The sequence below is a fragment of the Perna viridis genome, chromosome 11 (assembly GCF_037379345.1).
Source record: "Perna viridis isolate PV_CMFRI_1.1 ecotype Kerala chromosome 11, ASM3737934v1, whole genome shotgun sequence".
Classification (NCBI taxonomy): domain Eukaryota; kingdom Metazoa; phylum Mollusca; class Bivalvia; order Mytilida; family Mytilidae; genus Perna; species Perna viridis.
The window spans coordinates 3,204,275-3,348,453 of NC_142455.1; the positions used below are offsets into that span (position 1 = coordinate 3,204,275).

Here is a 144,179-nt window from a genome sequence, read left to right on the forward strand (position 1 = left end):
TGTCACTAGTCACAATCAGGAGTAATTCTGTCGCTAGTCACAGGAGTGATCCTATCGCTAGTCACAATCAGAAGTGATCCTGTTATTCTAGTCACAATCAAGAGTGATACTGTCACTAGTCACCATCATGAGTGATCCTGTCATTCTAGTCAAGTCGCGGTCAGGAGTGATCATGTCGTTCTAGTCAAAGTCAGGAGTGATACTGTAATTTTAGTGCCAATGGGGAGTGATCCTGTCACTAGTCACAATCAGGAGTGAACCTGTCATTTTAGTAACAGTTCCTGAGTGTTCCTGTCATTCTAGCGGAAAGTCGGGGGTGGTTATGTCGTTCTTGTCACAGTCAGGAGTGATACCGTCATTCTAGTCACAGTCAGAAGTGTCATGTTGTTTAAGTAACTGTTAGAAGTGATACTGTCGTTCTTGTCACAGGATTGTTCCTGCCGCACTAGTCACATTTAGAAGTGATGTTGTTCTAGTTACTGTCAGGAGTGATCTTGTTCTAGTCACAGTCAGGAGTGTTCCCGTCCTTCTAGTCACCTTAAGGAGTGATTCTGTCATTCTAGTCACGGTCATGAGTGATCTCGTCATTCTTGTCACAGTCAGGAGTGATCTCGTCATTCTAGTCACAGACAGGAGTGATCCTGTCATTCTAGTTACAATCAGCTGTGATTAGTTTTTGAATTATACTAGTGATCAAATGAGTCATTCAATTTGTCTCTGAAATACATATACGCATATAAAAGCTTTTGACAAAATATCAAGTGATTGTAACAAAAAGCTGCAGAAACAAAGTGCTACGAAAAAGGTTTTACGCACTGACAGTTTATTATATAGATGGAAGTAACTTACGGAAAGCTCCCTGTGTAAAAATTGATAATTCACACTAAAATGAATTCAGTAATTTAACTCTGGGACTTTCTCCCGCCAATGCCTTACTATTAAGACGAATATCAATCCGCCCTTGACAAAATTTATGTTGAAAATAACAACGAATGATTGAGGAAGTCTTTAAACTAATTAGGATAATCAATTGGTTATCCTGAATAACAAAAGACATGATTACTAGTGCGAAGAACGCATCAAGATTTAACAAGTAGCACTCTTGGTTATATTTTGGTTAATCACTATTTTCAATTCAATATCCTATTAATATCTCCTCCATGTGTCGATTATAATGTTATGACGTCATTATCGTCTACAGACACTTGGTTCCCTGACTTATTGCCGAATCCAATTTTGTTAATTTTGTGCAACTAAACAATAATAGCCTGACACAGCTCCCTCCCTTTCTGATATTTCTGGGACCTGTAAAAATATGTTGTCATGAAATGAAGTTTTCTAGAGGTTCTTTGAAATACATGCTGAATATACGTAAATTTAGATTTTATATCACCATAAAAGACAAAGATAATTCAATTTCTATGATTTTTGTGCGTCAGTAACCTATTACGTCATAATCCAAATTCATACCTGTATCGAATGCTGTATCTATATTTGACTCTAGATTAGATTTTTGTTGCCGTATGAAGCTATGTCTCGCGGAACACTTTATTGAAAAATACATCTACACGACTTTTGTTTCTTCATGGGAACTAAAATACATTTGCACCACTTTTTATTAAAAGTTACCAATGTACAGTGATCGCGTTGCCGTATTTTTTGGGGTACAACTAATCGTTGTATAATTTTGAAAGTATTTTTGAACAATTTATCTTATGAAGTAAAATGCGTAGCACTTTAAAGTCTGGCTTTTCTCATATGCAATGTAATATGATTTCACATCACAAACATACTACACTTTACGAAAATAAAACGAGTTTTTTTTGTTGTTTTGTTTTTTTTTTTTTGTTAAGAGTGGACACTGAAAACAGTCGGAAAATCTGAACAACTACGTCGTAAGTGAGAATCTTACGAGTAAGGTAAATACTCATAAATATTGATAAAACAAGAACCTTATTACTTAATTGGCTCAGTACAACAGGTATGATCATGTTTACCATGGTGTAGTAGAACAAGTATGATCATACTTACCATGGTGTACTAGAACGGGTATGATAAAGTTAATTATAGCATTGTAGAACGGCATGTTTATGTTTACCATGGAGTTGTTGAATTTACCATGATGTAAAAAGAAACGGTATGATGAAGTAAACCATAGTATTGTAGAAAGGCAGAATCAAGTTTACGATGGAGTTGTTGAATAGGCTTGGTCAAGTATAACATTCGAGTTGTTGAATGGGCATGATCAAGTTTACCACTGAGTTGTTGAATGGGCATGATCAAGTTTACCACGGAGTTGTTGAATGGGCATGATCAAGTTTACCACTGAGTTGTTGAACGTGTAAGAAATTATATTTTTTTTTCAGTTGTCAGCATTGTGTATGTGGGTCGTCTTTGTTCCGTGTTGTCAAGTTTTAGTAATGTGTTTTGCTCGGTTGTCTCCGATTGTCCTTCTGATTAATGCTTCTGTAATTCTTTGCCGATGTTCTGACGGGTCTGAATTGTCGTAATGCTTTGAAGCTTCGATATTTTTTTGTATATATTCGACATAAGTATAGCAAAAATATTTGTCTAGCTCTTATCATGAAACTGTTTTTTTAAGTCCATGGACTGGGAGGGTCTATTTGTGCACCTCCATCTCATCAAATTTATGGTGATTTTTAGATTTCTTTATACATCCAATTACCGAATCAATTTGTCGCCAAAATAATATCGGATTCTTTTTCAGTATAAGCCTATATTTGTACCCCACTGGGTCAAAACCCAAGATTTGTGTGACTCAATTGTTCGAGCGCCTAAGTTTGATATGAGTTTTCCAATGTCGGTATGCTGTGCATGAGCAGTTTTTAGGGGAGGGGTAATATTTTTAACAATTTTGTTTTCGAATATTCTATTATATATCGAATGATACCAAATTTGAGACGTTTTAATTGCGCAATAACTTGGAAATGCGACTTTTTGCGGAAAAATCTAAAATCCCTTTTCTTGCATTTTGGATTTCATTACCTACTTCGCTGTGAATACCAAAAATTAGAGTCAAATCCCTCGCTACATGCTTTATTTTTACCGGCACAGGAATGATCTCTGTCCCTTTCAGTCACTGTCTCGGGTCTTCTCACATCAGTATTTTTACTGTTCTTGTACGAAGTGGAAAGTTTACATAAATTTCGCCGATAGCAACGTAACTGATGTTTCATGCATCGTGTAAGGGACGGATTCTTTGCTTATGAAAATGTTTAGAATTAAATCCATTTTTGTAAGTTGTGTATTTTATCAATTGAAAATGTTTGTAATTAACAACTATCTTATTTTCGATTAGTTTATAACAGTGGCAACTTATAAGAATAGATTTATTTTATTTACTTAGTGGGCATATCCTTATTATGAATTACAATATTTATTTTATAAATTTTAAATGAATTTTTTCTATGGGGTTGTTAGAATCTTTGAATAGTATATTAATGCCCCAAACATCACTACAATAAAGAAGAATAGGTGAAACTAGAATATCATATAATTTTTCTAGGAGTCTACAAATGTTGATCATGCCATCTGTTTTTTTTTTTGTTCAAGTAGGCTTTTCTCGCCTTATCTATAAGAGCATTTATACTTGTGACTACTAGACCCATCTCTTGGTGATTTAGATGCTGCACTAAACCATCACAGTGAGGGTTAACAAAATATAGAATATCAGAAAAAAACGTCTTTGTTAGATAGAGCGACATTTTTCTACGACTCCGAAAAAGTTAACAATAGATCAACCCACATATATACAACGGAAAATAAAAAAAAAGGGGAACGTGTTAAATTTGAGATAAAAATAACATTTTTAGAATTCACGAAACTAAACCCATAAAAGAGCATTATCATTACCTACTGTTACTATTTACTGTTTCCTAAGATTGACAAACCTGTACATTACATTTGTTTTCAAACTGCCATTTATTAACAAAGGTATTGATTTACTAAATTTGACAAAATTATATCTTCTTCCTATAAGACACCTACTAGAATGTTTTAATTACACTTCTGTCACTACTAATATGACATACAAACTGACTATCATCCTGATGTTCTGCCTGTTCAAGATTTCGATATGAACCAGGTGTCTATATTATTATAAGACCTAAACATCGTTGAAGACCGAGAATTATCAAATTCTTGAAAATGGATGGTATCATACATTTGTTGCCAGAGCGTCTGGAGCTTACTTAATTAATGGTGTGTTACACTTGTTAAAGACCTCTTGTTGTTCTCTTTAAATATTTACTATATTGTATTCGTGTATTTGTTACGTGTCACGTGTCACCATATCAGTTCATTTTTGTTTCTATATGACCAATCAAGCAGACCCAGCTACGTATTAGTATTAAGTCAGATCTTTATTATAAAAGCAACAACCAGTGTTTAGGGACATATCATTCTGAGTCCGAGCCATGATTACAAATTTTAAGGTTTGAAAAAAAAAACTGATCATTCAAGGTGTGTATCGGCTGGGAATCGAACCCACAATTTTCCACACACATCGCGCGACCCTGAGACCATCGAGGCGGTTATAATGTTTGATACTTTAGTATGATTGTTACGTTCAGTCACTATTAATACACGTACTGTGAAAGTACTATTGTTAGTGGGGTACCAATTTTCGTGGTTTTCGTGGGTAGACAAAACTACCAAATTTCGTTCCAAGGAGATTTCCATTGACGTGTATACTGAAAACCTCAAAACCACGAATTCAAGAATCCGATACACGAACTTGTGTTTCTTCCCTAATCTACAAAAATTAGTATACACAATTTGAGGTACTTTCTCGGTATTCTATAATACTTTTAAAATTTGTTTCATTTATTTAAAATTTTCTGTGTCCATATATTCCCGAGAATATTCTCAGTGAAATGAGAGTCCAGGTCTGGTCTAATTTTATTGATTCTCTCCAAACCTATAAAAATGTACGAAGTACGTTGTAGCAAAACATATCGTAGGTACAAATGAGAAACTTCCGCCCTCGTCAATGAACGAAATAATACCAAGACACATGTTTCAATATATAGACCTTTTTCATATTCCCGACTTCGACTGTTTTTCTGAGGAAAGGGAAGTAACCTTCCAACCCGACAGACTGATTTACTGTCTGATTGTAGCAATGAAGAGCAATAGACTTCAAATTGAAATATTTGACTTATTGTAGCTGCGGTAAGTACTTGGTTACTTTTGAATAATTAATTTCAAACCATTTAGCTACTTACCAAAGTGTAAATAGTTTAAGTTTCAAAGAAAAATGTTTACTGTTCTTCCTTTCCCCAATGAGACCGCCAACCAGGTTGTCGGGTGTTGGTGGGTAACGTTCCTTTGAAACGTGATCCAGGGCACAGGACAGAAATGGAAAACAGACAAATACAACAAAGAGCATAAAGTAACCAAAATAATACATACGGAGTAACAAAGGTAAATGGATCAGGTGCACCAGTACGGTAAGCGTCCTCTGCTTTTATATAGAAACACCCACCGGGTTGCTCATAAAAAGACAAGTCCGGGGTAGACGAAAGAGGAAAGGATATTTTTGGACTGCTTATATAGAGAAAAAGTGTGGAAATATTTTCCCGCCATTTTTTTATTGTTTTTTTTCAATTAAATTTGACCGATCAATATCTTAAAAAAGGCAAACTTTACAAACACTTTGATGGTTGTTTCTGGGGGTTATGAGGTATAAATACTTGGATAATGCCATAAAATCCCCGCAATGTATACAACTAATTATTTAGTGAAGATATTGACATTGTTATACAGTAACATACCGATCTCTGTATAAATCGCCGTTTCTATAATTTTAGAGCTACTCGTTCGTTGAAAGAAAATATACGTTCAGTTAAATGCCTTTGGTGACCCTGCTTTTTTCGCCAAAGGTGCATTATTTTTTCTGAATTGTAAATAAACGTAGTTGGTAAAATAAGCGAGCGAAGCTTGCTCCTAAATGTGTAAAAAAAAATTCATACTGACCACTTGAGAAACTTTTGTCACAGCAAACCGCTTCATATCTACCTATTTAAGCTTTGAAATATACTCATAACACCTGCTAAACAAAACATTTCAAAGACCCTCACGATATCTGGCCAGAACTCCTCGGACATCATAGAAGAAAAATTACTTCAGGTTGTGCTAAACCAAGGCATTCTTCGCCGAACCCAGAACCGTTTTACCGATAAAATTACCACAAATATTTGTTTTTAGCCTGATATTTTTTTCCGGATTAATCCTTTTTTAAATTTTGCACAAATGGTAAATGACACGAAATCCATTTTAAAAGGAAACCTGCTTAATGCTTCGCTCGTATTAAAGACAAACGCCTTTTCGTATTAGATTTGATTATACAAGTGTTGTTTAGTATGAGTTTGGATTATACATGTGTTGTTTACTATAAGTTTGGATTGTACAGGTGTTGTTTACTATAAGTTTGGATTATACAGGTCTTGTTTACCAATAGTTTAGATAATAGAGGTGTTGTCTACTAAGATTTTTTATTATACAGATGTTGTTTATTATGAGTGGATTGTACAGGTGTTGTTTACTATAAGTTTGGATTATACAGGTGATGTTTACTATACGTTTGGATTAAACAGGTGTAGGTGTTGTTTACTAATAGTTTATATAATAAATGTGTAGTTTACTAAGATGTTAGAGTATACAGGTGTTGTTTACTAATTGTTTAGATAATAGAGGTATAGTTTACTAAGAGTTTGGATTATACAGATGTTGTTTACTATGAGTTTGGATTGTTCAGGTGTTGTTTACCAATAGTTTAGATAATAGAGGTGTTGTTCACTATATGTAGACTGTTTGACGATGAACAGCAGACCCTCAAGATTCGTGTTTATGGTCAAATTTGTCCTTTTTTGTGAACGACTAATTGGCATCGAACATCCATAGATGAATAAAATAAATTTAGCTTACAAATTTCATTGAACTTTAGAGAGAAACTACATGAATTAGCACAGAAAATAATGGTAAAAAAACGAGTACCATTTCATTATAGAAAATGATTTCATTACAGGATTAAATGCCTCAATAATCCCAAATAAATACATACCGATCGATGTCAGTAGTGATCCTAATTATTAACCTCCCTTTAAATGCCGTTAGCCATGGCAATGTCTACACAAACTACATAAATACATGTATTGATGGCAGCCAAACCAGTAAGGTAAGTCATTTACGGATCGGAGGAAAATAAATGATTGCAGACTGACACATATGCTAATTCATGTAATTTCAAAATCAATTTTACCATCAAAATTTTATTTACTTCTTTAAAGAAAGGTAATGTACCAATACTGTTTTAACCATCACAAAACAACTCATTAAAAACGGTGAGAATGTGAGGTTTTGTTTTTGGTGGAAAATGGAAGCCTGAATCCATATCCGTGGCAAAGATACGGGAATTGTATCAAGCATATGTCGTAATAAATAAAGAATATTTTTTTTATTAAATTATTAATGACTATTCCATTCAGAAAAATAACACCATATGAAGATCATTTAGTGAAGAATTGTGCCCTTTTTTCAAAGTGTATGTAGTATTCAATTTTAATGAGTACTTTAACCTCGCTGTATTTTTCGTGACTGTCCCAAGTCAGAAGTTTCTTGCCTCTGCATGTCTTGTTTTGTTTTCAACTTTAGTTCATTTTATGTTACTCGAGTATATAGAGGCAACTATTCTTGTACCTGTGTGCAATGGTGTTTTGAGGCCAGCTACAGTCTGCCTCGTGGTGTGAGGGTTTCATCGTCGTTAATTAAAGACCAATGTTCAACATACCTATTTCATTATATTTATGAAGATAAGTCCAAAAAAGTAAACAAAAAATATGGTTCTGGTCATAGCGGAGTCGTTGACACGAGCACATTATAAATACGAAATAGAACATATGGGCCAGACAGAAGTTTTTCCCATATATCTCCAGAACAAGCACCTTTAACTTGTTCCGGGGCTGCCCCTCTGAATCCGCGCCTGTATTCATGTGCCTTGTGCAAAGCGTACGGTTGCTTCCGCGCAAGAGTAGACGACTTTCACTTGCACTTGCGTTCTGGAAAAGTTTTTCTATTATATCGAGGTAAACTGGGGTCAACAGGCGTTACGGCATCGGGTGACATTGAAACAGAGGTTAAAGAAACAGAAACTTTATTCGATTACTACAAAGATTTTTTTATATGAGACGTACACTGTATATTGTAGAAGCATTTCAGATATATTATATTCGGAGACATATCTCCGCATTACTATTACTGGTCTTGCAGCCCCTGTCATAGTAATGTATAAAAGCGTAAACCAGTTTCCACCAGATTCGACGTAAATGGCGAATGGTATTTATGATAACGTACATTCGTTCAGACACCAAATTCTGTCAATTAAATTTCTACCTGTTTGACCTACATATTGAACAAAGAAACCTGTCTAAACTGAATCCTGAAAATCCGAAAACCTGTCTATAACAAACAATTTAAAAAGTCTGCTTATATCAATTTTAATGTATTTTTTAACTATGATAAACAAAACAGTTCGCTACGGTGTATCCATCTGCGCCATGAAAACTGATTTGCTCAACGTGTCATAGTTTTCCTTTCCTCATTCGTCTACCCCGATTATGACTTTTTATGAGCAACTCGGCGTGTGTTTCTAGAAAAGCAGAGGACGCTTACCCTACCGGTGCACCTGGTCCATGCTCCCAGTTTTTAATGGAGTCCGAGTTGCTCATTTGCTTTTGTTACTTTGTATGTATGATTTTAGTTACTTTGTGTTCTTTGTTGTTTATGTCCGTTGTCCATGTCTGTTTTTTTCCTGGATTACATTCTTTTTAATTCCGCTAGAACGTTAGTTTCCTTGATTACTCTTTTTAAACTTAACCAGTATTAAATGCAGAAAGGGATGTCGGTTTCAGTGTACATGTATTTACTTTATTGTTTTCAGGAAAATACAAATTCTGCTAGTTGGCAAGTCTTATTCTGGAAAGACCGCCATTATACAACGTTATTTGGTAAATATTTTACCCTGAAAAGAAGTCAAATATAATACACTGAAAATGACCTGTTTTGTGAATGCACGCAGTAGCAAATTGAGAAATACCTGAAAAGGGAGAGGCTCCATTTTTTCTAGTTTAAACATATATACAAATGTATAACCTCTCAGAATGTGACTACTCAATTCGCTACACCGCTCCTCGGATCAAATTGATGCAGAGAAGTTTAAGTAAGTATAGAAGGGTCCGAACAATTCCCAACGATGTTAGAACATCGAGCTCGTACCGCTGTGACATCTATGGCAACACCCCCTGCACGAAGTCCAGCGCCCTAGACCACTCAGCCAGCTAGGACTTTGTGCAGGCGGTACGGGTAGCCATAGATGTCGCAGTTCGAGTCCCGCGGAGGGAACGACGAAATATTTTCTTCACAGATTTGACAGTTCTAACATCGTTGGGAATTTTTCAGACCCTTCTATATATATAATCAATCAAACTTTTCGATCATTTTTTCCACTTTTGGTACGTATGAAGAAACTTTCCCGAGGAGCTGCGATGATCACATGTATATATTTTGCGTTTCCCGCCCTAATCATCTTTGGGCAAACAAAATCTTGATCATGAATTTATCAAGAAAATTAATGAATAAAACATGATTAGTATGTATGGCATTGTATGTGGTGAAAAATAATAGAAATTCTAAATTTTTTTCGACACATTCTTCGCAAAAATACCGTATTCTGGCACAATGCTTCAAATGAAAAGAATAATATGAACTGATCAGTAGACTACTTCTAACTGCAATTTATGTCTAGAATCTTCAAGTAAACTAATTGAATTTTGTTCAAGAGTTTATCGAACATGCACTGCTCCTTCTTATTTTTGTAGAAAGATGAATTCTTAGAAGAATACAACTCGACTTCAGAAGTAAGTAAAACATCCAGGCACTGTTCATAGGAAGCGATACCGATGCGCGCGTACCTGACCATATCTGGGGATTTTTTAGCCTGAAATCTTCATTTTCCACAATTCTACTCCCAGAAATGTTGTTGCCTCGCTGGGCCTCTATATACGACAACTTACCTGTCATCCTTAAGCTTGATCCGCCCCGATATCTGCAATGACAAATGTGAAGGTCGGTACATTTTGAACCACAAAACGAAAAAGAAAAAAAAGTTACGATACGAAATGAAACGGAAACAAACGAGCAAACAAATATGATTTACATTTCATTTTTTTATTGTCGTTTCGTTAGTTACAATTACGCTGAATGTTAGACCATTTCGTGTTAACTGCAGGGTAGTCGATGAGCATGCGTGACATATACTTCCGCAAGGTTGATGTTGGGTAGAACTAAGAAATTTTCCTCGTAGATGTATATAATATGATGCAGGTGTAACCAAAAGAAGACGAAGTTGAATATATTGCATTTTGTAAGAATAATCATGTCTTTTACAGTTTAACATTGACTAGGATTTATTATTCTTCATCGCTTTATAAAACTTAAAGATCTGAGCATTTTGTTTTCGGACTGGGGGTTTTTGGCGTCCTTGACTACCCTATCGGGTCTCGCACGGACGGATTTTGCCTTCCTATAGCAGGGACTTTATATAGTCCCTGGTTAAAGATACGAAACTAGTAAGATCCTTACTCTGCACTGCTGGTTGTCGACTGAGATTTTACTACACGATATTATCTATTTAGGTTACCAGTATATCTTTCCTCGTGCAGGTTAACTTCCTGTCAGACTGAAATCTGGCTCTCAGTGTTTCTGAGGTCAAGGGTTAAATTTGTACAGAACTTTATCCTCGATTAAAAGAAGAGACACTATATATATATATTCAAATCTCTTGTCTTTTATCATGTTCATCGGCAGATAACAGGAAAGAGTGTACAGTTGTATAATACTATTTCTAAAACTTTGTTTTTCAGCCTGTGTTTCAGCTAAAGAAAACTGATGGAGGAGCTATCTCTGTGCTGGTAAAGCTCTGTAAACCATTTCTTCCACGATAATATCTAGCCAAGATAAGATACGAGTATAAAATTTCAAAAATGGTTACAGTTGACATTGCATAAATGCCACATTTCATTTATTCTTGAATACGTAGAAAAAAAGATAAACAGAAGGTAAAATATTAAAAAAAAAAACTGAAACAAAACACGACAAGGAAAAAAATCTGGACATTTGTTAATTTCATAACAAATAAAAAAGCACACAATTTGCTGTGCTAGTTTAGTTTAGCCTATGTTATATAGTGACAGTTGATGATGCTCGATGTCCGTGTGTCAATTAAATGCGTCTTATACTGATTATTCTTTTTATTTCTTGCTGTTGAAATTAACTATTTTGTTGGTTTCAGTGACTTGCACAAGTCATGCATGCATCAATTCCTACTGAGTTAGATCTAATTGTTACAGCGAGTACAAAAGTAAACTTCAAGGAATATAGTTGGTCTTCGTTTATTCGACCATTACCTGTTGAAATAACAGGACAAATGACCGGGAGCTTAAAATATCGTTGACAATTCTCCATGCAGTTAACTAACCAAGACATTTCACCAAAGTTCGAAAAAAGAAGACCAACTCTATCCTCTGGTGTTGGCTATTTTATTTGCTGTAAATTAAATATTTGAATAGTGGGACGTTAAAGGAATGGGGAATGATCGGTCCATGACACGCAGCGTCATCACTAGAAAACAGGTCATCTTAATAGTGTACGACACAAATGACCAGGCAAGTACTCCTTAATAATACGTCAGTATTTATTCAAATGATTACGTTTAGTGATTGATCACTTGATTACATTGTGATTGACTCGGTAACACTTTAGTAATTGATTACGTGATTACAATTCTGTAATTTATCATGTGTCTACACATTAGTAATTGTTCATTTACAGTGATTGGGATAACAATTTTGATGGGCCATTCTTCGTGATTTTCATGATTTGATTCTTTATCAGGTGAAAGCAAAAACAAAACTGTGCATTAAAGAATACCACGTGATCGTGTTTTAGCCAATAATAATAGCTAACTCTTCTATTGTATGAAATAAATAGCATTTATGTAAGTTTTCTGGTAATATAGAGTTTGGAAACCTATAGTTATTAATTACGTTTATAAGATATACTTATTCACAATCATCTGTGATGTCCGTGGGTGGTTCGTTTCCCGGTCGAGCCATATCAAATATTGTAATATTAACAGTCACCGCTTCTCTGTCTGTCTGTCTAGATTGAAGTCGGAATGTTGTGTGGTGAATGACACACTTTCTGTGGGCTGTTGCTCCTGTGAGACACCAAAATTAAAATCCGACTCAGTGTGGTGACTAGTCAAATGAAGAGTATGTTCGATTGCACAAACGTTTTCCTCCTGAAATATATGATATATCTATGATGTAAAACTACAATCAATCTCTGAGATGAATTTAGAAAAAATCTACAGAGAAGAATATGGTATGATCTACCTTACGATACCTTGAATTTTGCGTCATTCTTACAGAGACGTGTACTCAAATATGATTTGCTTTCATATGTATGTAGGAATCTACCGAAGATCTAGGGTACATGCTTCAAGACGTGGATTGCAAACGAGATGACAACTCAATCATTGGTTTAGTTGGAAACAAAATTGACTTACAAAGAATGACAAACAGAAAAGAGACAGAGGTACACATACGGGGTACACATGCTTTGTAACATATGATTATCATATCAATCGAGCGATGTTTGATAATCATATGTTTCAGTTTACGTACATGCATGGTTTTTGCATAATTAGCATTATGATAATTTCGACTTTTTCACATACACATGGTTACCATACATGTATCCGAGTTTCTAAGCCAAAACTAACACATGAGAATCATGTTATGATTATCGTGTTTAAATTATCATTTATCATGTATGATCATACGAATCTAGCACTAAATGATTATAACATGTGGCACATTTGGCTGAGGTAGGTGTATTATTACTTACTTTTGTTGTTGTGCAGTCATGTATGACCGAGCTAAGGGAGCAAACATTTCAGTTTTGTGTGAGGTTCGGATTAACTTTGAAATAAAACGACAGTGACGGTGATGTACGATTAAAAAACCCAGGATGGACAATTGGGTAATTGGCAGGATGCAGGCTAGAGTAAATAATGAGTTCAGAAACTATATTGAAAAAAAAACATTAACAAAATTTTATCCTAATCCTCTCCCAGAAATCAAATGGTTGCTTTAAAAATTGCACTCAACCGTTCGGTCTGGTAATAGGGTATGCAAGTCTCGTCATGTGACTCCGCGGTTTAATCAGAGTGTGTCCTCGTCTACCATTCAAGTGCAAGGAGATTCGTCATTAACATATCACAAAATATCTTTCTGTGTAAAAATACTGATAAAAAATGACAAATATCTAGTTATACAGGATAAAAATGTTAAGAAAGGTATAAGAATAGAAGATTTTGCATTGTGATGCAGCGCTTTGATTTTCCGGAAGAGTAATCAAGGGAACCAAGGTTATAGCAGTAATCAAAAGAACGTAATCCAGGGACAAAGACCTGACATGGAAAACAGACATACACAACAAAGAACACAAAGCAACCAAAATCATACATACAAAGTAACAAAAGTAAACGAGCAACTCGGACTCCACTAAAAACAGGGAGCATGGACCAGTTGCACCGGTAGGGTAAGCATCCTCTGCTTTTCTAGAAACACCCGCCGAGTTGTTCATAAAAAAGTCAAGTCCGGGGTAGACAAACGAGGAACGGAAAATTATGACCCGTTGAATAAATCAGTTTTCATGGTGCTGATGGATACACCATAACGATCCACGAGTTCATGATGACGACCATAAAACTTCTGTAGTGATGACTTCAATCTTCTAGCAACATAACCTTGTTCCAGAAGCCTATTTGTTAGAGTTCTAGCTTGATACAAAAAGTCTACGTAGTTTCGGCAAGCTCTGGCATAACGTATGAGTTGTGATATGAACACTCCATACGCAGGAGCCGAAGGGATGTTGCCACAGATGAAAGGAAAGTTGACAATTCTGAATGAAAAGTCATCACGTTTGTCGTAAAGTTTGGTCAATAGTTTTCCTTTACCATCGATTTCTAAGTGTAGGTCAAGATATGAGGCTGACTTCACAGTGTCTGTAGTATCCTTTATCTCAAGTTCTTTTGGGTAGATGCGATGTATCAAATCCCCGAAATTAGGATTGTTTAAAGATAATACGTCATCTATATAGCGGAAACTGAGATTGAAGGATCTAGCCAAACGATATTCTTTCTTTCTGATCAGATCAGCTATAAAGTCAGCCTCATAAGAGTGAAGAAATGGGTCAGCAAGTAAAGGAGCACAATTTGTTCCCATTGGAATGCCGACCGTTTATTAACATCTTCCTCTGTATATTTGGAAGATGATTTGGAATTATTTCTTAAAAAGTATGAGGAATCTCTACCAAGAACTATATATTTGTATCTAGGTGTACCATCTTTTTTTGGAAAAAAAACAACGATGTGTACTGTTTTTAAGTTCGGATTTTAACTGAGTATGGGGAATAGGAATATGCAGTGTTGAAAAATCATAGGTTTTAATGCTATTATATTCAGATAATAGTCTTGAACTGATTGTCTCCAAAAGATCTTTCGAATTTTTCAGGATCCACATTGAATTAATACCACTACGGGAGTAACAAGTGTTGTGGTAGGACTGCAGACCCTCTTTGAAAGTTGTGAGTATAGAAGTTAAAAGTTTTGAAAGAGGTTTGGTGGTACATTTTGCAGATCCAGCTATGAAACGTTGTTTGTATGGATTCTTGTGAAGTTTAGGAATCCAGTACATAGGCGGTAAATCACAATCATCGTCCTTGGTAGAGAGACCAAAAGAGGATAGCACAGATTTATGGTTTTCCACAATCTCTTTTTTGGGGAGAGTGGTAGCAGTATAGGTCTTATCACTGCTATTATTTTCTACGTCTACCTCTGATAATAGACATTCGATATAAAACGTTTTGCAGACAAAAACAATGTTGTTTTGGGCTTTGTCTGCTTGTACATATTTGTCATGTATAGTAGACAATGTTTTTGCTACATCGGGGTCTTTGAAAACTGATGTAGCCTTGGCACTCATTGATCTACTTAAAACTTTCATTCGTTTCAAAATAAAAGACCTCACGACCTTTAACCACTCTGACAAAGAATCAATGTCTTCTTGTTCTCGTTTTATCCATTTTCTTGTATAGTCCTCGATGGCATCCATACAAACTTTAAGTTATAATTCCAATTTATGGAGCATATTTGAATGGAGAGGTTTTGCAAGAACAGTCAGGTGGTTTAGCCTTGAAGTCCTCAATATCGAGGTTCTGCAATAGCCTTTAAAAACTGAAAATTTTGGATGCAATGGGTGAAGTATAGGAATATGAAATCATTGGTATGGATTTGTCTTTGAAATATGGGGGAATTTTGTTGGTAACGTTTTTGTGATGGAGGATGTTAGCTAGATTAATTGCATCTATACCTTTGTTGACAAACGGTAGTGGAAGAAATGATCGTTTTTCTTTATCTTCACTTTTCACACAAACTGGTTTAAAGAGTCTGTGGAAACCAATATCCAAAATGATGGCAACAAGTCTGTATAATGATAAGGTGGGGTCAGAAACAGGAGTGTCAAGACTTGTTTTATAAAGGCTGTGTAGTAGAGTGAGAGGTATAGAATAAAGTTTGGTTCTAATCTGATGAAGTCCAAGAGGTTTTTGTATGAAAGGAAGGAGACCATCTATGGAGACATCATGTAACTTAGGTGACGCTTGGTGGCGATGGCCATGACTCCTTTCCCGTCTTGGATTTTTGTCAAATTAATTCATCACATTTATGCTATTGTTATATTGGCTTAAAAGGTTTCCTATACTTTTGATGTTGTCATTGCATCCGTAAGATATTGCAGTACTTAGTCTGCGTATCCACTACTTCTCTCTTTCCCCACGATAATTTTTACTTAGAACGGGAGTGTTTGTAGGATGGTAATTTTTTTCTAAAATACGAACTTTCATTGAGAGGATTGAATGATCTTGTTGATTAAAGTGTTGATAAACTGTCGGGAATTTGGTGGTGTTAATTCCCGCACGATGACCGCACATTCTTTTATTTAATAAAGTAAACAATAAATGCAGATCGGTCTTCGGATTTCAATACGTTCTATATCGAAAATACCGGAAGGGAAACTGAAACTAAAACGAGACCTACAAACTCTATGAGACTGTCTACTTGTAAAAAAACATCGCAAATTTCTTGTCGTAGTACAAATGTACTATTATAAAGGACAAAACTTATTTCACGATGGCAGATTCAGAGGTGACTGAAGGGACATTCGCCTCTCCCTGTAAAATTTGTAAAAATATATATTTTTGCATGGAATCTTGGCTGTACACACCTTTTACCCTTATGTCCTGATATTAGAAAAAAATATTATTTTGTACTTGAAATCGGGAATTGCCTTAAAATGAACTGAAAGTAAGTTTTAGCCACGCTCCGCTTAGGAAATGATTAATTTCCATCCTCCAAATCTGAAAGCTCTTGTTTTTGAAAACAATAAGTGTGTAAGTCTCCGTCGCCATATTTGTACTGATTGGAGACCAATGCAGCTTGCCAAGGACTAGTATCAAGCTTAATAAGGTTAACTAGGCCATTCAGCACAATACCAAACCGAAGATAGTATAATTCAAACTACATTAGTATATATACCCAGAGATAAATATATTGCTATATTTCCAAGCTTTGATGTCTCTATCGCACTCTCTTAATAACTATCTACAACATAATTATTTTGGGATTTATTATGATTAGTGCTCATGTCTTTTGAAAATTTTCACATCCTGTGTAAACTGGAACAGCGAGCATCTCCCGCAAATAGGGTATATTCGTTCCTTCAAATGATGATGACTGGGGGCTTTTACGATCTTGACTATCCTCACGGATCTCACACAACCACCCCTTACGGGAATTCTGTTATTAAATGTCTGTTAGTAGTTGGAGGTAGCGGAACCAGTCTTTGGATACCTGATCGAAGAACTCGGTCAGATTATGTCCTATTACCGATTGTGCTGCTGTGTTGAAGCTCTTGCCTACTTCTAGACCCTATGTGAATCAGAGAGCGTTTCCCCACTCTTAATTATTTGGGAGAACATCAATGTGTAGAGTGCTATCTCAAAGCTTTACACGTGTGAAGCCAATATGATGTGTCATTTGTCATTTATGTTTTCTGTATTATATCGGATATGAAATATGCAAATCAGAAAATGTGTTTAATAATATAAGATGAGGAATCTTACGCTACCGATGCAACTTTGAATGGATTCGCATTGGCATTTTTATTTTTAGTTATCTGAGCATTTTTCTTTTGTTCATGGCTGCTTTATCATTTCGGTCTCGGTTCACTTGCTTTGATTTTGTCGCTTAAGATTCTGGATTCAACTGTTATCAAACATAATTGGCGAAAACGAAAAAAAAAGACAATAAATTCTCTAACCTGTTTTCCTTTTTCCATTACAGGACTTTGCAAAAAAGAATGACATCCTTTATTACGAGGTCAGTGCTAAAAGCGGGGAAAATGTGAACAAAATGTTCAACGAAGTCATCGAGAAATCTTTGTGTTCATTGAAGGAGAAGGATAAAAAAAAGGACATGGTGACGACCCAAAGTGGGTGTAACTGCAGCATTTCATAAGTGACAAACAAACAAGTAAAGACATGGGACTTTTATATATAGAACGACAGGTCACATTTGCTATCGGAACTATTCAGACGTTCTCGTTTTAGTGTACTAGGTCTCAGTATCGTATTAATTTTCCCATAGACTTCTATAGTGAAGTGCATATTTTTAGGAATTTTTAAAAAATATGTAAATTGATTCAATAAAACTTTCACTTATGTAGCATTTCTAAAGACATGTGAAAAAATAATTTCCCGCAAAGAAAATAGGGTGAGTCCACGAAGATCGGACAGAAAAGTAGTCTCGAACTATAAATAGCTATTTTCCCTACTTTCACTTTCGTTTTGCACTCACCAAACCAACCTTTTCAGTGGAACATTTTTATGATATCATGTTAGATTTTCTTTTAAAAAAGTTCTTCATCTTACAGTGTGATGTTTGCTCTATTTTATAAGTCATTGTTCATATCTTTTGACAAAATATTAGTTTGTAGAGAGGCAAAAAGAAAATGCACTATATTTTTTATAGCATCCATGTTTTGACATACACCTGCTCAGGGATATGCAATACGATACTGGTACCTATTACTAATAAACATTTCAATATAATCATAAAAGTTGTTGTTTTTCTGCTAGAGTATTCATTTTCATACTAAAATTCAGAATATCATTGCCCTGCTATAAACATGAGTTTTCTATTAAAATTTTTATATAGGTACCCTATTCCAGGCATGAGACTAATATCTCAATGTTAGCCAGAAAATATTACTTTTGATAAAAAGCTGCTACATTAGTCAAACTAAGCAAATTTGTGGTTTATTCTGACATGGTAGATACATGGGCTGTACTATGAGTTCCAAATCATTATTTAATCCCCCCTTGTGAGTTCCATATATGGAAATATTAATATCCAAACCTCCTTTTTTGTCTTTTACTCAAGGGAGCCTCTTGTTTAAAGTAAAGTATAATGACTGGTACAACCAACTGTTTTAAACTATAGATATGGTCATTTCAATTATAATAAATCCAAAAAAAATTATACCAATATCATAGTTTTAAAAAAATATAGCTTTTCATATGCAGAAAATACAGGTTTTAAGCCATTTTGGTACCCCAGGCAGATACAAATGGACCTCAATATGACAGGAAAAGGACTTTTTCTTTAAAACAGATAGCTATGATGCAAGAAAAATAGTTTATTGGTATAAATATTATAATAAAAACTGTCTGCTTTAGATACTTTTTGAAAAAAATCAGTTTTTATATGAAAAAACACCTCTATTTTTCTTGCCGCATTAGAATCTGTCCATTTGAACCACTAAAAAAAGTCCACTAAAAAAATTGGCTGTTGACTTTTGTGATATTTCTGTGTTTAAATCAACCACACAGTTATATGGCAACTCATTTGAGCTATTTATTTGAAAGAAAAACAAAAAATAAAAAAAATATTTATTTTTTCATATATAAGAGGCAATGTATGGAAAATGACTATTTTCAAGTCCTAACCACATACTTTAAATGTGTTGTAACTTGAAAACTATCCTTTATGCAGGAGTATTACTTGCTTTAGGTTACATGAATATAGATATGCTCATCATAAACAGTCAAGATAATAATTTTATTGAACTGATATTATACAAATTCATGAAAACAAAATGCATTTCCAAATTTGGTAAAGATTAACCATAAATGCAAAAAAACAGAGCTACCATAAAAAATCAGGTTCAAAAGTTGGCTAATTCATCTTAAAAGTGTTACCTGCATTGGGGTACTACTTTTTCAGCTGGTAAAGACCACTTGCTGAATATCCAACTTTACTTGAAAAACTGGCTTACTATTACTAATAAACATTTCAATATAATCATAAAAGTTGTTGTTTTTCTGCTAGAGTATTCATTTTCATACTAAAATTCAGAATATCATTGCCCTGCTATAAACATGAGTTTTCTATTAAAATTTTTATATAGGTACCCTATTCCAGGCATGAGACTAATATCTCAATGTTAGCCAGAAAATATTACTTTTGATAAAAAGCTGCTACATTAGTCAAACTAAGCAAATTTGTGGTTTATTCTGACATGGTAGATACATGGGCTGTACTATGAGTTCCAAATCATTATTTAATCCCCCCTTGTGAGTTCCATATATGGAAATATTAATATCCAAACCTCCTTTTTTGTCTTTAACTCAAGGGAGCCTCTTGTTTAAAGTAAAGTATAATGACCGGTACAACCAACTGTTTTAAACTATAGATATGGTCATTTCAATTATAATAAATCCAAAAAAAATTATACCAATATCATAGTTTTAAAAAAATATAGCTTTTCATATGCAGAAAATACAGGTTTTAAGCCATTTTGGTACCCCAGGCAGATACAAATGGACCTCAATATGACAGGAAAAGGACTTTTTCTTTAAAACAGATAGCTATGATGCAAGAAAAATAGTTTATTGGTATAAATATTATAATAAAAACTGTCTGCTTTAGATACTTTTTGAAAAAAATCAGTTTTTATATGAAAAAACACCTCTATTTTTCTTGCCGCATTAGAATCTGTCCATTTGAACCACTAAAAAAAGTCCACTAAAAAAATTGGCTGTTGACTTTTGTGATATTTCTGTGTTTAAATCAACCACACAGTTATATGGCAACTCATTTGAGCTATTTATTTGAAAGAAAAACAAAAAATAAAAAAAATATTTATTTTTTCATATATAAGAGGCAATGTATGGAAAATGACTATTTTCAAGTCCTAACCACATACTTTAAATGTGTTGTAACTTGAAAACTATCCTTTATGCAGGAATATTACTTGCTTTAGGTTACATGAATATAGATATGCTCATCATAAACAGTCAAGATAATAATTTTATTGAACTGATATTATACAAATTCATGAAAACAAAATGCATTTCCAAATTTGGTAAAGATTAACCATAAATGCAAAAAAACAGAGCTACCATAAAAAATCAGGTTCAAAAGTTGGCTAATTCATCTTAAAAGTGTTACCTGCATTGGGGTACTACTTTTTCAGCTGGTAAAGACCACTTGCTGAATATCCAACTTTACTTGAAAAACTGGCTTACTATTACTAATAAACATTTCAATATAATCATAAAAGTTGTTGTTTTTCTGCTAGAGTATTCATTTTCATACTGAAAATTCAGAATATCATTGCCCTGCTATAAACATGAGTTTTTTATTAAAATTTTTATATAGGTACCCTATTCCAGGCATGAGACTAATATCTCAATGTTAGCCAGAAAATATTACTTTTGATAAAAAGCTGCTACATTAGTCAAACTAAGCAAATTTGTGGTTTATTCTGACATGGTAGATACATGAGCTGTACTTTGAGTTCCAAATCATTATTTAATCCCCCCTTGTGAGTTCCATATATGGAAATATTAATATCCAAACCTCCTTTTTTTGTCTTTAACTCAAGGGAGCCTCTTGTTTAAAGTAAAGTATAATGACCGGTACAACCAACTGTTTTAAACTATAGATATGGTCATTTCAATTATAATAAATCCAAAAAAAATTATACCAATATCATAGTTTTAAAAAAATATAGCTTTTCATATGCAGAAAATACAGGTTTTAAGCCATTTTGGTACCCCAGGCAGATACAAATGGACCTCAATATGACAGGAAAAGGACTTTTTCTTTAAAACAGATAGCTATGATGCAAGAAAAATAGTTTATTGGTATAAATATTATAATAAAAACTGTCTGCTTTAGATACTTTTTGAAAAAAATCAGTTTTTATATGAAAAAACACCTCTATTTTTCTTGCCGCATTAGAATCTGTCCATTTGAACCACTAAAAAAAGTCCACTAAAAAAATTGGCTGTTGACTTTTGTGATATTTCTGTGTTTAAATCAACCACACAGTTATATGGCAACTCATTTGAGCTATTTATTTGAAAGAAAAACAAAAAATAAAAAAAATATTTATTTTTTCATATATAAGAGGCAATGTATGGAAAATGACTATTTTCAAGTCCTAACCACATACTTTAAATGTGTTGTAACTTGAAAACTATCCTTTATGCAGGAGTATTACTTGCTTTAGGTTACATGAATATAGATATGCTCATCATAAACAGTCAAGATAATAATTTTATTGAACTGATATTATACAAATTCATGAAAACAAAATGCATTTCCAAATTTGGTAAAGATTAACCATAAATGCAAAAAAAACAGAGCTACCATAAAAAATCAGGTTCAAAAGTTGGCTAATTCATCTTAAAAGTGTTACCTGCATTGGGGTACTACTTTTTCAGCTGGTAAAGACCACTTGCTGAATATCCAACTTTACTTGAAAAACTGGCTTACTATTACTAATAAACATTTCAATATAATCATAAAAGTTGTTGTTTTTCTGCTAGAGTATTCATTTTCATACTAAAATTCAGAATATCATTGCCCTGCTATAAACATGAGTTTTCTATTAAAATTTTTATATAGGTACCCTATTCCAGGCATGAGACTAATATCTCAATGTTAGCCAGAAAATATTACTTTTGATAAAAAGCTGCTACATTAGTCAAACTAAGCAAATTTGTGGTTTATTCTGACATGGTAGATACATGAGCTGTACTATGAGTTCCAAATCATTATTTAATCCCCCCTTGTGAGTTCCATATATGGAAATATTAATATCCAAACCTCCTTTTTTTGTCTTTAACTCAAGGGAGCCTCTTGTTTAAAGTAAAGTATAATGACCGGTACAACCAACTGTTTATAACTATAGATATGGTCATTTCAATTATAATAAATCCAAAAAAAAATTATACCAATATCATAGTTTTAAAAAAATATAGCTTTTCATATGCAGAAAATACAGGTTTTAAGCCATTTTGGTACCCCAGGCAGATACAAATGGACCTCAATATGACAGGAAAAGGACTTTTTCTTTAAAACAGATAGCTATGATGCAAGAAAAATAGTTTATTGGTATAAATATTATAATAAAAACTGTCTGATTTAGATACTTTTTGAAAAAAATCAGTTTTTATATTTTTTGCACTATATTTTTTATAGCATCCATGTTTTGACGTACACCTGCTCAGGGATATGCAATACGATACTGGTACCACTAGGCATCACAAATAATGGTCAATAGTTCACTAGACTATGTATAACATTTACTATGATTCAAAATGGTACTAGTTATGTGATGTAGTACGAGACATTCTTTAAAATTATACATTTGTCGTTTACGGAATCCGGTTAAGATGCATGTGTATTTTTTTTTACTAGAAATTAAAATACTTCGAATTTTAAAAACAGCATTCGGTATAACATGTTCAGGATCATCAGAAATTTTCAACTTAAGCCCAATTATAGTCTTTGTTCAGAAACTACTTCTCAGTCTAAAAATCAGACAAAAATTGTATAAGGTGTAGCAAAAAAACACAGAGATTATATTGCTTTATCCAAATATTTTTACCTCATAACCCAAGATAGGACCATCAAAATGTTGTAATTTAAAGTAAATATTGATAAATCAAATTTAGTTAAAATGCACAATTCATGGAAAATGGCGGGAAAATTTTCGGTCGTTTTTACGTATATGGGATACATTAGAAGCAAAGGAGACCAAATCGAGAAAAAATATACCCTTTTTGGTTGTGTATTACTGGTACCATTGGCTACCACTTTTCCTTGGACATTTATTTCACTTTTTTGAAACATCGAAAGAACACTGAATAATTAACCGTCAAATTTAAATGAATACAAACAACGTTTTCCTAAAGTGGGCATAGGTATCCGCAGGTGGATCCAAGCAGAAGGTATGAACAGTGTTGATGCCCCTCACACTTTCATGAAAAATTCATTAAAATTACATACTCTTAATGTTAAAACAATGAAAGATACTCAAAAGGCAGGCAGTATATATTTCTGTAAAAAGTAAATCAAATTTATTTTAACAATGTATTATGAACACAAATGATTTTTGTATTCATTTTATTTATAAATTTGGTTTTTTTTTCAATTCCATTTACATAATAGTTTATATTTATTTGATATTAACTTATTAAAACGATATTCCAATTAAATCTTGTACAAAATTACAAATACATATTAAAGCTTCGAATATAATTTATAGACAGATTTACTGAGTTATAGCGATCAATAATTCAAAAGTCAAGGGAAAAAGACCTAAAAAAGGGGTATGAAGAAAGAGACACCTACCGTATCAAAGGAACCCCCCCTCCACACACACACACGCGCACGGACCAGAAGAAAATGACTCTGTTCAAAATCCATGAGTATAGAAATACCAGATTACATTTATACAACAACTAATGAGATGGATAATTCTGGAAATGTGTCATTGGCATCCATGTACTTTTATATAGTATCATTGCGTAAGGTTTTCCATATTGGCTCCGTTATTGGTCTGAGGTTAGCCATATTGGACTGAGGCGTAGCCAAAGGCTAATATTTCTAGCTGAGGATCAATAACAATATATATTTAAAGCACCAATAACATCGCCATAATCAGTAAATATATAATTACATACTAGGATTAATATCTTGATCTACACTTAAAAAAGATCGATGGTAAAGGAAAATTATTGACTAAACTATACGACAAAAGCGATGACTTTTCATTCCGTATTGTCAACTTTACTTTCATTTGTGGCAACATCACTTCAGCACCTGGGTAGGGAGTTTTCATATCACAACTCATACACTATGCCAGAGCTTGCCGTGACTACGCAGACATTTTGTACCGTGTTAGACTTCTAACTTCTGAAACAAGAAGATTACGTTGATACAACATTGAAGTCATCACTTCAGAAGTTTTATGGTCGTCATCATGAACTCGTTGATCGTTACGGTGTATCAATCGGCACCATGATAATCGATCTGTTCAACGTGTCATAGTTTTCCTTTTATTTTTCGTCTACACTGGACTTGGTTTTTTATGAGCAGCTCGATGGGTCTCTAAAGAAAAGCAGAGGACGCTTACCCTACCGGTGCACATGGTCCACGCTCCCAGTTTTGAATTGAGTCCGAGTTGCTCATTTGCTTTCGTTGCTTTGTACGTATCATTTTGGTTACTTAATATTTTATGTTCTTTGTTGTTTGTATGTGTTTTTCATGTCTGGTCTTTGTCCCTTGATTACATTCGTTTGATTTCCGCTAGAGTCTTGGTTCCTTTGATTTCTCCTTGACAACAGAACTTAGGATATTGACAACAGACAACGCTTTCATACAATGAATAATGTTAACAATTGCAATATCGGGCTTTTTTCTGACCTTATAGCCAATGTAGCTGTCCGGATTTAAACGGTGTTCCATTGCTTGGCCTGTCAAGTGTATGCAGTGGTGGATCAAGGATTCATGTAACAGGAGAACGTAAATAGAAAGCCGAGCGAAGAAAGAAAACAGACGTTGGGGAAGAATTTGCAAACAGATTTTAGGCACACAAAAACCATTATGGGGTGCGGGCTTAGTATGAAAAACTTATATTTACCTGGAGTGTGATTAGCGACGTAACAATCGACTGCACTAGCTGCTTAGTAACGCCATCTATTGGCCCCTTTCAACTGCAGCAGCAACAGCAGACATGGGCGGAAAATTGGATGAAGTCAGCTGTTTTGCTTGTATTAACAGGGAGGAGAAAAATTCAGGCAATGCCGAGAATGGAAATGGTACACTAAGTGCAAATCGTACATGAGACGAAATAATTGAACAACTTATAATTGACGGAATTATAAAAGTAAAGAACACAACAGAAGCCAAAGCAGGCGTTGTGTTTGACGTTGTTGAACCGAACAACGAAGAAGTCTCAGCAAGACCCCGATGACTACCGGCAATGAAAAGAAAAATAAATTCCATCCCGCAGGTTGGTGTCTTAGAGGCTGGTAGAAACCACACACAGTCTTAAGTATCTAAAATAACGGATATGCAGTTTTTCTCAAATTATGGAACAAATTTTCCTTTAGATGTGTTTTTTCGCGAATAGATTGCGATGTTTGACTATAATTTTTTTTTTTTTCATTTCAATATGTAACTTAATCAAAGTAAAAGACAAAGAAATGTAACTTTCCATTCCAATCGTTTACACCAACGCTGAAAGGATGATGATGGCAGACATCAAACGGGATGAATCACTGGCAACGAGAGGTGAGTTTTAACTTAATCTAGTCTTATTTGAATTTTGTGTTGTTTTCTTTTGTTTGTTTGTTTTTATTTTTTGGTTTAAAAAAAATAATATTGATATAAATGATCCTGGCAGTTAAAACTCATTGAACAATAGTTTCTATCATGGAATGTCCACTATACTCATGTGTTTTCTTTCCCACTAATTTCAAGGAAAACACGGATGCAAATACGAAGCTAGGAGACAAGCAGTTCTCCAACGACGAGAAGAAAAACCTCATTCTGAAAACTGAAGCAGACTTTTTGTGTTAAGCAGATAGAAATTTAGAACCAGCAGATGGGTGAACAAAGTGAAAATATCAGAATAAAGATTGCACATTTTTACTCTCATAAACTTTATACATTATTTTAAGGAGGTAGGCCCAAGGCAAGGGACACAGCTCTTACAAATCATTGGAACGTTTGTATTTAGCATTTTACATCAACCCCATGTAAGCATCAAAGTAACATGGACCTATTTCATTCCGTTTCAAATAAAAGTTTTATAGGCGTTTGAAAAATTGTTTATGATACAAACATATCACTGATTTCAAGAGTTATGTCCCTTACCCTAGGTCTACCTCTTTAAATAAAGAAGCATAGTAAATTTGTTGTATCTAATTCTTAGTTCGAATCCCAAAAGACAAAAACACTTCAAGGCGATTTTGATTTTAATTAAGAAACATTTTGTGAGTGATACTTTGTCACCAAGGTTACGAAATAACGGAATACACTGTAATTAAGTTTCATACAAGTACACACAAGTTGAGGTGCCACTTCGGGGTATTGTGTATACTTTCGTATACATATCGTAGTGTGCTTCATAGAAAAGTTTAACGGTTGCATAATAAACTCCACCATCACACTGAAGGAGTTCAGATGAAAAAAAAAAACAAAACAAAGAATACAAGTAACAAAATTCAACCAAAAGAATACACACAGAAACTAAGGGAATAAGTGAGTAACATTGATCTCACCTAGAACGGGTAGTAAAAACCTGATGAGCCGCGGAGGGATAACGCCCTCAGATTTATAGGAAGACACGACGAGTTAATCATATGGCATAAAATCTGGGTTAAACAAAATGAGGGTACCTTTGTGAACAAGTCTGTTTTTAATTGTGGTGTATAGAGTTTTCTGTGACTATAACACCGACTTTGTAGATATGGTTCAGCAGTTCACACAAAAGTTACCTTTACATATACTACATTTATCATTGCTGTACTGCAATCGTCACACTGCGTCCTGTTTGATCGGTTACTGTGTCCTGGTTGATCGGTCTCTGTGTCCTGGTTGATCGGTGTAGACAATCGTCACACTGCGTCCTGATTAATCGGCATGTAGACGATTGTCACACTGCGTCCTGGTTGATCGTTGAAGAGTGTTGTCACACTGCGTCCTGATTGATCGGTATATAGACGGTCGTCACACCGCAACATGGTTGATCGGTATATACGATCGTCAAACTGTGTGTCTCAGGGTATAATATTACAACTCCTATCTGCAAGAATGCTCTTCACTTTTCACCGGCGGACTTCAACAATAGCTCAGTTGGTAACGTACAAGAACAAAAACGCCACAATTTTGGTTGATTAGAGACATCAATGAAAATCACTGGAACGGACTCCTCATATGCCAGTAAACACACCACTCCTTTACGAAAATTAATTTTAGATTCGATATTGGGAAGCAAAGTCTGTTCTATCTTAATTCTCTTCAAGAGTATGTATAGTACACTGAGGGTATTCAATCAATTCATGCTGCCCGTTTCTAAATATAACTTTAGAAATTTGAGTCGTGCTATATGTATATTGTTCTTCGTCTCAGGCTGTCTCGTGGTGTTTAAGGCTTTTTTTGTCGACAGGTTTCCCTCCCTTCTCTTGTTATTCGGTATTAAAATATATTAAAAAAATGAATAGAGCACAATCAACAATATAAAAACTATTCAAAAGCATACAAAACAGTGGTGTACTCAGAGTTTTAGGTAAAAGCAGGGGGGGACAAAAAGCAATTTCTTGACAGGATCACACGTGAGGATAACAAAGTGATCCGAATTTGCTAAGGGGGGTTGCCCCAGTTTTTCAACAATTTTTAAAAATTTCAATTTTCTAGAGAGCGGGCCACTCTGGATCCGCCACTGCAAAACTTAAATCTAATAAAAACTGTTCCAGTCACTGCATGTAGGTCTAACAATACTCCATCAATCGGAACTAGTCGGCCATTTCCACTACACTAAACTTTTGTGTAACCAAAAAGACTGAAAAGTTCCGATTGAACACTTCATTTTACTTTCTGGAGTACAAGTGGAGATTCGATATACCAGTTAGAACCACAGTATGAAGAAACAAACTTTAATTTATGGATGGACTATATTTGACGGTATATGCTTTCATGGGCTGATCTAACTGCATAAGCACACACACTTCACTGGTATTTAAATCGAGTGATAATTTATAGATTGTATTTTAGTATATTGAGACTAGAACGCTGGAAATTGTAATTTAATTGTGATTCGAACATTTGCATAGTTCATAATTACCAAGTTAGTTTACTTTGCATAGTTCATAATTCCCGAGTTAGTTTACTTTGCGGGTAATATTTTTTTTTATAGATTTTGCATGTTACATGTACACACATTGCATGTTATTGAACATCCCAGGTTACTAATCAATTACGTTTGAGAGTTTATTAACTTTGCTCGAATTTATTTGCATTTCATTGTATTGTAAATATAGTACCATAATATGCATTTTCAGAATAAAATCATATATCCTACGACTGCTCAATTTTTAGCCATTGCTATGTTTATACTTTGCTGAACCCAAAAACATTTTTGCTGATATGATCCGAAAAAAAAGAATATCGTTTAGCTAGATCCTTTAATCTCAGTTTCCGCTATACAAATGACGTATTATCTTAATGCAATCCTAATTTCGGGGATTTGATACATCGCATCTAGCCCAAATAACTTGAGATAAAGGATACTACAGACACTGTGAGGTCAGCCTCATATCTTGACCTACATTTAGAAATCGATGGTAAAAGAAAACTATTGACCAAACTTTACGACAAACGTGATGACTTTTCATTCAGAATTGTCAACTTTCCTTTCATCTGTAGCAACATCCCTGCGTATGGAGTGTTCATATCACAACTCATACGTTATACCTGCGCTTGCCGAAATTAGGCAGATTTTTTTTTTATCGCGGTAGACTATAACAAATAGGCTTCTGGGACAGGATTATGTTGCTACTAGATTGAAGTCATCACTACAGAAGTTTTATGGTCGTCATCATGAACTCGTGGATCGCTACGGTGTATCCATCTGCGCCATGAAAACTTATTTGTTCAACGTGTCATAATTTTTCTGTCCTCTTTCGTCTACCCCGGACATGGCTTTTTATGAACAACTCGGCGGGTGTTTCTAGAAAAGCAGAGGACGCTTACCCTACCGGTGCACCTGGTCCATGCTTCCAGTCCGAGTTGCTCATTTGCTTTTGTTACTTTGTATGTATGGTTTTAGTTACTTTTTGTTCTAATTTGTGTCTGTTTTCCATGTCTGGCCTTTGTCTCAGGATTACATTCTTTTGATTACCGCTATAACCTTGGTTCTCTTGGTTATTTTTTTTTACCCCGCCGAAAAATCGCTTAAATTGACATATTTTCCAATGTCGAAACTTCTAGAGTATTAATGCTTCAATGAAAAAATGGCTTATTTTGGTGTTTTCTGTTCAGTATTCACATTTTATACTTCTGGGGTACTTTTGATGAATTTTGGCGATTTTCGTAGTCAGAATTGTCAAAAAATGCGGAAAATGGGATTTTCATTTTTTTTTGTCAAAAGGCACATAAATTCGACTCTACAAGTTATTGCTCAGCTAAAACGTATCAAATTTAGTATCGTTCGATAGATAATGTATTTTTCTATATAAATTAACCACGAAAAAGTAATTTTCAAGAAAGGATTTTCAAAAAATGTTAAAAATATTAAAACTGGTCTCAGTACCAATCAGAATTCTAATTCACATACTGACATTGTAGAGCTCATATTTTAGGTATTCATAATTAAGATAATGATGTTCCTAACATATCTGATCAATTTTAAACATTTTTCTTTTTGGGTGACATTGCTATAAGATTGGAAAAATGGAAATTTTCAGAATTTTAGAATTTTCTATAATATCACCCGGCATTGTTTCTTTTCAGAATACGGTAGTTTAGACAAGCTTTTGTGTCATATGGTTCATTAGTATAATGTCTTAGATTCAAAATGAGCCCTAGTAATAAATATTTGAACTTTTCCAAGTCAAGTTAGGTAGAAAATTGTCATCCCTACCAATGATAAATAATGCCTCATCATGAACTAAAATGTTAATTTTTGGCATATAAACGATATTCAATAGACATGTTGGGTACTATTGTTTTAATTATCGATGTAATCAACATATTTTCTCATTTTAGGCGTGTATTTTGTCAGTTTTAATGTGACAATAATGAGTTTTACATGAAAAAGGAAATTTTCGGAATTTCATATTTTCTTAAATTTCACCTATAATTGCCAATTTCTTTCATATACCGTACTTCAAACAAACTTTTGTATATTCATATAGAATTATATAGTGTCATAGCTTTCTAAGGAGCCCAATTAAAAATATTTGAACTTTTCCAAGTCTAAATAGATGAATAATTGCCACCCCTACCCATAAGAAAAAATGCCTCAATATAAACTAAAATGTTAATGTTTGGCATATTAGAGGTGTACAATAGACATGTTGTGTTCTAGTATTTTAATTTTTGATGTATTCAACATACCTGCTCATTTCAGTTTCATTATGACAATAATGAGTTTTTCATAAAATTGGAAATCTTCGGATTTTCATATTTTCTTCCATTTCAACGGTAATTGGCATTTTTTTCAACTACCCTACTTCAAACAAGCTTTTGCATATTTAAAGACATCTATGTAGCATCTTATTTTTCTAATGAGCCAAGGCATCGCAAACTTTAACGTATTCCAAGTCATTTGAGCGAAATAATGTTACCCCATACCCACTAAAATTTCCGAGAAAAACCCAGAACTCGTATGTGGTAGATTAGCATTTTTTAAATGGTGTTGGATACATGTATGCCAAACATTCATCGCTTCTTTGAAACCTTATATATATAAAAATGATGATAGCAAACAAAATCAAATCATGTAAAAACTGTGATATTTTAATAAAAAACTATACAATTTACGTGCTATAATGCGTGATAATCTATTTATTCTCAAATTCCCCTTTTTTGTAATATTTTGTCGTCTTTGGGACAATAAAAACATAATTTAGCTTGACAACGTGATTGATACAAGATCTCTATAATAAATGCCAGACAGACTTTGCTTACAGTTCGTATCATTTTCTTTTACATTGGGGCAGATTTTAGTGGGTACCATTCTTTCGCCTAAATGGCCTAGAATACGTTTAATTGTGCATTGGTTTGCTCATTAGAAAGTTAAGATAATACACAAATGTGTTTGAATATATAAAACCTTGTTTGAAGTAGGGTACTTGAAAAACATTGCCCATTACAGGCGAAATGAAAAAAAAATATTAAAATCCGAAAATTCCCAATTTTATTAAAAACTCATTATTGTCAGCTTAATTGAAATAATAGTACACAACATGTCATTTTACATCAATTACGTGCTAAAAAGTAACATTTCGGTTCATATTTAGGTATTTTTTCATGGATGGGGGTGGCCGTTTTTCACCTAAATGGACTTTGAAGAAATCAAATATTTATTATTTGGGCTCATTACAAAGCTAAGACACTATACAATTGTATTTGAATATACAAAGCTTATTTGAAGTACGGTATTTGAAAAAAAAAATGCCAATTATAGGTGAAAAGGAAGGAAATATGAAATTCTGAAAATTCCCCTTTTGGTGAAAAAACTCATTACTGTCACAATGAAACTGAAATGTGAAGATATATTGGATTTATCGATAACTAAAACAATAGTACCCAACATATATCTTGTTTATATATCAATTATTAACATCTGAGTTCATGTTGATGTATTTTTTTCATGGGTATGGTTGGCAATTTTTCACCTAACTTGACTTACAAAAGTTCAAATATTTATTACTTGGGGTCATTATGAAGCTTAGGCACCATATTAATGTACCGTATCACACATAAGCTTAATTGATCCACGGTATCCTGAAAAAAGGTGATATAGAGGAAATTCTGAAATTCTGAAAATTCCGCTTTTTAAATATTACACCAAAAACAAAATCTAAGCGCCTTAATTGATCAGATATATTGGGAACATCATTATCTTAATTACGAATACCTAAAATATGAGTTTTACGGTGTCAGTATGCTGTGAATGGGAATTCTGTTTGATACTGAGACCAGTTTTCTAGGGGTAGGGGTAATATTTTTTTCATTTTTTTTAATTCCTTTCTTGAAAATAACTTTTTCGTGGTTAATTTATATAGAAGAATAATTTATCTATCGAATGATCTAAATTTGAGACTTTTCAATTGAGCAATAACTTGTAGAGTTGAATTTATGTGACTTTTGACCGCATAATCGAAAATTCCATTTTTTGCATTTTTGATACATTCTGACTACGAAAATCTCCAAAATTCATCAAAAGAACCCCAGAAGTATAAGTTGTGATAATTCTAAACAGAAAATACCAAATAAGCTACTTTTTTTTACCGGAGCATGAATACTCTAGGGGTTTTGACATTGAGAAATATGTCAATTAAAGCGATTTTTCGGCGGGGTAGGGGTACATTTTTTTCATTTTACCGCAAAACTCTAAGTGTTACTGCAACTTTCCTGGTACCATTGTACAGCTTAGACACTGGGCTACTCATTCTGTAGAAAGAAGAAGTTTGTAGAATCCAAACACTTTAAAAATTGAATTTTGCCTCAACGAGGTATAAAAAGTAGCCAAAAATACAAAAATGCTTCAGTTACTTTCTGTCAACAAAAAGATTCGTAAATGGGAGGTATACAGATACCTGAAAATCATATTTTGGTTGATGAGTGGGGATGCACGGGGGTTTTCTCAACCCACGTACTATAACTCTTTCTGATTTAAATTTGCTGTTCTAAATTTTGCAAATCCCCAAATCGTCACTTCCCGAGTTAATATATTTATTTTATATTTGACACCAGACTGTGCCTAGGGTAATAGGAAAAAACAAATATAATATTTTTATTGTGATGAAAGTAAAAATATTCTTTAAATTTTGAAGAAAAAAAAATGGGAACATTAATTTCTGTAGGAAAATTTGATTTCCAATCGGAATACCGACTTTAATTTCCAATTTGAAATCCAGTTTTCCCATTTGAGAACAAGTGCTCCGATTGGAAAAATTTCTTAGTTCCCATTTGAAAAAAAAAAATTCTTTTACATTTGTAAGATCAGAACTTTGATTGTTTTTTAAAATTTGAAAAATAGCAAAGAAAATGAGTAAATCGGCGCATTGTTAAATACCCAATATCATTTTTAATAAGAAGTAATAAATATATCTTAGAAAAAAAACAAAGTCTATCTAAAATATATGTAGTGTTAAATAGTGGTTACAAGCTTCCACCACCGAAGCGTGGACCAAAGCCACCTTCAGCACGGCTCATTGACAAACGCATCAAAAGGTGTTAATAATGAACTTGTATTCGCTGCTCCTGTTCCTGTATTATTAAGTCTGTTTAATAATAACCCATTGTTTATGTTTTTGTTATTTTTTAGCTTTATTTAGACAGATCATTTTAAGTACCATATATATATATATATATATATATATATATATATATAGTTATTTCTATAATATTTATGGTAATTTCTGTTTCAAAATACAAATAAACAATATTATAATATTGGCCTAACTTTAACGAATCGATCAACATCCACGCTTTTATTAATAAAACAAAATATAAACTTGGAACGAATCGACCACATTATCTGGTACGAGTATGTTGGTACGAATTGGAGTTGAATCGAATCATCCAGATACCTTTCTTCAGTTTATAACGAGAAAATCCGAGGAGTTCCGATGGCTTCCAACAAAGAATGTAACACGAACAACTTAGTCTTAGTAACTTACTTAGGAAATTAATTAGAAAGATCCTTGAGTAAACGTTTCTATCCAAATTTTTTGGTAAGAGCCACTATCAGTCTGCGACTAAGTTAGCATTGAAGTACCTATTACCGTGGTAATTTTTTCCAGCAAACACTATACTTCACCTGTTCAAGTCATGATCCCATGGGCGTGATCGTGGTCGAAACCGAAAGTAGATTTTTGTTTATCAGGTTTGATTTGAAGTGAGGTTAGAGTAAAAACCAATTTTTATAGTGTTTCTCAGTAGTGATATAAAGGCGATTGTTTAGAGTCCTCAATCCATGGTGGCACTATATATATATACATATATATATATATATATATATATATATATATATATATATATATATATATATATATATATATATATATATATATATATATATATACAATATAGGTACACTGTCGAAAATTATTGAAGATATGTGATGAGGCGACGGACGGGTAGGAAATGTGAGGCTCTGCTGAGCTATTTCCCCCGTTCCAAGCTGAATACACATATCTTCAATAATTTTTGACAATGTACTTATATTGTTTTTATCGTGTTATATTAATAGTTTTGTGCATGTGTACATTTTTAAAATAAAATTTTTTAAATGCATATCCCCTGAGGAACCCCTATCGTTAAACCGGAAGAAAAAAATTAATATGCATGGCATATGACTCAGTAAACATTGAAATTTAATCCACACCATATTATCCATCAAAGCTGTTTGAAGAAATTAAGCAATGTATCAAAATTTATTTAATTCCAAGAGACAAATAAGTAAAATGAACAATAAATACAAATATTTTAAATGTTGTAAAGTCGATTTTAAGAACATTAAGGTTTTGAATTTTGCAAGGAAGGTGGAAGCTGTTTCTGTTTGGTCTGTTGTCTGTTGGGGTTTAACGTCCGAGCAGCAATATTTCAGCTATATTCAGACAATGAACATGAAATGGATGATAAAATGAACATGAAATAAAAAAAAAAAGGATGGGTCACAAGGATAATAGGGTCGACAAATTTTGATTGCCACTGGAAAAAGGGGGGATGGGTAAGGTCGGGCAATTTAGCCTCCTGTGGCGGAGCGCAAAGGTTCCTACTCCTATCGAATACCACAGCAGGGTTCTTTTATGTGCGAGGAAAGTGGCATCTTTCCCAACACGGTGCACCACTATGGTTTGCGGTCAGGTTTTCCGTATTATAGCCTGACAACCCCAGCATGTAACACGCCAGGGGTACCCCATTCCACCACCTGGGGCACACATCCCAGTTGATCTGTGGGCAGAGCGCCTAGCCCCTGGCTAGGTTTCTGAGCACTATTTAGTCGCCTTTTACGACAAGCTTAGCGCTGCTGCAGGCCTATTCTTTTAACACCCGAACCTGCACGGGGCGTTTCTGTTTGGTATATGGCAGTAGATTTCAGGGGTGAAATTTGTGCACTAGTTTTTTGGGATTTGAAATATTTGTTTGAGATTTTTGAAGAAGAGGAGGCAGTTGTATGGGCAGATCTATAATGTAGTATTCCTTGGATTCATTATCTTGAGGTTTAGGCAGTAATAAATCCAAGAGCATAACAGTTTCCTGGTCATTTGTCTCTTCAAGAGTTTTATCATATTGTAATGCTTCAATTTTTTCAAGTGGGGACCAGTTTATGTTAAATTGTGATGGACACTCTGGCTCCGAGTCCGACATGACTGGAATGACAGGGGAAGTCATCTGCAAACTGATAATGAATCAAATCTGAACTAGATTTGGGATTTGCCATATATATGACGGTTAAAAAAATACAAACGAAATCATTATTTGGTGTACGTGAAGTCTTTTATTTCATTCAGCTAAAAAAAGTGAAAACGAAACAAAACAGCGAAAAAAAGATTAACCGGATACGCAATCACAATTTGTTTATATCGTATCTATGGTGGCGGCCATGATTAATTTATGCATTCCAGAAAAATGTAGTTCCGCCAATCATGTGAGTGGGAGGAGCCAGAAAGTCAATAACCTGCTAATGTACAGATATACACATGTAGCAAAAAATAACCGTATACCTTTATTCGTTTAAGAAATAACCTCATTGCAGGATAAATAGCTACATGTACCTACAGGTCTCTTGTCCCACTGTTAGCTCTAACTATATTTTTTGCATTTTTGAAATGTTAGATTGCAAATTCAAAAAGAAAAAAAAAGATTAAGAGCTACATTTTCGCAGCTAGTCCCACTGAGGAAAGCGAGGATTCCTCTGACCCTGCAACCCTTCTCTTTTTTTCTTTGAATATAGGATTATAACCCAGATAGAAAACAGATGTTGGGCCAACGTTGGCATTATGTTGGCATCGTCATTGGGCCGACAATGGCAAATGATGTTGGCCCAAAGACATTTTGCTCATTGGGCCAATGTTATCCCCCATGGTTGGCAAGACATTTGCCCAACAGCTATCAACCAGCATGTACGACACATTGCCAACAACTGCCCAACATCGTTGTCCCATATTCCATTAAATTGCCAATGTACTACCAACATTTTTTTAGAGGGAAAAGTGATTACTGAAGTGTCCTTTTTAATTTTTGTTTTTTGTTTTGGTTGGAAACAAAACAATTTGCCCGGTAATGTTTTTTTTATCATGTATAGCAAACATTTGATAAGAATAAACACCAAATGTGACATAACCTAGAAGATATTTCAATAAATGCAAAGTCCATAACTTAAAACAAGGACAAAAACTCAGTCGAAATTTATATCTTGTTAAATGCATATGATTGAAGGCAGCCACTCAACAGATTTGAATTTGGTTAAAAAATATAATGATTATTGATTCATTTTTTGTCATATTTTTTTGCAATAGGAATGAGTAAAAAATTAAAAGGTGCTATAAATGAAAAATATATATAATTTTAAAAAACAGGTTCTTCATAAATGTACATGTACAATGTATCATGTAAACAATAGAATAATGTACAATTTTATTCGTCCAAATTCCTAGAATTCACAATATTAGATTTGTAAATTTAATCAATGTCTGTTTTTGCTGTGTTCCCCTCACTTTCTGTTTTTTTTTCTTCTCAACACTTTTTTTTTGCCCACTTTCGAGCAGCTGCATATGAAAACCAGTTCTTGACAATCTTATCAGTGTCAGTAACTGTCAATCTGTTCTTCTTACAGCTTCTATAATGTAGAACATTGTCTGTTTCACTATCAAAAGCAGATGTTCACGCTTGTTTTTTAATATTTGCCACACGGTTCTAGGTTTTATTTTTTTGTGTTAAGTAATCACATTTTTATCTAAACTTACACACACAAACACTTTAAATTAAAGGCTTAACTGGTCTCTTGTTTAGATTTCTGTTGATGATTAATACAGTAACTTTTTCCAGTATTTATAGGAGAAATGTTCGACGCGTATTAGTGCCGTATAATAATTATATGAAAAGACTGATGTTTGTAACAAGCGCCAAGATTTCAACTTTTCTAAGTCAGTCACTCATCTCGTTAGCAGGCACCAAGATTGTGACCTTTCTAAGTCCGTCACTCATCTCGTTAACAAGCACCAAGATTTTGACCTTTCATAGTCAGTCACTCATCTCGTTAACAAGCACCAAAATTTCGACCTTTCAAAGCTGTCACCCATCCTGTTAACAAGCACCAAGATTTGACAATTTAATTTGGTCACTCATCTTGTTGACAAGCACCAATATTTCGAAGTTTCAAATCCGATGCAAATACAATGTCCATAATGTGGAATCATGAAGTAAATAAACCATGCAGAACATAATAAAATCAACACTTAGTTCATTGAAATTATAAGACAGAATGTGAAAATGGTAAAGTGCTTCATTTTTGGTAGGTCTGTGTATAGACTATGTCATGGGGTAAAAGTCGTCTAGTTTGATGGGTCACCCCTCGAATCTTAGAAGGAAGTTCAAAAAACATTATTTGCGAAAATCTAGCTAACTAAATAGTAAACTTGATTTATAGTGAAAGTAAATGTGAAGAACGATTTATAGTTAAAGTAAATGTGAAGAACTAACCTTTCAGTTGCTAGTAAGCTAGTTGAATATTGAATACGATACAAAGTACAACCTTATCGTTTGATTCTGTTGTGATGAAATGCGCACGGATTCTAAACAGCGTGGTGAATGGAAATTTGATATATCCCAAACTCCTCTATCAATCAGAACATCTGGTATTAATCACTTTGTTTAATTTGTGTGTTTTATCTATATACATGTTATCAAGAGTAAGACTTAAATGATATGTGAGGATAACATTATCAAGTATGCAAAAGTGATCAATGCATGATTCACTTAATAATATCTGATTAAGTGTAGTTTTCTGCTGAATTTCAAATGTTCATATCATTAAAAAAACACACAAACACAAATTGGGCCAAGTCAGTTTGAAGTGGTAATTACACACGTTTTACTATTACTCTTTGAAATCAGAATCCGTTAAAAAATGATGTCAAGATTTATGTAGCTATTTTCAAATAGAACATTGTCATGATGTGCTCTGCCCGACATCATAGTAACCATTGACATTGGCCCACCATCGGACCAACATAGACAATTTAACTTATTGGGCAGGTGTCGATGGGCCAACACAAGGTGAATTGTCACTTACCAATGATGAGGTGAATGATAACCGACCCATGACAAGGTGAATGATCACTGACCAATGAAAATGTGAATAATCAATGACCTTTGACAAGATAAATGATCACTGAGTCTTGACACAGTGATATATCACTGACAAATGAAGAGGTGAATGATCACTGAACAAAGATGGACATGATTAATGATCATCGACAAATGACAAGGTGAATGATGCTGACTAATGATAAGTTGAATGATCACTGACCAACGATGAGGTGAATGACCACTGACCAAAACAAGGTGAATGATTATGGACAAGTGATGAGGTGAATGATAATTGGCCACTGAAGAAAACATACAGTACTTTTGTATTTTTTCCATGGTAGGTGATCATTCACCTTGTGACTGGTGACGATGTTCTATGACAATGTGAATGATCACTGACCAGTGATAAAATGAATGATATGGTAAATGATCATTCACTTCCTCATTAGTCAGTGATCATTCTCCTCATCATCAGTCAGTGATCATTCATCTCCTCATCAGTCAGTGATCACTTACCTCCTCATTTGTCAGTGATCATTTATCTCCTCATTGGTCAGTGACCATTCACCTCCTCATTGGTCACTGATCTTTTACCTTCTCATTGGTCAATGACCATTTACCTTCCAATTGGTCAGTGATCATTCACCTCCTCATTGGTTAGTGACCTTTGAGTTCCTCATTGGTCAGTGATCATTTACCTCCTCATTGGTCAGTGATCATTCACCTTGTCTTAGAACAAGTATTGCTGACCAGTGACAAGGTGAATGATCACTTACTAATTATTAAACGAATGATCACTGATTAATAATTAGGTGAATGATTCACCTTGTCATTGGTCAGTGATCATTCACCTTGTCATAGGACAAGATTACTGACCAGTGACAAAATGAATGACCACTAACCATATAAAAATTCCAGAAGTTCTGTATTATTTCTTACACATTAGATAGGATACATGAGCAAAACAGTACTTCATTCAATTAAAACACCAAAGATAAACAATAAATTTTAAACAGACTGAGTTGAAATTGCCTGATTATTTATTTTATTATATACTTTAAACTTTGTTTCAGGATTTTATGCCGGCAATAATGGTGTTTGCATTGTCTGGATATAGAACAGTGCATTAAAGTCAACTTTAACCTTGCCAATGATCACTTATAATATGTTCAAAATTTAAAGCAAAGACACAGTCATAAGGATGTCGCTGTCAGAAGAAGAGGCAGATTTTCTCAAACTGGTCATTTTGGAGATAAAAGTAGCACCGCAAGCTGTCAGACATTTGTTTAATCAGAGATTTCCTCCTCCAAGTCTAGCATCTATCCTTCAGACTAATTTGGTTAACCTAAATCAACTCAAAAGTTCAAGGAGACTCAACGCAGCCCAATGGGATTTACTGTTTCCTCCATCAGGTAGAAATTCAAAAGTAGATTTGAGTAGCAGTTTTTCTTTAAATCAGCCAGATGACGATTCATGCATATCAAAAACCCACAGAATTCAGTATTATTTCTTTATCAGATACAGTTACTGAACAAGTAACCAGTTTAAATTTTTCATTTGGTTGTTGCACTTTTAATATAAATTTATATAGATTGTACATGAAATTGGTATCTTGTAAGAGTTATCTTTCTTGAATTGGATTTGATTGAGTTGATTTTAGTGGTTGATCATTTTCTAAAAACTGTAGATCTGCAGAAATGATTATCGTTATGTGAAAGTATAGGTACAATTAAAAAACATCTTTTGTTTGATGGGTTTTCTACACCATGAATCACTTTACCATTGGCAGCGACTGAATTTTATGTGGACTGTTATTTAAGTTTAAGGTAAACTAATGAATGACATTTTTGTCTTGTATTTGTCACTTTCATTGTCATCATTTAATGTCCGTTAGTTGTTTCTTAGGGGATCCTGCACAAACTCATTGTTTAAAATTTTATATAATAAAAAAACATGGCTACTGTTACTTTAAATAGAACATACATGTAGGGGTAAAAAATACATTTTTTATTCAAATACATGTAACTGAAAAAAAGTTGAATTTAGCAAAATTTAACTCAGATAATATTGTTAACCACCAGAAGACAGATGTATGCCAAAACATTCAAGATGATCCGTTGCCTGATGTAGGAGTTATGACCCTTGAAACAGAATTTTTTTGTTGTTTTTCATGTGAACAACTTTGAAAATCTTCTCCTCTAAAACCATTCAGCAAAATTTAATGCAAGTTGACATAATGTTCCTTAGGGTATCCTGCACAAACTGATTACAGCATTCATCAATATATGCTTTTTTTGTCAATTTTTGGTTCAACATGGAAACAAATCATGATACATTTACTTACTTATAATTAGTTAACAAGGCATGGTTTGCTAGGGAAGCGATTCAGGCTCTTTGAGGGCCTTTTATTTATAAGTATTTTTACACTAAAAGATATTTTGCTTTTAGTATTGAAACTAAATGCTATGTTAAAGACAATTCCCAAGTCATTTGAATGGCAGATGAGGATCTATTATCATGGAATCACAGAGTCACATGACAAAACTTACATACTCTCTTCCATAGCACTAAAATATTTTGTGTTTGACTTGTTGTCATGACAACATAAAGATATTTTAAGATAGCTAAAATTTTAAAAATCATAGGAAGTACCCCTGTTGCAAGGATTTATAATGGCTTCCACCATAAAAAATTAGATAAAGTCTGAAAAAAACGAAAATGATAATATCCTCCCCTTTTATTGCACATGTGTTTTCATCTGCCAATCTGTTGATTTGTGTACATATTATCTAAGCACATTGCTGGCTGTTAATGTATGATGGCAAATATGGTGAGATGTCATATTGGATATACCTTGGCAGTTTCATAAAAAATGTCAAACTGAGATTTTCCTCAAAACCTTCCTAACTCAAACTTCAACCACTCAGATCATGCAAATTGAAGATTTCAGAAAAACTCAAGGATTTTAGGAAAATCTCAGTTTGAGAATTCTTTATATATGAAACTGGCCCTGATCCCCTGAAAATAAAACCTGCTACATGATATGGATCTTCAGAGTTGGTCACTAGACTCCCCACATTTCTCCACAGTGACAACATTAACTTCATTAAACGTGTTACATGATATGGATCTTCAGAGTTGGTCACTAGACTCCCCACATTTCTCCACAGTGACAACATTAACTTCATTAAACGTGTTACATGATATGGATCTTCAGAGTTGGTCACTAGACTCCCCACATTTCTCCACAGTGACAACATTAACTTCATTAAACGTGTTACATGATATGGATCTTCAGAGTTGGTCACTAGACTCCCCACATTTCTCCACAGTGACAACATTAACTTCATTAAACGTGTTACATGATATGGATCTTCAGAGTTGGTCACTAGACTCCCCACATTTCTCCACAGTGACAACATTAACTTCATTTGATTGTTTTTATGTTTACTGAGATGCAGATTCTTAAATTTTATAACTTTGTAGTGATTTTGTTCCCTTTAAATGTTAAAATAGTCCATTTTGATAAAACGAAAATAACATTGTCAGATTAATTGGTAATTGACATGTATGGATATGATTTAAGAAGTTTTGCCAGCTAGGACTTAATTAAAACAAAGATCTGTTCTTGTGCTTAAGAGATTAAAATTGAGTTATTTTACAGGGAATGCTTCATGTTCTTCGACATATGATGTAACACTGCTGATTTGCTTGCTACGGAATATTGTACAGCCTGGATCAAGATCTCCATGCGTACTAAAACCGCCAACAGGGTTTGACCAGCTACCACCAAATACTGATTTATCTGAAGGAGCTGACCTTGCAAGAATCAAACACTACAGAAACTATTTAGCTCACCATAAAGAGGGCAAGATAGCTAGATCTGATTTCAACTTGGCATGGACAGATTTATCTGGGGTAATGTTTATTAAGTAGCACTCCAGATAAGAATCATGCAAAATATGATTCGAAAGCCTACACATTTTTATTTTTGATATTTTCATACCTGCCAACTTTTGAAAAAAGATCTCACTAAAGAGTGGGAGCACGGACTGTGTGCATCAATAAGGTAAGCATCCTCAGCTTAGAAATAACCGCCGAGTTGCTCATGAAAAGTTTGCCAGTCCTTATTTTTTGGTGGATTCCTCCAAACCTAATTAAAATTCTGAAGTTTTAATTATAGCAAAAGAATAAGAAAACTTTTATTAGTCCCTTACCGGCAGTAGCTGAAGGGGATTTTAGTTTTGCAATCCGTCTGGTGGTCATTCTGTTTGTCTGTCAGTCTGGAAAAAAATTGGAAGTTTTCCTAAGTTTTTTTTTTTTGCTCACCTGGCTGTAGGCCATGTGAGCTATTGCCATCACTTGTCGTCTTCATCCTCGTTAACAATTTCTTCGAACATCTTCTCTGAAACTAGTGAATTGATTTGGATGAAACTTAATATGATTGTTCCTTAGAGTATCCTGCAAAAAATGACTATTTGGATTTTTTTATCTGTTAAAAAATGTGGCTGCTGTTACTAAAAATAGAATATAGGGGTCAGACAGCAGTTTTGTGCATATATCTCCAAAACTGTTAGGTTTAACAAAATTTTGAGTATAGTAAAAATGTTTACCATGATGAGATCGATCTGTGATGTAATTTTGGTGAAGATCCATTGACCCATGTTGGAGTTATTGCCCTTTTTGGAAGTTCTTTTGCAGTTTTTGATGATATTACTTTCAAAAATCTTTTCCTTAGAACCTGCTAAACATAATTTAATGAAAGTTGGTATTACTATTTCTCAGTGTATCCAACACAAAGTTTGGATTTTTGATTGACAAAAAGACATGGCTGATGTCACTAAAAATAGAACAAAAGGGTCGAAGTATAGTTTTTTGCAAATAATTCAAAAGCAGTGGAATTTATCAAAATTCTGATGGAGAGTAATATTGTTCACCATCAGAAGACAAACCTTTGCCAAGATTTTCAAAATGATTTGTTGCCTGTTGTAGGATTTATGACCCCTGAAACCGATTTTTAATCGTTTTAATGTGCACGACTCTCTGAAACAAGTTTTAACTAAAATTAATAAAAGATGGATACTTTTTTAGGTTTTTGTCCACAAACTGATCATATATAATTTTTCATCAGTCAAAAAAAACATGGACGTTGTTACTAAAAATAGTACAGAGGGGTCAGAATGCTTTCCTTGCTATTAATATATAATGACAATGAAAGCTACCCATAAAATAAAATTTGGAGTTGACAGGCAGTATTGAAATTATTTTTTAAGCCGCCATTGTAAAAATGCCTGTCATTTTACAACCATTTTCACCAGTTGCTCAGATTCCATCTTCAGGAAACTAGGTGTTTTAAGTTGAATGGTGATGGTGAAAGATTGTTCTTGGTGACCCACTTCCCACTAATCTTTAAACTTGCTTTGATTTCAATGATAATTGGTTTATATAGTAAATATGGTCTCCTGATAAGAATGGTAATGGTGAAAATTGTTGATGGCCATGGTTTAACTTCATTTTATGTTCTTCTTCGGCAAATCTATACTGGGCTAATGCCTGGTGGAGTATTTTTTTCCAGAGATTCTAAAAACACTTTCAAGGCATTTCCAACATTTTATAGTGCCTTAGGTACTCTTTTACAGATTCATCAATATATGCTCTTTTTCAGCAATTGTTTTGTCAAACATGGTAATAAAGCATGATACCTTTACTTACTTAGGTCTCACTAACCACTTCTAAGGTTTCCATTACTTAACATGTTAAACAAATTATTTTCAATGTTTCACTGTGAATTCCCTGGACAAATGACATCTTATAGTTACAAACCATTGAGAAGCTTGGAAAATAGGGCTTTCAAAATCATTATGCCACTGGTACGATGATTGTAGAAATTCTTCACAAAATTTACTTGAATAAATAAAACTGAAAATCCACATTTTTATATTTTCTGCTAATTGACAGCATGGAGGCAAATTACTCACACATGTAAACAATATTCATGCACTTTTGTAGTAAATTACAAATATGGTTTTAAAGTACACATTCTCAGTTTTATTTTGACCACTTTTGATCAGAATACACACAAATAATGCACTTCCAATGCATAGATATGGAACGCCTAAACTGTCTGATGAGATACACATTTGTTTACGTGTTGTCAACTTTATATTACTTGCTGTGGTTTTATAATTACATGTGGTCATTTTGTATTTACGTTATATAGGAACATCTTTACATTATGTTGTTTTGTCTTTATGTTCTGCCATTTCGTCTTACATTCGGTCATTTCGTCTTTACGTTCTGAAATTGTAAGAATTATGGGTAGTTTTTTTTATCCAAAAATATGGAGCACAAGCTATGAACAACAAAATATTTTGTCAGGAGTTGTAATGGTACAGACGGCTATTTTTGATGAAATATCAAAGAGTTCGATAAATGCACTCTATATTTTCTACATAAAAATGTCTCAGGAAATTAACTATTTTAATACAATTCGGCTAGATTTTCAAATTTTGTGTTATTTACCTCAACAATGTTAGTGCAACACATGCATTAACAACATTGAAACTTTGTTTTTCATGAAAGGCACATATTCAGTTAGTAAATTATGCAATTTTCAAATTTATTTGAAATACTAAGTTTTTGGGGCTGATTTTTATATTTTCTGAACATACTCCTTTCTTTTTAATCTATTAAGCCATGTTGGAGTTATTGCCCTTTTCCAACATTTTTTTTTCTATTTTTTATGTTATTTCTTTCAAAAATCTTCTCCTCTGACACTGCATGACCGATTGGAACCAAACTTGGTGTGAATGTTCCTTGGGGTATCCTGCATAGATTTGAAGTGGGGTTTTTTGATCTGTCGAAAAACATGGCCACTGTTACTTAAAATAGAACATATGGATCAGACAGTGGTTTTTCGCATAGATTTCCAAAACCATTAGGTTTAGCCAAATTTTTTCAATAGCTGAAATGATCCTTATTTTTAGGACTACAAAAGTCTTCAGGCATAAAATTGGTCAGACGCTTTCTTATAAGAGTTATTGCCCTTGACAGGAAAATGAAAGGTTTTTTTTTACAGTTTTGAAAACTATGATAGATTTAGACTTTCATTTACTGAAATGATCCTTATGATAAGTCCTATCACAGTTTTCTTGAGTCAAGATTGTTGGACAGCTTCTTATTTAACTTATTGCCCTTGAAAGGCAAAATTCAACCAGGTGAGCGATTCAGGCTCCTGGGAGCCTCTTGTTCTAAATACTTGCAGGTATTGAGCTGATTTTTGGTAAATAAGTCTACCTTGATGAGTTTCAGATCAAGCTTACATTTTCTTTTGCTTTGCTGATTTTTTCCGAAGTTACCAACTTACATTTTTTTGCGCTATGCTAAAATATCAATTTTACACACCTTTTTCTAAAGACTTGAGATATTGAGTTGTTTTTTGACAGATCAATCAACCATTATTTGAAACCTAATCTGTCCAATTGTTTGTGCATAAAACTTTGCAAATCTGCATCTGTTAAATTGTTTCAACATCTTTCTTGTCACTGTCCATATCCCTTCTTCTGTTCAAAATCAAGGTCATTTCTTCAGTTTGTCATTTATACTTGATGATCCAAGGTAGTATTTGTGTCAGTGATGTAAACAGCTGGCAGGGGACTATGTATTGTTTTGCAATACTCTCAGCATGCTTGTTGTTTCTCTCTTTTATCAACATTTTTTTTTTTTGAACTTTTAAATTGTCAATTTATGTATTGACATACAAAACCCGTTGTTTTTCCCAAAACATTTTTTTTTCACAAGACCACAGACTAGAAAGATGTTAAGTAAAAAATTTGCTGTTACAAAATTTAGTTATCCAAAATATGAACTAATTATTTTTTTTTTACAAAAAAATTGTTTTTACATACAAATCTTCCACATGAGACATTGTCAGTGGGAAGAATCTCCTACATTTGTCAGTATCAGTGGGAAGAATCTCCTACATGTGTCAGTGTCAGTGGGAAGAATCTCCTACATGTGTAAGTGTCAGTTGGAAGAATCTCCCACATGAGACAGTGTCAGTTGGAAGAACCTCCTATATGTGTCAGTGTCAGTGGGAAGAATCTCCTACATGTGTCAGTGTCAGTTGGAAGAATCTCCCACATGAGACAGTGTCAGTGGGAAGAATCTCTTACATGTGTCAGTGTCAGTGGGAAGAATCTCCTGAATGTGTCAGTGTCAGTTGGAAGAATCTCCAACATGAGACAGTGTCAGTGGGAAGAACCTCCTATATGTGTCAGTGTCAGTGGGAAGAATCTCCTACATGTGTCAGTGTCAGTTGGAAGAATCTCCTACATGTGTCAGTGTCAGTGGGAAGAATCTCCTATATGAATTGTTCCAAAGGTTTACAAGAATAAAAAAAACCTCCAGTGCTACATTATAACAGAACTTTGATTTCTTAAATTACGGACATTGGACTTTGCAAATTTTGTAAAATGTACTGTAAGTGTTCTTTTAAATGCTTGCAGATTTTAAGCTGATTTTTCGTATGTAATTCAAGTTTGTGTTTCATTCTACTCTGCTGAGAATTTACTGAAATAGTAGGTCTTGTTTGTCACAAAAATAACACTTTTTTTCACTTTTTTCTCTATACCCTGGTACTTTGAGATATTGAACTGATTTTGGGTATGTGAGTCTACAATATACCATGATCAGTTGAGAATTTCTATGAATTAAGGCGTTTTGAACTTTCTTTTTTTCAAATACTTTTTATTTGAGAGTCCAATGTGTGGATGCATGAGGTACGTTAGTGCACTCACGAAGATTCTTTAATTAGTAATGGCCAATATGTCATTATATTGGCCTTGTTGTGTGATGTGATAAAACAAGCAAATAGTACTTTTTGTGCCTTCAAAATTATGTAAGAACCACACAAACCAGAACTAATCAGAAATGATATTACATCAAGGACTAATCACAAATGATGTTACATCAAGGAAATGTTACATTTTCTTCTCCATTCTATTACAGGCAATATCAAGACTAGGTGCTGGTAACTACAACCAAGAATGTTCTGATTTGAGAGTAGCCTCCCTTGATGGGTCAGACAAAGAAGTTTATAGGGAAGTCCTTAAAACACAGTCAGAACTTGAAAGTCTTCGAAAGGAAGTAAGAGGTATAAAGGAAGATAACAGTAGAAGTGCTTCTTTATGTCCCCTTTTTAGTTCACCATGAATTAGTTTATACCATCATTTTGCATCTGTTGTCCATTTGTCTGTTGTATGTTGTCCTTAAACTTTTCACATTTTTCTCAACTTAATGAAAATTCCTTGACCAATTAAAACCAAACTTGGCAGGGCATCTTCAAATAATACGTTTTAGTTCCATTTCATCAAATGGTATGGATGCCAGAGGCTATCTTAGCCTATAATTTTTAATGATCACCTCCTCGGAAACCAAATGTGTCATTTCTTTCATAATGTGTTGACCTCATTGCTCTCTAGCTATAAATGATCTAATTTTGTGGAAGACAAATAGTTGGCACAGAGTCGTAATAATTTGTCTGAGTGGGGTAACGTGTACCTGAGGTCTGTTGCATGTGCGAGGTAGCACAATAAAACTCCGGCTCAGCGCCTCAAACTAGTGCAAGGCAGTATCTGTTGGGTTGGTCAATCATTCTTATTCTGAAATACATGAAATTGTAATCTGCCTTAGGACATTAAATTATAATCAATCTATCAATCAAATTGTCCTAAAAAATGATAACAACTGATAGATTACAATAATAGAATTGATAATTACTGTAGAGAAAAGAAGTTTTTTATGTTTAATAAATAAAAATCTATTATAGAAGGACTTTTACTGATTTTTTGTGCTGATATCAAAGGTTTCTATTTTATTAATTTAACACAATGGGCTGTTTGTCTGTCATTGGTCTATCTGTCTGTCCACAACAATTGACAAGATTGTTATAAAACTTGGTGGAGTGTTACAATACCATATTTGGATGTCCATGTTGTCAGAAATTTATATTTGGGCAAAAATTGTAGAATTGAAGGCTGATGGATGTAGGTGTTTTTCAGTAAAACTTGGTCTCACATGTTGTCTGCAACTCCTTCTCAACACTTGATAGAGGGTTCAATTACCATATTTGGATGTGCATTGGGTGAAAATAGTAGAAATGACAGTTTTTGGTCTTTGGTGTTTTTAAGCAAAATTTGGTCTGATGTGTTGTCAGCAACTCCTCCTCAATGAATTGCAGGATTGTAATGAAACTCAATAGATTGTTAGATTACCATTTTGTGGTTTGCATTTTGTCAGGAATTTATGTTTACAATAAATTTGCAGTTATATTCTATAATTATGCTGTCAACAAATGAAAGCATAGTACTTACTTCTGTTTTGGAGTTGAGTGTTTTAGAATGGCAGTGAAATTTGGTGTCAAAAGTGCTCAGCCTAATAGGATAAAAATAAATCGTGTATCCACATTGGTCATCAAATGTACAAGATTCAACAGGCTGAGGGGGTATTAGTGCCATTAGGGGGGAATGTCTAGTATTGAAAGGAGAGGGGTAGTCCAGGTGGGTTCCATGCTGTTATTTGTTCATTATTGTTCCTAGGATTTATGCAACATGATTAACAAATATAATGGCTTTTAGCTATTTTAATGCAAATTCACATGGAAACAATGTTAACACAAAAAAAAAGAACTCATAGTCACATGTATGAAAAGTAAGGCAGGGTTGCTGTTCCTATAAATTTGTGTCATTTGGAATTAGACAACTTTAAAATTGGACTTGCTCACCCCATAATATGTGCTTCTTAAAATAGTGAAATCAATATTTTAGGATTGTATATCTTAAAACTTCAATACAACCCCTTTATGAATGATAGGACTTAAAGTATTACTCCAGATGAATCAAGTAAAATGTGATTCATGGTTGGAAAACCAACATATTTTATTATTGATACTTTGTTTTAGATGTTGTTTTAAGTAGAAAGTAGCATGTAGCTTGGTATGACTTTTCTCGTCCTTCATTGAAGACCAATGGATGGCCTTGGGTTGATATTTCCATCCCAGTGGAGTTGTTGTCTCTTTGACATATACACCATACATATTCACATTATATTTCATATAATCCTTGTTCTAAGGAGACAAAAAATATATAGAATGTAATGTAGACTTCAAAATTAACTCCGCAAATGACACAGAAATAAAGTAGAAACTGTTGAATTTTTAGCATGAATAATTTCCTAAGAACTGATAGATTGGAATGAATAATTATACATTTCATCATAAAGATCCATAAGTCAACTTAATAACAAACAAAAAAATGTGTGACTTTTTTTCTTTTTTTTTAGGGGGGGGGGGGTTATATCACATATGATACAAACACTTAAGGATCAATTTCTCTATTTTCAGAGAGATTAGCTGATAGTATTCCAGAGCATATGAAAGGTAAGAGGAATCTGTAGAGTGAATCAATGAAAAATTGAAATTTTAAATAAGGTGTTAAATGAATAAAAAAACAAACAAAACTGTTGCTACGCAACATTGAAATGAAGGGAATGATAACACAGACATGAGAGACAAGACAACACTGAAATGATAAACAAGACTATATTACCATGAAGGACAAGCAATATTGTCATGAGAAACAAGACAACATTGACATGAGAGACAAGACAACATTGACATGACAGACAAGACAACATTGACATGAGAGACAAGACAACATTGACATGAGGAACAAGACAACATTGACATGAGAGACAAGACAACATTGACATGAGGGACAAGACTACATTGACATGGGAACAAGACAACATTGACATGAGAAACAAGACAACATTGACATGAGAGACAAGACAACATTGACATGAGGGACAAGACTACATTGACATGAGAGACAGCAACATTGACATGAGAGACAAGACTACATTGACATAGGGGACAAGACTACATTGAGATGAGAGACAAGACAACATTGACATGGGGGACAAGACTACATTGACATGACGGACAAGACAACATTGACATGAGAAACAAGACAACATTGACATGAGGGACAAGACTACATTGACATGAGGAACAAGACAACATTGACATGAGAGACAAGACAACCTTGACACAAGGGAGGAGACAACATTGACATGAGAGACAAGACAACATTGACATGGGGAACAAGACTATATTGACACAAGAGAGGAGACAACATTGACATGAGGGACAAGACAACATTGACATGGGGAACAAGACTATATTGACATGAAGGACAAGACAACATTGACATGAGGGACAAGACAACATTGACATGAGGGACAAGACTACATTGACATGAGAGACAAGACTATATTGACATGAGGGACAAGACAACATTGACATGAGGGACAAGACAACATTGACATGGGGGACAAGACAACATTGTTTGTTTGTTTGTTGGGGTTTAACGTCCGAGCAGCAATATTTCAGCTATATTCAGAAAAAAGACAACATTGACATGAGGGACAAGACTACATTGACATGAGGAACAAGACAACATTGACATGAGAAACAAGACAACATTGACATGAGAGACAAGACAACATTGACATGAGGGACAAGACTACATTGACATGAGAGACAGCAACATTGACATGAGAGACAAGACTACATTGACATGGGGGACAAGACTACATTGAGATGAGAGACAAGACAACATTGACATGGGGGACAAGACAGTATTGACATGAGGGACAAGACAACATTGACATGGGCGACAAGACAACATTGTTTGTTTGTTTGTTGGGGTTTAACGTCCGAGCAGCAATATTTCAGCTATATTCAGACAAAAGACAACATTGACATGAGGGACAAGACTACATTGACATGAGGGACAAGACTACATTGACATGAGGAACAAGACAACATTGACATGAGAGACAAGACTACATTGACATGAGGAACAAGACAACATTGACATGAGGAAAAAGACAACATTGACATGCGAGACAAGACAACATTGACATGAGGGACAAGACAACGTTGACATGAGGGACAAGACTACATTGACATGGGGGACAAGACAACATTGACACGCGAGACAAGACAACATTGACATGGGGGACAAGACAACATTGACATGAGGGACAAGACTACATTGACATGGGGGACAAGACAACATTGACATGAGGGACAAGACTATATTGACATGAGGGACAAGACAACATTGACATGAGGGACAAGACTATATTGACATGAGGGACAAGACAGTATTGACATGAGGGACAAGACAACATTGACATGAGAGACAAGACTATATTGACATGAGGGACAAGACTACATTGACATGAGAAACAAGACAACATTGACATGAGGAAGAAGACAAGACAACGTTGACATGGGGGACAAGACTACATTGACATGAGGGACAAGACTACATTGACATGAGAGACAAGACAACATTGACATGAGGGACAAGACTACATTTTACATGGGGAACAAGACAACATTGACATTAGAAACAAGACAACGTTGACATGAGAGACAAGACAGTATTGATATGAGAGACAAAACAACATGGATAGGAGGAACAAGGCAACATTGACATGAGAGACAAGACAATATTGACATGAGGGACAAGACTACATTGACATGAGGGACAATGCAACATTGACATGAGAGACAAGACAACATGGACATGAGAGACAAGACAACATGGACATGAGAGACAAGACAACATGGACAGGAAGAACAAGGCAACATTGACATGAGAGACAAGGCAACATTGAAAACAGGGACAGGACGCTATTGACATGAGAAACAAGACAGCATTGACATGAGAGACTAGACAACATTGTCAGGAGGAACAAGACAGCATTGACAGGAGGGACAAGACTACAGTAAAAAGAGAGACAAGACAATATTTACATGAGGAACAAAACAAAATTGAAAACAGGGACAAGACAACATTGACAGGACGGGTGAGACAACATTGGCAACAGGGAGAAGACAATATTGAAATTAGTGTCAAGACAAGATTGACATGAGAGACATGACAGCATTGACAGGCATGGCAAGACAACATTGAAATGAGGAAGAAAACAACATTGACGAGAGACAAGACCAGATTGACATCAAGGGATAGACAACATTTACATTATGGACAAGGCAACATTGACATGAAGGATAAGACATAATTGACATGAGGGACAAGACAACATTGACAAGAAAGACTAGACAAAATCGACATAAAGTACAGGACACCATTGACATGAGGGACAAAATTTAGAGACAAGGCTTATTGACTTGAGTGGCAAGTCAACATTGACATTAGAGACAAGACAGAATTGACAGGCATTGGAGGTCAACATTGACATGAGGGTAAAGACCATATTGACAAAAAGGAAAAGAAAACATTAACAAGAGGGCAACACAACATTGACATGACAGACAAGACAACATTGACATAAGGCACAACACAATATTGACACAAGGGACAAGACAGCTTTGACATGAGAGACAGTATACCAATGACAAGATGGATGAGACAAACTTGACATGATAAACAAGCCATGAAGGGCAAGATAATATTGACATAAAAGACAAGCAAAATTGACATAAAGGAGAAGGTAACACATAGGACAAGACAATATTGACATAATGTACAGGACAACATTGACATAAGGGAGAAGACAACATTAGCATAAGGGAAAAGACAATATTGACATAAGGCGCAAGGCAATATTGGTATGAGTGACATGGTAACAATGACATGAGCTAGAAGACATCATTGACAAGGTGTGGGACAAATTGATGTTAGAGACAAATCAAGGGTTGGGACAAAATTGATGTTAGAGACAAGACAACATTGACAGGAATAGAAAGTCAACATTGACACAAGGGACAAGACAATATTGAAAAAAGGGACAAGACAGTTTTGACAAGGACAAGACATCATAAACTGGATGGTCAAAACAATATAGACATTAGAAACAAGACATTTGACAGGAAGGGGAAGACATATTGACATGAGGGACAAGAAAACATTGAATTTAGTGACAGGACTAATTGTGACATTAGAGATAAGACAACATTGACTTGAGAGACAAGACAAAATTGACAGACATGAGAAGCCAACATTGACATGATGGTTATGACAATATTGACAAGAGGGACAACATAATATTAACAAAAGGGAAAAGACATTATTGACAAGAAGGACAAGTCTACTTGAACAAGTGGGCAAGACAGCATTGACATGATGGACAAGGCATCATTGACATGAGAGACAGTATACCAATGTCAAGATGGACGAGACTAACTTGACATGATAAATAAGACAGCATTCATATGACGGACAAGGCAACATTGACATGAGAGACAAGACACCATTGACATGAGGGACAAGACAACATTGACATGAGAGACAAGGCAACATTATCATGAGGGACAAGGCAACATTGACATGTGAACAAGACAGTATTGATATGAGAGACAAGACTACATTGACATGGGGGACAAGACTACATTGACATGAGGGACAAGACAACATTGACATGAGGGACAAGACTACATTGACATGAGGGACAAGACAACATTGACATGAGAGACAAGGCAACATCGACATGAGGGACAGCAACATTGACATGCGAACAAGACATTATTGACATGAGGGACAAGACAACATTGACATGAGGGACGAGACATCATTGACATGAGGGACAAGACATCATTGACATGCGAACAAGACACCATTGACATGAGGGACAAGACAACATTGACGTGAGGGACAAGACATCATTGACATGAGGGACAAGACATCATTGACATGCGAACAAGACACCATTGACATGAGGGACAAGACACCATTGACATTAGGGACAAGACAGTATTGACACGAGGGACAAGACAACATTGACATTAGGGACAAGACAGTATTGACATGAGAGACAAGGCAACATTGACATGAAGGACAAGACAACATTGACATGAGGGACGAGAAACCATTTACATCAGGGACAATAGAAAATGGAACAGATACGGTGAAACACAACAAATGTACCATTGTATAACACCTATAAATAAGTCAATACTTACAGAGATCATCAAAAGGTTTTCAATAAGTATAAGAGTAATCAAAGGAACCAAGGTTATAGCGGTAATTAAAAGAATGTATTCCAGGGTCAAAGACCAGATATGGAAAACAGACATACACAACAAAGAACATAAAGTAACTAAAATCATACATACAAAGTAACAAAAGCAAATGAGCAACTCACCCTTAAGTAAGCTCTAAAAGACATTACAATGGGACAGTCTGGGTCTAATTGCAATATAAGGACCAGTGGGTCAGCACAAAAAGTTAAATGGATCTCAGATTTGCTTCAGTCCGTATTATTTTTGGGGGAGCAACCAACCAGTCCATATTTTGCCATATGGCCCTGATCATCATGAACTATTTGCTAAATACCTTACTGCAGTTTCAAGGAGAAGTTTACAATTTTAACACATTAGGCAACTTGACAGTGATTCAGTTACCTATACCTTATCTCCTTAACACATTAACCTTATTTGAATTTTCAATTTTCAGATAAGTATGCCAGTCATATTGAAGAATGGGAGAAAGATGAAGGAACATTTACTGTAACCAGGGCAACAGATCATGTGGCTAATTTGATTGAAGAGAACAATGTTGTTGTAGTAACTGGTAGTTCTGGTTCAGGGAAGTCATCGATCATACACCATGTGGCACTAAAATTGCACAGAAATAAGGGGTACGATATCATTCCATTCGTAACAAGTGCTGTCGATATCCTAAATTATCGTGATATGAAAAAGAATCAGGTGTTTGTGGTAGATGATATTTGTGGGAAAAATTTCATTGATGAACAAGATTTACAATCATGGAAGAAAGAAAGTGATAGAATTGAGAAACTGTTTCCATCAGAACCAATAAATAAACAAGATTCAGAAAACCTAACAAGAAAAGAAAATCATGGCATGATGAAAATTCTTGTCTCGTGCCGCTTACAAATATCCAAGGATGACAAATTCAAGGCCTTGAAGATTTTCACCAAACAAACGGTAGATTTACAATCAGAAAAACATTGTTTACTTTTAAAGGAAAAACATAAAATGATCAAGAAGTACATAGCTAAAACAGAATCTGATTTGCAGGAAATGGATAAAATGTTTGGGAAGTATTCATACTTCCCCCTGCTCTGTAAGATGTCAAAAGGAAAACAAGTAAAGCAGTTGACTGAACTTTTCTCATCTCCTGTTGAAAGTATAAAGAAGGATATCAAAGACATGATAGAATATAAACATTTGGAGTTCTGTGCCTTGGTCTTATGTGTATTGTTTCCTAAATTAGATGAAAGGTACATAAATCCTAGAACAACACCACAACATGTTAAAGAGAAAGTAGCAGAAATAGTTGCTAATTTTGGAATTGATCTAAAAATAGAACTGGGAAGAAAACAACTTGTTGACACCTTCAATAGACTTGATGGAACATATATCAAGAAAACAGGATCAGTCTACAGTATAGCCCATGACAAACTGTATGATATGGTTGCTGTAACTTGTGGTCAAAAACTTGTAGAACTTTTTATTAATTATTCACCTTCTTCATTCATAGCAGAAGGATTCAGACTTTCCTCAGGTCAAAATCTAGAACAAGATGATTCCTTCCTGTGTTTATCTGAAGATACTGAGAATGTTTACTTTGACAGAATATTCAGAGATCTAAAAGAACAAGATGGAAAGTCCTTCTTTAATAATCAACAGTTGAAAGAAAAAAGATATAAAGACAAAGTGATGGGATATATAAAGGAACACACAGATTCATGTAAACAATTATTCCTTGAGTTGGATGATGAAGGTGTTAAAGATGGTGATTATTACATTAGTACACCAATGATTGAAGCCTCAAAGATTGGTTTTTATGAATTAGTTAAATATCTCATTTCTATAAAATGTAATGTAAACAAAACAGATAGTTATGGAAATTCACCTTTTTACTATTGTTGTGAGAATGGTCGTGTAAATATTGTACAATTGTTACTAGACAGAAATGCTGATGTGTCACAGTGTAGTGGTAGGTTGGGAGAGACTCCACTGTATGTTGCATGTGAAAGGGGTTATACTGATATTGTACAATTGTTACTAGACAGAAATGCTGATGTGTCACAGTGTGGTAGTAGGTGGGGAGAGACTCCACTGTATGTTGCATGTGAGAGGGGTTATACTGATATTGTACAATTGTTACTAGACAGAAATGCTGATGTGTCACAGTGTAGTGGGTGGGGAGAGACTCCACTGTATGTTGCATGTGAAAGGGGTTATACTGATATTGTACAATTGTTACTAGACAGAAATGCTGATGTGTCACAGTGTGGTGGTGGGGAGGGAGATACTCCACTGTATGTTGCATGTCTGGGGGGTCATACTGATATTGTACAATTGTTACTAGACAGAAATGCTGATGTGTCACAGTGTTGTGGTATGTTGGGAGATACTCCACTGTATGTTGCATGTCTGGGGGGTCATACTGATATTGTACAATTGTTACTAGACAGAAATGCTGATGTGTCACAGTGTTGTGGTATGTTGGGAGATACTCCACTGTATGTTGCATGTCTGGGGGGTCATACTGATATTGTACAATTGTTACTAGACAGAAATGCTGATGTGTCACAGTGTAGTGGGTGGGGAGAGACTCCACTGTATGTTGCATGTGAAAGGGGTTATACTGATATTGTACAATTGTTACTAGACAGAAATGCTGATGTGTCACAGTGTGGTGGTGGGGAGGGAGATACTCCACTGTATGTTGCATGTCTGGGGGATCATACTGATATTGTACAATTGTTACTAGACAGAAATGCTGATGTGTCACTCAATGGTGGGTGGGGAAAGACTCCACTGTATGTTGCATGTCGGGGGGGGGGGGGGGGGTGATACTGATATTGTACAATTGTTACTAGACAGAAATGCTGATGTGTCACTCTGTGGTGGGTGGGGAGAGACTCCACTGTATGTTGCATGTTCGGGGGGTCATACTGATATTGTACAATTGTTACTAGACAGAAATGCTGATATGTCACAGTGTAGTGGTATATTGGGATGGACTCCACTGTATGTTGCATGTGTGAGGGGTCATACTGATATTGTACAATTGTTACTAGAGAAAAATGCTGACCCCAGACTGAGGGTTGGGTTGTTGGAGGGTCTCACACCTTTAGATGTAGCAAGTAATGAAACAATTAAAAACCTTCTAATGAGTTACATAAAAGATTGATATTCATTCTTCATGTCTCAATAAACTACACATGATTTATTTATAATGACACTTTATTTCATTTATTTTAAATATTTAATATCACTTGTGGGGTCTTGTTTTAATCAACTTTTTGTGCTGAATCAGAAAATATAATTATTTTTAAGATTTGAGGAAAAAAGTTGTTTTTCTAAATTTTCTAGAATGTTCTGTACAGTGGATGTTTTATATTTTGAGTTGATTTTAGTGATTTATTTTTATATTTTAAGTTTTTGACCCCAGTTGTGGAGTCTTGTTTTATTCAACGCATCGTCCTGCATCAGATAAAAGTGGAATTTTTAAGATTTGAGGAAAAAAGTTGTTTTTCTGAATTTTCTGGAATGTTCTGTTTAGTGGAAGTTTTATATTTTGAGTTGATTTTAGTGATTTATTTTTATATTTTAAGTTTTTGACCCCTGTTGTGGGGTCTTGTTTTACTCAATGCATCATTCTGCATCTTATAAAAGTGGAATTTTTAAGATTTGAGGAAATAAATTGTTTTTCAAATTTTTTTGTCCTTCAAAATTAACAAAAATGAAGCAAGAAGTCTTTCATGGTAATGTTTATTTTTTTTTTATTTTAAATATTTAATATTTATTTATAATGACACTTTATTTCATTTGTTTTAAATATTTAATATCACTTGTGGGGTCTTGTTTTAATCGACTTTTTGTGCTGAATCAGAAAATGTCATTATTTTTATGATTTGAGGAAAAAAGTTGTTTTTCTAAATTTTCTGGAATGTTCTGTACAGTGATTTTTATATCTTAAGTTTTTATTAAATTATTGTAGTTCATATTATTTTGTACATTTTTATCATTTGTTGTAAATATAGATTTTTTAAAAAGAAAATAAAAGATAAATAAACTTTATTTACATTGTACTTAATGATTAAAAGTGACACAAAATGTTGTCAGTAGACTCAGACTTAGATTTCCATTTTTTTTGTTTTTTATTTTTAAGGGGTTTTTTTTTGGAGGGGGGGTTGTTGACCTAATTTTGTTTCCAAAATTGTTAGTCAGTTGTCTTTAAGACACATGAATTAGTAGTCACTGCTTCGAAAACTAAAGAAGGTAGTTACTGCTTCAAAAACATAAAACTTGGTAGTAATTGCTGAACTAGGATATGTTAAGTTGGTAACCATTGCTTGGAAGACAAAAAAATGATAGTCAGTAGCTTGAAGATGTAAAAATTAGTTGGTAGTCAGTGTTAAAATGTGGTTGAAAATTGTCTGTCTGTCAAACTCACTTGAGTCCTAGGACTATATACTAATGAATACATAGAAGAAGCCATATTTATAAAATGATTCACTCTGTCACACAATAAGGGAAACATCGTCACAGTCAGGGGTTATCTTGTCACTAGTTACAATCAGGGGTGATCCTGTCACTAGTCACAGTCAGAGGTGATCTTGTCACTAGTTACAGTCAGGACTGATACTGTCACTAGTCAGTGAAGGTGAACCTGTCACCAGTCATAGTCAGGACTGAACCTGTTGCTAGTCAGTCACAATTTGGGAAACATCGTCACAGTCCGGTGATCCTGTCACTAGTTACTATCAGGAGTAATCCTGTCACTAGTCACAGTCCGGGGTGATCCTGTCACTAGTTACAATCAGGCGTGATCCTGTCACAGTTGGGAGTGATCCTGTCACTAATCACAGTTAGGAGTGAACCTGTCACAAGTCATAGTCAGGAGTGATCCTGTCGCTAGTCACAGTCACAATTTGGGAAACATCGTCACAGTCCGGGGTAATCCTGTCACTAGTTACAATCAGGCGTGATCCTGTCACTAGTCACAGTTAGGAGTATTCCTGTCACTAGTCACAGGAGTGATCCTGTCACTAGTCACAGTTAGGAGTGAACCTGTCACAAATCATAGTCAGGAGTTATCAGGTCAGAATAGTTCCTGTGGTTATCGTGAATAACAAAAAAAAACATGATCACTCGTGCAAAGAACGCATTAAGATTTAATAAGGGGCAGTCGTGATCATATTTTGTTTATTCTCTCTTTTCAATTTAATATCCTATTTAATTTTAAAATTGTGATATAGTTTTCTCGGTGTGTATAGAGTTTTCTGCGACTATAACACCGACTTTCAAGATATGGTTCAGCAATTCACACAGAAGTTACCATCATATATATATTCATTATTTTTGCTGTTAAAGTCGACAGTCGTCACATTGCGTCCTGTTTGATCGGTCTCTGTGTCTTGGTTGAACGGTATAGACAATCGTCACACTGCGCCTTGGTTGATCGGTAAAGAATGTCGTCACACTGCGTCCTGATTGATCGATATATACGTACGGTCGACACACTGCGTTCTGGTTGATCAGTATATACGATAGTCCTACTGTGTTCTGGCCGATCAATATAGAGTCTCAGGCTAATATTACAATCTCCATCTGCAAGAATGCTCTTCCCTTTTCACCGGCGGACTAGATCGATCGTTCGTTATCTAGAAGCTAGAAGCTATATCAGTTGATATATTACAAGAACCAAACAAAAAAACAAAAAACAAAAAACAAAAAAACAAAAAAAAAAACTCCACGCCCAGTTTTTCTCGAAAATATATGTTGGTTATAGAAAAATCAAGGACAATCACTGGAACTGACCCCTAATAGGTTAGCCAACACCCCACTCCTTTACGAAAATTAATTTCAGGTACGACATTGAGAATCAAAGTCTGTACTGTCTTGGACACCAACAAGCACTACTAAACTCGCCATTTTGATTGAAGTCTGACTATTAAAGTCGAGATTCCCGAGTCGACGTACCCCCTCCCCACCCCCTTTCACAAATTCCTGCTTACGGGCATGCAGTCAGTTCATGCTGCCCGTTTCTGTATATAATTTTAGAAATTTTATCGTGCTACATGTATTTTGTTCTCTGGCTGTCTCATGGTGTTTTCGGTCTTTTTTTGTCGACAGATTTCCCTCCCTTTTATTGTTATTTCGGTGTTACACCATATCAATAAAAACGAGGCACAATCAACAACACAAGAACCATTCTAAAGCATACAAAACTTAAATCGTCACTAACAACACTCCATTCTACTTTCTGTTCAGATGTCCTCTGGCTTTTCCCTTCGAATAATGCTTTCAAAATCATGACAGATGAAATCTGATTGGCTGATCAAAAAGGTCACCATCACAGAAAGTTCTACATCTACATGAAATGACTGAATGGAACACTTTGATCAGATTGACAAAACTCAGATGTTATCATTTAAATGAAACTGTTCAGATACAATTGTTATGTCCTGAAAACAACTCTTCCTATGTACATTTCCTTAGGTCTGCTATACATCGTGAAATATAATATTGCCTGTTCTGGTGGGAAACCTGCATTTGAACATATTTGAACGTAACCAAATTTCAAGTGTTAAAATATCTCCAATGGGACACTTTCATTTACATATTTATTTTTGAATACAGTTTATACGAGGCCTACTGAAAGATTTCCAATAAAAGATGCATGAATAACTAATCAAAAGTTTCTGTCTTGTTTTAAGTTAGAGCTGCACTTAAAAATTGTGCTTCAAGATATTAAATTATATGACCTCAACACTATCTCGGGTACATTGTGATCAGCTACAGGATATTACGTGTGACAATGTACATATACTATCTACATGTTTGTATGAATACCTAGTAGCAGCAAAAGAAAAACGAACAAACTTACTTTTTTTCTTCCACGTGACTAGCAAGCGCGGATCAAAGGACGAGAGTGCCGGGCGTATGCCTCCCCTACTCTAAAATTGAGGAAAAAATTCTTTTCGTATGAAATATTGATTTTTCGCAAAGTTATCGTCCCAAATTATTTGGCCTCGACTCGGCATTTGATTCTATAAATGTCCCTTAACCTGAAGTCTTTGACCCGTCCTTGACTAGCGACGAATCAATCGACTGCACTAGCTGCTTAGAAACGTCGCCGATCGTCTTGATTGATGTGCAGCAGCAACAGACATAGGCGCAAGGTTGGCCAAAGTCAGCCGTTTTAGTTGTATAAAGAGAGAACAGAAAAAGTCAAACATAACGGAAGGGTGGAATTAGTGCTTTAAGTGCAAACCGTACATCAGAAGAAATAATTGAGCAAGTAGAAGTGAAGGAATTATAAAAGTAGAGAACACAACATAAGCCAAAGCAGCGTTGCATTTGACGTTGTTGAACCGAACAACGATAAAGTTCCAGCAAGACCTCGAAGACTACTAGCATTGAGAAGAAAAAAATAAAGTCCACCAGCAGGTTGGTGTTTCAGAGGCTGGTTGAAACCACACATTATTAAAAATATATTTTAACGGATATGCAATTTAATCTCATATTATGGAACAAACTGTCTAAAAAGTAAAGTCTTACCATCATGTATGGTTGAGACCGTGCTTAATAGCGAACATTTCAATTTTATCATTTAGAGCACTTTTTTTTTTTCTTTTTTCATTTTTTGTTTGGTTGTTATTCGACTATTATCTCCGTTTTTCATTTCAATACTCCTCAAGATTAATTTAATATCATATACATTCTTAGTTTAAATTATAGCAAGACACATTACCTCAGTTTGTTTTTAATTTCTAATTTCAATTTGTTTAACATACCAACTCTGAAAGAATGATGATAGCAGACAACAGACGGGATGAAGTTCTGGCAACACGAGGTGTGTTTTTAAAGTAAATCTCTTGACCCTGTGTTTGTATAACGTATGTACTTAAATTTTTTTGTTCGCATTTTTTAAACTGCTATTACATGTACATGTACTTAGATGAACATGGTAATTTTACTTTTTTGCAATAATAGTGTCTTTGAACTAGAAATACCAAGAGAGTCTCTCCATGCTTTCGTTCCTTGTTATTTTCAGGTAAACTTGGACGCGATTATGAAGCTAGGAGACAAGCCGTTCTCCAACGATGGAAGGGAAACCTCGTTCTTAAAACTGAAAGTGTAAAGAGAATACGAAACAGTTGAAGGATGAACAAACTACAAATGTTAGAATGAAAAAAACTGTACCGTCTTTGCCTGATGTCTTTAAATTTGATATTTTTCTAAAAGGGGAATTGAATTTGATGTTTTCTATGTTTTTTACTTTATATAAATAGATAAACAACAACTAAAATGATATTCAGAAGCGGGCTATCACTATATAACACTTAAAAAAAAAACATTTAAGTCTGGAACATGCATTATTACATATCCAAGCAGGGAGTGTTTACATATGAAGCCCATAAATCGAGTTATTAAAAAATGACACGAAGAAGAAGAAGAAGGAGAATACACTGACAACACAAAATTGAAACTCATAACAAAAATAACTAACAAACAATAATCTAATTCTAAACCAGATACTTTTTAAAGTATTTTTGTATTTTGAACCTTGTAAAACCGAACAAAATTTAAGGGGTTTGATTTAGGTTTCCCTGTATATTGTATTCACCGTTCTGCACTGACCACCCCTTGTTTTAAATAATTCGTTCGTAGTTAATTGTCTTATCATATTATATTAAAGTTTCACTTCAGTTGATGTTTTTGTTGTTGTGAAGAAAATTCTTGTCGCGGAAAAAATATTCAAAAGTTTGTAATGGAAAAAAATCCATACCCAAACCAACAACCCTCAGAAAATTAAAATGGTTGCTGCTTAATCATTCTGTGTTTTTTGGTTTTTTTTTTGGGTTTTTTTTGTTTTTTTTTTTTTTGGGGGGGGGGGGGGAGGGAGTTATTTTTGTTTTGCTATAAACACCACTAAGTTACATTTATTGTGTCAAAAGCATATCAATATGTCACGTATGGTACGTTTTGATTTTACACTTCTAGCTTACAGTATGTAAGTTGGCACAGATAATTTTTACGAGACCGGATCCAGACTTTCAAGAGAAGGGGTGCTAGTCGAAGTTCTTTAGACAAAAGGGGTGCTAGGACAATATTTGCCAGTTGTTGTCAATTTGAACATGAAAATGGCACCCGCCATTCAAATCAACTCCGAATGACTGATCACACTTCACTGTTTTTAATTCTGATAATACAAGAACTACCACCAATCTGTCGAGCTCCACAGATTTAGATTCAGATTTGGCAAAGAACTGCATTCAACCATTGGATTGCTGAAAAAGAAAACATTGACTCAATAAACTTAAGAAAAACCTTTTGTTTAATTGAAACTACTGTGTTTTCGTCCATTCTCTTCAAAATGTGCAAAAGGAACCTCATACAAGAGAATGAAACAAGCGGTTTACAGCGTATTTCATGGCCTTCTTTGTAGCACAATGAATTAATTGAATATTAATTCGAGATGATTGTTGAATACGACAAAAAGACCCCCCCCCCCCCCATATGTTTCCAAACGTTACTTTTCACTTCAGTCGTGAAGAACGTTGCTGATATTCTAAGTATTGTGACGTAACGTTATTTCCTGTAACATCTATAGCTATATGTATAGCAACAGATAATTCGATTTAGACATTATATGGTGAAAATAGTGGTTTTCTTAATCAAAAATCTTTCATGCAAAATTTGAAAGAAACACTATGCAAACGCTTAACAAGAATTTTTTAATATTTAATATTTCGTAAAAGTCCTCTTGTTTCTATCATATTCAGTGTTGCAAAAGGAATATTTAGTCCTGTATGGCAAGCCAAAGTGGACAAAAATGAGTATTTTCTAATATCAAACAAATTATCTTTTAATATTACAAATTCATTTTCTAATATTGCAAATTAGATTTCGTATATCACAAAACACTTATTTAATATTAAAAAATGATTTTTTTTTAATATAAAAAAAAATTCATTTGAATTTCTAATATTAAAAAAATGATTTTTTAATATTAGAAATTTATTTTCTAATATTAGAAAATGGATTTTTTGTATTCAATTACGATTTTTAATTTTAGAAAATCATTTTTGTAATATTAAAAAAAAATGTGACTGATTTTGCAATATTGCAAAGTGATTTTCTAATATTACAAATTTATTTTCTAATATTACAAATTAGATTTCTAATATCACAAAACACTTTTTTAATATTAAAAAAAATCGATTGAACTTTTAATATTAAAAAACGATTTTTGAATATAAGAAATTGATTTTCTAATATTAGAAAATGGATTTGTCATATTCAATTACGATTTTTCAATATTAGAAAATCATTTTGTAATATTAAAAAAGGTGACTGATTTTGCAGTATTGCAAAGGGATTTTCGAATATTACAAATTCAATTTATGATATTACAAAATGTGTGATGTTTTATAATATTACTAAATCAGGAATTTGTAATATATGAAAATAAATTTTTAATATTACAAAATGAATTTTTAATATTACTTTCGAGATTGTCGCGGGGAGTGACATCCGCATATTTGTATATTTTCCACTGCGAAGTCGTCATAGTCGGAAGTGAAGAATCTAGATAAATGATAAAGCTACATGATTGTATTCTATCCAGCCTAAAACACCACAACCACGATATTGGTGGTGCCATGAACCATGGAGTTGAAGTCCATACGATCAGCAAACAAGAGTGTCATAACGAAATTCTTCAAGAAGATCGGGGAAGCCAAAAATTCAGAGGCGTCAGTAATCACAAACATTGAGAAGATTCTTACAAAACAGACATTTTTAGAAGAGTTGTGTGAATAAATTCTAAAGGAAACAAATTTGGAAGATGTTGCAAACGAGGTAATTGAGTCAGAAGAACATTCCGTATTGCTAGAAACCAAGATAAAGCATGCACGTAAGTTCATTGAAAACCTCCAGCCTACTCCTACATCACGCCCTCATGAGCCCTCACATTCACGTACACTTACGGCAGACACGCCCCATTCGTCCCCTTTTCCTACACACATCAGTATGAGAATCAGTATCTACAATTCAATGTTCCGCATCAAAATACACACCCGAGTATATCGTCAAACTTTAGTCGTAGTAGTAACGATAGTCATCGCCTTCCAAAGCTCACACTTCCCTAATTCTCTGGACATATTTTTCTGGGATTAGTTCAAATCAGCCGTCCATCTCAATATCTCACTCACAAATGTACAACTACATCAAAGCACAACTCACGGCTATAAACGTATTGAAAGACAGATTCGGAAATAATGAAAAAGTTGTCAGCACGTATATAGAACCTCTGATTGAAATACCACAACCCAGAAATGAAATCCGAAGTCTGAAATCATTCTACGATCAAATGGAGTCATACGTTCGAGGACTAGATGCTCTAGGGGAATCTCAGCAAACCTACGGAAAGATGCTTTGTGCCAATAATCTTGAAGAAACTACTTGAAGAAGAAGTTTACTGGAGGGTATTGAAAAAAATGGACGAGGGACAAGACCCCGATGAATGCCAAAATATACCAACCATGTCATCTTTGGTAGCTGGAGCAATATCAAAGCCACGACAAAATCAAAATAAGTATGTTCCACAACCACAAAAAGTAGAGAATCGCCCATGTATATTTTCTGTCATGAAACCCACTCGCCGATCCACTGCACCAAAGTTAAAGATATATCAGCACGTATAGCCATTGTAAAGAGAGAAAAACTATGCTTTAACTGTGTCGGCAACCATAGAATGCATGAATGCAAATCAAAGTTCACGTGAAGAAACTGCCAAGAAGAAACACCAAACAAGCATTTGTACACGCAAATGTGCAGATAATACCCAGAAACAGGAGAATCAAATACAAATGACCCACAGAGACCAAGGACCACAACACAAAAACGCTTCCATAAAACCTGAAAAATGAAGCTGAGAGTTGCGACACAAGTGTATTGTATTCCCATGCCACCGAGTCTCGAGACTGCATACTTCTCAAGACAGCTGTAGTGCCAGTAGGATACTACTGGACTTTCATAGACACTAACATTTTATTCGACGAGGGAGAACAGCGGCGATCATTCGTAACAGAAGACCTTGCAAAGAAGCTAAACCTGTAAACAACAGGAACTGAAGTCTTGTACTTGTCAACTTTCGGCGGCGGAGACAAAAATATTAGGAATTTAAATACCGCAACAGTGTACTTGAAAACGGAATATGGACAAAACTTACCTACCAAAGTATTGATAGAACCAAAGATAGCTATGCCATTACAAAATTACATACGCAAAATTGAAAATAACCATTAATACATGCGTGGATTGAAGCTAGCATACCCCATTACCAAACAAGAATCATTTGAAATCGAGCTATTAATAGGTGTCGACTATTATTGGGACATCGTGGAAGATTGCATTGTCAGAGGAAATGGTCCAACAGCCGTGAAATCAGAGATTGGTTACTTGGAACTGAGAGCGTTATCCGTAGATTGAGTCAAAAACCGGACATGCTAGAAAAATATCGCAAGATAATAGTAGATCAGGAACGCAGAGATTTCATTGAGAAAGTGAGTGACACAAAATCGAACGCACCCAAAGTTCATTATATACCCCACCTACCAGTATACAAAGAGTCAGCTACCACCCCGATCAAAATAGTATACGACTGTAGATTTCGTAGGTCACCAAACCACCCGAGTCTAAATAATTGTTTGATGGACATCCCACCCGAGTTGAATGATTTTACCAAAATATTGCTGCGATTTCGAGCTAACCCAGTTGCTATCACAAACGATATCCAGAAAGCTTTCAGTACCTGCGTACGGAGTGTTCATATCACAACTCATACGTTATGCCAGAGCTTGCCGAGACTACGCAGACTTTTTGTATCGCGCTAGAATTCTAACAAATAGACTTCTGGAGCAGGGTTGGCGTGTCGCAAACAAGACGAAATGGCCGCCGTAGCGTGCTGCTATACAGACGAACAATAATATGCCTATGTGGCACCAAAAGGCCCTTTTAAGGGTCACCTAAACATTTCAAACAGATTCTTATCTTGTATCACGAAACACATAAAAAGAGTTATATAAAAGTACAAAAAAATAATTAAAATACAACAACAAACGGTGATATATTTTGTTTTTTTTATAAACAATGCGGCATATTAATCACATAGAACAACTAATCGTAATTACGGCGATTTGTTTACTTCTCGTTCGTATCACATTGTCCATGACGTGATATCTACCCGCAAAAGAAGTAGATGAAACGACCAAATCATAGAATAATACAACGAGTAAATTTGTCTTATCCTCAACTGTCCAGTTCTCTACACAAGGAAGTTTAAAAGGTCATTATCATACCAACTCAAACTAGATCCCCTACATATCACCAATGATATCATCATCATATGCGCCGTTATGATGCATTTTTATGTCCGACTTCATAAATATTTTTTTTCATGTTAATGATATTAGTTATCTAAACTTTCTGATTATTCAATGTACATGTAGTTGTATTGTTAGTTGTATTGTTCAATACATTATTATTATTATTTGTATTAACGCTTTTGTATGGCACGCGATAGTAACAAAAAAATCAGTAAACCGAGTTTTTCGCCCGCAAAACTATTGTTTAAACTTAGTTTACACTTCAGATGTTATTTAGTAAATTAAGAATAAGAATCGCCTTTAATCTTAAAAATGATAATATTTTATTTTATTAACCTAAGCTATTGGGAACTCTAAAATTCGCTAACTTTTAATGCTTTCCATTCGTTTCTCCGTACTACCTTTGACATAATTGTGAAAAGGGGAAACAAGGAACCCAGGATTCGATCGGTAATCAAAAAGAACATACAGGGGTAACAAATAGACCACGAAAATATTCAGATAAAAGAAATAAACAAATAAATACGCATATAGAAACAAAAGTAAACGAGCAAGATTCCAATAAAAACTGGAAGCATGGACCAGTTGCACCAGTAGGGTAAGCATTCATTGCTTTAGAGAACTATTAATATGCACAAACTATAGATTGATACTGTTCATTGGAGAGCTAAACGACGCCCTTGCTCTTTGTGTGTGTAGGATGATGACTAACGAGTACAATTACTAGTATCTTTTGGTTACAAATTATTTGACTTTGCATTTTAAAGATACTGAGTACTTACCTCTCTGATTTTTGTCTGAATACATGTTTTTGGATCATTGGTAAATTGAAGGCATCACAAAATAGTTTGGAAAGAAAAATCTTCTTAATGGATCGTAATTGTCCTGCAAGTTAAAACGGAAACCTATAAACTAGAAAACTTGTATATATCAATATTAATGACAATATCTAAATTAAAACATTGTCTACTATACATGACAAATATGTTGTCATAGCAGCAGACAAAGCCCAAAACAACATTGTTTTTTTGTCTGCAAGACGTTTTACATCCAATGTTTATTATCAGAGGTAGACGTAGAAAATAATAGCAGTGATATGACTTATACTGCTACAACACTCTCCAAAGAAGAGATTGTGGAAAACCATAAATCTGTGCTATCCTATTCTGGTCTCGCTACCAAGGACGATGATTGTGATTTACCGTCTATGTACTGGATTCCTTAACTCCACAAAAATCCATACATACAACATTACATAGTTTGATCTGCAAAATGTACCACCAAACCTATTTCAAAAATTTTAACTTCTATTAATTCAATGTGGATCCTGAAAAATTCGAAAGATCTTTTGGAGTCAATCAATTCAAGACTATTATCAGAATATAATAGCATTAAAACCTGCGATTTTCCAACACTATATACTTCTATTTCCCATACTCAGTTTTTCAAAAACAAACAAACAAACAAACAAACAAACAAAAAAACAAAAAAACAAAAAAAAACAAAAACAAAAAAAAAAACGGTATACCTTTTCCTTCACTCTTATGATCTTTATAGTTAATCTGATCCGAAAGAAAGAATATCGTTTAGCCAGATCCTTTAATCTCAGTTTCCGCTACATAGATCACGTATTATCTTTAAACAATCCTAATTGTGGGGATTTGATATGTCGCATCTACCCCAAAGACCTTGAGATAAAGGGTACTACAGACACCGTAAAGTCAACTTCATATCTTGACCTACACTTAGAAATCGACGGTAAAGGAAAACTATTGACCAAACTTTACGACAAACGTTATGACTTTTCATTCAGAATTGCCACTTTCCATTCATCTGTGGCAACACCCCTTCAACACCTGAATATGGAGTTTTCATATCACAATTCATACGTTATGACAGAGCTTGCCGAAACTACGCAGACTTTCTGTATCGCGCTAGAACTGTAACAAATAGGCTACTGGAACAGTGTTATGTTGCTACAAGATTGAAGTCACCACTACAGTTTTATGATCGACATCATGAACTCGTGGATCGTTGCGGTGTATTCATCTGCGCTATGAAAACTGATTTGTTCAACATGTCATAGTTTTCCTTTCCTCTTTCGACTCCTCAGACTTGCCTTTTTATGAGCAACTCGGCGGTTGTTTCTAGGAAAGCAGAGGACGCTTACCCTACCGGGACACCTGGTCCATGCTCCCAGTTTTTAGTGGAGTCCGAGTTGCTCATTTGCTTTTGTTACTTTGTATGTATAATTTTAGTTACTTTATGTTCTTTGTTGTGTATGTCTGTTTTCCATGTCTGGTTTTTGTCCCTGGATTACATTCTTTTGATTACCGCTATAACTTTGGTTCCCTTGATTACTCTTGAACTATTTCTAATTCAAGTTAATTGGATTCGAATAGCTCTCTATGTAGAACATTTTACCATAAATTATAATTATGTGTCCTACCACGGAACGCCTGTACGACCTTATGGACAATGTAGAGATGACTGTTCTCGCAATTGACAGCTACATGTATTTAAATACTTCTCTGTCTAAAAATGTGGGAAAATGTGTATTAGGTGTGGCACATGAAGAATAAAACCCAGATATTTTATTGCTTTATCTAATTATTTATACCTCTAAAATAACTGTCAAGGTGTTTGTAAAGTTGGCTTTTTAAAGATACTGATAGCTTAAATTTAGTTAAAATGTACTATGGAAAAATAGTGAGGAATTTCCCACACTTTTTCCATTTATAAGAAGTCAAAAATATCTACATCACAGATGCTTCAGGATGAATTTTAATAGTTTTTTGGTTGTTTTCAAAATGTACTGAATATATTGGAAGCAAATAAGATCAAATTGAGAATAATAATGTGCCACTCATTGCCCGAATCTTACATAGAAAAGTACTTAAATGACGCCTACCTTGATTCGCATTGAGTTATGTGGTGTCAGTTTATTTCAAAGAGCATGAAAACAGACTTTAAAGCAAATCAAACACAAAGAAAATTCCACTGTTATATGTTAGATTTTGACCCTTGGAGCCGTAAGTATCCTATGGAGTTAAGCAGAGTTTAGCGGCCCCATGTATGACTCTGACCGTAGCTGTATATTTTTCTTTTAGGCCAAAAATAATTGTCTTGTTACCTGCTACCAGCCAGAAGTAAAACAGGTAATATAGGGCAGGTAGGTAGGTAAATTATTTTATTCCTCAAAAAACATTTTACACTACGATATAGACTTAAACGGTACTTGAGCTAAAATGACAATGAAATGTTTAGGGTAGGCACAAAAACTAGGGTAGGTACGGTAGCTGGAAAGATACATGTTATTTTGTTTGGCTTTAAACACCAGGCAGGTAAACCCAATATGAAATGTTAAATTCAGTGATATACTAACTCGCAGTGAAGCCATTTTTTCCACGGTATCGTTCATACCAATGTGAATCACCATATTTGAGCGCCTGGAATTGTCTGATGAAAATGCACTGAAATGTTGGGCCCATCAGACCACCATGAACAGGTATTTCTGTTATAGCCCCAGCATACAAGTCTATATCGTTTTCATTTCTAAAAGATAAAAACAGTTTTGTTTACTACTTCAAAGATTGTATGATTAATTGTTGTTTGCTAAATGGCTTTTATTTGATTAGTCGCGTATTTCAGGACCAGAATGTATAATATAGTTGAAACTTTTTGTGTAAGAAGCGCGTGCACGTAGACGCCGAGTCATCCCATATTAAGCATATCGACCCATTCAGACATATTCCCTCAGAAAAGATGTCATTCCAATGTATATTCAGTGAACCACAGGCTTGACAGAGAAGCAGTTAATTTTATTGTTTATAACGAACGAAAGATCTATTTTAAAATAAAACCTCCATGAAATAATCATGCGTAATGTTAGGCACGAACCATTTTTATCCAGGGAGGCAGGGATTTGATGTCGGCTAGGACATTTTTATCTATATTTCAGCAGCAAAAGGAAATCCATATTTTTTTTCTTTTTGAAAATCTGCCTTTATATGTTATATGTTTTCTCCAAATGGATTAGTAAAAAATTCTAAGGCATGGAACTTTTTTTCACAAAGATTCAAACCACACCCCTCGCTAACAAAACTCTGAATTACGAAAAACAAAGGCAGAAATAAAACGAATTTTGAGCACTCACGTATATAAAGACTTAATAATATCAGAACTCTCTTTATCGTGGTCAGCAATGGAATCGTCTGCAAAATTGATCAACGGCAATCCACAGAAATGGCGCCAATCGTTATAAGGCGGTAAACCATGATCACGCCCTCTCTGGATGTTTCTGGCGGGTAGATCATGGTGCCCGAACAGACGGTTTCTTACTTCGTTCTGGAAATAGCTAAAATCGGGTTTAAAAATGAACGTCTTCAACAGCGGTATCAAAAGAAAAAAAAAACACACGATCGAGAGAAAACCCGACTTCAAAACAAAACCGAGAACATCAACGGACAATACACGAACAATTTGCTCAGCATAAAGAAGCTAAGAAGTAAACACAGAAAATTTGACAGCATACACAATGAGAAATTATTTAAGAATTGAAAACAATTTGAATTCCTAAACATTTATAATGATTTTTTATCTGCTCTCGTTTTTTTTTCTTCTCTTGTCGCATTTGGAGAAACTTAACGCTAAAATATCTTTTATTAAGGCGGACTTGAGACTTACCGATCAGTTTCCATACTTGGGCTATACGTTAACCATCGTGCTAAATGCTGAACCCTGGAACCAGAATTATTCAAGAGCATATGAGTACTAAAGAATTGATCTGAGAGATCTGCATTGTACATCACTTGATACGAATTAGAGAGGTAAGCCACTTTTGGCATAATCATCGTGTGACCGACTCTCAATGCCGCAGCTGCAAAACCATTTCTTATGGTAGGATCGACTTCTGGGTTATACTGATTGAAAAAAGGTTTTTTACATTTATGAACATGACGTAGACGGAATATTTTTGTAGCCCGAGGTCCAATTAGCATCGGTAAATACTCATGATATGTCACGTGCTGTATCAACGCGCCAACAATTTTGCGTGTTTCTTGAAATGTCTTTTCATTCGTCCAATTTGGATTGATGGTTGTCATCTTTGTTGCAATTAGGTTATGGATTCGGACGAAGCACAAATGATTTAAACTGAGATTTGGAACTTCGTCAACTCTGAAATCTCCTAGAACAAATAGAAAAGAACAAAATTTCCAAGTAGTAAAATTCATATATCAGCTTGACTTTGAGAATATTGGAAACTAAAGGGAAAGGAATTGAAATTGAAAATAAAGCAATACAAGTTCAGTTTAATTTTGAATATATGAATATATGTTTTGTTACTTTAGTCTCCCCTTAGACGTGTTATTTTTCAAGACAATATCAAGTATCGGACATAACAGCATCTTTTTAAAGAATAATCAAGGTGACCAAGCGGAAATCAAAAGAACATAAACCAAGGATAAAGACTAGACAGGGTCAACAGAATAAAAAAAACATGAAATCCAAAACAACACGTACATGTACATACAAACAAAAGTAAATGAGCAACTTGGACTCCACTGAAAACTGACAACATGGACCAGGTGCACTGGTAGGGTAAGCGCCCTTTGCTTTTCTAGAAATACGAACCGAGTTGCTCACAAAGTAGCAACCACACCGAAATTTTATTATTTTTGCATAACTTCATTTTCTTCTGTAACGTTAAACACAATTCTTCGTCTTTGGGGATCATTGATTATGCAAATGTTTGGTTATTTGCTTTTATTGTGTGGTATATGAGTTCAGTAATATTACGGGGTATTTATGCTGCTGAATAAAAAACGGCATTTAGAATTGCAATCATTTGAATTAAATCGGAGAATAAAACTTTATCCCTTTTTCGCGATTACAGATTTTGTGTTGTTTTGGTCCCATATTTTGCTATGTAAGTATGATAAAAATCAATCTTTGAATCGAAACATGGAACGAGTTATGAATTTACCATGCCCAATCAAAACACCAGGGGTTTATGTCATAAATTACCATACCCGCTAATTGACAATAAGATCCTGTATGACTGTGTTTACATTGTCCAGTAGGGTCTTCCGGTAATAAGTCATGGTCATTCATTTTCAAAGTACCTACAATATATATATTCAGAATGTGACGACTATTCACTACACTGCTCCATCGGATCAAATTGATACAGGGAAGATAAAGTAAACGCATAGAAAGGTCTGAAAAATTCCCAACGATGTTAGAACTGTCAAATTTGCGATGCAAATTTTTGGTCGTTCCCTCCACGGGATTCGAACTCGTACCGCTGAGACATCTATGGCAACACCGCCTGCACAAAGTCCAGCGGCCTAGACCACTCGGGCAGCTAGGCTATATAAAATAAAATATCGGTTTCTCACATATCGTGGAAATTTGTCCTGAAATTTAAGATCGTACCCATAAATAAATTAAATAAATTAAACGGCACAACTTACGCGTTCATTATGTGTACATGCACTACATTAGATTTATAACGTAAAATAAAATATTATAAAAAAAACTATAGAAGTCGTTTTATTTAAAACCGTACTAATTAAATTAAAAATCAGGTAAAAGCTGAAGATATTTTTATACTTAGAATTATTGCAATTAGGATATCGTGATGACATAAGTTCACAGACCAAAATAAAAAACAAAACAAAACAAAACAAAAACAAAACATAAAATGAAAAGTCCCGTGACAAATACTAAATAAAGAAACAAAAGTCCAAAACAACAAACAACATTCAGGAACAAAAATAAACAATGACAAAAAGAAAACGAAAACTGAGCAAATTCGATTTAACCATAAACTAATCACATATACCAAATGCGCCGGTAGGATAGCTTTATATTGTTAACTCACTCTTAGTATCCGAGTAGGGACTCACTCTGACCTAATGCACTAGTGAGGTAAGTCTATATTGTTACTTACCTCCCTCTACATCTCTGAGTAAGGTCATCTGTGCATCACTTGATCCATAAACCATTGAACCATCGATGTATGAAGTTACTGAATTAATTTGTTCTCTTGGTCCTATAAAAGGTCATAAAAGGTCATAATATAAACAAAATAAACAAATATATAATAAGAACATTAGTTTTTTTTGTAAATAATCAAAAATTATTTTGCTTTAATTTTTTATCGGGTATAGGTTATTCTATCCGTGAATACGTGTTTCAAGGAGTGGCATCTTGTTTGCAGTACCGCAACCATTATCGCATATATGTTGCAAATCTTGTCTGCAACACCCGAACCATATGCATAGGAATAGATAGATCCAAAATAAATTAGTATCCATGAAATTCTCATACCCAAAATATCAACAAAGGAAACCAAATCCAGCACCTAAAATTTCTACCAAGTGCAGTACAAGGAATGATCGAAGCCTCGATCAGTGCTTTGTCGCTTTTGAATTTAATAATACAGCACAAAATGTTTCGATTAAATGGGTTTCAGAGCATTCAAATTAAGGATGCATACTCATGCTTCATAACTTGAAAGTTTGTATTTATGTGAAAATATAAGTCAACATACCGTTACTGCATACATTTTTTACTGCTGCAGATCTTACAAAATGTAAACAGTCTGTGTCATTGAAATAAGGATCGTCTGGTGGAATTGGCATTCCGAAACAATCGGGGCTGAAAAAAATCTAAATATGCGTTTCACTAAGTCAAAACCTTTATTGACACACTTTACAACACTCAAAGGAGAGTTATGTAATATGTTTGTAACTATATCTGTGCAAGCTTATCTAAGTTTTGGAGGCTAGGCTCATTTTAATTTGTCTTTCAGTTTTTCTCTTTTCTTTAGACGAAAACACTTAGTTTTACCTGAGTTGGTAGAAAATAAATCGTGGTACTCTTTGATAACATTGGTGCTTAATATTTTTTTTATGACAAATCGCTTCAATAGTTAATGTTTGTTCCTACTTTAATATAGCATCTATGATAGTAAAAGTAAAAACTGAATTATTTAAACAATGCTTGTTCCAATTCAATATGGCCAATCATAATGTTTTATACAGAAATACCAATCCAATACAATTATTACAAATTCCAGTTTTACATGTTTCAAGGATTAACAATTCATCGGCAACATATATGATCTTAATACAAATCGAGTGTGGGAAGTAAATCGCTGTAAAGAAGTATTCAAACAAATAAAATTCAAAATAGGAAACCAAATCCAGCACCAAGAAGTTATATCATGTGCAACACAAGTAATGAAGCAGTAATTTATGGTTTCGAATAAAATGGGGTCCTATAACCATATAAATTAAATCTTGTTTTAATAATCTTTATGTCCAATCCGGGGTTTTTAGTTGTATTCGGTCTGTTAGTTTGTCTATGAATACGTTATAGTATTTGTGTTGCGCGATTTGTTTTTTATTTGTTGTCTTGACGATGTTCTAGGTATTGTTTATTGATTTCCATTCGATTTTACGACTAAATTGGATTTCTAAGCCTAGAAATCTGTCTAACATACATCTATATGTCATAGTTATTCGTCTTCTTTTTCTGAACTTAACCTTCAGCGAAGAACATCACGAGTGATTTGTCAGAAGCAAGATCTACTCCCTTTTCTAAGACAGTTGAGTGTGCCACTGTTATGAGTAGGGGTTCTCTGTGTATACGTATGATTTTTATTTAATTTGTTATCAATTTGTAAAGTGAATGTGCTTAATTAATCGTGTTTAATCGGATTAATTAAATTTTGTGTTTATTCAGACAGGTTTTATTCAAGAAGAACACCTTTAGTAAACAAAAGAAAACCGCACAAAGAACAAAATATGAAACAAAAACTCCCAAAACAACCAAATGATATAGCTTAATAAAATAAAACAAAACGATTATTGAAGACAATCTACTTACTGATCTTTGTTACTCGACTCACAACAATCCAATTTGACTATATATAAAACAGCTAGCAAGTTATTTCTGCCGAGAAGTTTTTTTTCAATTATTTTGTCATAACGACCCTAACGAAATTTTCTTTAAGTATGTTTGGACTTAAATGGCAAGGGTCTTCATTTACAATGTTGTCCTTTGTCTGAACTTTTTTTAATTGTTCTGAATGCAAGTTCTTATGAGGTTTATGCATTAATTTTTTTTCTTATTCGCGTTTTACCAAGTATCTCGATGTTTGTTTTTTAACATTTACACAATGAATCTTTTAAGTTGTGATGATAATTAATTGATAACACATAATGCCTCAGGTGCAATGACAGCGATATTTTTACAGACACGGATACCCTTTTCCATCCATCATAGGAAATTATTTGTTCTTATTTTAGATACACTTTTGAACACCTCCAATAAAGCAACCTTATATTTACCAAACCAGATGCACCTTTGTACATACTCTCGATCTAAGAAGAATCCTATTATACATACCTTCTGCCTCAGGTGTAGCAACAACATCATGACATAGGAATTGTCCCCATCCCATCGATAGTACTGTATGCTTATCTGAGAATCGATCTATACCACCAGTTGAAAATAACATATTACTGATTGTTCTCGCTGATGGCAATTCTGTTGATGTTTGTGGTAAGCTTTTGTCTGTAAAATTAAAGCTTTAAGTTATATCACAATGAGCTAGGTTATTTTGTGGAGCGTAAAATATCGCGAAAATACGCACGAATTAGAATAATGACAAAATACATTTTTTCTTCAAAAATTCTAAAGAGAAATCTCAAAGGAATCACACGCCTTTTTGGGAAGACATAGTGCTTGAATGATTTGGCAAGGTTGATAGCAATGTACCTTACCTATATACCATGCCAATAACCCTTTTTCAACTGTGTGACAAAATGTAATTCACCAAATTGAATGATTTTTAATTAATTTTAGTGACCAGAAAAAACATCCGTATTTTCTGTTTTTTTTTATTTTAGTCTATCGTTCTTTACTGTACATGATATTAATTTTCTAAAACTGTAGATATCCTATTTAGTAATCTTAGCACCAATTCCGTTATTTGGTGGAATGCAGGAAAATCGCTCTGTAGTATTCAACTTTTCAGTACGTTCAAAATGGTTTTAATATATTTATAAATCTGTTTAAGTTTAACTCTGCGTCGTCTATGTTTTTTTCACCTTTAACGTTTTATTTCACTTTACCAATGGTAAGACATTATTTAACTCTAGTTATAATAAACGGACAAGTAACTCTTTTTTTTACCATCAGCATATACAGGGTCCAAAAATCGTGCTTGTTTTCTTGATGCCATGCCTAACCAGGGAAAGTCTTTATTATTACAAACTCCGTTTGCTGTTCGGTATCTTGGATTAAAGTGTGCGCATACTATGTTTTTGTCACAGTCATCTGGTAGGCTACTTGTGGTTTCGCCAATACCTTCGTCAAGGGGGTTACCATGACTACAACATATTCAAATGATGTTTATTTAATACGAGACTCCCATCTAAAAATGGGATGTTTCTAAAACTGCTGTTTTTAATTTACGTTTTTGGATTCTTTGAGGCCAAAATTAGTATTATGCTTGTTCCCCCTTCCAGTACCAACCAGTAAAAATTGATCATATCCAAATAATTTGTTTGCTATTTTCTGACAAGATTTCTTAAAGATGTTCAAGAGTAATCAAGGGAACCAAGGTTATAGCGGTAATCAAAAGAATGTAATCCAGGGACAAAGACCAGACATGGAAAAAAGACATACACAACAAAGAACATAAAGGAATTAAAATCATACATACAAAGAAACAAAAGCAAATGAGCAAGTCGGACTCCACTAAAAACTGGGAGCATGGACCAGGTGCACCGGAAAGGGTAAGCGTCCTCTACTTATCTAGAAACATCCGCCAAGTTTCTCCTAAAAAGTCAAGTCTGGGGTAGACAAACGAGGAAAGGAAAACTGTGACCCATTGAATAAATCAGTTTTCATGGTGCAGATTGATACAAAGCAACATTTTTCTCAAATATTATTATAAGTGTGGTTTGAAGAGCGAAAACCTTGAAGCTATATTTTAATATATAGTTGCGCAATGTATACATCTCATGAGCATATGAAATGTTTTCTTTTCTGTATTACTTTCTTAAGGTTCAGCTGTGCTTTTTTTTTCATGTATAAACTGGTGGTAAAAAGTAAACGATACAAATTTTACTCACACAAATTGGTATATCACAGTCAATTTAAGAATCTCTTGGCAAATCATTATTCTGAAAGTACAAGCTCATGTATTATTTTGTAGCATAGAACCTAATTTAACCCTGTTTTTAAACGCCTCAGCCTTTCCGTTACGACCTATGTTTAAAGCCATTTCCCAGACAAAAACCAATAACTGAATCTAGACAAGTTAACTGAAGTTGCTTGATGTTATTGTCATTTATTTCTATATAACATTTAAAAAAAAATAACATTTAAGTTTCTTATAAAAACCACTTTATTCTTTGTATCAGCCAAACATTGTATCAGTTTTTATACGTAGAAATACTGATTTCAATAATGGAGGAAGCTCTTGAAGCAAAAGAGAATTATTTTCATTTCAATGCCCTAGTTTGAAATTTATCCAATATTTCCTACAACAAATATGGCGAGCACCGTCATAGTTGGATGTATGAATGCGATAGAGGGTAAAAGCAGCAGTACCGAACTAACCGGCAAAACTCCAGGCAAAGGAAAAGTCAAAAGAAGAAATGTTTTTATCATATAATCTTCTCGCTCCTTTTACTCGTTGTGTTAAAATTTGAGAATGGTTCGTGTTGTTCAGTTTTTGTGTGTGCTTTTAGTTTCCCTGTGTTGTCCTGTTCTCCTCGTTTGTTGTTTCTTATCATGGTGTATCCGGACTTGTTTTTTCCCAATTCTTTTGACCCTTTTTGCAAGGTCCCCCCTTTTAGACAATGTTCTTTCGTTGATCGAACAATACAAAATCCTAGTTGACGATCTAACTGCTTAGGTGATGACCTGACAACATAACAGCTTAGTTGACAATCAAACAACGTAATAAATAGTTGAGAATCTAAAAACATAACAGCTTAGTTGTCAATCTAGCAAAACAACATCTAAGTTGACGATCTAATAACACAATTGCCTAGATAACAATCTAACAACATAATTTATTTGACTTAGTTGACTTCAGTTGAGTTGACGATCTAACAACAGAACAGTTTAGTTGACGATCTAACAACAGAACAGTTTAGTTGACAATGTAACAACATAAAGCTTACCTTGTTCGAAACGTTTTACGAAAATATTGTTCTACAGATACAAAGTGTCGATTTAACTGAATATAAAACAAACAGTTAGTGAATTGTCATATGTTTGTATATATAAGAGAAACAGATTAAATAATTGTTCATTAAAGATGTAATGATTTCACACGTGTTACGTGTTTATGATCGATTGACATGATATGTTTCATACAAGTATAAAAATGTATCTTCACTCCCTCATCATCAAGCTACATGTTAGTCACGTACTTGATTATGACATTCAAGAATCCCTCAAAAGTTAAAACAAAACAAATCATGCATAGACAAGGGTTTGATTAAGTATTTCTGCCTATGCATTTGGATATTGACTTGCAAGACATATCTTCTATATTTCACTAGTCTTTCGAAGTTTTCTGGGTAAAGTTTGGTCTTCCTAAACAATTGGGGTAAAATGTAAGAGTGATGGTTACTGCAAATCATTGTAGAGTAAAGGAACTAAAATCAGCAATCGAATTTGAAGTACTAATAACACAAAACAAAATTAAAACATGCAAAAAAAATATGAAGCATCAAATCAGAAGAACAATTCAAAGACATCAAATTCCATGCACGTGAGTAAAACGTGAAATTAGGAAGCAAAGATAATATGCATACACAATGTAGGTGACAGAATCAAATAATATAACAATGAAAAAACTTAAGATAAGGAAAAGAAGACAGCATTTTAACACTTGCAATACGAGCACAAAAAAAATTAATAAATATTGACACAAAGTGTTCAGGACGTATAAGCAGGTGCATGGGGTTTCAAGTTAGATTACATAAAGGGACTGGATATCAAGCAAAGGTTTTATTGGGTGCAAATATGCTAAGGTAAATACCGTGGGATAATGTTGGTATTAAGTGTGTAATTGTTAAGGGTGTTTTGGTTTGTTTGTTTGTTTGTTTATTTGTTTTTGTTTTGTTTTGTTTTTGTTTTGTTGTTTTTTTTGTCTTTTTGAAAACTAATACAAGAATATGCGTGGTTAAAATGGAATTTGACCAGTTTTCTATTGTACAAAAGGAGTTTCAGATTATTTGTTATTTGAGGTTAAACGCTTTATTTTCATTTCAAAATTGCAAATGAAATCGGACACAAACTGAAGTATCATGTTTTAATTGTCCAAATACTACAGAATTACAACAACAAAAATACATGCAAAGTATTTACAGCATGATACTTAGTATGAAATATTAATCAAGGGAACCAAGATTCTAGCGGAAATCAAAAGAATGTATTCAAGAGACAAAAACCAGACATGGAAATTAGACACACACAACAAGGAAGGATACTTGGAGTATGCGAGTGACGTAACGATATGTTTATATATATAAGTGGATAAACAATAAGAAGACAGTACCTCAAGGATCATTTCATTTAAGATATTTCTGACACGGTTTGCACACTGGGTGTTTGGATAATTGAGATATTTTTTTTATCTAAATGTCCACAGCTTAATAACCGTACTCATTATATTTAGCCTGGTTTTGACTTGAAAAAAAAAAAAACATGTAAGAGTCTCTCTTTCTCAATAAAGGTAATTTCAGTCAGTAGTTGAGAAGTGTGCTTGCGGAGCCGTTTGTTGCATGTGACTGGTATGTAAATATAGACCGATATGGTTAACGCAACAAATGTACCAGCGTAACCCAAATACAAAATAATAAGAAGAACGTACACTCACTTTAAGATTTTTCAAAATATGTTAACTCCGTTTCTATAGATTATAAGAACTCTGGAAATATTTTCAGAATTTAATCTTTCCTGTAAGGCTTAATGTAATGTTCATTTATATATTATGTAATATTTTTTGTATGCTTTGTATCGTACAAGCTATTAGAAAATTCAGGTGAATAACTTAAGTCATGTCACATCAACTCATTTGAAAATCTAAAGATGTCAACTGAACGTCACTAAACATCCTTTCTAATCGTGTATTGGCATCTATAGATATTCAAATTAGTTGAAGTGACCTAGCGTATAACGTAGCCTGAGCACGTGACTTTTTGTTTATATTTACACCAAATATTCGAATAGCTGTTTTAACATTCAAACATTAAAATGATTATATTCATATATTAAAAATCAAAACTGAATTAACCCTAATGAGAATTCCTTAGATCTGTTGAAATAAAATTCTGAAAATATTTCTCAAAGTTTGTATGCACTAAAGAAACCAAATGAGTTGAAAAACTGAATCGATTCGAAAATTAATTTTAGAAAATGAAGAATTATAAAACCCAAACGGACTGTATTTGATATTTAGAAAGATTCAATTTTTTTGGTGCTAATTCGTTTTTATTTCACCGAATAAATTTGATAGGTTGTTTTAAAGCACAAACAATTTTGAATTATAGATCGAATATCCAATTCATTATCCAAAAATGAATAATTTAAGTATTCCTTTATGTATAGCAATATTTATAAGCAACTCGGTTGATATTTCTAGAAAAAAAAACACCTTTCGGTCCACTTGGTCCCGGTTGCTTGTTCACTTTTGTTTCTTTGCACGTGTTCTTGGTTATCTCATGCTCATTGTTGTGTGAACCTATTTTCCCTGTCTGATCTTTATCAGTTGAATATTTTAATTACTGCTTTCGATTCTTGGTTCCCTTGAAACATCCACATGGTAGTAGAAACTGTCTATTAGAAACCAGGTAGATCATATGATAAAGCTATAGGCGGTACAGAATTAATTTTATCAAAACAATTTTCCCATGTAATGTTAAACTAATTGTGATGTCTACCCAGACAACATTCCTACGTTGGGCCAACGTTGGTTCAACGGAGTGATTTACATTGTGCCAACGTAGGGTACTCAATGTTGGCCCAACGTTGTAAGTGAAGAGAACCAACGTTGGCCCAACGGAGGCAAACAATAGTTGGGCCAACGTTGGCCCAACGTAATGCCAACATTGACCCAACGAATCCCCAATGTTGGCCCAACATAAACCCAACGTTAACCCAACCATATGGTTAGACGACTGTATTCCTTAAGATATTAGAACATTATTTTATTATGTATTTCTTGCTCTTTCATAGTAAGTGCTCACATTTCCTCTCAGTTTTATTATATAAATTCTTTACAGTAAGAATATACCAATGACAAGCTGATTGTAGTTTACAAGATTGATGATTGGGGTTTTTTACGGTCTTGACTATCCTTACGGATCTCGCACGACCGACCCTTACGGGGATTCTGTTAGTAAATGTCTGGTAGTAGTTGGGGGTAGCGGAGCCCAGCCTTTGGAATACCCGACCGAAGAACTCAGTCAGAGTATGTCCTACTAGCGGCTGGGCTACTCAGTTGAAGCTCTGACCTACTCCCAGACCCCGCGTGGGTCCGAGAGCGTTTCCCCACTCTGTTTGGTAGTACGTCAACGTGAAGAGTGTTTACAAGATTAAAACAAGAAAATCTATTATAACATTAGCAGATACTACGAGCATTGGTATACTAAATATTGAAAATTTGCATTTTGTTTTGCATTGAATAGACACATGATAATGCATGTCATCATTTTGTGTTTAGAATGAATTTACATTGAAAATGTGTATACATTTGTTCAAAATGAAAGCAACTTCTGTTTTGTAAAAGGTGTATTATACTCTCATGTACAAAGCCGCATAAGAGGGAGATACCATGTACACTATTGTAATAATAAATTAGATTTGGTTATTCATAATAACTTTTTTTGTGTTATTAAGTTCTAAATATTAAACGCGAATACTTGTGGATGAACATTAAACACGCAGTTAACAGAACTCGAGAATAGAGCCAACAATACTTTTTTTAAAGAAGAAAAATTATATTAATGAATATATATACTTTGGTGTTTCAACGTAGGGCAAACGTTGGCCAACCCAGTAACGCAGTTTAAATGCAACACAATATTTGCTTTCATACATCCGGATTTCTAGTTTTACTTTCTTGAGACCGACATACATTTTTGCATCAAGAATAATATTAGGTCTTTTTTAAACATATTTCTTACCAAAAGTCATTTCAACGTTGGTTCAATGTTGGTTCAGTGTTGGACCAACGTTGGGCCGTGGTAGAACCCTTTTATGATATGAAAGTATTTAAAATTTAAAATGTCGTGTTTAATCATTTGGTTGTCAAGTAGAAACCATTTTGGTTAAAAATAAATCAAGAAGAAATATTTCCATCACTACGGACTACTATATTGGGCCGATGTTGGGCCAACGTTGTCTTCCCAATGCCAACTAAAAGCCAACGATCCAACCATCAGCCAACGTTAGCCCAAAGGAGGCATGCTGTCTGGGTAAAGAATAGGCTGTTTCTATATTAAAAATGGATGACTCGGAATGCCTTGAGCTAATGTTTTTTTTTTCATGTCTGTGGGGTTGTCATCTCTTTGACATATCCACAATAGCTATTATCCTTATATGTTCACAGTTCCTTGGTTAATTAACTGCAGGTATCAACAAATAATGTCCCTTTATTTTAAAAGTTTCAAGTGTATTTTATTCTACAGTGTTTTTTTTTCATTCATACCATATCAGGAAATTACAAACCAACATTCATTTTTTAGAAAACAGAATTTGTAATCTCTCGCAGATATTTTGTGACAATATCTGGCATGTGCAGCTAAGTGTTTGGGTCTTCTATGGACACCCTCTTAATCATGATGAATTACCGATAAAAAAAATGAATGTCACTTCATATTTATATACAGAAACCTAAGCAGGCTATTCTAGCGGGCTCGACTGTCGTGATATGCATCGTGAGAATGTCAGGAAAAGAGACGAAGTGACATTTATTTAATATTTAACCACAATTACTTACTTTTTGGAAGATTCAGAATTTGGACTAAAACTATCCTTCAAATACATACTCTTCCAAGGAAATACACACAGCTTGATTTGATAGTTTTATGAGGAGTTGAATTGTTCGCAGCCGTTGACATAGGGCGAGTATATATATAGTTCGTGGAAAAGTCTAGTGGAACTACATTTTAATCACCCTTTTCTCAGTCAAGTGGAACGCAAGGATATTAATGACAAATGATCTATAAATCTGTCGTTTATGTATTACTCAGAAGTCTGAGTTGAACTTCTGCTTATCGTTATAGGCTAGATGTTGTTCCTTTATTGTTTTTGCTATCATACAAACTGTAAAAAATTAGTGCGGGCTTGGCATTGTTGCTTGAAATGAACTTCGCAGACGTGGCATCTGACATCGCACCTCGCGACGACTAGAACCATCCCAAATTTATGCGTCACAACAATGCACATCGAGGGTACGCGAATGTTTCAGTTGGAGATCGGCTTACATCCAGTCATATTACACAGTCTAATCACACCATCAGTTCAGTGAATTAATATACACACTCTGATCACCGACTAACATCCAATCAAATTACTCTGTCTAGACACACCAGCAGTTCAGTGGGTTAATGTTCACTTAGCAGTAAACCAATGACAAAATGTATTGTAGTGTAGGAGAAATTGACTTTGGTATATACACAATACATGACCATATGCATCCCGTTTAAAACAATCAACAGCCAAAGGGTTGACAAACAATATACAATATCGAGTACAAAGTGACGATCAAAACATGTAATTTTCAAATAATAATAATAAGAGTTAATTAATAAATGAATTAATAGATAAATAAACAATCGTTTGGGAAAGGATTTAAAAAAAAAGTCATCACAAGTTGAATTTTATTGAATAAAAAAATCAATATTAACTAACTACAAACGGGGAAAATGGGGGAGACCAAATCATCTGGGGTAAGGAAGTCACAAATGCATAATAAAATTGAAAATTCCTGGAAACGAGCTAAACGAACAGCAATGGACAAGAATATTAAGATGGAAAGAAACTGTTGTCGTCATATATCTAACATGAGAAGAGTCGGAATAAGTCAAAGTAAGTAACAAATGTGATCCGTAAAAACTCTACGTGAGAAAAAAACGTTCTGAATCCATACATGTATGTTTCATCAGTTAAACGTAGAATCATTTCTTATCTGCACCATGAAAACTGATTTGTTCAACGTGTCATAGTTTCCCTGTCCTCTTTCTTCTACCCCGGACTTGACATAATATGAGCTGAGCTACTTGGTGGGTGTTTCTAGAAAAGCAGAGGACGCTATTGCACCTGGTCCATGCTCCCAGTTTTTAGTGGAGTCCGAGTTGCTTTGTATGTATTATTTTGGTTGTTTTATGATCTTTGTTGTTTTTGTCTGTTTCCATGTCTGGTCTTTGTCCCTGGATTACATTCTTTTGATTTCCGCTAGAATCTTAGTTCCCTTGATTACTCTCTCAGATACAAAAAAAAGAGAATAAAAACTCAGGAAAGTATACTGTCTATAGTCAATATACATTCTTGAAAAAGTAGACAATATACTAATATATATATATGCAGACGACGAACTGCAACACAAGTATTCCACTTAAGCACCTTTTTCTGAAGGATATAGAACATATGAACCAAATAGATGTTATACACATCACTGACCGCCCTTCAAGTCATGAACCGTAATGTCTTTTGCCGGCTTTCAAATTTGCCACTACGAAACCAAAACCAATATCTTATAAAGATATAATTTTAAGAAATTATTTTCAACAATGCTTTATTTGTTTAGGACTGAAACAATGTAAAAATGTAGCCAATAATCATCTGAATAAAAAAAATACTGCCACAGGCGATGAATGGGAGTTATCATCAATGACAAGATCCCTTGGTTCTAGGGCTTAAAAATCCTTTTCGGAAACACTGTTTGTGGGTTGATACCTGTAAAAGAAAAAAAGTTGGAGTGGTTTATATCATTAATCTGTACCATCATATTTCTAGCATTGTTGGAATTTTCAAACTATCTTCCAACTTTTACACTCGCATCTTACTCTAGGCTGACTGTGTCCATTGTTTTGTGTGCATTTAAAAGTTTAAAGCCGCTTTCATCCTAGTACTCCTTTTCAAGTTCTCTGGATTCGCCACTTTACTTCAGTTGGGTGCATAGGTTCTTGGAATTTTGTTTGTTTTTGTTTTTGTTTTTCATTTCATGATTTTTCTTGGACGTTTAGTTGTTTAGAGTACTCCTTGGTTGTATTTGTGTTGTTATTCGAATGATCTATGTCGTTCATTGCATTCTCACTCACACTATTGTTTAAAATTTTATTATTATAATGATATAGATTTGTTACATACTAACAACAAATAGTCGATAGAAAACATATTTTCGACAGGGCTTTTGTGATACAATACAGCTTAAGTTTTCATATTTTTCATACATCGTTAGTAGCCCCTGTAGCCTTTTTTATTATTTTGTTTTCGTTTTTCATTGTTTTAGATTTCTCATCAAAAACGTATTATGGAATGGAAAAAGTATTGCTGACATTGAAGATACAAATTATGACGTAACCTTTTGCAATGAATTCATGCTACAATCGTCATGATATGACTGATGGAAGAGTAATCAAGGAAACCAAGATTCTAGCGGAAATGAAAACAATGTAATCCAGGGACAAAGACCAGACATGGAAAACAGACATTTATAACAAATAACAAATCTTTAAGTGATCATATTTGCTCATGTCGGTCATAACGCGAAATTGACTTGGTGTGTAGTGTTGTTGATAACTTTATCCAACCAAAGTGTTGTTTGTATATTCAAAAACTGTACCACGATGTATATCCGGTTTGTCATGCAATTTTTACGTCTGTCAATAATATTGAGCATCGCCAACGGCTTTACGTATTAAAATGTCTTTGTAGAAGAGAATAAATCAAGTTTGTTTCCCAACTGATCAAAAGGCTGCTATAGTTCAGCAGTAATAGAGGTTGGCTTGAAAGCTTTTTTTTTTGCTTAGTGACTGATGGAGTATAAAGACTATGATTTTGTTGTACGAGTAAAGTATATCATAACACATACATTTACTTCTAAAGCACTTTCAAAAAGTAGGGTAATATGCTTTCGGAACAGAACAGTCCTAAAACAGATTAATGTTGTAAGCAAGTATTCATTTTTGGAATATATAATATGAACCAGGTGAGCGATTCAGGCTCCTGGGAGCCTCTTCTTGGAATATAGAATATGAAAATTAAATTAATCAGCAACTGCATTAAAACCACCATGTATTGCACATTTATACAAAAAGTTTCACATTTGTAAAATTATGTTAGTTACATTTTTCAATGCATAATTGTATCGTTTTAAGTACCAGTCCGCATAAAATTCAGACACTACCAATGGTAAAGTGATTCATGGTCAAGAAAAACCCACCAAACTAATGATGCTTTTTAGTCTACATATGCTATACTTTCACACAAAAACAACCTTCTTCTGCATTCAGATTTGCACTCATACATTTATCTCCCACTTAAAGCAACCAAATGAAGCCAAATCAAGAAAGATAACTCTTACAAAGTGCAAATTTCATGTACAACCTATATAATTTTTATCTCAAAAGCGCAACTACCAAATGAAAAACTAAGACTGGTTACATGATCAGTTACTGTGTCTGAACAAGAAATAAAACTGAATTTGTGGGTTTTGACATGCATGAATCACCGTCTGTCTGATTTTAGAAAGACGGCTACTTTAGTATTATATTTTATGCAAGTTTTGTGATTACTTTCAATAAATCACTTTGTTGTAATTATAAGACATACGTATTATTATTAGCGTCTCTACCATACTAAAAATGAGTTTGATGCTGAGACTAGTTTACTAAAGGTGACATATTTAACTTTTGTGGAAAATTCTTTCATGAAAATTAGTTTTTCATGGTTTTATTTTATATTTTACTCATATTCACGAAATGTCACTGCAGCATCTTGGGTACCATTTGAAAGTTGAGTCATTGGGCTGCTTGATGCTACCTAAATAGGTCAATTTACTTGGTTTTGTAGAAAGAAAAAGTTAGAAAAAAAAGATTTTTGTCTCACAAGGTATAGAACGTGGCAAAAAATAGAAAAATGCTTTTTTGACAAAATGATTCGTAAAAGGGAGGAAAAAGGTAACTGAAAATCATATATTGGTTGATGAGTGGGAGAGAGGGTTATCTCAGCCCACGTGCTAATACAATATGTACATGAAATTCGTGTGGTGTTTGATGGCCTACTGGTAACCTTTCTAGTGTTGTAAACTATAATTCATATGGACAATAATTGTGATAATTATGGACATTTCAATTGTGATATATAGATTTTCATGGACAGTATATATTTTATATTTATGTTGTTCAGAAATTTTTAAATGCTATATTATATACTTCATACAAAAATCACTAATTTCTATTTTATAAGCATTTTGTGTTATTTTGGTCTATTCTTTTCTTGTCCCGCTCCCTAAACTTGAAATGATTGGAAGTTACGATACACCACCACGATACACCTTCTTGACCGAAAATGTCTTTCTTGTCTGTATGCGGATCCTTTTCTTTTTCATTTAAGATTACTTTAACTGGAAAAATAAAGAGTGGAAGATTTCATTTTTTACTATTGTTGATTAATTTAAATGTTAAAATACTTCACTATATCTGAGGCATTGCAAACAATTACGCTTGAGTTTCTTATAGGTTAAGTACGTGTGCGTAGAAGTTAATTTATTAAAAAGGGTATTCAGTATAAAATAACACATATTGTCTGCAGCAGAGGGTGATATACCGAGTAACACACTCAGAAAATATATCACCCTCGACTACGTCTCGAGCGACACATCTACTTCGTGTGTTACTTCGGCGTATAGCATCAGGGACGCGATCGTTTTATATTACTCCTACTAACATTTTATCGAAATTTACACATTGGATACAAACGAGTAAGCTTTGTTGATAATTTACAAAAAAGATCAGAAAGATCCTCTCTGCAATATTAGAATCAGTAGCCATAATTTGAAAATAGAAAAAGGCCGCCATCTATCAATTCCTGCAAACGAGAGATTATGTAGTTTGCAACTCTGAGGAGGTTGAAGATGAATTACATTTTTTTGCTAAAATGAGAAAAATACTCCAGAGTTAGAAGTCAATTTATATCCAAATTATCAAATATCCTCAAAAAAGATATTGATTCAATTTATTACTACACACTGAAACAATGTATACTCAGTGATTCGTATACTATACTAAAGATTATCACTAATTTTTTAGATAATATTTTTTCTATCAGAAATTTTTTTTATTTTATAACAAATATCTCTTCTCATAACATTTGATTAATATTATATTTACATGTATACTGCTACTATATATGTTAAACTTTTATGTATCAATTATATGGGCCTTTGCCAATTATTGTAATTGTGTTTGTGCCAATAAAGAATATTATTATTATACAAAGTAAGAGGTTGGAATTCCGTTTCTCCGTACCCCAATCTAACCTCAGATACTAGAAGTTAGGATGGCACCAAGTCAGAATATAGCTTGCCAAACAACCTCTAGCACTGCGGGAGTAGTTTTATATGTCCCTGATTGCATTGATGATATTTTTTCAATTTATGATATGGCATGATACCGTTTGAAATGTTCACATGTTATGTTACATTCAACTGTAATTCATTACTTTTTATCAAGAGCCACTTTTACAAACCATCAATATATTCAGACAGATATATGCATTGCTTTTACCATAAGATCCAATCTCACATAAGACACCAGTCTTTTCTGACTATAGGGTGTGTAAGTCTCGTCATGTGACTCCGTGATGTTATGAGAATAGGTCCTCGTCTACCATTCAAATGCATGGAGATTCGTCATTAACACATCAATGGATTCAATATAAAAAGCAAAAAAAAAAAATAGTGTAAAAAAATACTGATAAAAATGACAAATATCTAGTTCTACAAAATAAAAATGTTAAGAAAAAGCATAAAATAGAAGATTTTCCATTGCGATTGCAGTGTTTCGATTCCCGGAAGTGAACAACAAAATGCAGATCGGTCTTCGGATTTCAACACGTTCTGCATCGGAAATTCCGGAAGGGAAACTGAAACTAGAGCGTATAAGGCTAAAAACCACTAATTCCACTTCCCATAGGCTTCTATGCTAATTTCACAATATTCAATGGCTTCTCTGGACTTTACCTTAACTTTAACCTGCAGAGGACTATATATCAGCATCATTCTACATATGTCAGTCCACAATCCTCAGAATGGCATGTGGAGTTAGCAGACTTGCAGTGCAGTACTGGTCACCGGAAGTGAAGTGTCTATAAATAGCATGGGAAATCCCAGTGTTTTCACACGATAGGGGTATATTTAGAAATCATTATGGAGATTAGGCTTCACATCACAAGAAGCAAAATGCACCTATAAAATGTACAGAAATGTTTTTCCTTTCAGAAACTGTTTAAATTTTTTAAATAAGATGAGAACTTTTTTCACAGCACTATGAGGAACAGGGGTAATTTCTGCTTAGGACTATTTTTGCGTACGTTCTAAATGCTCGTTGGTTGAATTGGTGGTCTGTGACCTATAACATGAATATAACAGACCTTGCATACATTGACTTGACATATGTCTCATCAGACATAAGAATGATGTACATGTCTTTTACAGTCATCTTTGAAATTATTTTGCACTGTTATCTTCATATATTAGCCACTTTTAACTTTTTATTGAATGTTGCAACTTTACTTTATCTCAACAATGAGGGTACAGAAACTCGGGTCCCAGTGTTCGAATCCGAACTATCATGTTAACAAGATGTTACATGCGGAAGTAAAATTTCCCTGACGTTTTGGGTTCTTAATGCATTTGTAGCCTCTAGCTAGAAGAAACTTTGTAGAGATTGAAACTATATGCAGATGAAAATATGTGGCTTGACAGCTCGCTCTCCAGACGTTTTCGAAAAAACTGTACATATGTATCATCAGTTGGAATATTACTTTGATAAGAACAATTTATTTCATGATTTACAATCTGGATTTACATCCAACTACACAACAGACTATGGCAAGCCAAAATGGACAAAAATCAATATTTTGTAATATTAGAAAATGAATTTTTAATATTACAAAATCATTTTTTTTAATATTAGAAAAGATTTTTTGATATTAGGAATTCATTTTGTAATATTAAAATTCATTTTCTAATATTACAAATTCATGATTTAGTAATATTACAAAATATCACACATTTTTTAATATTACAAATTGAATTTGTAATATTAGAAAATGAATTTGTAATATTAGAAAATCACTTTGCAATGTCGCAACATCAGTCACATTTTTTAATATTACAAAATGATATTCTAATATTACAAATTCATTTTTTTTTAAATATCGAACAAGTCTTTTGTGTTATTAGAAATCTAATATGTAATATTAGAAAATGAATTTGTAATATTAAAAATTAGAAAATGCCCATTTTTTGTCCACTTTGGCTTGCCATAACAGACGCATGTTTAATACATATACATCAATTTTGTCCCAGTAAAGCGTTAAAAACTGATCAGTTCTTATCTGGTGACATTATAGTGAATGGTATTTTGCTAAAAGCAAATGCAAGATTGAATTTTCTTGTATAGAAATACAAAATGTTTGTCTGAAATATATATGGCTTTCATGCATGCAATACCACTTTGGCTATGTTTGTTCATCTTGGTGAAGTGATGTCAACAACACTTTACAATCCAAATTACAGGTGATGCAAAATAAAATTATAAGATTTATTAAAGGTTTAGCTTATAGACATAGAATTGACTATCTTGTATTTAATTATATTATATTTTTGAATGTCAACATTGGACTAAGAGAAATGGGAATAAGCCTTTTGGCGTTCATGGATATTCTCGCTTAAATATAACTCCAAGGCCAAACTAATTTTAGCACAACCTGTTCACAAGACAATTTAATTATTCTGTGAATTTATATCTCAAATTTATGATGTATTTTAACTGACAGAATTGTTTACATAATAATGTATGCCGCAATTCATCTTGTATGTGTAAATATGTTGGTATTTAATCGAAACTCTACTTATCTATATGACGAACGATAAATGGGACGATTTGACTTATAATCTCTACGTCATTTCCAAAACAAAAATAATGGCACCTGTTTGTTGACGAACTTGGGGAACGGATATAAAAGGGCTAAATATAGTTAATCATGGATAGCCCAACCGGTCTCAACATGGATGCTGTTGAAATGGACAGAGAAGAAACTCTGAAGTCTTTTTTGAATCCAATCGAGCCACTGGTTATGAAAATTCAAAGCCTAATAGTTTGGGAAAGTCCATTGAGAAGTGCTATTTTGTTTTTGTTTGTACATGTTGTGTTTTGGTAAGACTTAGAAACCTAAATTGTACATGCATTGTAGCTTAAAATATCAGATCATGTATATCAAGTTACAGAAGTCTTTGAAATTCATTCTTATCAATTGTAATTTGTACATGACAAGGTCAGTTTTTAAAAAGTCATGATCATGCATTCATCTAAAATGTCATTCATTCAAAGGTCAGATTGTCTTTCATGTAAAATCACTTCTGTTTCAATGTCTCAGTTAGTTCTAATAATATTAAAATTTACATATTATTTGTGTTAAGCTACAACATGCATGTACTTGTAAATGTACATTCATTGTACACTACTGTCAACACAAATTTTTATTTCTCACAGTGGAGTCACCATTTCAGAAATTGTCTTTAATTAACTTATCCTGTCTTTATTCCAAGGTATATTTTATGGTTCTATCAGTTTAATAACATTTCAGTAAAGGAGAAAAAAAATATTGAAAGAGTAATCAAGGGAAATCTATTGCCATGAAAACTATTGAAATGGAACAGTTTTATTCCAGTTTTTACTTTGGTGGAGTCACAATGGAGGACTTGAGTGACTCTACTGTAAAAAGTGAAGAATTTAAAATTTTGGTTGACTAGTTTAAATGTACATATACTGATATGCATCACAGAAGTTTTACGTTGCTACACAATTTAATTTGAGGGTTTGTCAACAGATTTTGACAAGTTCATACAATGATATCTAGCATCCTCATCATGCTAAAATGACTTGTTTTTTTAATCAACTTACAAATTGGAACTGTTTCTTTGATGACTGTTCTTACATGTATGTACATGTTGTAATTACATGTAGTAATGTGTACATGTACATGTATGGTTCTGCCTGAAAAAAACAGGTAGGGAGTGATTCATCATATCTTAAATTAATCAATGACAGTGTATAAATACATTTGTTAGGTCCTAAAAACAACTTCTTCCTATGTTTATGTCCTTGGATCTGCTACTTATCATGAAATATTTTTTGACTGGTCATAGTGTTAAAATACTGGTGGGAAAATTTTTCCATACTTTTTCTGCAGTAAAACATAACATAACCAAACTCTAAGTTTGAATATCTCCAGTGGACAACTTTCATTTGCACTTAAATTTCCTTAAACAGTTTCTTTGGGGCCTACTGCAGGATTTCCAATCAAAATATGTTTGGGATCTCCTACATGTACATTTGTATCTTGAAATATTTCTTGATTGGTTATAGTGAAAAATATTCCGGCAGGAAATTTTTCTGTACTTTTTCTGTAGTTAAACATTACCAAATTTAAGTCCACTGGAGATATTCAAACCAAATTTTAAGTTTGAATATCACTAGTGGACTACATTTATTAGCACTTATATTTCCTAATACAGTTTCTATGGGGCCTACAGAAAGATTTTCAGTAAAAAAATATTTGGGATTAAGAAATGCATGAATCACCCATTATAAGCACTTTCCTGGTTTTTAGGCAGAGCTGTCCTTAAACTATCAGAAATCATATGTGTACATGTACCTGCATTGTACAGTTGTATAGACTAAATAATGCAAATTAGTTTTAACTACTTTTGCATGTGTATATCAAACAAAGTCATGCTTCATTGGTTAAAAGTTCATATTGCAATTACATGTAGTGATTACTAATTTTTTTATTTATTTTTACAGGTTTTTCGCTATTTTTGGTTGTCAAATATATTTCTGGATAAGTTTGTCTCTGATGCTTATGTATTTCTTACGCACATGGAAGAAAAAAATCTGGCCAGAAATCAGAGGTAAGAATGATTTGATAAACATGTACATGTACAGTTAGTACTTAAAAAATATACATGAGTTACAAAATCTAGTACAGAATATAAAGATATCCAGTAGTCCTGTGTACATGGCATAGAGTGTCTTTCAATGTAGATAATATTGAGTAATTAAAAGCTGTAAATGTATGTATACTATTTTCAAAACTGCAAAAAATATTTAATCAATATTCTGAAATGTACATGTAAAAATAAGTTGGTTTTCGCCAGGGCCTAATCTAGACATCAATGACAAGGAGAAGTTTTGGTAAATTATGTTTACGTTATCTGCATGTAATACAAAAACTTCTCCCTGTCAAAGAAAAATGGTAGAAGGTTTTGTTCATTTTATTCTCTAGATTAGGCCCTGTTTATACATTTGCATACATGTAAAAAATGTGAAGTTTTGTTACTGTCTTGTTGACAAACATCTTTTTACTTCTGTTTGTACAACATGAAGATTTCTTTAATTGTACATGTATGTACATTTTACATGTAACTACTTTTTTGTTTATTAGTTCCCCCTAAAGAACCTGAAGATCCTGATAGGTGAGTACACGTACATATAGCCATACCGTACATGTATGAACTATGTCTTTGGTACATGTAGTATATATATGTACATGTAATATGTTATTTGGGATATTCACTTGGGATGTAAGTCTTGTGGCTAGCTGCAGCCTGACCTGTGATATGAGGATTTCATTGAAGACCAACGAGTTGCCTTTGGCTGACATTGTCATCCCAGTCTGTGTTTTCATTAAGTTTTTTAAGCTGGAAATTAAAAATGAATAGGAGGAAACCCAAACTACGGTGAGGGGTCTGGGGGCAGCTCCTGGCAGGGGGGCTAGGGGGCAAAGCCCCCCCGGCAGAAAACAAATTTAAGCTTTTTCAGTTCATTTTTTTTACCTCTCATTAACTATGGTGCCTCTAATCCAGCTTGTATTTTTTCTTAAAATGATAGATATTGTAATAGTCATAATGTATATTCACCATAAACAGAAAAATTGTGTGTTTATAATATTTCTTGTGCTTTGTGCTTATTGTTGCATGGGACCTACATGTACATTCTTTTAAAACTGTCATGTCTCTTATTCAAATCATTAACATATATATGTATGTTACTATTTTACTGCTCAAAGTTTAATTCCAGAAAACAAAATCACTCTTCCAAGATTAAATGAATAAGAAATGTACTATGTTATCTAATGCAATATTTAAAAAAATTAATATTGAAATTTGAATTAATTTCTATGGAGAATATAATTTTAGTGCTTACAGGAACATATTCTGGAGTTACACTTTGTGTCTAATCTACACAGTCACAATATTTAATCTTGCATGTTTGTTGCATATGCACCATTTGATCCTTAGTCACTCACTGCTAGTTGGCTTTGTAACATGTAAGTAAGGTGAACGGTTTTACACATACATGTATACATGTATGTTGAGATCATTAACCAGGTTCTGTAAGTATAAGATAATCTGGGGTTCCAAATAGTGCAACACTCTGTGCATTTATGTACAATGTAATAAGACTTTGACTGGATACTTTATTGTCAAATAATAAAAAGGTAAAACAAAAGTATAATGCCAAAAAAAAGATGAAAGATGAGAATTTCCTTTGTGAATCTAAGCATAAGCAGACGTGATTGCTGTTTTTTTTTTTATTATTTTTTTTTATATTTGATATTATTTCATATTTTAATTAAAGTTATTTTAATTTCTTATGATTTTTTTTTAATGAAAATGAAACGTTTGTGGGTTTTATTTCCTAATTTTAACTCTACCCCCTTTTTTTATATATCCCTTCCTTCCATAATAGCCAGGAATGCAGAATTGTCTCATTAATTGTTTTCCATTTTCTGCCATAGAGCCATCACAAATTCTAAAGCGATCTTAAGGCTCTAATGCCAAATCATTTGAAGCATATGCTTTAAATGACATGACGATTGACTTTCGAACTCATTGGTTATTACCCTCTACCCAGGACAAAATGGCAGAGACGCACGACTGATTAAACACTGATCTGTATCCTGATTCAAATTCTGTTTTTTACTTACATCGACCAAAACATTTTTTTGATTGGAAATTTCATAGCCGGAAAAAACTCAGTGATAGGTGGCTGATTTTACCGGCTACTATTGAAAACAGTGCAATTGGGGTTGTTGTCTCTTTGACATACATGCATACACCATGCCTGTTTATGTTATATTGTAATTTCTTTCAGTGTTCTATACTCCCTGAGCAATAGGCGAGGGATATACAGAAAGATGACTAGGAATACATCATATGTTACCATATCCCCAGTGAAGATCCTAAATAACAAATATATTTGTTTATTCTACTGGAGTGTCTTTCAATCTGTTTTAGATGGGTCATCTTGTACAGTACTGATACAGTCTTGTACAGTACTGATACTGTCTTGTACAGTGCTGATACAGTCTTGTACAGTACTAATTCTGTCTTTTACAGCACTGATACAAAGTGGCTTCTGTCATCAACATCATATACTTGTTGTTTGTGACATTGCACAACAAGCTGGCATGATTTAGCAAAATGGTTAAATTTCTTGAATTTCAAATATTCTTATTCAAAAAGATGTCAACTTCTTACATAATTGCCAGTGACTTGGTGGACATTTGAAGAGATTTGATATAAAGAGCCTGAATACAAACGTTCCAATGATTTTAAAGAGTTGTGTCCCTTACCTTAGGTCTACCTCCTTAAACAGGTGTCCAGATTATTCAGAGTTTCAGTTAAGACAGATTTTTATTGTATCATTTATTTATTTATCTCAACAGCTGGACACCAGTACATCCTCGCTTGCTCAGTGTTCCAGAAATCTGTAAATATCTCGCCCAGATATGGTGCTCTATATCTAGATATGTAAATAGTTGTCTACTGTTTCGTCAGAATCATAGATTTTTGGTAAGTACTACACTATTTTAATTTCTCCACCCTCCGTAGTGGTGGCATTATTATCCTCCTCTGTTACTCCACGGTGTCTCCATCAGAGTAAAAATTATAGAATCTTAGTATTTCAACAGAATGCGTAAACTACATATATTTTTTTAAAATTGTGACATCAATGCATTGGGTGGCAATAGCGGGACTCCACTCACTCCATTTCCACTGTGGAGAATGTAATCAAGGGAACCAAGATTCTAGTGGAAATCAAAGTTTGACACTACTCACTCCATCTCCACTGTGTCTTGTTGACAATAGTGTACCCATCAAATATTTATTTTTTTGTGTCATTAGTTACATGTTTATTATATACTGCTACTGTTAATTTTATTTAGCAGGTGATTTATTTTACAAATTTTGCATTTAGCTATAAAGGAATGAAGTGCAACTAAGTTGCTATGATTTTTATACGGTGTTAATGAATTGACAGAATAAAACACAAAAAGAAATCTTTAAGTGTCAGTCCCTGTAAGAATCAGGCAGTAAGTGAAACAAAAAAAAACCCCATCATTTTGATAGTGTATTTTGACTACATGCACCATCAGATTCAAGGAAAACAGACACGATTTTCCATATCATGTTGGACCATTGAGTTAGAATTTCATTTAAATGCGGTGAAAATGAACATTTTGCCTGGACAGATAACTCTTGTCAAATCCTCATTTTTCTAAGATTCTACTGAAAAATTTTGAGTGATATTTTATTGTCGGATCGGTGGGGTTTTGATACGCATGTTTCTGATTTTTCCAATTTTGCTTGATTCTTACGAACACTTACACTTATGAAAATAATTTTGGTTTAAAGTGGTGTTTTCTGACACTTACTGAAAAAATAATTACATGTATAACCATGCCATGATAAAATTTGTCAATTGTAGTGTTCCCTGTAGACAGTTTTGGAAAGGTGCAGATACCCTACCTTTTTGATGGGTTTTATCAGCACCATGCAAAATTTTGTCAATTTTCTCTAGAATGATGTCACTTCTTGTATGATGTGCCTTCAAATTTGCATCTATCTTGATAGAGTGCTCCTTTTTTACCTGGATTATCTTATTCTCCAGGGAGTATTAAATTAGATGGATTTACATGTATTTTATGTTTGATAAATTTCAATGTCCAATTTGTTACTGTAATACATGGTAATGCAAAGCATTGAACTATATTTTTAATTCATCATTTGAAAATTGCATGTACATGTTATTCTAAACCAATCCCCAAATCTGTTACTTAGGAATTTTGACAAGTCTCAACCATTCATAAAAAAGTCAAACATAATGTGATGAAAATTCTTATCAAAATGAGAACATGATTAATTAATTTCATGCACAGGCATTGATTTGGTTACAATAATAATGAATTAGTTAAGTGTCAGTCTTTCTATGAATCAGGCAGTGGGTGAAACATGGTATGAAAAAAACAACCATTTTGACAGTTTAATTCGACTATTTGCACCATCAGAATCAAGGGAAACAGACAGAAATATCCATATCATGTTGGTGCTTTGAGTTATGATTTCATGGAAAAGCACTGAAAAATGAACATTTCAAGGGCAGATAACTCTGTCAAACACCTCATTTTTCTAATATTCTATTGAAAAATTTCTGAGATGATTCAGCGATGCAGAGATCAAATAATGATATTTTCAAATAGAGAAAGCATCCTTGAGTGAAATGATGTTAGATTTATAGGCTTTTGACATGTTCCCATTTTGCATGATTCTTACAAAAACTGATACATAATATTGTAAAATTCTTACCAGTCAGAATGGTCTTTTCTTAGCAATATGAAGGTTGACAAACAGTCAGGCCTAATTTAAAAAATATATTTGTTTCCTGTTCCCCTATAGTATGAGATCACAAGCTGTAAAAGTCTTACAGATTTTATACTTTTTTTTCACTGTTCATTGTCTTTTTTATTCAAAATATGAGCCAATGGGCTGTTCTGAGGATCTTATCACCATCCCAGGCTCCCGCTTAATAAATGGCTGGCGCCTTAATTAATGTTTTAAGAAGAAATTCATTTTTTTACCATACACATGTACATGCAATTACATTATATACATGTGCACCTAAATGAACCTGATTATACAAAGATACAATGTATGTGCTATGGAATAGTGTCCTTATGTAGAATATGTATACATACCACATCTGGAGACTTCTAGGACACCATACTTGTGTGACCTGCATCCGTAATTGTCAATGATTTAACTTTTTCTCAGAATAATACAAATGTAATTTTTCATTGATTTAGTGTCTTTATTCAAGTTAATGCTGAAAGTTCATCTAACTTTATCTAATTGTTGTTTCATTCAAAATTAAGAATTCAATAGATTTTTTAAAAGTGTACTTGGAAACTGGAATTCATGACCAATTTGGCCAATGAATGGTTTGACCAAGACCAAAATGACCTGCGTCATTATAAGACTAAAACAATGCAATTGTGTTGTGTTTTGTTTTTGTGATTTTAGGATGAATCTGTCACACAGCTATATACTGAGGCTCTAGAATTTTTCCTATCCCATTCACACATTGTAAACTGTTCACTTTTCAGGATTTCTCAGCTTTATTTTGCTACTATTTATTGTCTCTACTGATTCTATGTTTAATATGTATGCCATGGTGAAGAGACATATTTTTGCAATTTTTTTTCTTGCTCTCAAAATGAGCCAAAAAAAATCATTTGGAAAATAAGCTGCTTTACAGTAGTTGTGAATGATGAAAAGACATCAACTCATACATGTATATACATCTACTTTTGCATTTATGTAAGTACATGCAAAAGCAAGGAAACCATGATCAAAATTTTCGTAATGTTCTAATTTTTTGCTACATGTATATTCTGGCAGGTTTTTTGAATCACTAAAACCAAAGCTTGCCAAATTTTAGTCCAGATATTTTATATATAATTGCATTCCATTGAATCTGAAGACTAAAAAAAATGAAGACAGAGAAATTTAATGCCTCTTTCATAGAGCAAGTCACGTAATTGGCTAATGCAAAAATGACCTGCTACAACAAATGTATATGTGAAAAGAAAACACACAGAAACTAAAAAGTAAATGAGTAACCTGGACTTTACTCAAACATTGTAGTATGGACCAGTCACCAGGTGCACTTAGGGTAAGAGACAATTAGGGAGACACATTTATTGGTCCTGCTTTGTTATAAAATCTACTTTATTTTTGTTGTTGACAGTTCTGTGTTGTGAGTAGCTGTTTCTTCCTCTCCCTAGCTGTTTTAGGACATTATTTACCCGGTGTAATGCTACTCTACATATCAGGTGAGTAACTGTGTATTTATACTACTTGTATTTACATTTTGTATGGCTCAGGTGAAGCAGGTATGTTGTAGGGATATGGACTGCTGAATAATCAGATGATGTAATCACATGATTTCAAATTCTCCAGTTGAGCGATTCAACAATAGTTGAACTGCAGTTTGTTATCATGACCAAAGCCTCAGTTGTTAGGAAAAACAGTAGTGATGTTTGTTAGTGACATACCAATAAATTTGTGGTTGTAAAATTGTATGCCATATCATATTATACAATTTGAGACTCAATATTTGTCAATTTAAGAAATAAATCACACAGACTCCATTTTATCATTATTTTACCACAGACTGGCCATTTATATTGCATTGTTTTATACAAAGTGATAGGGAGGGGTTAAATAATTGCATCAATGACCTATATATGGTAAAACAATAATAAATTGGAGTTTCCATGATTTAATTCGATATTAGAATTTTGTTAATATTTTATATTACATGTATAAACATATGATTACTAGTGTATAAAGCCGAGAATTCCATCAGTTGAGTAGCATGAGCATAAATTGGCAGCTAAAATTAAAACATGGAATGGCTGCAAAAAAAAAAAACTGTTTTGAGTCAATATGTAACTTCTATTTATTTGTAAAGCCTTTTTTTAATACAATTTTCTTTAATGGGGTTTTGAAGAAATAATGATCGGAATTAGATTGATGTACAATGTTAAATCCTACTTCTTAAACTGTAACTAAAATATCTCTTTTATTATACAATTTGGACATTATTTTATTTTTACCTCAATAAAGACCAATGGTCACAATAAAAATGCATTGACATACATTTGATATGGCATAGAAGCTGAAGAGGTAACCATCAATTTCTTAAGGAGGGGGAAAGGGTAGTAGCAAATCTTTAACTTATTTTTGTTTCAGTGTTATTTCTACCGGCATCTGGAATATGTAAATGTTGAAGTTTATTTTAGTTATTATAGGACTAGTCCATGATTTTTAACCATTAGTTTATGTCCTTTGTTGTAGTTCTGATTTTGAGTTTGATTCTGCCACCCCATAAAAATCAAATGGATGCTTCCAAAGTGACATTGATATATTTATTTTGTCTTTTATGTGTTGTTTTATGGAAGGTTAAAAGAAAAACAAATATGGAAAGAAATCATTAATCAATAATGAGTATAGAGATCTGCTATCTCAGGGGTAAAAACTATGAAATACAAGCTGGTAGCCCAGACCTGATTTTTGTTTATGATTTTCTATATGTTCAACTAAATTTTTCCTAAAAGTGTGGTACCCAGCAAAAAAAATTAGTAGCCATGGGCCACTGATAATTTATATCCCTGTATAATCCGTATGTTAGGTTATATTTTAGGCATTAGGATAAGGCTTGTCACCACGAACAGAGGCAAATACATGTATAGATTTTCAAGGATGATTTATTTGTCTCACCTGTCCCCAATAATATCTTGAGAATGAAATTTGTCTATGTTTTTTTAAAGCTACAGTAAAACTTGTCAAAACTGAAATCCTTTTTGGCTATAAAATTTGTGTGGTTTAGACAGGTGTCTGGTTTGTCTAGGTTCAAAGTGCATTGAATCAAGTATTAAAGGTTTGAAAATGCTTCTGGTTTCCCAGGGTTTAGTTTAGATAAGCTTTGTGTAAATGACTAATAAAATGGAGGCTTTCAGCTCTATGGATCTCCTTATGTTTTTGACTTTGAAATATTGTAAAGCCTTTCCAGTATTATATATTCGGTGTACTGAATCAGCTGACTAATTTTTTTATGATTATAAAAAAAATTGTCAGTTTAAATGAAATTGAATGTAAAACTTAAGTAATGATTTTTTTTGTCAGAAAAAAAAATATTAAGAAAAGGGCAAATATAATTTATAGAATCTGACTAATTTAGTGGAAACTTTAAATATGTTTTCAAAAAGAAAACTGTTTGTTGATATGTTTTCCTCTTTTTTATACTTTTTATACGGGAAAAAAATTGTTCATGTGAAATTAATGTGATTTTCATGTGAAATTAACTTAACATTAACTCCCTGTGAAAAGTTAATGTAAATTTCTTATGAAGACTTAAATCTGCCCCCAGTTTTATTGCTTAAAATCATGTTAATTTATGTTAAAATCATGTCAAATAATTTTGCCTGTGCACTTTTCACACAGTCTCTCTGTCTGTTCCTTTATTATAGACTTGTTGAACAGCATATCAAGTTTTGCGTCTGCTTATTTTTACTGGAGGAAAAGTTCAAGTAATTTTATGACGTCAACAATTCTGAAAACTTACATTGTATCATATTTTTCCCAACTTCTCAAAAAGTTTTTCACCACCTGCAATTTAAACCAAACTTGATAGAAATGATGATGTGTGGAAGAACCACTTTTTTTGGTTGTTATAGATGTCTAATTAAGTGTGATTCTCTGTAACCTCTTTCTCTGTAAGAATCAGGCAGTGGTTGAAACTTAGTTTGTAAATATCTACCATTTTGAAAGTTTAACTTGCAACATCAGAGTCATGGAAAAAAGAAAAGTTTTGTAAATTTAGTTATAGTTTTATTGAAATGCACTGAAAATGAACATTTCAAAGGCAGATAACTCTGTCTAAAACCTCATTTTTCTTACATTCTGTTGAAAAAAGTCTGAGCAAATCTATTGATGCAGAGATCAAATACTGTATACGTATTAATTTTCGTAGTTGCTAATTTTCACGGATTCTGTCAAGTGAACATATTCGAGGGTATCAATTTTTGTGGATTGAAACAATGATAAGCATGATATAGTGTTAAAAATCAATTTTGTGGGTATTATTTTTCATGCTTTTATGTTCATTCCGAAAATAGTGAAAATTAGTACACTGTGAAAATGAATACTTTTACAGTAATGTTTGTGATATTTCATTGGCAGATCATTGGGTTTTTGACATACATTCTGATTTTTTTTCCCATATTGCCTTATTCCTACAGAGACCGACACTGAAAGAACATTATGTTTCTATTTTCAGTGATCAGTATAATGTTGTGGCCGTGTGTTTTATATCATAATCTTTTACAAAAAGTGTACCTCAAGTTTGAACCAGTTTTCATGAAGCTCGATTACTCATTAAAACTCAAGTCCAAATGGTCATTTAAAGGTAAGATTTATGTGTAATATATCAACATATAGTAAAGCATTTGTAATTTGTGGCTACCATGCTCACTTACTAGGGACATTTTTCTCTTAGACTTACCTAATTTGAATACTTCCTTCTCATGGAAAATGATCATAATGAGATTGATGTTTTTAAGGAGTCATCCCTTTATTTGTGGATGGTACGTTTGCTGGCCCATATCTTATAGTGGGTAATTTTCACGAGTGCCAAATTTCAGGATTTGCTTTATGAACATGGGTATTTAATTTCCTGTATTTCAATTTTTTTGCATCTTCAGATTAAATGGAGTGGAATCTAATGTAAAATATCTAGACTTAAATTTAGAGAGCTTTTACTTTAGGGATTCCCAAAACTTTGTGAAAATTAGAACCTCACAAAAATTTCCCACTTTACAGTATTTCTTTTACCAATTTATATAATTCTTTAACAGCAAAGAAATCCCATTCATCTGGAGTAGAGGAGGACAATGGAAACACAGATACAGACTCGGATGATTTTTGTCCATCACTGGACCCTGCCACAACAGCAGCTTTGGCCCGTTCCATTACTGACAGCGAAGATGAGAGTAATGGGTCACCATCTGTCAATACACCAATGTTGTCAAAGGAACCTTCATTTAGTGAAGATGGTATGAAATAAGAAAAAAAATAGAAATGGATTTTAGGGGTGTATATAGTTTCCACCCCACTCTCACTCACAAAAATTAAAAATTTTTGCAAAGACAGTTAAAGATCTTTACAAAACACTCCAATCTCCTACAATACTCTTATATGTTTGAAGTAATTTTATTTTCTTATTGCTTTCATTTCACTGTATAAGCTGAAATTTCCTTTAAACTTAATCAATACCCATGTCGGTTTTATCTGTACACATTGATGAAGCTTGACCGACTGAAGGCATTTCAGCAACAACAAAAAATTGACACCAACCGGTCATCACTCAATCTCCAATATGCTGCATGCTTAGTGAAGATGCAGTGACTACCAATATTAAAGTCTTCGGTATGACTTTGCTGGGGATTGAACCTACCACCTCCTGTATGTGATACACAGGAAAAATTACTACATGTTTTCATATGTTTCAAAACAAAGCATATATTAAGATCCAGAATGGAAATATATCTATTTTTGCCCATTAATACTCATGTACTACATATTTTGCCCTGATTCAAATGAAAACTTATGCCTTTATTGATTAAATTCATATATATATTCAGATATTTTAATGAGAGGGTATCATATATTTATATTTTAATTGAAAACATTTTTTTTAAATGTTTTTCATGGCGGTCCTAAACATATAATTTTTCCTGCGTACCATGAGACCACCTAGGCAGTTTGAGTACTGCATGTGTATTTAATACATATACATCTTTTTGTAGATCTTGATGAAGATTTCACTCCAGATCTTGGTATTCTGCCATCTATTGGTCATCTAGATGATACAGATGATGAAATACTGGCGCCACCTATGCCACCAAGATTGACAAATTCCGACACAAATTCAAACAGTCATGATTCAATGCAATTTCATCCTTCTCATTTCGGTGACACATCAGAATCTGAAGACGAAAATTACACATCAGATCTGAAATTTCCAGACATAAATGAGATCCAATCACCAGAGCTTAGTCAAAGGACCCAAAATAAACAGAGGGAGGAAATTCAACAGCAAGAAACTGCTGGAATGGCTCTTCTAGCTTCCACCCTTGTATCACAGACTTTCTCTTCCATGATGCAATCAGCTATGTCAGGACTAAATATGGCAGCTTCCCCCCAAAAAAGCAGCCAGTCAGATCAGGTAAATTATCAGAAGGATGGTGACGGTGTCCAATCAGGTAGCAGCTTACAAAAAGAGACATCTTCTAAACGAAAAATGTCTGATAGTGATATGGATTTTACGGAAGATTTTGAATTCCTTGATGAATATGATATTGGAGATGAAAAAGGAGATGATGAAAAGTTGTAAATGATGTTTCAATGTTGTTTTCTTTTGTTAAGAGAAGTCAAAAATAGCACAGAGGGAAACAGTTTGCAAGCTTATTATTGGCCTTTTTTCAAAAATAAAACCACATTGCATTATGAAGTTTAATCCTCAGGCTCTGTCAGTAATGAATTTTATTTTAGATGAATGAAAGAATGCTGTTCAATATGTTGCCTGCACTGCAAGATTTGCAAAGAGATAAACTGGCATTAATAGTGAAAATTAGTACATACATTGTACCGTAGACCATGGAGGTTTTCGAGCCAAGAGTATAAATTTTCCTGTTTTTTTTTTAGATTAAGATTTGTTAGTTTTTTCCTTGATTTTTATACCCTGATAACAAATCAACGAATCTGTTAGAAACTTTGCACAGTCATTTAATACCATAAAATACAAGCTTAGATCAGTTTTCAGCAAATTCCAAAATAGTGTTTTTGGATTAGACCGTTTTGAACATGTTTTCACCATTATGTGGCTAGATATCACTTAATGTTCCATTATTGGCCTCCATTTAACATTTTAGTTTCCTATGGAAATTTTACATTAGGTCTTGACTGACAAGGAATTGAAATTGGTAACCGACTAACATTAAAGATGTTCCAAGGAAAGCACTAAAACTGTCATTTACACTATAGGGATGTAAAATTTGGAAATTTTGTAGCAAAAAGGTTTACGAATAATTTTGACGTATCTTATTTTAGCAGATGATAAGTAATGCACTAAGTATTTAAGTATCAGTCTTTATAGTCTTTATAAAAATCAGACAGAAGGTGATTCATGCATGTCAAAAACCCACTGAATTCAGTTTTATTTCTTGTTCAGAAATAATTACTGACCAGCCTTAGTTTTTCATTTTGTGGTTGCGCTTTTGAGAAAAAAAATTATATAGATTGTACATGAAATTAGAACTTTGCAAGAGTTACTGTTCTTGATTTTGTTTGATTTGGTTAATTTTAGTGGGAGATAAATGTGATATTTTCTCAAAAGTGCAGATATGAATTCAGAAATAAATATTGTTATGTAAGTAAATAGTATATGTAGATTGTAAAAGCATTGTTTGTTCCGTTGGTTTTTCTACCCCATGAATCACTTTATTATTGGCAGTGTCTGAATTTTATATAGACTGGTACTTAAGTCCATTGTAAATATTTTGCAGAATTTATTATGATTTTTTTTTGTAGACTGCTAAAATACACTGAAATATGCACACTGCCAGAATTACCTGTTACAAGGTTTTCAAATAGTTACATTGCACAGGGGAAAGCCCCTCCTTAATAATTTATTTACTTATGAATGATATAAGCAGCAGTGTAAGCACTCTTCTCAAATTTTAGGGCAAAAAAGGTTAAAAATATTGCCTTCCTTCCTCATCTGTTTTCATGGAAATGGCCTGAGAATCAGGAAATTAACTTTATTTGGCCTGAGGTGGAGTTTTTTACATTTTAATAGAACAACTGAAAATATGGTAAACTAGCTTATGCATTCTTCATTGTAGGATCTGAAAATAGACTATTGAAATGAAGTGTTTTATTTTATGGGTGATTGGGAATGTTTTGTTATATAAAATTCATGCTTGAGTACTACATGTAGATTTTTATAATATATTTTGTATTTTTCCACTCTTAATGCATCTGCATTCACAACAATTGATAAACATATTTTAAGTTGCCAGTTCTGATATTATAGCTTAAACTTAGATTCTTAAAAGTCTTTCAGCTAATAATAGCAGACGTCAATAATAATAGTACATGTACATGTAAGTATATAAATTTGTGCAGTGTATGAATTTTTGCTATAATCATGTTAGCAATTATTAATGCTAAAGGGACAACCATTTGATTCTGAGGGAGGATAGGGGCTGGCAAATTCTGTTGGGGTCAGAATATTTATTTTTTTTAAATTTGGGGGTCAGATAATTTATGAACAACTACATTGGGTCCAGATTACTTATTTCCAATTTACTGTATGAAGTATCTGGACTGAGGTCAGAAGTTAATGAGGGCAGTGTATTTATTTAAAAAATCTGCCAGGCCACCACCTCAGAATCACATCATTTTTTCAACCATGAAAATTAATACCCACAATTATTTTCACTTGACCATTAACCTATATCCCCTCCCTTAGTTTGAAAACGTTGATTGAGTGCTAGAAATAGTTAAAAAGACTCTGGACACTGCCTTTCAAATTTTCTGGATTTATATATTGGTTTAGGATGGAACATTTGATCTATATTTAGGATGATTTTTTATGGCCACTTACAACTTGGAATTAGGATATTCTGTTGTTTTGTTTGTTTTTTTTCTTGGTTGAGTGGGGAGGGGGGGTAAAATTTGATGAGAAATTTTTCATTTTAGAGTCGTGTGTCAGATATATTTATGTCAATTTGCGCTAGGTCCAACCTGTTGCCAAGTCTTGACTTACAGTACCGGTAGTCTTATAAGGCCTTTCAAAGTTAATTCTTGGTTCAAAAGCATTTTTTCATGAACAAGGGAGGTAACTATTTTTACCTTTTTTTTATTGCCCCTTTAAAATGATGAGCATGCTTTTTACATTATTTACAACCAGGAAAAGTGATGAGAAAGGTGTTTCATTATTAATTATCTTGATATGGCAAACAAGTTTATGTATGAAATTTATTCACACTAAAAATAGTTAAAGTTCAGCTTGAAAACCAAGATATTATGACCAGATGGCCTAACATATAATTTTTTTTATCTGTTTTTTTAACATCTACATGAATGAACTTAACATATTTGTTAACTTATGGCTTCAATGTTAGTGAGACTTTTATGATATATTTCTTGTCATGTTGGGAAATATGTACTTATATATATAACTTAAATATTTATGTTAATGAAAAATGTGTAAGTGCATCATGGTCAATGTACTTTGGAAGTTTAGTTATTGTAGAATATAAATTTTACCATTGTTAAGCACAGAGATGCATTTTCTATTATATTTCATAGTTTTTTATTCTGAGTGAAAATCTTTGCTTTTTATGTACATGTAGTCTCATGTTAGTTTTCTTTGGAAATTCCATATTTCTAGGGGTCTTGAATACCATCCCTGTGAAACCTAATTGGGATAGTGTGAGTCAGGGACATTGTAAAACCCTCAGATGAGGAAATTGTGGTTGGACTGAAAACCATGTTAATTGGTATCCTGTAAACAAAACTCACTTTCTTTCTAAATCTGTACGTTGAATATTGTATAAACAGAACCCCTTTTAGAATTTTTATGGTTTAGAGAGTTATTTGGTTTACTAGGGTTCAAAAAACATTTAAATAAATACATGCAGCCTGCCCTGTGGTTTGATGGTTTTCTTGTCATTCATTGAAGACCTAGGGATGGCTTTGAGCTTGCATTTTTAATCCCTGTGGGGTTGTTGTCTCTTTGACATATTCACCATATCCATTCTCCTGATATTTAAACTGATACAAAGGAACTTAAAAATGGTGTTTCATTTAGACAAGTTTTTAATTTATTCAGGGTATGTGCAGTCAAACCTGCCTGAGCAACCACCTGTGTATAACAACCACCTGTCTTAAAAGACTTACTAATATCCCTGTGTAGTATATTGTATTTACATTGTGTACTTTGAAGCTGTAAATAAAGACCAACTTACCTGTACATAACAAATACCTGTCCTAAGTGACCATAATTTTGCTTTTCTTTGGAAGATCATTTAAGTTTTACTGTAGCTGTGTGTACATGTATATACCATCCAGTTCTGACCAGTCCAGATTTTGGTCTGTTATGTTGCAGTTCATTATGTTACCAAACCACTTTTTTTGGAAACTTTATTTGGTGCTATACAACATTGTAAATGTCATTATTACTGATTTTAGTACTTTTTCGTGACATGTGCCAGCCAAATTATTTTCTTTTTATCATTTTTCATCATTATTACACAATTCAAATATTGTACTACCACCTTGAGTTACGCATGTGACAATGTTGACATTACAAAGGGGAGATAATTCAACTTTAATTTATAACTTTTTTGGATGAGGCATATTTGAATTGTTAAAGGTTACATGTTGCTCACAATTAAGTTCTTGTAAGAATCTGGCAATGAGTGAAATATCACAGTAGCAAAAGTTTACAGTGTAAGTTATAAAGGATTTTATTATTGTTTCTGCATAGTAATATTTCTTGTAATAATGATTCATTCAGGGGCAGATAGCTCTGTCAAAATGAATAATTTTTTTAATATTCTTTGGTGAAGTTTTCCAACTTCTATGAAGTTGTAGAGATATATGGTCAATTTCACAAAAAAAACTTGTATTAAGTGTAAAATGAGTCATAAGTTATGACGCCAGAACTTATGACTGATTTTACACTTACAATTTTTTGTGAAAGACTGCAGATACCAGTCATTTAAAAATACAAGAGACCTTTGAACATGTTAAAAAAACTGCCACATTGGTTTTTTATATGCATGCTTAAAATATTATGAATTTTGCCTGATTCTTGCAAAACTTCCTATAATTTGTTTATGTGATGTACTGTTAAACCCATTTTATCAGAGCTACTTTGCATTTTTAAAAAAATATATATGTAAATTAGCCAGATATACTGTAAAAACATTAATTTTCATGGTATAAATTTTCTTCATCAAGAACTGATTTGGTAGAGTTAATAATATTTTTGATTTAAACATTGAAGAAATATTATTTAAATGACAATTAATTTTTGTGGTTAGGGCTTTAATTTTGCTTACCAGTACAACTCTTATCATGAAATACACAAAGGTTTACTCCCAAAACAAATTTCTGCTTTTAGAACAGTTTATTTTTCTCATGATGACAATAATTTGAATGGTTTTTTGAACACTATTGATTGGGAAAAAATTCTGGTTCCGACTTGTTTCAGGGTATCAGGCAACAGTCAATTTATTCAAAATTATACACAATTTGATATAATTTTGATGAAATAGTGATGTTTCTCAGTGATATTAATACAATGTATATAAGTTTAACTTTACTCTGGATAAAATTTTTTTATTTAGTACATATTAAGTTGCCTTGCATGGGCAGACCAAGAAATTTATTAAGGGGAATCCTGGATATTTTTATACCCCATTCAAAGAAGTTGCGAAGGGTATAATGTTTTTGACCCACTTGTCTGTCCATCTTCAATTTTTCACTTTTTTTTCTAAACGCTTGCAAATATATTGACATGATTTTTGGTAGATAAGTTCATCATGATAAGTTACAGGTCAAGTTAAATTTTTTTTTTCTGCTGTGAGATTTTTACTGAAACTTATCAAAATTCACAGAAATAACGGTTTTCTTGACTTTTTACTAAACACTTGCAAATATTGGCATGATTTTTAGCATATAAATTCATGATGATAAGTTGCAGGACAAGTTTGTAGTTGATTCCACTCTGATGATTTTTAGTGTAATTACGGGCTTTGAACTTCACAGAATTCGCTAAATTCACAGAAATAAACGTTTTTCGGTCTTTTTTTCTAAATGCATGCAGAAGTTGACATGATTTTTGGTATATAAGTTCACCATGATAAGTTACAGGTTAAGAGTACATTTTGTTCTGCTACGATGATATTTACTTTGGATTAACTAAAACTCAAAGAAGTCACAGTCTGGAGTTTGAAACTACTATTCTGAGTAACAGAAGTTAGAAGATGAAAGGTCTAAAGCCTGAAAAACTACTCTTAATACTTTTTATATCTGGGTCCTTCCACATGTATTTCTCTTACAAACAAATTTACTTGAGTATCCAACATTGGGATGTGAAGGGTATGGGAGCATGCTCACTAAGGTTCGTAAATATGGATAATTTTTTACAAGGATTTGCACTTCTAAACTAAATTCTCTATTGAAAGGAGGGTTCCAACTCTCTTTAACCCTCCCTTGTATCCCTCACTGCCTAACAGGAATTTTCAGTTACCATGTTTGATTGTAAATGATGTATCATTATTTGGGGAAATAGATGATTTTTGTGTGTCTATATATGCTGCTTTTTAAAAGTATTATTTTGCACTTTTTCACCACAGTCACTTGTAGTGAGTGTATTGTCAGTTTTAGTTATTTTATTACATTTTGTGCTGAAGGCTTTCTGTGAATAACTTCCGTTTTAACATTTTTATGCTGCCAGTGGCCAGTTTAGACTGTTAAATTATTTGTTTGTTGTTGGTGATGTGCTTTTACTACAATGTGATATGAATTATCTCCCTTTGGTTTAATAGCTGCTTTTAATATTATATTCATATTCTGTTGTTTTTACCTCATTATTTATATATTTATCATTTGTATAAAAGGTATTTATGTAAATAAAAGAGTATTACTTATATATTTGAAGTTTTGTCTGCATGGAGTATCAAAATGGCAATAGTCTGGCAAAGTGGTAAAAAAAACCATTACAGAACTCACAATGTATTGCCTTTACAAAGTTAACATAACTTTGAAACTACTTACAGCAGCAGGATGAAACATATAAACAACTATCAGTAGGTATACTGCAGTAAATGCCAAAATCAATAGGTGAAAGGTCAATGACCGGAACTAAGGATTTTTTTTCTTTCATAACTCCTCAGTCAATTTGGATTTGAACCAGCAATATTAGTCATTAGTCTTTTTGTAAAATGTAAATGGATCATTTTAAAATTGTACAACAATCTACCATACCCACAAAATAAGCACTTGAATTGATTTTGGGGGTTGTAATTATAACCATTTAGGAAGAAGGAACCACTTTTATTCTGGTGAATTCTCTTGTCAAATATTTTATGGCAATAACAATTTAGAGCTGTGTTTTGAATGGTGTGAACTTATCACAACTGTTCGAAGTTTAACATATGTGGTCCTATCAAACTCCACCCTGTGAGACATTTAGTTTATCTGTAAAATCCTTGAGGAACTTAAGAAAAGTTGTTGTGTAATGTATATAATAGTAATAAAAAACTCTGCTTTCAATACTATAAAATTGAATTTTATTTTGTTTTGTATTTTGTTTTAATTTTTTTTTGGTGAAACCTCTGATTTAATACATATATGGTGCAAAGTTGAAATCCATTAAAAGACTTCATGTTAATGTTACAGACAGACTTTTGACAATAAAATTACAACTTAGAAGGGAGATAACCTAACTTGGTGGGGGGGTTTATATGTGAAAATCTCAAGACCAATTCAAACTATAGAACCAAGGTTTGTATGAAGGTTGGACATCATATGTAGACGTGAATGAAGGAATACAATTATTGCTGGAGGACTCTGAACCAAAATGATCTATTTTTTAGGATTTACTTTTAACATGTATCTCCATATGAAGCAAGGATTATGAGCTCTCAGTATTTTCTACTTAAGTAATTGATAACTACAAAGTCCTTTTCAGTTTTTTTATTTGAATTAAACTTGTATTTACACAACAAGTTTACACAGTATAACAATATAATGCTGACATGCTTACATATACCTGATGATTTCTACAGAGACATTTGTTCCTAAAGAGTTCCACAAGGGGAGGTAATCTTTATATGTCTTTTCAATAAAAAAATTGTCATGAACTAAAACATTGAATATAACAACACACATGTCTTAAGTTATTCTATTTTTAGAAAATTTATAGGTAACAATTAAATACTGTATTTAGCCATTGTAGTCATAGTATTTTTGAGCACTTCTGCTAAGTTTCTGTATTTAGAGAATGCTTCAAATACCATCAATGGAGAAATCTGATAATCCTGGAGTTAAAATGTAAGACAGTGTTTCTCTAGTTTCTTAAATTAATGAAATTTTATATGGAAGTTCTCAAAATCTATTAGTATAATATAAAAATGATTGACACTGAATCTGACCAATTGCCAAGACCATGTAAAGCTGAATAAAGGAGAACTTCTTTTAATTATTTCTGCAGGCCAAGATGTCAAAATTAAGCCGAAATCTATGAAAATCCAACCATAATGTTAAAGAACCTTTCTTGACAATATCAATGCAATCTGCATCTGATTAAGAGGGTGTCTGTGCAAAAACCAGGCAGAGGGTTGCACATGACAAATTTTGTTTTAAAAAAGTTTTCATTTATTCAACTCTTTATTTTTGTGCAAAATTTGGTTGCTTTTTTAGGGAACATTAAATCATTTTCAGAGCCACCCATTGTCACATTCATAATTTTTTTTTTACTATTTGACATACATATGATTTAAACATTACATTAAACTAAAAAAAATCAATGGGATGAAATTTACCATATGCAAACCATATCATAACATCTGCCTGGTTTTCACATGGATAGCCTCTTAAAACAATCAATACATGATCTCCTATTCCTAACAGAGTTCTGTAATTAGATATCTCACTATGCATTTATAGATACCCAGCAATTTCTCATGGAAAAAGACTTTCCCAGCAGTCTAAAACATTTGTCAGCTTTGGCGGTCATATAAATTACTCACAATTTGGTGATTTATGATGTTATACTCTTGAGAGTGAACACAATTTACATTATAATGAATTATGAAACTGAGATACTCCACTTGAAGTAAATTTTTAAATATGGATGAAATTATGTATGTTGTCAATATCTGAATGTGAAACTGTACACTTTATTCAAAACAATACAAAACATCATTCTTCAAGAGTCATTTTCCCACCGAAGTACAAATGGAAGTTACCAATAGTCAGTTTTAACAAAGATGTTTTTAATACAAGTACTATGATAACGATTTGCATATATCTATAAAAATATCATCCTGTAATACATTACTAGGATTTTTCTCAGAAAAAATATGTTATTTCTGTCAACTTACAAAATGTAGTATAAAACATTAATTCTTAAATCAACCAAATTGAGTCTAACTGACTCCAAACAACTTCTACCAAATTATTCTGTAAGTATGTAAAATAAAGACAAAATGAAGAAGAGAAATGATGTCTGTACATAGGGAATGTAACAATGTCAGAATCTACATCAGAGTCAACATGGATTTTGTCATTTTCACTCCCCCCCCCCTCCAATGAAAATTATAGCTGGAGCTTTCTTGAAGTTCTAATATTTTTAAAAATTGTGACAAAAATGTATTAAGTTGGTCAAAATGCCTTATTCAACAGCACTTTTTAAGCTGATGACAGGAAGACAATAAAAGATTGGATTTACTATTTTAATTAGTATCAGTTTGACCATTAAATTACAACTGAAAACAAAATATGTATCATGTGAAAATCATAAAGAATTGTATCAAAGATTTTTTTTTCTATCAGTTCTCTAAGTTCTTCTGCTATGAAGGAGTGGAAGTGACATGTTCCACCTGAACTGTACTATACTTTACACAACTAATGAGATCAATGCAAAAACAGTGTGTGAAATACTGTATAAAATATTGCAATACACAAAGTACAAATGAAAAATCTATTGCAAAAAAAGAAACACAAAAATGAGCAGCTTTGCAAAGCAAATACAGATACCAAGCCATTCATTTAAATACACATGTGTAATGAAACATCCTTGCTTCAAATTTGTATGGGATTTTAACTTTTTAAAAGAAAGAAAAAACCCACACAGCTGAATGCTGTAGAAAAAACTTAGAAGTTAATAATTCTAATACCAGTAAATTGAATGACAACTTCATTGCAAAAGAAAAAAATTCAAAAGTTTTCTTGGTAATATAAGGTCAATAGAATTTTGTACGAAAATACTGTTAGGAAAAGATATCTGAGATTCTATTCTCCTTTAAATTGTTCTTGAGAGAATTTTTACCCCAATCACAGTTACAGAATCAAGAAATCCATCTTCACAAGTTGCATAAAATAGATAAATACAAAATGTTCTTTTGTTGGCTATCTATCAAGATTTATGTACATGCATTCTTTCCTTTCTAAAACCCTCCACAATTAAGAGTAAAATTTGCATGTACAAATACATGAACTGAACTAACATTTTAAATATTATAACCCATCAATACAATATATTAAATTTAACTTCAAAGAATGAAATATACAGAAAGTCCTCTCAATCAAAACAATGTATTCTCAATCACAACCTGTGTACCCTACAAATCATGACTCAGAAAAAAAGTAAACAATTTACATCAACCAAAGCTGTAAAAGCACAAACATATCTCAGTAAAATGCAACCAAAAATTGACTACCTCCACTACAGTGCAGTGTGAATATCTGTGCTTAAAAATTGCACTATGTTAAAGAATGTTGAATGTGCATAAAAATTGCACTCTTCTAAAATTCCAGAGTACTGGATTGCACTTATCCTTTATACACTACAACTCTGGTGGACTCCCTAATTTCCACTAACTACTGTGGGAGTTATGACATTTATAATAAGCAATGGTGGCAAAAGTTGCCATAACCTATTTAATCAACCATTTGGCATAATCAGATTTGATTCTCTAAAATCTTCAATGTAAAGAAAGTAATTCTATTGAAAAGTTGATCCAAGTCACTTGAAAAGACAAAAAAAAAATGTGTGTGTTTACAGTACCAAAACCAACCCTTCACATGGACCTTAAACATTATTACTAGAAAAATCAGCAGAAAATGACATACTAAGCCTATTTTCAGCAGGGTACAGTAAACACACACACATTTTTTGGCCTAACAGAAAAGTTTACGAAACATTGTAAAAAACTGAACTTCTAGTATGATTTTCTCATATAGTTTTTGTCAAGTTTTCTTTCAAAGAATATTTGTTTACCACACACGTCAATGGAATATTCTACTATGTTCACATTAAATGTCCTAGCTAAATTTACTTTCATTTACTAGAAATGTTATATTCTGAGCCATATTTGGTTATTCATGCAAAGCTGGTAAATTCATCAAAAGTATGTCAAAAAATATTGTCCACTGTGATAAAATAGGAATGAAAATCCACCTGATTTCTACAGTGTGAACATTCTTAAAGTTTGCTTAAAAAATATTCATTTGATGTTTCATTCAATAATATAGAATTCATGTCAACATTAACATCCTTCTGAAATGTGCATGGATTGTTTTAAACATGTAAGTTTGCCACTGGACGTTTCATAGCATAGTCCATTATGCATTTCTCTGCATTTGAAGCACTGGGATTGTTTATCAGTTACCACATGACTGTCATGTAATTTGATCATGTGATCTGTGTAAGAGTTGTACTAGCACTATCTAATTCTGTCTGACTGGGTTCTGTTGGAATGGGAGTGTGGCTGTGCCTCTTTAAAGAAGGTGAAAATCGACTCTGTATATTCTGCATGTAGCTCTTTAAAAAAAAAGAAAATCAATTTAAAATAAACCAATATAAATAAAATAATCAAGTGGATTAATTTCAGTCCCTTTAATATCATTGGTGGATATTACTGTCTTAATTTGAGAAGTACCACCACATTCCTGACATCAATAATATTATTGGATAGAAATTTATTTGTATTTTAGGTGTATCGCTTTTTACTAGTGTCAAATAAAAATTACCTTATTCTCAGAATCCCCAAAATTCTAGGTTTTTTTGTTACTTTAATAATTTTTCACTCTACAAGCGCCCTATTATTTGTTGACATATCAAATGAATTTGATTTTTCATATTTTTGATCAACTAAATTATAAGTATATGAACAGGAGAAACAAAAACTAGTATTGAGTTATAAAAATCAGGAAATCTGAAAAGTTTGCCAAATTAGGATTGAATTATCTCCCTTTGTCTAGTATTGCATTTTCAAGTTCAGTTTGTTTGTTCTGTTTGTTGGGGTTTAACCCCCAAACAGCAATATTTCAGCTATATTCAGGCGATGAACATGAAGTGGATGATAAAATGAACATGAAATGATGATGAAATGAAAAATGGGATGGGACACAAGGATAATGGGGTTGGCAAATGTTGATTGCCACTGGAAATAGGAAGAGGTGGGTAGGGTCGGGCAATTTAAACTCCTGTGGCAGAGCCCTATAGTTCTTACTTCGGGAGAATACCACAGTAAGGTTCTTTAACGTGCGAGGAACGTGGCATTTTTCCCAACACGGTGCACCACTATGGTTTGCGGTCAGGTTTTCCGTATTATAGCCTGACAATCCCAGTATGTAACACACCAGGGGTACCCCATTCCACCACCTGGGGCACACAACCCAGTTGCTCTGTGGGCAGAGCACCCTAGCCCCAGCTACCGTTCTGAGCACTATTTAGTTGCCTTTTACGACAAGCTTAGCACTGCTGCAGGCCTATTCTTTGATACCCGGACCTGCACGGGGCTCAAGTTCAAAGTCAACAAAAAGAGCAGAACATGGCAAAACCAGGAAAATCAAGTGTATTCAATGAAACCTTACCTGTGAGATTATGTCCCCTGTGGTACGTCTGGCTTTGTACAGATGACGATATCGTGACTGTGTGTCTGGTTCCTGCTGTCGTTTTCTCACCTTCTGTAAACTGACTTTTTTGTTCTTCCTGCCCTGGGATGCTGTAAAAGTAGACAAATTCAATAAATATGGAATAAAGTCTTAAATTATCTAGCCTTAATATGGCTGAAGGGTTCAGTTATAAAAAAGTTACAAACAGACCCTTAGTGGTAAGTTTGTGAGCATGCTCAATATACACTTCCCCGAGGTAGGGCTTGGGTAGAACAAAACAATTTTCCTTGCAGAAGTGTATTGAGCATGCTCCATCTATGTTCATCAACTATCCTACAGTTAGCACAACAGGGTCTATTGTCCATGTATATTTACATGTACATGTACATGTATTTTCAATTTTCACAGATGTAATGCTACTTATACACCTGTCTCCAATCAGGAACTTGCTCCATGCTCTAATCATTTTACAGTTTTCTGTTGTCCAGATTCATTTGGAAGTGGTTTTGTGTACTTAAGCACAATGCACTTAATGTCAGCTAGATTACATGTAGTTTCTAAATGAGATATCACCATCTTTTTTTCAGCTGTAGAGGACACTTAACTTCCCAAAATTCTGATAACCTTGTTAAAATGAGATTATGTGTTATTTAACAGAGAACAGAAAATGGATGAAGAAAAGATAGATGGTTAACTCAATATGACATTTTCAATTACAGCTGGATGAAATTGAAAGCTGGATGGGAGGTGCCCTCTCCTTGAACCGTAATTGTAATGTCAGTTTCATGTTGTCTGGTTGCTTTATTGCAGACAGTTTACATTGTCAACAAATGACATGAACACCAGGGTACCCTACAAATTATAACTCACCAAAAAAAAAGTAAACAATTTTCATCAACTAAAGCTGTAAAAGCATAAAAATATATCAGTAAAATGCAACCAATCCATGACATTGCAGTGTGAATATCTGTGAAAGCACTTTAATTCAAGGATACCAATTTTCGTGAATTAGGGATGAAATACAAGTTCATGGATTCTTGAATTCATGGTTTTGAGGTTTTCAGTATACACATCAATAGAAATCCAATTTTCATTGGGAATCAAATTTCGTGGTTTGGCTTACCCATGAAAATTAGTACCCCATGAACAATAGTACTTTTACAGTATCTGTGCTTAGAAAGTTGCACTCTTTTAAAAATTCTTTTTTTTTAAGGGTACATATCCTTTTTTTAAATTATGGGAATGTTGTTATGCAAAAGTATAGAATACTATATAATTCTGCAATCAGACTTGGAGATCAAAAGCAGGCAATGAAATTACCCGACATACTCAGACTGATACTTCACTTTCACATTTGATGTAATCAAATATTATTCTAGAATGTTGACACATTTTGACAATGAACAGAATACAAGACCAGAAATTCTTAGATAAATTTAAAAATAGAAAATTGTTAATGATGTACGTGCATGAATGTTTCAAATTGTGAAATTGTACATACATGTACAGGATTTTTATTGTACACGAAAAATTTACTGCAGTACATGTATGTGAATGGGCATACTGCTAATGCTTAAGACAACAGCAGATTTAAGGGGAATGAACTTTGTGTATAATCCTCTCCCTCATAAATAAATGAAAAATATGACATGAAATACTTTTTAATAAGTATTACCCCTAAAATTTATTTCTTGCTCCACTTGTTAATTAACCTTAATCCACTTTGACTACTACTGATAGGCAAGAGGCATCGATGCCAAGGGAAACAAACATACCCAAGTTTTTAACAGTGTATAACAAAAATACCATTTGGTTCTTTCATGAAAACTGAATCATAAGACCCTTGATGTGGTTGACATATACATATTTAAATTTCATTATCTCCCACTGTGATAAAACTGTAAAAATATTGGACAAAGAGATTTTAATACACTCTAACAAATTGAGGATCAAGTTTTTCATATTAATCAGTTCTATTGTTGGAAAATCAAATTTGACAAATGTATTTCCTGTATCTACTTGGTATATTGGACACAGATTCATTTAACTGGAAATAAACTTCAAATGAGTCAGAACATAAAATATGATAAATGACTCAATAAAAAAATAATTTGTAATGAAAATTTTCATATTGAAAATATTTTTAACATTTTTTTCTGATGAGCAATACTTAAAATCAAAAGAAAATATGAAAATGTCCAAAATGACCATAAATGACAAAAACATAATATTTTAGAATTTTTTAAGAACAAAAAGGTATCTGGACTAAATGCTAGACATGTCTCAAGATAGAGGAGAGTTCAACCTCACCCCAGATTTTATGCACCTGTTCACAGTGAAGAGATATTGGTCATAAATATATCCTTTGAGTTGTTATTTTAATTTTTAGCTGTATTTTGAAGAAGTGGCATGGTTCAGTTACCATGGATAGGATGGATTTTATAACTTTTGTTGTTGGGGCCTTCCAGAGCCAACTTATAAGTGTGTTTGCACTTGTTGAAGACCTTTCTGTGATCTCTGAAAGTATTGATACGATTTTGAATAAAGGTTACGCGCATGTACATTTGTTGCATTTCACAACATCCATACTTTTTTCGATGATGCACAGATAAAAGTCCAAGTGCAACCAAATTTCAAAAAGTCCAGCATAAAACAGTCAAGATATTAAACACATTATTCTGCTAAAATGACATTTTTCACTACGACAAGAACAATGACCTTTTCATCTCTATGCAAATTCTGAATCCTTACCATCTCTATGGTCGTAACCCTGTCCTGTGATTCTCCATTGTGTAACCGTCCCAACCATGAAACAGAACGGCCAACATCCCAGCAACACCCAGCTGTACCAACACACCGGAGTTGAGTAATCTCCCTTGGCCCGCTCCCATATATAGATCATAATCACAAATTGTTCAATAAAATAATCCAGGCAAGAAACCATTAGAGCACCTCCAAATATGCTGGTTCCAAGAATCGTAAATGACTTTTGGAATCGTAAAGTTAACAATGCGAAAATTAATCCAACTCCAAATAATATACCAATTGGAATCCACCGAGTTGATGGATGATAAAACTGTTCTAAAATTACTAAAACACAAATGGCGATGGATAATCCAAACTGGAATCCTGTGAGAAATAATCCAACATATTGCACTAACATGGTTATTATGCCAAGAATGAGTCCAGCACCAATGGCCACACCGATTTCACCACCGATTGGTAAGACATCATGTTCTGATAAAAGTAAATATGAAAGCACTGAAGCAAATATAAATCCAGTCAGAAACATCACTGCTTTGAAAAATCTGTACCCTGAAAAATAAAACAACAGCATTTTCGATTCAAAATGCATGTAAACCATTCTGCTAAGTTTTATCTCTATAAAGTTTCATCAAAATCTATTGAGGAGTTGGTATATTGGATATGATTTCACAAAGCCAACACAACTGCTGAAATTAAAGTATACAGTAAAAAAAAACATTACAGTAAAATATGGATTTGAAAAGTTCTATTTTAAAGTGAAAGAAATATCTGGTACTTTATTATAGACAGACATAAAATAAAATTCTGTTCCATGTACATTTGTATCTATGCTCCCACTAGTACAGAAATTTGATATCGTAGAGCAACCAAATGTGCTTATAACATATGTTTATATATAAAACCACACACAAAATTTGAAATAAATCCATCCAGCTGAGGCAATTGCTACCAAAATTCAGGCATACGGATGAATTCCAAAATACCATCCCCTTGTTGAGTGGGGTACACATGTTATCTGTTTGCAGGGGTATGCTGATGTAGTTTGAACAGAATAATCTGTGAGCTTTGTTTTCTATGGGAGTCAGAAAATTTAACTTTTTGTGGCACATGTATTTTAACTGCCAGCTCTGAATCATAAGGTTTTTGAAATTAGCATTTTAAATGAACGGTGAAATGTACTGCAAATCTGATTTTAAAATCATTCAAATTTAGGAAAATTAAGTTGACAAAAAAACTACCAGTGTCAATGATTATTAATTGATCAATATTTTTCATGTTTGACCATATTTAACATTTTATAAAATTTCAAAAGTTAGTAATTTCATAAGGAGGGGGCTTGCATGTAGGGAGATGTTTAGTAATTTCATAAGAGGGGGAGGGGGGCTTGCATGCAGGGAGATGTTTAGTAATTTCATAAGGAGGGGGGACTTGCATGTAGGGGGATGTATAGTAATTTCATAAGAAGGGGGCTTGCATGTAGGGGGATGTATAGTAATTTCATAAGAAGGGGGGCTTGCATGTAGGGGGATGTTTAGTAATTTCAAAAGGAAGGGGGTGGCTTGCATGTAGGGGGATATTTAGTAATTTCATAAGGAGGGGGGCTTGCATATTGGGATATGTTTAGTAATTTCATAAGGAGGGGGCTTGCATGTAGGGGGATGTTTAGTAATTTCATAAGGAGGGGGGCTTGCATGTAGGGAGATGTTTAGTAATTTCATAAGGAGGGGGGCTTGCATGTAGGGAGATGTGCTTTTATGTTGATTTTTTTTTTAAACATGCTTTAATGCATGCATAATGCTCTAACACACAAAATAATAACAATTTTAAACTAGATAAAGTGATGCCCCTGCATTTAATCTTCATAACTCATAATTGTAAAAAGCACTTTCTCAGATGTGTTATTGTGTCTGTGAGACACAAATGATGCCCCCGCATATGGTTTTGAGTAAAACTCAGCATATCTGAATGAAACTTAAACTCAATCTGTAACTAATCATGACAGACTCACATACCAAAAACCAGTCAAATATCTTCGAGGGTTTACAAAAAAAGTGCAGAAAACTGTTATTTCCATGGAATTTTTTAAGTCCAGGGCCCATAATTTTGGTAAAACTCAGCATAGCGGAATGAAACTTTAACTTTATCTGTAACCAATCATAAAAGAATCACATACAAAAAATCAGTTCAATATCTTCAAGGATTTTCCAAAAAAAGTGCGAAAACCTTATGGGATGGACAGAATTACGGATGGACAGACGGACAGGGGTAAAATAAACATGCCCCCAACTTATCGTTGCAGAGGCATAAAAAATACTATTTCATAAGGAGACATGGGCTATTATCAGGCTTGGATTCACTATGGGGGGACCCAGCATAAAGAACTTTTTTTTTGCATATTATTTTTCTCACAAATTCAACACCCCAAAACTGTTCTTGCCATGCTTCACTTAGCCTTTAATTCTATTTATGCCGCAAACCTAACAGTCTGGATTGTCTCTAAATGTGATCATGTTTCAAATAACAAGTTGAAGAATATACATTTAGTAGAAGCCTTAAAACTTTCTCCACTTAAATATCCTCATTAAAATCTCCATCCTTTAAGATATTAACTGCTTTCTCACAAGGTTGTTAATTCCTTCTAATACCATTTTAACATGCCTCTCACCACATGCTGCTTATCAAAGGTGTACATTTTTATGCCTGATTTTATCTGCTTACATGAGAAATTTCAAATTCTCTGTGAAGTTAGAAGATAGTTACAAGAAATTGCACCCAAATTATGCAAGAATTTAAACATTTTTTTTTTAAATTATGAAAAAGTGAATCAGCACAAACATTTTACACTGTGACATCTTTTTGCCCTGACAGCATTTTTTTCAAATTAGGCCATACCAAACTAAAGACATCCTATTCATTTGAAATTTTTAAGAGATGAAAGGAACATAACTCTTATACAAAATAAAAAACCCTGCTTATCATTTAATGCTCCACACCATTGAGTTAAAATAGTTAAGAGGGTTTATTGAGGTTAAACAAAAGATTAATACCAAGAAATTTCTATATCAATGCCTTCATGCTGAGATGATAGATATGAAGATGATATAAGCTGACTACTATTCCATTAACCTCATAACTAACAAAAAGGAATGTTAGATTATAACTAGGAAAATTTGGATTAAAAAAATAGGTCTATAACAACAAAGCCAAAGGTTTAGCAAGATTTCTAAAAGAAGCCATTGACCCAAGCTGCTCTTGTAATATTTAAATGAAATAATCATGAAAGTCCCTGTGTATGGATTCATAGGGGTAAATCTAGCATATGCTGCCACCCCCTCCCCCCGCCACACACCCCCAAAAAAAAAATTAAATTGGGAATTTTTTTTAATGCAAAACATTATGATTTTAACCCCAAAAATTTTCAGGCCATGCTTTCTTTGGCCATTAATCTTATTTACGCTCCTCTATTCCGCCCATGGTCTCCTAATATTTGTGTGACATGATCCATTAAGTTAAGTCTCTAAATATCTTACACCATAATTTAACAACACTTAGAAACTCATAGCATTATGACCAATAACAAATGCATTTATAGAAACTCATCATAATCATGATGACCCTAGTGTCATACTCAAATGGACTTTGGGGGCTGCAGAAAGGGAAAGAGCTGGGATGATAACCTGAGAATTTTTCTATGATTGCCTTAGATGAGAAATGCTGACTTATATCTATCCTATTAACCTAAAGCTAACACTAAGGAATGTTATGTTAGATTATGTCTTCCATGGCAAAACATCAGATAATTGGTAGTAATAGACTTATGTCTGATCATCTGTGCCAAAAATTTCTTTAACTGACACCAAGATATCTTTTTCATAGAGCCTAAATCTAAACAGAAACTCATTTTAGACCATGTTATATAGATTTTTGCCATAAGTCCCTTAAATTTAAATGTACACCAAGATACAGTACATGAATCCTTTTTTTGGTGATCATTTTAGTTTGCCAAAAGTCTCTCTTTCACTTAAAGAGGTAGACCTAGGGTAAGGGACATAATCTTGAAATCAGTGATATGTTTGTATCATATTCAATTTCACCAAAGCCTTTCAAGCTTTCATTTGAAACAGAGAGAAATCAATCCAAGTTACTTTAATGCTTACATGAGATTGACATAAGGAGCCTGAATACAAACGTGTCGGTAATTTGTAAGAGTTGTGTCCCTTACCGTAGGTCTACCTCCTAAATAGTACAAATAGTTAGGGTTCCAGACAAAATTAATGCTAAGCAAGCAATGCATTTCATGTAAAGTGAACATGGTAATTCAGTTTCTTTTCAAGCAGGGTTATAAAAAGCTTTTCTTGTTCTCAGCCACTGAATAAATATGCAAAAACTTTTTCAACCACCCTGCAATGATAAACTTGTTCTTTCACATGTAGTTTACTGCCATTTTCTTATGATTTTGTTTAAGTCTTAAAAATGATTAAATGCCAAATGGGAGTAACTACAAGCAAGTCTTAAAAATATTTAATCACTCTTAGTAGTAAAAAATCTAGATTTAACATGCTCACTAAAGCTCATATATTGAAAATCTTAACTATACTATCTTGAATAATAAATAAAACCTACTCATGATGGTCATTCTAAGCTGAGTTGCATCAATTTTTGAACTTAACCTGCATGCTGTTAAAAACTGACAATTTTTCAATCTTATTCTGGTATGAATTTTTTTTAAATTCTACATATACATACAATGTACAAAATAATACATGTACTTACCAAAGAAAGTATAAATTATTCCAAAGACGAAGCACATGGCACATATAATAGCCAAAGCTATGTTATATTCCGTATCAATATGGTCACATGATCGGATCGTTGCTCCACTTGGCTTCGGAGTAGGCGGAATGATTATCGTGGAATTTTCGTTCATGTCACTAACATTATAATTTGAGGCCAAGAGTCGCCTCATAAGAACTCCTGAGGATATTTTCATCTGTTCTACCATTTTAAACACAGACAGCTTAAAAGTTTACTTGTAGTCACTCATCTGAAATATAGAAAAATCAACCTTAAAACTGAATACAAAAGATAGTAAAGCACTGGGTGTCCTTGTCTACAAACACATGGAATCTAAGACATAATTGAAGTACAAACTTTGGTCAGTGATCGATTTTAAGGGGAAATACTTGCTACACGTGAATTGAAATTCAAACTTGCTAGTAGAAATTATTACCACTTACTAAAATTTGCTCATGGAATCCTATATGCCGTATATGTAAAGTCCAGGAATAACAAAAAAACTTAAATTTGTTGACTGTAAATTTTCAGTACTTGCTAAATTTAGCTAGTGGAAAAATTCTGAAATTCAATCCCTGTTGGTAAGTAAATCAAGGCAAAAATGTCCAAAAGACAAATGCTCCAAACTGTTAAAATTTTAAAAAAAACACAGCGATGCATTGTTTAAAACACAAAGAAGGATTCACATTCATGTAGCAGTTAAATCTTTGTCATAGCCAGAGAAACAATACAAGATGATTCATCCAAATTTTCAGTAAAGAGTCCAAAGTCCTTTGACAGAATTCAAAGAAAAATATTAGAAGTAAAAAACAATAGTTTTTCATCGTTTTCTCAGTAAGTTTTTCAACCAGCTACATCCGTGACTTTCCAGTTTACTACATGTATATACATGGTACAGCAAAATCAGAAGGTTTAGCAATCGTCTTTTTATTTTAATTGATCTATAAAGCTACATGTAGTTTCAACTTTTATTCTTGCAAACAATTCTAATTCTTTTTAGTAGTTATAGAACATTACAACAGGGAAAACTCTAAAATACCTATTTTAAGAAATATTGCAACTTTGTGCAATAAAAAAATGTACTACTTGCTGAATTTACAATATAAAACATGTACAAATATACACACCAGAATTGAATACTGTATTACTGACAGAAAATCTATTAAAACAGGCTTGTACTCAACACTAACAGAAGTAATTCAGTGACTACAAAAAACATTGATCTCTAAAGGAATCCTTTTCTCATGTCTGAACCAAATACTTCTACTGTCTGTTGTGACAATAGAATCAACTTCCATTTAAGACAACACTCGAAAACTTGACCTACAAAAAGTCAGTCACTGGAACAAAAATAATAACAGTTCCTTAAATTTGACAAAGCATTATATAATCACCTTCCAACAAAACCCACAATAAAATGTATAGCTACAATCCTTTACAGTATTAGACTCATTATAGTTAATAATATACCAAGCTACACATACAAAGTCCCCAGGCAGTTGTCTAACAAGTATACAAACACCTTTCTGCATATTAAACTCCTATAAAATACTGTCTGTTTTTACTTCAAATCAATATTTAAAAGTCTGGGATTTTGTGGTTTTTTTGTGTCACTGAAAAAAAAAGATTGTGTTATCTCTGTTTGATCACTGTAAACCAGGTCACAATGTCTGCACACTAAACAAACCAACCTCTTCTTATGGTTACTAATTTGTACATGTATTATCACCCCCTTTTTTTCTACACGCTACACAAACCAACCTCTTCTTACAGTTACTTATATTTGTACATATATTATCACCCCTTTTTTTCTACACGAAAAACAAACCAACCTCTTCTTACGGTTACCTACATATCTACATGTAATCAACCCCCCTTTTTTTCCTACACACTAAACAAACCAACCTCTTCTAAGGATTACCTATATTTGTAATCAATCCCCCCTTTTGATATAGTTCACAATAACAAAGGAAAGCTCCTTTTTTTCCCCTTTCTTTATATTGCAATGCAATCATAAACCTTGGTTTTTATATACTTACATAAGATATCAAAATGTCCTTTTTAACCCCTCCCCCCCCTTTTACTGCTGAATGTAAAACTGATAAAAAAAAATCTGATAAAGACATAATAACAGCTTGAGGAAGTAATTAATTTAAAAACAAATAAACATGTACAGGGTACATCAAAACTTCAAATATTGATTTTTACTTCAAACAATAGGTGGTTGAAGTAATTAGACCCTTTTAATATAAGTTACTGCATTAAATACATGGGGATAACAATTAAATTTCAAAATTGATCAAGTTACAGCTACATGCAGTATGATATAACTACTTACAGATAATATGTCCTCCTACTCCATCCATAAAATAGATTATCTCTAAACAAAAGGAATTTCATGAATATAGCACTGAATCACACAAATTCCTCAGTTAATTTCCTCCTTGTGTACTTAAAATCAATTATATTCAGCCAATACACAACTCTGTCACATTAATTTCAGAAGTTGAATGAAAAAAAAAAAACAGCTAAACAAAGCAAGCAATTTTAATGTACATTATACTGTGGTAATCCTTAAAAATCAATCAAATTAATACAGACAAAGTCAGCCAAACTGCACAGCTATAAATCCCACAGTATCATAAAAGTGATTGCTTTGTGTCGCCATGTAATTATGTGGCTTAATTCAATCATAATTCTCTCCTTCATACAACAGGCCAATGACTATTATATAATTCATAAAATCATTGGAACCAATTAAAACATCTTAATACAAAATTCAGTGGAACACAGACACACTGAAAATGATAATACATGTAATTATATCTGATTTATCTAGAAATAATCCAATACCTCATTTTGATGTTTTGAAAATTATATAATATAGTAATTTCTAAAAGAAGTAAAATTCTCCATAATTCCTGTTCTTTAGACAGTTCTCAGATCAATAAATTTTTTAGCCCATCTGTTAATTTCTTCCATAACCATGCCATAATTATGTAATCGTCTGTTTCATTTAAAGCCAGCCTACATATCCCTGCTAATTATTCAACTAATTAATCTATATTGCTGACATGCTAATCTGTAATTTCTAAACATATCACATTTCAAAATATCTGTTCATGTATCAAATTTCAGAGGAGTCTATATACCTTCTGTTTTATTATGGGCAGAGTAACAAAATGGATTTATTGAGCACACAACACAATCTGAGTACATGTATTTAGAGGGTTTAAGGAGAAAAATACAAGAGGATCCAATAATGAAGTATTGTGAAAATACTTTTATTCATTGGCACCAATCCTCAAGGTTAAAGGTCAAAAGTGAGTTTGTAGATTTTTGAAAGTGTGGATTTGAAAACTCTTTGAATGGAATATTTTCTTTTCATTGGTACCAAATATTGTGGTTTACCAAATAAAAACCTTGAAAAATTGGTACCCCCTGACAAACAATAATTTTTTCACAGTAATATAAAGTAGATGTAACCTACAAGAGGACAAAGGTCATAAACCAGGCTTTGGCACTGTTGCAGTGGAAAAAAAGCTGTTGAATTTTTTTAATGTCCAAATTCAATTGGTATCAACTTGATTGCCTAAAAATCATACATCTATAAAGGTCCCTACCTCCACCTTAACCTAGCTCAAATATTCGATTTACATGTACTATTGATGGTCGCAGTCCCTTCCTTTAAAATTGTTTTAAAAAAGTTACCCAAATCTACACCATCAAAGGAAACTAGCCCAGCACAATGAAAACTACACATCCTTTCACTAGCTCTGATTTTTTTTTACCAAACCAGGGCTATTAGCTAATGGCTGAAGTCAAGTGGAAGGTTTATTACATGTAATTCATGTCTAAATAACACATCATATTTTGCCATTGAAAAAAAAGAAAAAAAAAGAACATCTACAATGTATAATATTCCACACCATTGACAATACATCCATGGGGACAAAATTATAGCAACAATTCAAACAATTGCTCCCTTGGGTCCTTTTAAAAGCCATTAAAGAGATATAATATAGTTTTACCATTTTGAATATTACATGAATGTAACATCTGGGAATTGTTATATATTAAAAATATTCCAATCTGTGAAATATCACTCATAAATAACAACAAATTATGTATGATTTCAGTCTCTAGTTTCCCAAACCTGTAATATTCAAAAGTCCAGATTCATTTGATTCTAAATTGTTCAAAATATGTATGAAAGTATCCTATAAATACAGTGTACTAAAATGAAACAGCTGGCAATGAAAATTATCCTAACATTTAGAAACTTTATGTGTACAATCTCATATGATCAACGGGAAATGAAAACTGTTAAGATACTGTAATACTGCTCTATAAGATTATTGCATTCAATACTGCAATACTGCTCCATAAGATTATTGCATTCAATACTGTAATACTGTTCTATAAGATTATTGCATTCAATACTGCAATACTGCTCTATAAAATTATTACATTCAATACTGTAATACTGCTCTATAAGATTATTGCATTAAATTCTGCAATACAGCTCAAAATTAAACTATTGCATTCAATACTGCAATACTACTTACTATAAAATTATTGCATTCAATACTGCAATACTGCTCTATAAAATTATTGCATTCAATACTACAATACCGCTCATTATAAAATTATTGCATTCAATACTGTAATATTGCTTTTAGTAAAATTATTGCATTCAATACAGCAGAATTGATAATGTTTTACTGCAGTAATGTACAAGCAACAAATCATATTTTGAAATGAATAATGTACAATTCAAATGATCATAATCCCATAGATTTGTTATGATTTGAAATGTACAATTAAAATTTATAATTATTTCATGAATTTTGTTATGACTGAAATGTACAATTAAAATTAACCATAATTTCACAAATTTTGCTATGATTTGATGAAATGCATATAATGGTCACAATGTACAACATTTGAACTCTACAATCATCATCTTCGTGATTTGGAATGTAAAATCATTGAACAGAGATTATGCTACAACAGTATATCAAGCAGTCTTATCATGCTTAGAGCAATCAAAAAATGCAAAATTAACCCCAAAAATCATGAAATTAAAAAAAAAATAATAAAAAAAATAAATTCTGAATTTTTGAGTATTCATCTTCATTAGAAACATATGAGTTGGTTTTAATTGATATGGAACCAATCCTTCCCACATGTTTGATGAGCCATTATCATTGATTTAATGTTTTAATTGAAGGATAATTACTGAGATGTTCCGAATAGATTACATTTACATTCTTCCCCTCAGGAAAAACTTTACGATACCTGTCAAGGTGTTGTGATTGAGTAATACATGACAGATAGATACATAATTATTTACATATCCTCCAGAAATTTATTTAGGTTTAAATCAAGGTTTGATTGAGAAGTTGTCAAACATACAGTCTAGATGTAGCCCATATACAACCTTCTGTCAAAACAGAGATGGGACTCCATTACATGATGCCACAACATGAGATTTTTTTTTGTTAAACATTGGTAAACATGGCATTTTTAATTTACACTTCTTAGGTTATCATGGTTATAAATTTTAGCAAATTACAAGTAAATGTAGACTAAATAAGGAGAGCAAATCAAATGGAATAAATGTTTTTCAAAAGTATCCAAAAAAAAAAAAAAAAATAGGTCAAAGACAGAAATGGCTGAATTTTGATAAACAGGAAGTAGATATCCAACAGGCCTGAAATCGGATCCCATAGTATAGGCCCTGTACTTCTACTTGATGCTGGATACCAAATACCAAGAGTCTGTGACAGGCAGTTGCCGAGAAAAGTATATCAAAAATCATTCCCCTGGTCTCTTGCCCAACAGATATTCACATACGTTAACCAGATTTTCACATGAGAAATTCAGCCAAAGATACAGATTTTTAAAAAAAAGCAAACCATTTTTTTTACAACTGAAACACATTTACAAGAAATGCAAGGTCAATTGCATAAAAAGTTGAAATTCGAAATGGTACTTTCAAAACCAACAACACACAGCAAAACCAATTGGGTTTAACTGCAGTGCAGTCAGCGATTGTTGGGATTTTGAAATGTGAGATTTTAAGTATCACTCCAGCTAAGAATCATGCAAAATGTGATTCATGGGTAAAAAACCTACATAATTTAATTTTTCATATTTTGTTTGAATTGCCATAGTAAACAGAAATTAACATTCAGTTTTCCATATAACCCATGTTCTTAGGAGATAAAAATTATATAGAATGCAGTGTAGATTTCAAAATTAAGGGAGATAACTCTGTAAATGACACCCAAATACCATAGAATCTATTGGATTTTCAATGTTGATTATCTCCTAAGAGCAGGCAGATTTGAATGAATAATTACACATTTCATAGTATAGACCCATAAAACAACTTAATTACAAAAATAAAAATATGTAGCCTTTTTTGGGGTGTATCATATTTTTCAGATTTTGCATGATTCTTACAAAGACAGTTACTTAATATCCTGCACTTTTAACAAGCATTTGAAATTGAAGATGGAAACATAATGTGAAACAAAGAATTTCTCCTTAAAATGTCAAAAATGAATATTTTTTCCACATATGTAGGTGGTATATTTCAACCAAAAAGCCATTTAAATTGGACTCCCTAATCACTAGGTTATTTTAACCAGTAAATGTCAAAGATTTGAAATCAAACTTCAATAATACAAGTTAAATCAGACCCTTTTAGCACTTACATCAAGTGATATATATATTTTACTATATCATACCCCATAAAACTTTATAGTTAAATCTTTCTACCAACACCTGTTCACAAAGAGATTCCCTCATTTCCTTTTTATCTTCAGTTCAAAAGAGCACCCCATTACTTACAGCAAGTGAGAACATAACTATTATCAATTTACCATCTACATCTTTATTTTGATAGGTAATAGGGCATCAGTAATGTACATCATGGGATTTCTTATCAAAAATGATTATGTTTACATGTTTTCTTTGGCTTGGTTTACAGGCCAGTGCCAATTTTCATAAAAAATCTCAAATTTTCCTTAAATCTATCCTTAACTCAAACTCTGAAGAATCAGAACTCAGAAAAGTTCATTCTAATATTACCTATAAGCCTAAGTAAAGGTCCAGGTTACTTAATCCATGGCCAAGCAACAACTATGACTTCGTCTTGGCATTACACAACAGTTAAGAATATATTTAGGTTTATAAAGATTTTTAAGTTTTGTGTCACCCAACTGAAGTAAAATCATACAGAGTAATTTAAAGGGCTCATGGATTTCACCAACAACAGAAGCATCAAGCTAGTAACATTTGTAAACAAAAGCATCCATCATCTTTTCAATGGGGGTTGGGGGCTAGCATGCCAATCCAAGGCAACTCGAGTGTGTAAATGAATCATTTTGATATAAGACAGTTCGGCATACACAATAAAAACATTTGTTATGGCAGGGAACCAGTTTGGCGTACTATCTGGCTTGAAGGAGTAGATACATGTATATGTTAAACATGTAACTTCAGGGAAAATTAACATGTCAGGAACAGCTAGGACATGGAACTTCCAAAAGATGGATTTCTGAACAAATTTTTTAACAACATGCAGATAAATGAATTACATAATTTTAGGGCCTTTATTTCAACCAATGCAAGTTAAACAAATTCATGAAGTCTCCTTGGAAAAGGTGAGATTGCAGGGGTTAAAATTTACTTTAAAAGATGGTCCTGGATTTTTTCAAAGTTTCAATTTCATGGTCCAGTTAAAGAAAATCAGAAGTCCACTATTAAGTGTCAATTAAAAGGGTTAAAGGTAAACAACTTGTGTAAATTAAATCTCAAAGGTTCTAAGTCAGAAATTAAGGGTCATGGTCCTGGAACAAATATATATTTGAAGCCCTGCATTAGGGTTGGAATAACTGCAACCCATAACTAAGATTAGTTATATCATTTCATAAGCATAAAATACTTTGTATGCATTTTCATTTATATTGCACAATACCTGAAAAAAAAAACAAATATAGGGACAGCCTAAGAACACACTGTCTCCTTCAAAAATAGCTCAAAGATCAAAGTCTATTTAAACATACAATGTTAGCATCAAACCTCACATTGCTATATTGCTCAAAAAATAGCTCAAATATCAAAGTCCATTAAAATATAGATGTTAGCACCAAACCTCACACTGCCATATTGGCTTGGGCAATTTTATTTTTAAAAGACACTATAGTAGATCTGGAGTGTAAAATAAATAAATGAATTCTTCCAAACACCAATAAATGCTTTATAAACAAAGGCAAGAAAACATACCTGATAAAAGAAAGGAACCACATACAAAAAACACAACACAGATTTTCACTTAACAGAGATTCTAACATGACTTTGAGATTTCCTGAACATTCATTCCAGTTGTAAATTTCAGCTAAGAGTCAAATAAAACAATGTTGAACAACTTCACAACTTTAAACAAATAACGGAACAATTTGTTTCTTAAGAGAGGCGGATCTAAGGAAACACAACAAAGCACTTAAAAAAAAAACACATGTATCACAAAGTGCACTGTTCCATCTGAGAGAGCTGAGTGATCTTTTTACCCACCTAATGACCTGACCCAAGGACTAAAAAAGTTAAACTAATGTATTGTTGTAGGAATTGACATAATCAATTAAAAGACCAGTCCATTCTAAGAGTCATGCAGGTGATAAATGTTGTCTCCTGTACAGCTAAGGTCATTAGGTGCATGTATATACCCCCTGCCAAATAATAGGCAAAGCTACAATTTTAAGCTCCAATTATTTTCAAGTATGAATTTTGTGCATTTGTAGTTTTGAATTAAATCAAATTAAATTCAAAATGTCATTTTAAATCACGATCATATGAAATTTGAAGATAAGCTGAATCTGATCTGTTAAAATGGTATGTTTTTAAAAGAATAATTACAAAAATTAAATTATTAAATATTATGTCATAAACCAGCAATTGCTGTTGAATATGGTTTTATTATGTTAGATAACATTCACGTGCAACAGTATCTTATCATGTTGATGGGAAGGACATTTTCAGAAAAGGCAATTTCCAGCTTATTCAAAGCTCGCGAAAATCCAAGTTAAAACTGTTTAGAGACTTTTTTTGTATACATGTATTCCACATAAAAGGTCTCTTTTTAATCAAATAAAAAAGAACAAAAGATTAGATATTGTGAAACACAACAAATGCATCAGTGCCAAAATCAAACATAGAAAATACTTTAACAGATCACAAAATGGTCTTCAAAAGGCATGAACACACATTTAAGTAAGCTCTATTTTTCAGGTATTTCCAATGTATATTTAAAACCATACCCAGATGGCTATGAAAATCTATGACCTACACATACCAAATTTCACATGACCTTTACATGGAGCTGTACAAAAATAAACCCGTACTTAGTCAGTGAGACATCTGTGTTACTTATGTTCATATGAATGAGTAATACATTGATTCTTCCTTGAGAACTTGATCTATGTACAATGTACAGCTACTAAACAAACATGGCATACATCTGTACTATATCTGTACCAAATAGTTTGTTATGGACAGGAGATGAATAGATATTTTTCCTGATATCATAAGGCTCCTAAACTAACATGACCTATAGCTGTATTATTCAAATGGTATGGACAGAAGATGCCCAACTCTGTGGGGTAGACATCTTTCTGATATCATAAGGCGCCTAAACTAACTTGGCATAAAACTGTATATTACAGTTTGTATGGATAGGAGAATGTGAACTCTGTGGGGTAGACATGTTCTGGAGAACACAGGGCTATTAAACTAACATGGCATATAAATGTATATAGCTGTATAAAACTGGACATGACATGAGACTCAGCAGGAGAACATGTTTCTAGAAATGTATAGATCTAAACAAACATGGCATCCTGAGGAAAACATAAATACTAAAGGTACAAATGTGGGGAATCCACGGGCAAAACAATTTAATTTTGTCACACACATCCCCTCCCCCTCCGTGTAACTAATATATCTCATATGAAATTAGAGTTTAGGAGTCTTGATGGCTTCTAGGTTATTTTCCACATCTTGCTGCATTATAAACAGAACTAAAGATTGTGAAATTCTCAAGGAAAATATAGACTCAACTAGAACATGTATTGTCTAGCTTTAGGAAATTCTATATGGAACAGGATTTTAAATTTTAAGTGCCATCTCTTGATCATTTGCCCCATGGTAAAAAATAACTAATAGCATAAATTTACAATCTTATTGAGATGCAAGATAGCCTCATTTAAATGCCTGCAAAAGGCAATTTAAAAGTAATGGTAGCCGATTTTGTCCAACTCAATAACATGATCATCCCTATTGCAAGGATACACCGAGTTCAAGTTAACAGAAAAAAACAGACATTATTAAGGTTTACAATAAGCCTAGTCATGTAGGAGTACAAAAAATCCACTAAATAATATGTCAGATTTTTTTATTTTTAAACAATGACTATCCAAGTCGTCTAAAATTAATGGGGCTCATACAAAATTAACATAAAATCAAGCACTTAACGAACTTTACTTTGTTTTGAATGACTTCAAAGTACATTTTCAAAAAATTATTCACAATGAAACAGTAATAAAAGCCTCATTCATTATCCATCATAAGCTGAAAAAAAGAAATTATTAAATAAAATTAATGAATTATTAAACCTCCTACCTGAGCAGTGTATTTTTCTCATGTCATTGACCTTGCAGGCAATTATATGTGTTGATTTAACTACCAACAGATTTGTGTCAAATTTGACTCATCATAAAAACCTCAAAAACAAAGAGAAAATGTAAACATTTTATCATATCAATAAAACTGACATGAAATGGACAAGTTTCAGGTTATCATGGTCACTCTAAGCCTCAGACAACTAGGTGCCAAGCATGTCCATCACCCAGGCTATCTTGTTACATTACATGTTTATCTGACTAATTATGAAAACTAATCTATTTTTTTTAAATCTTGATATGATAAGAGATCAAAGGTTACACACTTTTATCAATATAATCTGTTACTAGGGCAGCCCAGGTGTGAAAAGTGTGTAATCTGGAAATGATAATATTGTTTTTTCCTATGGCCACACTGTGCCTGGACAAGTTGCTCTAGAAACAAAAAATCAAAAAATGGGGGCTTTCTCCCATAACAATTTAGAAAAAATATGTAGAAAATGTGTTTAGACAAATGGACAGACAGAAGTTTGCAATATCAATAGTTTCATCAAAAGACATGCTTATAAAACAATGTTACTACTCTATGGTAGAATAGTATCTGGTCCTTTGTAAGACAGTTATACTACTTATCTTTTCCTGATACATGTAATTGAAGGTCTGACCTCACAGTCTCACAAGGTTATCTATCTATTAGTTTATGGTAAAGTAATATTTACCTGTATTTTTAATTTGGGAGGGCACATCAATTGAAAGGTATCAGTTTTCATATCTCCTGGTTTTATCATCATCTAAGGGTTAACTTCAGGTCAGTTGATGTCTCTCACCATTTCTAATATTCACTTCTGTGAGAAAAGCTTTTTTGTTCTACCCATCATTTTTGTTCCACCGTAAGTTACCTCATTGAGGTCTCACAAATGCTCACTAACTACTATGCATGCACATGAAAGGATCAAAGCATTGGTCTATGAAGGGTCATTACAAAAAACTAGGCAATAGTTAAAAAGAAATGTATGTACAACGAATGACAATAACAAGATAAAAACCGGAGCATTGAAAACCACCGCAATGATCCTAACTTAATAAGTGGGTTAAACCAGATATTATAGCCCATTAAACCTCCCCACATCTATTCCTATTTACAATTTGAACTTGCTTCTTGTCTTGTTTTATTCTATGACGTATTTTGCATTTCTGCTTCAGACATCTACTTGCTGTTTCCAATAACTATTTTATATCTTGGGACCAATAATGTCACTGTCATGCATATAGCATTGACAATGTTTGAAGGAACTGAGTCAATAAACCCTTTTCTTAGTAATTTGCAATAATCCAGTTGAAAGAAAAAGATATCTGTTTGGTGCCTAAATGACTGCCTAAAATCTATTTAGCTATACTTAAAAGCAACTACTTTCTGTCTGGTCTTTGTCCCTGGATTACATTGTTTTGATTACCACTATAACCTTGGTTCCCTTGATTACTCTTTGATTACTGCTATAACCTTGGTTCCCTTGATTACTCTTTGATTACTGCTATAACCTGTAGCAAATGTATCAATTTGCAAGTAGACATGTTTTTCTGACTCTTAGCACACCCATGGTCACTCTATCCCTTAACTAGTGAAGTTTAAAGTTTTGATCATAAAGTTCAAGTATAAGAGTAATCAAGGGAACCAAGGTTATAGCGGTAATCAAAAGAATGTAATCCAGGGACAAAGACCAGACATGGAAAACAGACATACACAACAAAGAACATAAAGTAACTAAAATCATACATACAAAGTAACAAAAGTAAATGAGCAACTCGGACTCCACTAAAAACTGGGAGCATGGACCAGGTGCACCGGTAGGGTAAGCGTCCTCTGCTTTTCTAGAAACACCCGCCGAGTTGCTCATAAAAAGTCAAGTCCGGGGTAGACAAATGAGGAAAAAACTATGACCCGTTGAATAAATCAGTTTTCATGGTGCTGATGGATACACCATAACGATCCACGAGTTCATGATGACCACCATAAAACTTCTGTAGTGATGACTTCAATCTTGTAGCAACATACCCCTGTTCCAGAAGCCTATTTGTTATAGTTCTAGTGCAATAAATACACCTACAATAATACAGTTAATATATGCACAAGATCCCCATAACACAACTATCAAAGATCAATGACCTTCAAAACTAACAATTTCAATTCATCTTACTAATAAAATTACCATATTTTACCATATCAAATGATTGTTCATCACCTCTATAATAGATTGACTACCTTGTTACATGAGGTACTAGTAGCCAACCAACATATAAAATACTTTTTAACAAATTGACACCTCAATCTGTTGTCACTTTAACTGACATAAAGAAAATATCCAATGTATCAGCATCCATGGTTTTTACCATTGGAAATCTTTAAAAATAAGACACCAATGATACCAGTGATACCTTGCCACATAATGGTGAAAGAGTAATACAAGGAACCAAGAATCTAGTGGAAATTGAAAGAATGTAATCCAGGGACAAAGACCAGACATGGAAAATAGACATACACAACAAAGGACATAAAGTAACCAAATTCATACAAAGTAACAAAAGTAAATGAGCAACTCGTACTCCACTAAAAACAAAAGGGAATGGCAAAATGTTCTAAAGTCTATACATTAAGGTTAAAATTAATTATTTAAAATGAATGGTTAAGGAGGTACAGCACCGAGAACTGCACTTCACAAGATGCATGAACACAGACAGACAGACAGAGACTGATAAAAAGACATATATCCTCATACTTTTTTTCAAAACTGTGTAGTTTTGCTTTAAAATATGGCCTAGATTTTGTTTTTGGTACATGCATGTCCTCCTTTCTGACCTGGATTGCTCATTTACATGTAAATTTGGATTTGCCTGGTCTCAACATAAATGAAATTATAAATTAACTTAAACTGAATTAATAAAACTTCAAAAAATTTTGGTTTACACAAGTTTTTGGTAATTCAGAGGTTTCACTGTAAACTATAGTGGACTGGTAATCTTTATTTATTTGCCATGCCATATGCATATCTAATAACAGAAAAAAGATCAATGGCTACCAGCCTATATACAGTACCAGTTATGTATTCCATTGCCTCAGTGATATATATATATATATGATTTGATTAAATTACGCAGACTTTATTGGATTATAGGGAAACTTTGACATGATTTTATATGGAGCTAACATCAAGGGAATTTATATGGAGCTGACATCAAGGGAATTTATTTTATATGGTATTAGCATTGAGGAATTGGTGTGCAGAAGAAAATTATCAAGAGTTACCAAAATCAATGAAGCTCAACAATTGTATCCATAAAACTTATTTATTGTAACTCAAGGTTGTCTATTGGATACCGCTTGTTTATCAATTTCTCAGAAAATGTATGGAAGCATCACCATTTTACATTGACTTAAGGAGGTGAGATATTAGTGTTCAATACTTGTATAAGCGAACCACACCAAATACAGTTACAAAATGTTGATTGCAATGAAGTTACAATTCAAGTTAATTTCCCTATTCATGGAAAGTCCTGTTAAAACTCCCTGACTTCACAATACTGACCATTACCAGAGAAAAAGAAATGAGACAATCGTTTTAATAAGTAGGTCATGGCACGACGATAGAAAGAAGACGTCAAGACACAGGCACATCATTTTTCATTGACTTTGGAGAAGGAATCGCAATATTATTGTTCACTACTTGTATAAGCGAACCACATCAAGTAAAGTTGCAAATGTTAATTGCAATGAAGTTACAATTAGTGTTAATCTACTATAGGAGTTCCCTGACTTTATAACATTGACCATTATCACAAAAAGAGAATGGAGACAATCATTTTAATAGTTAAGTCAAGGTGCAAGGATAGAAAGAAGGTGTCAGGACCCTGGCACAACCTTAAATTTCTGTCTGAGACATTGTTAAAACCCAAAACGCTGAATGGAGTTTCTGTGGAGCTATAGAATGTTCTCAGGCTTCAGTATATTTAACTACCTATACATTTACTTCGTTTTTTTTCTTGTTTTTGAGGTGGGGGAGACTCCTTAAACGTGTTATATATCAGTTAGAAATACTAGCCAGCCAGAGACTGGCTATTTTTTAGCAGGGCTGGCTAATTTTAGCAAAAATTTATACAGCCATAATTAATATATTGAAAAAATGTATTCAGGACTGGCTAGAATATGAGTGTGTTTCCTACCCTGTAATATATATTCAAAAACTTTCCAAGATTTCAATATCTGCAAGCCCCTTTGCCCTCTTCCATCTGTCATTTGAATCAATTGATATTAAACAACCTCAAGAAAGTCTCCTTCAAAACGTGGATAACTTTCTGCTCACACTTTTTCTTTATCTCACTAGATTGCTGACACAAATGCTTTTATTTCATCATCCTCTAACACATACCTCAAAAATATTTACCATTCCCCTTTTTTCCACCGATGGAAACATCTTGGTATTCCACATCATTTTGTTCATAGCTAAGTTCCCATGGCATCAAGACATTGCAGAAAAGGGTACACTTCACAAATGTTGAAGGCATTTAGCCATCATTTTGACAATAATTTTTCTTGTACATGAAATATGAAAATTCGAAAAATTTAATGACAAACCCATTATAACATTATACCAAATAACATTTAGGAGTGCCCTTACATCTGAAAGAAACAATGCATATTAATATCATACATGTCCATTAAAGCTAAGGCGACATCGGGCCAATCAGACTCATATATTTTTCCTTGTTTCAAGGTGTCATCTATTGTTCCAAGGTCTTACAGCAGCCCAACCCAGTTACAAGTAATAAAGTGGATTACCTTAATACTACAAATACAGGAAGTTTTGACAGACTTTAGAACAAAGCATTAACTCAGGCATCTACTATGACAATCCTGAAATCATTAGCATATTACAGACCTAATTTGCATATGTATAACACATAAGTTACATAATATGATAAATGGGTAGAATTTCCATTCATAGTTTAAAATCAGAATAAATACGATTTGTGGTGTGTGAATTCAGTGATAGTATGCATAGCAACTTCATAAACATGCATTCAGTGATTTCTTCCATCTGAGTCTTTAAAATGAACTTTTTGACATCTAGATGCAAGACAGAAATAATAAATATTTCAGCATGTCATCAATAGCTAGCATCCAAATCAAGATTTAAATGAAGTCTATAACTTCATATAAGTACCCTAACAGGAGGACGCTTTCCACATTAGCATTTTGAGACCAAAAAGTACCTTTTCAGAATGAACAAGAAGATACATGGGCAGCCATGTTAAATACATTCAGAGCTACCAGGTTTACAAATAAAGGGGGGCCAAGGAGAGGAAAGAGGATTTTTTTTTGAAGTGTGAAAAATCAAGATTCCTACCAAAAAAAAAAAACAAACAAACAAACAAAATACAACTATAAATTTTCCAATTTTAAGGTTCACAAATGTCTAGCACACATCCCTTTAAATCCCTCCTTATCATTTTCTGCAAACAATGCTCTCATTGTAAACAGGAAGTAGATGTGACAGAAAACCTCTAAAGGGGAGACAACTACCACCATGCCCATGCCATATAAAAGTATAAAAACCTTTTTACCACTAGTAGAAGATAAATGATATATAAACAAGAGCTATGCTCCAGATCCCTTGCCTCGCAACAAATGTGAAATATTTTGGAAAGAGTAATAAAAGTAGATTTAGATGGTGTTAAATCGGTGTGACTTTGACCTTTGTCCTACTGACCTCAAAATCAATTAGTGTCTTTCATACCTCATGAGCCTTTAACTGTCCAAGTTTGATGAAATTCTATGACAGCATTCAAAAGTTACACTCTGGAAACCAATTTTCAGCTCAACTAAGGCTGAGTGTCCTAAACATTTGAACTAGTGACATAAAAATCAGTAAGTGTCTTCCTTACCTCATAAGCTTTCAACTGTCAAAGTTTGATGAAATTCTTTTAAGGCATTCAAAAATTATGTTCAGTAAATCAATTTCCAAAGGATGGATGGATGGGTGGAAAGTTTATTCTATACTCTTTAGTGAAAGGTGGGGAACAAAAAGTGTCATCTATCAGAGCAATTAACAGATGATAGAAAAAAAAACAGTATCCAAGAATGGGAACTAAATTTATCCACCACCCAGTTTTAAAAAAGTTGCGGTTTCAAATCAAATTTGCTTTTAAAAAAATGCAGCTTATGATCCTTTCTCAATAATTTATTCCCAAACCATATCACTGGGGATCGAAGGTTTCTCAATCAGGCTGTTATTAATCCTACCTTTCATTCATAGGTGAAATATGGATTAAGATTAAGAGAAAAAGCATTTGAAAAAACAAGCTAAAGGTTACATTCCATATATATATATTTATAGATACCCTAGTTTTTCACTAGAAAGGTGTGCTGTGATTAAAGATTACATTCTGCTGCTGATTTTAACATAAAGAAAAAAAAAAACAGACGTTCAAATTTACCTTTTGTAGTGGAGGATCCTGGATTTTACTAAGTTTCTAACCAGTAAAAGATTGAAAATCATAAGTTCATGACAAAGTTTCAATTTAAACGGTTGAAGGTCAAGGTTAACAAAGTTTCATAGGTCCTAGGTCAGAAATTAGGTCCTTGACCTTTCCAGTATTTTAATTTTACTGTATAAAAAAACATGAATGGAAGACAATTATGAAAATATCCATTGATTGCAAGTAATGTTGTAGGAATCAAGGGGTAGGAATTACCACCACAACCTTGAATACTTTAACCTACATGTACTCATTACTTAAACAAACATATGAATCAATATGTCTGATCTCAGTCACAAGAATGAGAAATGCAAAAATATACAAAGATTCCAAGTTCTGATCAAACAAGTTGTTAATTAGAAATACTCACCATACAAACAAT

At 33.4% G+C, this 144,179-nt stretch overlaps 5 protein-coding genes and 1 long non-coding RNA gene across 12 annotated transcripts in view; 4 read left to right on the forward strand and 2 right to left on the reverse strand.

The window, feature by feature from the left end:
* The first annotated feature begins 7,112 nt into the window (after positions 1 to 7,112).
* On the forward strand, positions 7,113 to 22,071 carry LOC148602343 (ras-related protein Rab-6B-like). Its single transcript, XM_088553960.1, has 7 exons — positions 7,113 to 7,198; positions 8,960 to 9,026; positions 9,897 to 9,935; positions 10,941 to 10,988; positions 11,646 to 11,741; positions 12,550 to 12,675; positions 17,546 to 22,071. Exons 1-7 carry the CDS (start codon positions 7,179 to 7,181, stop codon positions 17,717 to 17,719), a joined length of 570 nt encoding a protein of 189 aa, XP_088410086.1. The 5' UTR covers positions 7,113 to 7,178; the 3' UTR covers positions 17,720 to 22,071.
* A 17,390-nt stretch (positions 22,072 to 39,461) lies between these two features.
* Positions 39,462 to 58,760, forward strand: LOC148602344 (uncharacterized). Its single transcript, XM_088553281.1, has 6 exons — positions 39,462 to 40,020; positions 42,273 to 42,526; positions 47,618 to 47,762; positions 50,010 to 50,045; positions 55,159 to 57,496; positions 57,528 to 58,760. Exons 1-6 carry the CDS (start codon positions 39,810 to 39,812, stop codon positions 57,868 to 57,870), a joined length of 3,327 nt encoding a protein of 1,108 aa, XP_088409407.1. The 5' UTR covers positions 39,462 to 39,809; the 3' UTR covers positions 57,871 to 58,760.
* A 2,974-nt stretch (positions 58,761 to 61,734) lies between these two features.
* On the forward strand, positions 61,735 to 63,324 carry LOC148602345 (uncharacterized). The gene is made up of 3 exons (XR_015916782.1): positions 61,735 to 62,135; positions 62,495 to 62,541; positions 62,743 to 63,324. It is a non-coding gene; the product is annotated as an uncharacterized LOC148602345 (long non-coding RNA).
* Positions 63,325 to 63,585: 261 nt separating this feature from the next.
* Positions 63,586 to 80,382, reverse strand: LOC148602346 (eosinophil peroxidase-like). Its single transcript, XM_088552437.1, has 13 exons — positions 80,293 to 80,382; positions 79,234 to 79,284; positions 78,290 to 78,486; positions 77,501 to 77,668; positions 76,979 to 77,015; positions 75,639 to 75,745; positions 75,036 to 75,137; positions 74,113 to 74,205; positions 72,767 to 73,268; positions 72,237 to 72,437; positions 71,466 to 71,635; positions 68,863 to 68,965; positions 63,586 to 63,979 (listed from the first exon to the last, which is right to left on the reverse strand). The coding sequence occupies exons 2-13, from the start codon at positions 79,278 to 79,280 to the stop codon at positions 63,907 to 63,909; spliced, it is 1,800 nt and encodes a 599-aa protein (XP_088408563.1). The 5' UTR covers positions 79,281 to 79,284; positions 80,293 to 80,382; the 3' UTR covers positions 63,586 to 63,906.
* Positions 80,383 to 93,331: 12,949 nt separating this feature from the next.
* LOC148602347 (reticulophagy regulator 3-like) lies at positions 93,332 to 113,046 on the forward strand. Its single transcript, XM_088553623.1, has 8 exons — positions 93,332 to 93,567; positions 95,218 to 95,324; positions 95,858 to 95,888; positions 98,144 to 98,270; positions 101,506 to 101,590; positions 104,599 to 104,727; positions 105,176 to 105,373; positions 106,127 to 113,046. The coding sequence occupies exons 1-8, from the start codon at positions 93,395 to 93,397 to the stop codon at positions 106,711 to 106,713; spliced, it is 1,437 nt and encodes a 478-aa protein (XP_088409749.1). The 5' UTR covers positions 93,332 to 93,394; the 3' UTR covers positions 106,714 to 113,046.
* Positions 113,047 to 114,077: 1,031 nt separating this feature from the next.
* Positions 114,078 to 144,179, reverse strand: part of LOC148602348 (transmembrane protein 198-like) — a 46,460-nt gene continuing 16,358 nt past the window's right edge. For 3 of the 7 annotated variants that reach the window (XM_088553627.1, XM_088553625.1, XM_088553624.1), the window contains 4 exons: positions 126,558 to 126,828; positions 121,770 to 122,333; positions 118,998 to 119,128; positions 114,078 to 117,942 (listed from right to left, as the gene is read on the reverse strand). In XM_088553627.1, coding sequence (XP_088409753.1) covers positions 117,814 to 117,942; positions 118,998 to 119,128; positions 121,770 to 122,333; positions 126,558 to 126,786 — 1,053 coding nt within the window. In that variant the 5' untranslated portion in view covers positions 126,787 to 126,828 and the 3' untranslated portion in view covers positions 114,078 to 117,813. Of the gene's footprint in view, positions 117,943 to 118,997; positions 119,129 to 121,769; positions 122,334 to 126,557; positions 126,829 to 128,916; positions 129,178 to 134,876; positions 135,012 to 141,687; positions 141,934 to 144,179 lie in introns of those variants that run through there. The other 4 variants (XM_088553629.1, XM_088553631.1, XM_088553630.1 and 1 more) reach the window with 4 other exon arrangements.

What these genes read in the sequence shown, in the direction of transcription:
- LOC148602344 (XM_088553281.1), top strand. Translation starts at nt 39,810, where the DNA reads ATGTCGCTGTCAGAAGAAGAGGCAGATTTTCTCAAACTGGTCATTTTG. An exon ending in TCTTCGAAAGGAAGTAAGAG is followed by an intron (nt 47,763 to 50,009) that starts GTATAAAGGAAG and finishes CTCTATTTTCAG; the next exon opens with AGAGATTAGCTGATAGTATT. An exon ending in GGGTGGGGAAAGACTCCACT is followed by an intron (nt 57,497 to 57,527) that starts GTATGTTGCATG and finishes GGGGGGGGGGGG; the next exon opens with TGATACTGATATTGTACAAT.
- LOC148602343 (XM_088553960.1), top strand. Translation starts at nt 7,179, where the DNA reads ATGGCAGCCAAACCAGTAAG. An exon ending in GAGGAGCTATCTCTGTGCTG is followed by an intron (nt 10,989 to 11,645) that starts GTAAAGCTCTGT and finishes ATATTTGAATAG; the next exon opens with TGGGACGTTAAAGGAATGGG. An exon ending in TGTACGACACAAATGACCAG is followed by an intron (nt 11,742 to 12,549) that starts GCAAGTACTCCT and finishes ATATGTATGTAG; the next exon opens with GAATCTACCGAAGATCTAGG.
- LOC148602347 (XM_088553623.1), top strand. Translation starts at nt 93,395, where the DNA reads ATGGATAGCCCAACCGGTCTCAACATGGATGCTGTTGAAATGGACAGA. An exon ending in GTCAGAATCATAGATTTTTG is followed by an intron (nt 98,271 to 101,505) that starts GTAAGTACTACA and finishes TGTTGTTGACAG; the next exon opens with TTCTGTGTTGTGAGTAGCTG. An exon ending in AATGCTACTCTACATATCAG is followed by an intron (nt 101,591 to 104,598) that starts GTGAGTAACTGT and finishes TTCTATTTTCAG; the next exon opens with TGATCAGTATAATGTTGTGG.
- LOC148602346 (XM_088552437.1), bottom strand. Translation starts at nt 79,280, where the DNA reads ATGATTTGCCAAGAGATTCTTAAATTGACTGTGATATACCAATTTGT. An exon ending in ATCTTATTGTCAATTAGCGG is followed by an intron (nt 73,269 to 74,112) that starts GTATGGTAATTT and finishes TATTTGTTCTAG; the next exon opens with GAGATTTCAGAGTTGACGAA. An exon ending in CCAAGTATGGAAACTGATCG is followed by an intron (nt 72,438 to 72,766) that starts GTAAGTCTCAAG and finishes ACCCGATTTTAG; the next exon opens with CTATTTCCAGAACGAAGTAA.